This window comes from Vicugna pacos, chromosome 5, assembly GCF_048564905.1.
Source record: "Vicugna pacos chromosome 5, VicPac4, whole genome shotgun sequence".
Taxonomy (NCBI): domain Eukaryota; kingdom Metazoa; phylum Chordata; class Mammalia; order Artiodactyla; family Camelidae; genus Vicugna; species Vicugna pacos.
In genome coordinates this window covers 6,669,295-6,813,473 of record NC_132991.1, presented here as the reverse complement: position 1 = coordinate 6,813,473, position 144,179 = coordinate 6,669,295, and the positions used below count along the sequence as shown (strand labels likewise).

Genomic DNA, 144,179 nt, shown 5'->3' with positions numbered 1-144,179 from the left:
ATGATTCTAGATGAAAACAAAGGCTCATACATGTGCAAATGCCAGGTGACTCACTGAATGTTCCAGTTTTACCTTAGTGTTTGTGATTATATAGACAGATCTCATGATGGCAAAAGTCAAATGGACCTCACTTTGCATTACTGAACATCTCAATCTATGAACAGAGTGCCTTTTGACTGGATTGCACAATAGGAAAGCAATATGACATGATAAGAAGTTCACAAGAAGGATCGACTGTGACAATTATTGCCCTTAGGCCAGCCTTACTCTTGGTTGTACAATGCCTTTCAAATATATAGGTGTAAGATGCAGACACAGCAATGTCTGGAGGGGAAAGAGGGCCCATCTTCTGCTGTCTCTGCTTTTATGTCATCCTGGACCACCTGGCCATGTGAAACCAAGCACTCACAAGGGGAATGGGATTACCCAGGTTGTGTTAGATTAACCATTCAAAGTTAATTTGCAATGGGGGGAATAAACTACCATGACCATCACAGGCACGTTGGACTGCGCAATACCTGTGTCCTGGGCATCACCAATGTGAGATGTAAGGAGTAGGAGAGGATACGAAGCTGAAAGCAGCCGTTACAGTTGATGAAAACAACAAAAACAGTAATAACAAATGAACAAATGCTCCGAGCAAAGGCATTGCTTTCTTCAGACAGTTGGAATGATACAGGTTTCCGAAGCAATTCATTAGGAAGGAGGTTAGAAATCACCATAGGTTTTTCTTTTACAAAATATTTCCATTTGCATTTCATCATCTGTGACCTTGAGCAAGGCAGTTAATCATCTGTCCCTTGGTTTCTTGGCTTGAAAATGAGAGTCTTGTTAGTAACTGTACTAACTATGCCCTAAGCATTTAGTCAGATGAGACATGATTCTGATCAGTGAATTTCTGTCAAGTTCTTCCTGTGTGCAGTGAGTATAAAATGCATGATATTTTATACTTTTGCAAAATATTATTACTTTAATTACATTAACTTTTTAAAAAATGCCATGATCAGTTTAATTTTAAACATCCAACTATGAAAATGAATGTATGAACACATAAATTATTTTCGCTGGTATTCTTCAATTTGTATTTGGAGTCTTCTAAAAAATTAAAAAAAAATAATATTTTGAGTTCTCTGCAATGTATTTTCCATACCCCCAAACATATAAAAAAAAGAAAAACGGAGGAAAAATTTAAAGCAATCAAACAAGAATCCGTGTTAAAATCAAATTCAAGTTTTCTCTTCTTCTGACTTCTTTTTACACTTGTAATTTCTCTTTGAATACAATTCTTCCTCCCCAGCTGAAAACTTTCAGAATCAGAAGCCAATGTTTATGACTCGTTTTTATGGACTCAAGAGGTTACACAGAGCATTTTAAGTGCTGAACTTTTTGGACAAATCACCACTGCTGTTATCGTGAAGGTTTTTCTTTTATGAGTGGAATTTAACAGCTCATAAAATTCTCTTGCAGTTGTACTCATTTGGATTACAGACATATGCACATTGTTCAGCAAGGCTAATGGTTGGAGACTCTACTCAAACTGAATAACTTTTTCCCCACAGAATGAGTGAACAAACTTTACTTTTCTAATGCAGCCTTATCTGAGTGCCTTTAGGATGTAAACATAACATGTCTTGCTCCGTATACAACCAAGTCATAATATGAAAATTGCAAAGGAAGAGAGAAACTGGCTGTAAAGAATTAGATCTTTGCATTTTTGGGGTAAGTACTGCTGGCCAGGTTTTAGGGTGTGGCTGGGCATTGCCGGAAGTAAACAGCTCAGTATCCAATCTCCTTAGCATACACTCAGATATTGTTAATTCTTACCCTTCTCAACACCACATGGTCATGCTGTGGGTGAGAGGTTCTTGTCTTGAGGCAGAAAGAATTCAGAAATAAGACACAGAGTCAAGAAAGCAAAGCAAGGATTTATTAAGTGATAGGTAGTATGCTTTAAAGGAAAGAGCAGGCAGACCCAGGTGGGTAGCAGCCCCGAGCAAGCTTATTATATGGGTGTAAAAATAAGTGGGCAGAATATTCATTGGCAGGAAGGGGTTTGGGATCATCTTTCCTGATCTTCATCCCAGCTCCACATTCCCTGGTAGGCAGGAGGGAGTTTTGTCCTTATGTAGTCTCAATCGGGAAGTTGGATGAGGTCATAGTGCATGAAAGGTTACATTCAGATGAGGGTATCATAAGCAAAAGGTTACATTTGGATGGAGGTCATAATGATCAAAAGGTTACAGTCAGATGGTGGGGATTCCTGTCTTGTCCCACCCTTCTGCCTCCAGGACACTTATTAGCCCAGAAGGTATGGCTTTTTTATCAGTCCGGAGGTCCCTATTTTTCTTGGTCTGTCCCAGGACTCCCATTGTTCACAAGATGTATGGTTTTCTGCCATTTGGCCCGTGTTCCCCTTTGTCTGCTCATATCTAGCTACCCACCTGCTCTAACAGTCAGACTCTCCAACTCTACTTCACCTCCCATTACTGCCAAGAGTACTGGCAACACACACATCCTCATGTGAAAAGCTTGGGGTGAACCAATTGCATAACTCGATTGCCTATAAACATTTTTATCACTAAAAGAAGTTCATAATTTGTGTCATGCTGCATCTCAAATGTGCCTTGTCTTCTTCCTCTTCTCATTATCATTGAAATAGCATTGCATAACATTCTCTCTACACCCAATATCCCTTCCCCAAATCTATTCTACGTAAAGACAGGTGAATCTTCAATCATTTACCATCATCTTCTTCATAATCATCATTTTCGTTGATCACTCACTCTATTCTAATAGTGATGTAGATCTTTCACATATGAGGTTTCCTTATACCAGCCATGAATGACAGGCATTATTACTCCATTTACCAGATTGTTAAATAAAGGCTCAGAGAAGGATAGTAACTTTCCCATGATCACACAGTTGAATGGTGGCAGAGCCAAGATGGAAATGCGGATCCGTGTGACTCCAAAGTCTCATTATTAGCCATGACAGTAGGATGGTGCACTGAAATTGAAAAGATGTATGTATTTCTTTTAGAGAAGTTCCTAAGGTTGAATAGAACCATGATATCTGTCTACCAATCAGAACTGATTCAGGTGTTTCTTCCTAACAATAGGGGGGAAACATTTGTCTATGACTTTATATCAGTGACACAGGGTAAACTGAGAAACTATAAACAGATGCTCTAAATTGGTCAATATACTTCACTTACATACAAATAATACATTGATATGATCTTTCATTATGTTAGTACATCAGGCACATGGCATGAGCACAATCAATGTGAGCTAATTAAAGATGATTATTATAAATTTCTTAACCAGGATTATGTAAGCTACTTTATTAAGAGCTATAGGTCAGATTAAACTCTGGTGCCCCCTTTTACATTCCACACTGATCAGTATGCATATATGATCACATGACAACATAGAATTGCTGTGAATTCTGCGTAATCGGTCCTAAGTTGTTCGAAGTTTTGTTTCATGTGCAATTCAGAAAATCTTCTGTTGCTGGTTCAGTTCCAAATTGCAAATGCACAAACATAAGAAAAGCAGAGTATGTTGGAACGATGAGGTTCTTAGCTATTATTTTCCAAACTGAATTTATTTAGAACACAAGCAGGAAAAGATGTTCCAAGAGGAAAGGATTTTATGTTCAAAGATGTTCGAGAAATTCTGCATAAAACATTCCTAAGTTGGAGCTACACAATGAACATGCAAATATGTAATATATGCCCTGAGAAATCTAAGAAAATTGTTTTTATTGTTAACCGTAGTTTCAAAAATATATTTGACCACGCAACATTTTGTAGTTGCTGTGGATATTATTTCATTTTTTTTCTCATATGCCTCCAAAAATCTCATAGTACATATTTTAGGAAGCATTTTTGTGTGTGTGTTTCCTTAAATATGAATGTTATCCCCAGATGTGTGCCATCTGTGAATATTGAAACAGTAGAACAGGAGGTGTTTCGTCCTCTAAACAGTAAAAATAATTTACTTTATCTTGAAAGTTCTTTCCCATTTTTCAGATGTATTTTTTTCTTTTTTTTAATCTTTTTTTTTAAGATTTTTTATTGAGTTATAGTCATTTTACAATGTTGTGTCAAGTTCCAGTGTAGAGCACAATTTTTCAGTTATACATGAACATACATATATACATTGTCACATTTATTTTTTTGCTATGGGCTACCACAAGATCTTGTATGTATTTCCTTGTGCTATACAGTATAATCTTGTTTATCTAGCCTACATTTTGAAATCCCAGTCTGTCCCTTCCCACCCCACTCCCCCTTGGCAATCCCTATCAAATTACTCAGGACATATTTCACAGAACTAGAACAAATCATCATAAAATTTATCTGGAATCAAAAGACCTAGAATTGCCAAAGCATTACTGAAGAAAAAGAAAGAGGCTGGAGGAATAACTCTCCCAGACTTCAGACAATACTACAGAGCTATAGTAATCAAAACAGCATGGTATTGGTACAAAAACATACATATGGACCAATGGAACAGAATAGAGAGCCCAGAAAAGAACCCACAAACTTTTGGTCAACTAATCTTTGGCAAAGGAGGCAAGAATATACAATGGAATAAAGACAGCCTCTTCAGCAAGTGGAGTTGGGAAAACTGGACAGCAGCATGTAAATCAATGAAGCTAGAACACTCCCTTACACCATATACAAAAATAAACTCAAAATGGATCAAAGACTTAAACATAAGGCAAGATACAGTAAACCTCCTAGAAGAAAATATAAGCAAAACATTATCTGACATGCATCTCAGAAATGTTCTCCTAGGGCAGTCTACCCAAGCAATACAAATAAAAGCAAGAATAAACAAATGGGACTGAAATGTATTTTTATTAATAATCTCCTTGTAGCTTTATCAATTATGTTTCAGCTGCAGTATCTCTGGTTGAATTTCAATCCCAGTATCACAGGAATCTTGGTGTTGAACTACCTATTTTTATCAAATCTTATTTTTTCCTGTACAATGTAAATGTACCAATTAAAAGCATGAAATCTCATTCAGTGCTGTACACTGTGTGTTGACAGCTACTGTAATTTGAAACCCTTCATTAACTCACCCTACCTTAGCTATGTAATCTAACTTTTCATCGGTCTCCAATAAATGAATTCCAAATTATATTGGTGTGAAGAAATTAAATCACACCACCTTCAAAGAACTATTTCTAAAACAAAAATATAGTAGTCTTACAATGGAAGAGTCAGGTCATTCTTGTGTCTACTCAGTAGGGATATATCTCCATCTTAGACGTCATTTACAAAATAACACAGCTCCCTAAGTGTAGTAAAATATTCTGTCTACCTCTAGATATACAGAGAATACAGAACATAAAATGATCAGCCAAAGCTAAACTACGTGAAAACAGAAAGACAATAATCTCAGGTTCACACATAAAGGGTATACATTTCTCCCCCAAACCCAAGAATTCTCGGGACCAACTCTCTCTAGCATGTTTGCCTCTCAGTAGATTCTGGGATCAAAAAGTCTACTTTTTGTCTTCTTAAATAAAAGACATAGTGCTGGACAAACAAAAGAGGAACAGTAGAATCTAGAACACAAATCTTTGTGGGATAACATTAGAAATTTTCCCCGCCTAAGGGAAAAATTTACCACTTCACTGATTCAAGTTTTAATTCAATATATGCTAATGTTAACTAGTATCTAAAATGTATATGACGTGATTCAGTCATTCTTAACATAGAGCTTTATCATCTGTGTTAGGCAGGGTTCTTCAGAGAAACAGAACAAATGGGATGTGTGTGTGTGTGTGTAGGCTAAAAAGTCCCAAGAGCTTCAGTCATGGGCTGGAAACCTAGGAGAGCAAGAGGTATAGTTTCACTCTAAGTTCAAAGGACTGAGAATGAGGTTACCAATGGTGTAAGTTCTAGTCTAAAAGCCAGCAGTTTTGAGACCCAAGAAGAGTCAATGTTTTCAGCCTGAGTCAGGCTGGAGATGTTCTGTCTTCCTTAGCTTTTTTGCTCTGTTCATGGCTTGAATAGATTGGATGAGGCCCACCTGCCTTAGGGAGGGCAATCTTCTTTACTAAGTCTACTGATTCAAATGTTCATCTCACCCAGAAGCACCCTCAGAGACACACCCAGAATAATATTTGACAAGTATCTGGGCACCCGGTAGCTTTGTCAAGTTGACGTATAAAACTGACCATGACTGCTCCTATCTGGCACCCCAACTTTTGTGGCTGCTACACCTTTATAGTGCCTTGCTCCGGCAGCCAGTGGATCCCACAAAACTGTAACTAGTGGAGAAAGAGTTCTTAAGTAGCTGCCACTCCAAAGGCGAGCAGGAAGCAACAGACACAGGATCCCAGTCTTTCTGTGAAGGAGGTAACAGCTAATCATCATGGCTGTGGCCTGAGGGGCAGGCATCTAATTAAACACCCATTTGAGACTGACCGTCAATTTTCCCAGCGACTTCAAAGGGCATGCACCATCTTCGTGCTCTCCTTCTCGCACACTCCAGAGCATCAGGGTCACCTGCTGGGGAACTTTGCACATCACATCAACTTTATAAAGCAGAGTAAAAATCACTCCTCTGAATTTTATTATCCAAAGATATCTGAGTTCTCTTCTCTTGACTAGGGAAGGTAGGATTATCTTGTAGGTAATGCTGGGTAAACAGTGTCTTTGGAGAATGCCACTAGTGTCATTCAAATGATGTGGAAATGGTGAATGCAACAGGAGAGCGAGGAAAGGCAAGGACTGCATCTTTCTCCAGTTAACCCACCTGCCTCTTAGAACAGTGCCTGCAGACAGTGCTTCCTTGGCATAAGTTTATAAAAGGAATGCACTGTTCAGTGAATACATAGATGCTTATAAAATTGAATGAGTAAATGAAAGACATAAAGTCATGACCATTGGTCACACATCTTTCCTTTCTTCACTAGAATAGTCTACCTTTCTGTGTTTTGCACTGAGCTTGTGAATGGGACTCATTGGCTTAATCTACCCTGACAGGATAATGGATATACATTTTTAATGAATATTTCCATTGTAAATTCAATGAGATTAAATATACACCTGTACTTGACGCCATGTTGCAACTATTCACTTTGAGGGATTTATTAGGGTCAAATCAGTGCAAGTAAATTATTCACTAGCTGCTGTAGATTTCAACTTGAAATGCTAGTTATTATTCGTATTAAAATTATGAGTCGTGTTCACAAGTAGCCTATTTCTTTAGAGCATTATTCTTAATTCCTTTCTTTTGAGTCTTAGTTTGATAAAATGGAAATGAGTCATTTGACAGGCAAAATGAATGTTTGCCAGGATATAATATTGAAAGCAATTACCAAAAATTAGTCACTGATCCATTTTCTCCTCAAAAGCCCACGAAGACTTTCTTAGCTGCCTGATTTATATCAATCTGTGCTTTCCCTGAAAGTTTGTTTCCTTTAAAAATCTTTTTCATTAATTCCATAGTTTGCATTTCTATTACTAGTTATATTAATTTTCTGTTTTCATCTTGTTAAGGAAGACAGCCGTCTTTTAAAGATCCCTTTTCCCTGTATATGCCTTCAGCAAGAAATGGTTTATATAACATTAAATATGTAATAGCACTTAGAAGGCACCAGACTCTCTCGTAGATTCCACGGACACCATGGTAAAAATCGGATTCTAACACTGAAATCATTAGCGTACAGTCTCGCACATTGTAATTTCTCAACTAAATCATAGATAATGGTAAATTGAGATTCTTAGCTATTGGAAAAAAACTGCTCTCTATTGAAACTAAATATTTGTATATGTTCCTTAAGGAAAAGTGCCCCCATGGGGAGATACTAAATTACTTTTCCTACTAGAAGTTTTTCCTCAAAGTAGATTTTTACCTCCTTACGTCCAAAGTAACAGCTTGTCACGTACTGCTAATCTGAGTCACACCTAAGGAAGGAAATGTTCGTATTTGTGAGTTTATATGTGTAGGTCCCGGTGGCAAGAAGACTACAAACTCTTACTGTCTAAGCAGTATGCGGGCCAAGGGGCCCTGATGAGAAGGAAGACTTGCAGCCTTGATTTCACGGGTGGGATGGGAGTAAAATTGTGGAGAGTAAACTCAGCACTTAGATGCGGCAGAAACATCTTTCTGCGTCAATGATAAGTAAGTGGAAGAGGCTTAAGTTTCTGTCGATGGTCGTCTGTCATTCAAGCCTGGTTCTGCAGGGTTGAAGCTTGGCAGTGCTGGAATCTGGAAGCTTTAGTTGGGCAACTGGTAATAAGTAAGTTAAGGACCAAACCTAATGTGGACATTAGAACAGTGTAGCATCCTGTCAATGAGGTAGGGATAGCAAATGTAAAGGCGCAAACCAGGGAGTAACCTAGAGGCATCAGCTATTTCCAAACAGCAGCACAGGGTGCCCGTCCATGTGGCCCAGGTGAACAATTGCCAATTTACTCACGGGGGCTCCAACTATTTTTTCTTATCTTGACCAACATAATAGCACCCACTTATCTTAAAAATGTAGGAGACTCTTTTGAAAATTCTAGGTGGAGAATCACAAATCGTAAGGGATTTCTTAAATCCCACAGACAAAGCAAAAACAAAAGAAATTGTCACCTCATATAGAAAGGTTATTTGAGAAATAGACGTTCAAAAATCAACGAGTCAAATGAGGTTCAGGCAAACAAGACTGTATATTACAGACCTTTACTTCTATGGAATGGTGACATGATGGTTCTATTTTTTCATGATTCTATTTTTGTAAATACAAATATTTCAGCATAACAGTCAAAGTTTTTTTTAGCATCCTGGGCAATAAGTACCTGTATAAAACATAACTGTTTGGAAAACAAAAGACTGAGCTTCATGTAGAGGGTTATAAACTTGTCGGCGTATGTCAGGTATGCTCTGTGCAGCAAAGGATTGATTATCCTATTCTGTGTCACTATGGTACCTTTTAGACCTTATCAGAAGCAATTTTAGGGAGCCACATCTCATCATGTATTGAGATCCACTATGAAACACAGTTTGTTTCATAAATGCTCATGCATGTAATAAGCAACAACCTATGCTGGGTAACTTGAAAGCTGCCAAGAAGCAACTCCTGTTTAAATAGATCTTTGTTATACTGTACAGCACAGGGAAATATATTCAGTATCTTGCAGTAGCTCATGATGAAAAAGAATAAGAAAATGAATATATGTATATTGATGTATGACTGAAGAATTGTGCTGTACACCAGGAATTGACATAACATTGTAAACTGACTATACCCCAATTAAAAAAATAAAAGAAAAGGAAAAAAAATAGATCTTTGCTTTAACATCTGAAAATTTTTTTTCTTTTTCTTTTAAGCAGTTGATTTCCCTAGACTGAAAAGAAATCTTCACAACTGTTTAAACTGGTCTTAGGACTGGCTCTCGTACAAATCTCTTTAGGTATAAGGTAAAGTGGCAGAAGACGGACCAGGAGAGTGTACTCCTCTTGTCCCTTTGAATAACCTTGGCAGATTGCAAATTGACAGTCCTGGGAGTCCAGCTCATGGATGTGACATGTAATTATATTGTATTTAACTCCTTTGAGATGCTGGTTTTTGAATTTTCTCCCTACATTGATCTCTCTGTCACTTAATTTTTTTTTAAAACAGTCTTCATTTGCGAAGCAAGAAATGAACAAGCTCAGCTTTGGGACTTCTGCTCTGCCTATTTAATGAAGTCTTATCTGAACTTGAATTTTAAACATTTTCTTTCTTCATCAAACTGATTTTCAAATATATTATTCTTCATTATCTTTGAAGATGAATAAAAATGTAATGACCCAGTATTATGTGAAACTCACTATATTTAAGGGTTGGTGATGACTTTCAGAATGAGTTTAATTCAAAAACTCAAAGGAAAGCTAGTTTTTAAATGATTTATATTTTCCCTTTGTCCTTTCTAGATTATTTAAAATTTAAAAGATTATTTTCCTTTTGTCCCTGCTCCCACCGGCCAGAAGAAAAGCTTACTATATTGTTAGTGAACCCTAGTTCGTTTATCAATAAATGAAGCCCTGCCTTCTCAAATTACAGTAAATTTCTACTTTCTACATCATGTCCATGATTACTTAACATAAAGTGGTAGAAAATAGCAGTGACTTTGGAATTGAAGACAACATTTTCAACTCTAGATCTACCACATTTTTGTCCCTAGGCAATTTACTTAACTCAAGGAATCACTACATTTATCAGAGTTTTAGTATGAGGACCCTTGTATCTATCTCTCAAGGTTAGTGTGAGGATTAAAGGATATTACACATAAGTGGCTTGTGCATAGAAACCTGAGCTGCCAATAAACACATTAGCAGTTGTGCAAATTTATTAGTGATCAAGGAAACACAAATTAGATGCAAAGTTTAAAAAGAATACCCGAGGCAATGAAAAGGAATGAACTGTGTCTATACATAGAGGAAGAATCAGTCTAGATCGAATCAGGACAAACAATCGGAAAGTCATTTGAACAGAGAACATTTAGTATAAAGAATGACTCATTATAACAAAGGACTGGAGTAACAGGGCTTGTCTAATAGGAAGTGGAAAGAACTCCAATAAAGAACAGCCACTCCCCCTGAGGCTGAATAGAGGAGCCGCGCTGGGAACGTCTTCCAGGCCTGAGACTCAGCCCTCCTGGGGGACAGCAGAGCCATGACCTCCGACTGGCAGGGGAGTCACCGTGCTCCGCGCTGCGGAACTTTACAGAGATCCACCTCTGGGGACTTGGTGGCAGTTTGCCCTGTGGATTGCCAAGTAAAACTGTTCTCAAGGAAGTTACTCATCAGATGTAATCTATCACAAAACAACTTTGGGAGAGGCGTCGGGGATGCTGTTGGCTTGTTGCCGTTGACTCCCATGAGCTCCAGGAGGTGGGCCCTGGAGAAGCTCTGGCTGCCGCAGAAACCAGGCTCTGGGAAATCCGCGCACTGCTGGATCCTGTCCACAGAGGTGCCTTGGGACCAGGAAGCAAAATCCTTTCTCCCTCCGATGTCTTTCTAGGGCCATATATTGACAAAGCTTCACACCGTGCCAGCTGAGAAAGAACAAAAAGAATTAAAGATCACATACACACACACACACAAAGACAAATGAACTTATTTACAAACAGAAACAGACTCACAGACATAGAAAACCAACTTATGGTTAGCAGTGGGGGAAGCGAGTGGGAAGGGATAAATTGGGAGTTTGAGATTTGCAAATACTAACTACTGTATTATAAAATAAATAAACAACAAATTTCTGCTGTACAGCATAGGGAACCATATTTAATATCCCATAGTAGCCTATAATGAAAAAGGATATGAAAACAAATATACATATGTATATGCATGACTGGGACATTGTGCTGTGCACCAGAAATTGACACAACATTGTAAACTGAGTATACTTCAATTACAAAAAAAAAAAATATATATATATATATATATATAGAATAAAGAGTCCAGATTCCTTTGTGCAGAGCAGGCAAAAAGGGTAATTATAGAGCTGAGAGGAACTCAATCAATAATAAACAGGCTTACAGACATCTTTAGCAGAAAATATGTACGTTATAGATGAACAACTGCGATCAGTTTCATCTCCATGCATTCATTCACATAAATTTAAATGCAAGAATCCATACACATATGATAAGAATGTGAAGGACGGCAGACATAAACTTCAAGTTTCCTAGAGGGGCGGCATAGGATATATCTGAGGGTGGATTTTGAAAAAGGACTTCCGAGGAATGGATAATAATGAGCAGTGAAGGCACGTGATGAGAAGTGAACTGATTTGCGTTGTAAAACCCCAAAGAATCAAAAAATACATTTGTACTGAGAAAGAAGAAGTTAATTGAAGCAGAAATTCCAGAATGCATTCTTGCGTGAAAGTGGATTGAACATTTATCTGTGAGAACATTGGATCACCTTCTGTTGTCCCCATTGGAAGAGCACCCAAAGTCAAGCACCGAAGTCCAAGGCAGGACATCAAATAGATATTTTCCAGAAACGGTGACCTAGGTGTGCTGTGGCTACAAGGGCACCAGGCACAGTGAAGGACAAAAGGGAGACGTGAGGCAGACCAGGGGAGTGAACTGGAGTCTGTGTGTAGATTAGTATGAACAGTGTTCACGGTCTGGTTTCCAGATCATCTCAGCCTGGTGCCTTCTAATGCCTTCATCTTCCTAGGATAATCGTTCCAGACAATTCTTCCCTGGAAAAGCTACCATTTCAGGAGAAAAAGACCTATCAATAGGCAGTCCTAGATAAAAGGACAGCAACCAGACCAATCACAGAAAAGGGAGACCTGCTTGTCAATACATCTTAATCCCAGAACACTGAGCTTGCAACAAGCATTCGCTTTGAATACGAACAGCCAATGAAATAGCAACAGGCATCGGTGAGAGAAAGGTAAAGAAAAACCAAGACACACAAACATGGAAAGTGAAGGAATCGAGATGATTTTTGAAAAATAAATGTGTTAGGCTCACAGGCGTTATCCTGTTGCATCCTGAAACAAGGAAATAAATGTGTCTTTTTTGGGTGGATGTTTTTTTCTCCCTCAGGGTACCAGCTTGGCTGCAGGATTGCCAAGTGAAGCATTGGGGAACAACAGATCTAGCAAAAAAAAAAGATGTTTTTTTTTCCATGCCTTCCATTATATTAGCAAGGGAAAGACTGCTCAGACTTCTAACTGCAGACTTTTTAAGGCCCACTGACCAGAACTGGAATCCATGACTATTTCCTAGATGGAGAAAAGATCGCTGTGGCAAGTGTACGATATTTTCAATCCATTTGATAGAAATGGACTGTCTAAGCAGCCAAGAAGAAGACTGTGTGACTGTGTGTGTGTGTGTGTGTGTGTGTGTGTGTGTGTGTGTGTGTGTAACTATTGGGTAAACAGCAACCAGATCTTTCACAATAAAATCTCTGTGTTCAATGCTAGTGTTATGGAAAACTTTCTATAACCATCTATAATCCACCTTAGAAATCCATCAATCCTCATTTTTCTGCTGAGAAAGTATGACAGATTGAATGAATGCCTTGCTCAAGAACACTGAAGAAATAGAATAAGAAAAACTTTTAGTATCCAGCAAGAATGTACCTTCATTAAACCCTGTTGCTTTGAGAGTTAAATAAAACAAACGCATACCTAGGAACAAATCCCCCCTCAAAGGGCAAGAAAAGACTAATTTACATGATTTTCTTATTACAGCTCCCAGGACTTTTTGCACTGTCAGGGATATTTTCTAAAGCTCACCGTACACAATAAATAAATGCTTCATGATAAAAATACATGCAAATATTATTTTCCATTCCCGACTGCACTTTGAGAATGCAAACCTTTTGGTACATAATAGTTGAATGAAAAACGCTAGTATGAATGCCTTTTGGAGGTTCATAGTGAAACTTTGGTACCTTAGAATCAAGGGGGAGTCGTAAAAAATTCACACTCCCACTTCAAGGAGTCGTATTTCATTTATATGCTACCTCATTTTATGATGGAAATGTATACATTTAGAGCAATATTCATAGGGTTCAAATATCCGATGTCTGGATTCATACCGATCTAGCATGACTTAAATCATAAAAGCATTAATGGAAAAACATAAACAAGAAACCATCACCAATGCTTGTAGTGTAGTTTAGTACAATGTTTTTGCATAAGCATTTGATACTGTCTCTGTTCTCCCTGGAAGCTGATTGCTGGCGGACTATTTCTGGTACAAGGAAGAAAATATTAGTTTCTGGTGATCAGCGGTAAGCAGTAAGCTCTTAATAAAATCACTTTCATACCTAGATTAGAGATGAAGTTCGAGCACTTCAGGATAGAGTTTTAGGTAAGCGTTTAATCTATTTTTAACGCACATCACATGTGTAGTGTTCTGTTGGCTTTTTAAAGTTTTCTTTTTTCCTCCTCCATAAGCCTTTTCTCTATAATTACTATCAGCCAAACTTCAAGATGAGAAAACTGCCTCGGACTGCCTGTGTTTAGGTCCCTGGTTTAACAGAACAAGCAAAGAGAACAGGCTTAATTATGCCATCATTTTGACATTAATTATTTCTTCCTTCTTTCTTTTGTCATTCATAAGAGTGGAATACAAAATTTTGTCCTGGGGTGTAGAAATTAAAGAAGAGAGAGAATAAAACAAACGCTACATGCCTTTAACTACCTCGTAAACACATGGAGAGAACATTACGCTTGGGTGAGAGTGTGATGCGGGAAGGAACGTGGGATTCAGCCGGTAGCAGGAAACAGGAAACACTCTCTGGGAGGTGGAGGTTAAGGGAAAGCTTCCTAAAGAAAGTAGTATCTTGCCCAAATCTTAGCACGTCAGTAAAGTTTAATTAACCGAGAGACAGAGGGAAGCAGGAAGAAGTCCCACTAAAAAGAAGAGCACAGACAGTCCCAGATATGATGGTTCAACTTACGATTTTTCAACTTCACAATGTTTTAAAAATCATATACATTCAGCAGAAACCGTACTTTGAATTTTGGTTTTGGTTTTGACTTTTTTCCTGGGCTAGAGGCACACCAGGATCCTCTCTAGTGATGCTGGGCAGGTTTCCTTCTCAGTGCAAATATTAATTGAACTCATGGCATGCGTCAATACTGTCTTGCTTTCTAAACGAATGAATATCACTAAAGCACTTTGCACAACTCCTGGCACAAGCCAGTGTTACAGAAGTGTTTATGCCGAGTAGCACTTACTTACTTTGGGCCAAGCTAGGACTTTATAAAGGCACTCATTTGTCTCTCCCAGCAGCTGTTCAAGGTAAGTTCTGTGATTGCTGTACTTTAAGAAATGAAGAAAATGAGTGGAAAAATTAAACTTACTTAACCATGAAGTAAACCATAAAAAGAAAGAAAAATACCATATGAGATCACTCATATGTGGAATCTAAAAAAATTAAAAAAGAGGACACTAGTGAACTCATCTGCAAAACAGAAACAGACTCACAGACATAGTAAACAATCTTATGGTTAACCGGGGGAAGGGAGACGGGAAGAGAAATTTGTGAGTTTGAGATTTGCAAATGCTAGCCACTCTATATAAAAATAGATTGAAAAAAACAAATTTCTTCTATATGGCACAGGGAACTATATTCAGTATCTTGTAATAACCTTTAATGAAAAAGAATATGAAAATGAATGTATACGCATGACTGGGACAGTGTGCTGTACACCAGAAACTGACACATTGTAACTGTCTGTACTTCAACTAAAAAATATATATATATAATCCAGAGATCAATGAACCAACAAACATATGAACAAAACAAGCAAACCTCTAGAACTGAAATTGTAGACAAACTCAATCTTGTAATTTTAGAGAAATAACTAAATATTTATATCATTGTGTGTTTTCTTAAGAGAAAAAAAGTGTTTTTAATTTGTGTGACCCTTTTGTATATATGGAAATGTTAGATATTTATCATGTGGGAAATGTTGTGTGAAGTAAATACAAACCAAGCTCTGCTTCTCCCCCAAGATGTATAATTTTGAGTATTTGTTTTCATTTGTAACGTATATTCAATATAATAGTCCCAATGAAATACTAAATATAAATTGCTTCCCAATTTGCTAATTCTACACAAAGATTTAACTCAGCAAATGAAAACAATCTCTTCCTCTCCAAATAGCAAGTGATTCGATTAAATAAAATTAACAAGCCAGCATGCAAATTGTAAAATTAAACATGCATCTTGATAAGATTTTAAATACTATTTAGCATAATGTATTCACTTCGTAATGCACTTCTTTGTTTATTGTTTTCTGTCTGTTTCTTATAAATATTTCATCACTTTGTTAGTTAATTGCAGTTTGCTTTGTAATATCTAAACACATGCATTAATTAATTGTCCGTGAGCAGAAACATTGTGCATATTATTAAAGATTACTGAGGCATTCTCTACCGGGTGGTTGTGCCTACTTCTTAAAAAATTTTTGTATGAAATAATTAAGACAGTTAATTCCACATTTCCTGACCCATATGTGACCTGGTTTGTAGAAGGCATTCCTCACCAAGTTCTGTGATATATAGATGCTATCTTTGAAAGTAAGCATTGTGGTCCAAGGGATAGGCTGACTTTTATTGTAAAGGGGAGACAGTAAATATTTTTGGTTTTGTCGGCCAGATCATCTTCGTTACAACTAGTCAATTCTGTCATTGTCACATGGAAGCAGCTGAGGACACTATATAGATCAGTGGGTGTGGCGGTGCTCCAATGAATCTTTTTTAATCGATGCTGAATTTTGAATTTCATACAATTTTCAAGTATCATGAAGTAATCTTCTTTTGATTTATCTCAGCCACTAAATAAACCATAAAAAATATGCTAGACTTGAGACACGGGAAAATTATTTGAAAGGAACATACAGAGTAATGATAACTGCATTAGAGTGGTGTGATTCAGAGCTGATTTTTTTTCTTCTTTTCCATACTTTCTGTAAGATGGTTTTTAAAAAGTTAAAACATCTACTATGGGTAATTAAGAATAAATGATACTGAATGAAGATCAAAAAAATTGCTAAATTTAATGATGGTGATTGGAGTTAATGATAACAGTAACAATAATTTTTGGTCGGATAGGATCATGGCCTCATTAATCAATAGGGTCCTCTTTGTGTTTAAGAATATTGTTTTTGCAAGAGTTCAGAACACAAAAGGCATAAACGTTTTCCAGGATATTTATTGATTTGTACTATTCCATCAATGTACGTGAACCTAAGGCATCTTGTGGTCAAGAAAAGAAGTTACGATGTCTCTACCCTGGTGTTCTTGTTTCCGATATGGAAGAGATAGAAAAACACCTGTCTCACAAATTACATACATGCAATTTTAACTCTTGCATTTGTAAAGCAGGTATTTGTATCTGCATTTGTAAGATATAGACATACAGACCTTTCTCTCTCTCTTAGAGAGAGAGGGCGTGAGAGCCAGTTCCTGGCACATGAACACCTAATAAAGACCCTTAATGAATGCTAGTCCTAGAGTGACTAATGGTTATTAATATTTTATTCCGAGTCACCTTCCCCTCCACTTCATAGCCTACTATGACAAATAATAGTATATACATTAGGTAAGGAGCCCTAACTTGGGAACCATCCTGCAAAATCATTATACTGGAGACTGCAAAGATTGTCTGGCCAGGTTGATATCTGTGGGGGGCATCTTCCTAACTGAAGGAACAGTTCAGGAACACACGCTTCTTACAAGAGCGTGATTCAGGGATGGGCATGGTAGAGCAGGTGCGGGAGGAGAGGTGGGTCGCTGTGAATCAAATAGAGGTCCATGACTCAGATGCTTCTAGTTTATTTCCTACATACGTTTCTGAACCCAGGACTCCAGGGACAGAATAGTGATTTCTCTTAACTCTCTGTAAGAATAAAGAGCGAACATCAGTTAGAACTGTTTCATGGACTATTTGCCAAAATGTAGTGAAAATGACAGTGAGTGATGTATTCATCATCTTATGTAATTGGAACCATGGAGAAGGTAAGGGGATCTGAAAAGCACATCAAGTAGGAGCTGTATCTGTACATATCACGTCCCGGGGGCGGGTCATCGGGAGCATCTGGGCAGCTTTGGAATTTTGGGTCTCCACCACAAGGGTCATCACCAGCAGGAAGCCTCAGCACATCTTGCCAGACCAGTCTAGGAAGAACACGGCAGACGAGTAGCCTCTCAAGCCACGTCATGAAGAAATGGTCCCCCCGAGGACTCCCTGAACTACTGAAACAGACTCGGAAGTCTAGGATCCTCTGCCTTGTAAGGCAGTCTTTACTGGGAGCAAATTTGCAACATCAGTAAATAGGTGGACATGAATTACAAACATACGGAATTGTGGATGTTTAAGCCAGTGTATTACAGACGATAACATTAAAATCTGGAGAAATAATGTGATTTTTGCCACTGCTGCAAAAATAGACTCAAAGCTGGGGTACAGAATCAGAGTGAGTTTTTGTTCATCTCTCTTCCTGTTCCAGACAATGGTTATTAAGACATTTTCTTTTCTTTCATCTATTTTAACTTAATTTTAGTACTGCTATAGCTTTCCTCTCAGTTGTCTTAGAGATGAAGACGTGATCTCTCTCTCTCTCTGTAGCTGTATATATACACATCTACATATACTCATATATATATATATATATATATCAAATGAACATAAAATTGAATAATATTAGTCAACATAACAGTAAAGAAAATGAGTTATTATTTTTTCTTTTTAACTATTAAATAAAACAATTAAAAAAAAATCTTGGGCTACTTAAAGAAGGACTGGCAAAGAGACCGTTCATATGAAATCTGATAAGAAGTTGTTTTCCCTTTGCCACTTAAGAGAAAGTGAGTATCTGTATGTGTGTGTATGACTAAACTGTCATGCTGTGCACCAGAAATTGACACAGCATTACAAACTGACTACGCTTCAATAAAAAATAAAACTGAAGACCATAAACTTAAATTACACAAGAAAGGATACTCCCTATGACAAACGACACTATACTATAATTTTTTTTTAAACCTGCTATTTGTCTGTTTGTACTGCCTATATTGTTTCTGGGAAGAAGGAGAAAGAAATTATGAGCTGGTAAATTTGTTCAGGCTGATTTTCAAGCCTTGAAATGACCCAACAGAGACTATCATGATGATATATTTTATGAGAGGAAATAATTAATAATCTTGGTAAATTGCAAGATGCCTCTTTCAAATCTAAGTGTATTAATTTTGGTGTAGACCACCCTAGAGAAGAGGACAGTCCGTAGTTTATCTCACTGGTAACGTCTACAGACAGATTTAGGAACAATCTAGCCTATGCTGTGGTATCAGACTTTCCAAAACGTTTTATAAAATGTTAAGCAAGCTCTTTTGCCTGCAATGGAGACTCCAAAACTTATTCTCCAAAGCAGCACATCCTTAGACTCAGGTTAGAGGAACGATGCTTTAAAACATTTTAGTGAATTCATTATAGGGATAGACAGTAAGTGTTTAGGAATAAACCATTATCAGTAATACAATGGATATTCTTATAAAGAGAATTTTGAACAGTATCAAACACTGCAAAAGCACTTTGGAAACATTTTCCATTCAGTGAAACATACCAAAGCAGCATTATTTTGAACTTCTATATTGTGATAACAGAAATTTTAAGTAGAATTTAAAGACATCCTGAGTGTTGCTGAACCAAATGGGGCTCTTAAATCCATCCTCTTTGTATGCCGGTGAACACAATCAAATTCAAGTTGTGAAATTACCTCACTCTTCTGAGAAAAATAAAACATCCTTAAAAAGATAGAAACTATTTTCTTCCAAAATGTGTCAGGTCATAATAGCCAAAATGTCCAGGATACAATTGAAAATTACTCGCAAGACCAAGAACCAAGAAAATCACAACTCTAATGAGAAAAAGATCAACCAAGAGTGAAATGAATCAGATATTGGACTTATCTGGCAAGGAACTGAAAGCCATTATTGTAAAAAAGTTTCAAAAATTAATTACTAATTATGTGTAGGCAAAATAAAAAAAATACAGTACGGTGAGATCTGTTTGGTACTTTCTAACATTTTTATCTCTGTTGAAATTCTCATTTTGTTCATGCATTTTTCTCATGACCCAGTATCTTGGAGTCTTTATGACCACTACTCTCAGCTCTTTGTCAGGTAAAGTTTTAATCTCTGTTTCACTAAGGCCTTTTCCTAGGGTTATACGTTTTTCTTTTGTTCGGAATATACTCTTCTGTTGTTTTTTCCTTTTGTTATTTTCTTTTTTCTTTTTTTCTTTTTTTAAATTGAATTGAATTGGACTTTTTATTGAACTTCTGTCAGTTACAATGTGTCAATTTCTGGTGTACAGCATAATGTCCCAGTCACGCATATATTAGTTGTCTTTTTCATTTTGCGTGGCTCTCTGTGTTGGTTTCTATGCGTTAGATAAAACAGCCACACCGACCAGTCTTGAAGGAGTGGCCTCCTGAAGGAGTTGATCTTTATTGTTCAACCTCTCGTTAGCTCTTTATTGTTTCTCGGACCTTAGCAAATGTCCAAACAGCCTTCTCCTTTTTTGTTTTTTCCCTCAGTAGTTCCCAGGAGTTGAAGGTGTGCCAAGACCTGTCAGTGTCCCAAAGTGGAGAATTTCAATCAGAACCTAGATCTAGGTTGATTGGAAGCCAGATCCTCAAGCAGTAGGTTTTAATTATTTTTTAATTGTTCTGATTGAAGTACAGTCAGTTACAATGTGTCAATTTCTAATGTACAGCACAGTGTCCCAGTCATACTTATGTTTGTTTTCATATTCTCATTCTTTAAAGGTTATTATAAGATATTGACTATAGTTCTCTGTGCTATACAGAAGAAATTTCTTTTGTATTTATTTTTAAATAGTGGTTAACCTTTACAAATCTCAAATCCCTAAATTTATCCCTTCCCAATCCCTTCCCCTGATAACCATAAAATTGCTTACTGCTAATCTGTTTCTGTTTTATAGATTAGTGTCTTCTTTTTTATTTTTTTTAGATCCCACATAAGTGATATCATATGGTATTTTTCTTTCTGTTTCTGGCTTACTTCACTTAGAATGACAATCTCTAGGTCCATCTATGTTGCTGCAAATGGCATTAGTTTATTTTTTATGGCTGAGTGGTATTCCTTTGTATAAATATACCATAACTTCTTTATCTATCTCTGTAGATGGACCTTTAGGTTGCTACCATGTCTTGGTTACTGTATATAGTCAAGCAGCAGTTTGTAAAGTATGGAACGATACCTCTTTCAGGGGAAGACTGGGTGGGAAATGGGCATTTCTATTTGCTCCTATACCAAGCACTGGGGGGGTTGCCAGTTAGGAACTGTTACCTTGTTAGCTGTCTCCGGATTGAACACGTGAACATAAGCTCAGCTGGCTACCAGAGCCAGGCTGTAAAGGTATGTGTCTTCTGGATGGCAGCCACCAGGGCCACGTCACCAGACACGTGCACAAACCCCTTTCATGGAGACAGCAGTGACCTGGACGAAGGGCGTCCACCAGTCTCCCTGGTCTTTGGAAAGAAGCGCACTCAGCCCATAGATGTTCAAGTAATAGCTTGCTCTTGAGACCATGGCCTTCAAGATAAGCAGAAAGGTGTACTTCATGGAAAAACTGGTGATTCAGGATGCTGAATCTGCACTGCACACGGGAGGATGGCCAGAGGGAGTCCATCCAAGCCCATTAACACCTGTTTCATTGCCTGTTACAGCTTCATGGTCTTTCAGAGCTGGAGGTTCTGGGTTCCTGTCTCTCACGTGGAAGTCTTACAAGTCTGGTTGCCCATTGTGGGTCCAAACCCCTTACTCCTCAGGTAGAGACAGGGATTGGGAGTTCCACCCCACTTATGGGTCATTGTTCAGGAAGTGGAGTTTATGGTGAGATTGTGTCTCAGGGTCTCCTGCTTGTTCCAACATGGATTTGTTTCTTGTTCATCTGATGTACGAGAGTCATTCAGCTAGTCTGGGTTTCTTTCCAATGGAACGATTCCATATGTAGCTGTGGATTTAGTTTATCCAGGGGAAAAGGAGGATCCAGGAACCTACGACGTCACCATCCAGAACTGGAACTTCCTGTCTGATTTCAGTCTTCTTGATTTGCTAAGACATTTTTGCGGCCCTTCTGTGTTCTATCTGGAGAATGTTTCATGTGGGCTCGGGAAGAAGGTGTATACTGCTGTTGGATGGATTGTTTTATACACATCTGTTGGGTCCATTTGGTCTAAAATACAGTTCATGTGCAGTGTTTCTTTGCTGATTTTCTGTCTTGATAATTTAGCCTTTGCTCAAACTGGGGTATTGACTTCTCCTACTATTACTCCCTTCAGATCTCTTAGTATTTGCTCAATGTACTTAGGCACTCTGATGTTGGGAAATATGTATTTACAATTGTTTTCTTTTCTTGACTGGTCAATGCTTTCTCATTATATACTAACCTACTTTGTCTTTGTTACTGATTTTGGCATAGAGTCTATTCTGTCTAACGTATTCTACTCTGATAGAAAGTAAATTTTGTGTCTTTCTTTTGGTTTTCACTTTCATGGAATATCTTTTGCCATCCCTTCATGTTGAGTCTATGTGTGTTATTTAAACTAGGTTAGTCGCCTGCATACAGTGTATATTTGGGTCTTAATTTTTTTTATCCATGCATCCATTCTGTGTCTTGTGATTGGAGAATGCAATGCATTTACATTTAGAGTAATTCTTAATAGAATAGGAATTACGAATGTTACCATTTTAATATCTTTCTGGCTGTTTTGTAGTTCCATTTTTTTCTATTTTCCTCTCTTGCTGCCTACCTTAAAAAAAAATGAATATCTGTTTTATTCTTTGCTAATAATTTTTAAAATGAGGATACTAGAAACAAAGATATATTTTGCCAATACTGACTCAAGAAAAGACAGCATATTGAAGAAGCAGGAAAAACATATCAAAAATGTGGCTACCAACAGATCTGAAAGAAGCACAGATCATTTTACAGAAAAATTTAATCTAATATGCAAATGACAGGTAACTTCTGGGCATTTAAAATCTTTCCAGAGCATATAAAGTATTTCTATCTTTTTTGACAGTTACCTTAAATAGACTTATTTCTTTCAACTTTTTCCCCCGGTTACCTGATTTGTTTCATTTTTCAGTGTTATTAGGTAGAATTGTTACAATTGACTGCACATACACCATATATTGTCTGTGAATATGTATAAGCAATATACTACACATATTTTTAATTTATATATATGTACTGTTCATTGTTTCTAAGAACATTTAGAGCTTTAGCTTTTTAAACTTACATAGCTATCAAAGGAATAAAGCCAACCACAAAATAAGAATTAATTCAAAAAGATATATACACCCTGCTATTAACTGCAACGTTATCTATAATTGCCAAGATATGGAAATTCCCTAAGTGCACATCAGTAGATGAATGGATGAAGAAGATGCCCTTGCTGCCTGCCTTTGTGAGGCGGTGGCTTCCATGGTGGGACGCTCTGACTTAAAGGCTTACAGAAAGCCTCTTACAGATACAACAGTCCATTTTAAATTGATAACACTTTAACTTTGATCATGTACAAAACCTCTACCCTTTTCTTCTTCTCCTTTTATGACTTTGTCATAATTTACCTTCTTTTATAGTATGCATTCATTACCAGATTATAATTGCTATAGTTATTTTTCATGATCTTTTCCTCAACTTTCATACTGAAGTTAATTTGTTAACACACCATCATACGACAGAATTAAGACTTTCTAAACCTGATGTAGATTTACTGCGTATTGTGTATTTTCATATGTTCTCATGTTACGAACTAGCATGTTTTAATTCCAGCCTCAAAGACTCCTTTCTACATTTCTTAAAGGCACGTCTAATGGTCATAAACTCCCTGAGCTTTTGTTTGTCTGGGAAAGCCTTTATTTCTCCTTCCTTTATGAAGGGTATCTTTTCAGGCTAGGATATTCTGGGCTGGGATATTTTTCTCTGGGCACCTGAATATATTATCTCACTTTCCTGGCCTGAAGCCTTCTCTTGGGGATCCTGCTGATAACCTAGCGGATGTTCCTTTGTAGGTTACAGTTGTTTTCCCTTTTAGGGTTATTTCTTTGTCTTTGATTTCTACAGGTTTTCAATAATATGTCTTGGAGAAGGTCTTTCAGAACTGAAATAACGGGGTGGTCCATCGGCACTGTGAACTCGCATGCCCAAGTGTCCACTCAAGTTTGGAAGTTTTCATCTGCTACTTCTTTACATGTTCTTTCTGCACCCTTGTTTCTGTCTTCTCCTTCTGAAACTCCACGGACTCTGATATTTATTCCTTTGATGTTTCTCTCACATTATGCAGGCTTTCTTCTCTCTTTCCATTCTTTTTACCATGCTCTCCTCTGACTGGGTTATTTCAAATTCTGTATCCTCTCGACCACTGCCTCTGTCTTCTGTTTGGTCTAGTCTGATATCCATGCTCTCTCTGCAGCTTCATTGCATTCATTGAATCCTTCAGTTTCAGAATTTTTGTCTAGTTCTTTTTAAGGATTTATATCCTTTTGCTAAATATCTCGTTTTGTTCATGGACTGCTTTTCTAGTTTTGTTGAATTGTATTTTCTGCTTTCTTGTAACTCACTCAGTTGGCTCAAAACAGCTGTTTTGATGTCTTTACCAGCTAAGTCACAAAATTGTCCATTTTTGAGCTTGGTAACTAGAGAATTATTGTTATTTTCGTGATGGCATGTTTCTTTGATTCTCCCTGTTTCTTGTACTTCTGTGTTGCCATTTTTGCATTTGAAGTAGCAGTCGCCTCTTCCAGTCTTCACTAGCTACTTTCAGTTGGGAGATATTTTCGTTGGCCCTGCTCATCTCTGAGGCTTACTCTGACCTTGTGCAGATGCACCTGCTCCATGCTTCTCTCTCCCTCTTTTGGAAGAATCCATAAACTCATAAATCTTCTCTTGATCCACAGGTCCCCAGGTCAGCTGCTGGAAACCTCTATTTTGCTTTCCTGATGGTGGAGCTCTGGCTCATATGTGTGGTGTCTGCCTTTCCTGTAGATTCCGGACAGTTTTCTGAGAGCACTTCATGTCCACCTGAGCTGGCTCCTGCTCCAGCCCTGGGGAGCACACACAAGGAGCCAGCCTCACAGTGGAGTTGGTGCGGGTTTAGCACTTGAGGTGTTGAGGTGTTTAGCCTGAGGGTCAGGTTGGAGGGGTGTCTTCAGGTAAGGTTTCCTAGCAGCTTATGGGTAGCCTTCCTGCTGGAGTTCTGAACACAGTCAGGAACTGTGCCCTCTTAATGTTTTTCTGACATTCTTATCTGCCTCTTTCCTGCTCTCCTGCCTCCCCCCTGCCATGGTGATCTCACTTTAGTTCTTTGAGTGCTTTGGCAGAGAAATGTTTCTCCAGCAGTGTCCTGCAGAGCTGGAGAAGGCTGGCACTCACTTACTGGTCTCCCTCTCCCTGATGGGAGAAGCCATACTGGCTGCTGCAGCCGCATGACGCATCACACTGGGGCAGGGCTGGTGCTGACAAAGCTCTTCCCCAAAGGCTGTCTTGACTGCTCATGTCTGTCCAAATCATCACTCTCCAGATATTCCCTGACTGTGGCTAAGAGGAGCTGAGGCTGGCCTGTAGGTCCTGCTGATCCTGCACCTGCCACCGAGGTCTGGCAGCCTATTACCCCAAGCACAGGTGGGTGAGTCCCCTCCTGGGTCCCTTGGCACGTGTAGCTGTATGCCATGGTTCCCACAGAGGCACTTTTGCCCATGGATGCACTGGTGCCAAATTCTGGTCACTAAAATGGGAGGACAAAAGGCAGAGGTGTCTTATGCAGCCATGACATCTCTCAAGAGACCAATTTTAAAGGCAACAACAAAACAAAAACAAAATATAAATTTTTCAAAATATTTAATAGTTCCTCATTCTGAGCAACTGAATACACAAATAGACAATGGGCAGATCATTTATAAAAATAGAACGCCAGCCCACAAGCTGCGGCAACCAGCCCAGGAAACCAACCCATTATCTACGGTGACCGACGCAGGATGCCAGACTGCTGTCTATAAGTCAGACTTGTGGAAAGTCGGAACGCTGCCTCCAGAAACGATCCAGGAAGTCAAACAGTAACCCCTAAAGAAGCTGTCTCAACATGGCCAGAATTTCATTAATAATGGACAGCTTCCGTAATTTTTGTCTCCATTTACGACTGATGACCAAACAGAAAAAGTCAAAAATGCACTCTAGCCAATCACATAATCCCATAGAAAGTCTCGTTTCTAATTAGCTCTCTTGCCACTTCCCCATGGTAACAGCCTCTAATCGCGGTGTGCATCAATCCGCCCCTGTTTCTCCACGGGAAAGCTTTCTCACTCTTCTCAATTCCCTTGAGAAGCGAAACAGAAGCAAACGTGGCTGGCTTCCTTGCTATCGCACCTCTGAGTAAATAACCTTTCCTTGTTCTTATTCGGTTGCCCATTGCTTAACTTCCACAATTCTTTTTTTTTTTTTTTTGAGATAAAAGGGTAGATGTAGAGAAGACAATGTTTTACATTTATACCCATCTATGTATACAAGATAAAACAAAAGAGAACTTAGGTGTTGTCTAGAACTGTCTGCAAAACTAGCTCTAGGACATGTGGTCACCTCCAGGACTCAGAGTGGTCACATGGCTAAGCAAGGACGACATCCTTCCCATCCAGGGATGTGAAAGACATGGTCGGTATCACAAGAGTGGGACCGCGTGTGCAGAAGTGCATACTAATGCTTTCATTCTGTGGTCTCCATGATACTCATTCATTGCCATTTATTCCTGCACACACTTATTTAAACTCATGTACTAATTATCTTATTTGGATGTGATGAAGGTGTGCTACCCACTGGGATAGTGGGATCAGGGGAGCATGATTCAACTTCTCATAGATGTAGCTCCAGCTCTGGGACAGGGAGGGCTACTGAATTGAAAGTAAACAGTCTACAATTTCACTCCTTTCAGTATATTAGATTTTTGAACTTCATTTTCCTTCCCCTTTGTGTGCAAATTCCTCCCAAATGACCCCAATTGCAAGTCTTGGAAGGCTGCTCACATATAACCAAAGGCTTCCCCCAAGTTCAGCTTTGACCCGGAGTTCAAGGGAATCTTAGATCATGCTACATTTGGCTGAGGGAATAATTTCCTAAAAGCCAGAAACACTGAAATGCAAGACAATTTAAAGACTGAAAGAGATGACGGGCTTCGCTCCGTGACAAAGTGAGAGAAGAGGGTTACAGATGAATGGCGGAGGTGACTCGGATGAGTTGTCATCACGACAAACAGGCCCTTGGGAACCAGAGTGGGAAGCAGCCCTGTGATTGGAAGAGATGTTATCGATGCTCAAAGAAGGAAAGTTGGAGGTTTCAAGGACTTACTTTGGGGGATGAATTAAAACGGAGTTGTAAGAAAATTCTACATCCCCTCTTAGAAACAACTCATGCTTACTTGCAGTAAGTAGCTGAAATGCAGTCTCCTAATTGCAGCCGTAGTGTTGAATAACTCACTGACCTTGAAAGAATTAAGTGATCTTCATAGACTTTAAATGAGTTATTGCTTGATGTACTAGGAAAATCAGAGACCGAGAAGGTAAACGTCATCTGTTCAGTCCATGACTGGACATTAAATGTCACCTTACTTAAATTCTCCACACTTTAGTTGTATCTTTGCAAAGGAAAGGCGGTGTCTTCCCATCTATGTGATGAGCAGTGACAATGCTGATAAACCCAGGAAGGACTGCAGTGCCCCAGGCTGCAGGTAAGGGCAGGTGGCATGATTATCACCCAATGACGACATAGAGCTGACACTGTTCTGGGCACTTATTGGTCTAGGTTCTGTTCGATATATTTCACGGGGGATATTTTGGGTTTATGACGTGGACAGAAGAAAAGTGTCTATTTATACAGAATATAATGAGCACATGATGAAAAGCAATAAACCTACGTCAATCTGAGGAATTCTAAAGGTGACTTTTTCCTAACTGTGTCAGGAGAAAATCATTTAAATAAGAATATCTATAACTGCATCTATATCTCTGCTCTGGACTATAAAGAATTGCCAGATCCCAGAGAAAGCTAGACTAGTGGGCACATCTAGTCTTCAGACAAACCTAGAACCTGCGCAAAACATTCAGGTTTCTATTCTCTTAAAACGGCTAAAGAACACGTAGGTTAATTGCCAGCCTTTAAACCTGTTCCACTTTTTCTTTTTCTTTTTTTTTTAATTTAAAAATCAAAAGCAATTTTTAATTGACACATTTAAATAATGAGTCTTTACAGACTCATTTAACAGTTTCTGCAGCAGGGTTTTGAGTTGATAATGTCTCAGTTAAGCAGTGGGGATAAAGAAGTTGTAGTTTGAAAAATTCTTCTAAAAAAGATGCTGATGCATACCTGATAAATTGCGTTATGTCCCACTGCAAACATCATTATTATAAAGAAAAATTAATACATAATTACCTCTACTCTACATTCAGGTTGCATTTGGCCAAATGGACTGAGAATGATAATTCAGTTTAGGCTCCATCTCTTACTTGTTGAAGGGCAAATTGCTTAACTTTTCTGTACCTATCGAATTTTATCTATAATCTGGAGAAAGCAACACCTCACAGAGATGCGTGCACACGTCTTAAATAAAGCATTTTCTCTGTTTAATGTAAGTTTGCCCTGGGTGGTAAAGGGACTTTCCAAAGTCAGAGCTTGTTGGCTCTTCATTCAATAAACGGGCACCAATTTCCTGCCAGGCTTTGTGTGGGGGTGAGAGAGAGATGAGAGAAATGCAGTCTGCCTTCAGGGAACACCTGGGATTCTTGTCCATTGAGGTTAAATAGCTAGCGCACAGGACGCTATTTTCACCCATGCCCTCTGCGTTCTGCTTTGAGCAAACGCTGACTCTCTTTACAGATGGTTCACTTTGTAGCCAGTGATGTGTCCTTCTCTTTTTCAGTTTCTTGTCTGCAAGTCCAGGATGTCCTTTGGTGACTTAGCTCTGCTGGAATGACCTATGGTGTTGGTGGTGGTGGTGGTGGTGGGCATAGCAGATGCTTTTGACATCACTTTACCTGTATTGTCTCCTCGTAACAACCTGTAAGATAGTTTTTAACATGAATCCCATTTTACTGATGACAAAAACAAAGCCCCGGTTCACATGGCTAGTTAATGCTAGAGCTGGGATTCAAACCTCAGTAGACTGACCTCAGGGCTCACACCCCAGGGTTCTCCAAAGGAGGATCCTCATACCAGCAGCTTAGAATCATCTGAAGCCTGACAGTGATGTAAAGTCATGAACCCCAATCCAACCTGCTGAATAAGCCACTTTGCTGGGCATTGGTGACCAGAAAAGGGAAATCCAGCAAGCTTACCGTGGGGTCCCCAGTCATGTCAAAGCCCACTGTAGCCCTGCCCGTCAGTGGCTGAGTCAGCTTGGAATCCAGGTTCCTGTGACACTGCCCTTGACGTGCCAGAGGCATGATCGTCATCCCTAAGCAGGACCACCGGGCTGGGAAGGCGAAGGTTTCTAATCTGACAGTGGATCTCACACTCAGAAAGGTCTGTAATGATTAACTGAGATAATACACTTAACCTGATTAGCTTTATATCTTACAGATTGTGAAAAGAATACAATCACATGCTTACGATATTATTATAGATTGTCAATACACAGTGACTATTATTTGCAATTACATATGCAAAGAAGAGAGTGAAACAGTTTGAAAACCTCCTCCCGTTTACTATTTTGAAGCTCTGTTCCAGGCTCTCCTCTTCATAGTTTGTCCCCTTTTGGTAATAACTTTCCTAAAAGACTCATGGATAGTCGCTCTCATGTGACATTTAAACGTACACTGCCTTAGATTTGTTTTTGTGTCTGCCACTTCTTGTACATGATTGTAACTCTCTTGAGATCTCTTCACAAATTAGAATAGTCTTTTTCAATTGCTTGCAGGAGTGGCTATAAATAATAAATAAGAAAACACAGTGATTAAAATATGTCCAATAGTAGGCATTAAAGGGATGTCTTTCTTTCTTTCTTTTTCCAGTACTTCTTTATCTGTTTCCATAGTGATGGGATGAATGAATGAGGCAGAGGGAAACCGACCATGGGCCCCTGAGTGATAGTGAAGCAGAAAGGTCTCCGGGCAGCTGAACTCTTTCTTCCTCATAAATGAGCAGAGCCTATTAAATATGACAAAGTCATTTTCAAATCCATTTATAAAACCCCTCAGAGGGTGAAGTTGCAGCACATCTATTTTCATTTCCAACATGAGGCGTGTTTTCCCAACAATGCTCTAATAACTCAGCATGCGATGTTAGCCATTCTCATCCTCAGCGCAGTAGAAAACATTACCATCTAGTCCCAAAGGGTCACAAAGCCCTTTGCTGAGTAGAGGAGGCTCAGAGAATGCCTCTGACAAGAGTTTATGTCTCTTGTTATTATTTAACTGAGAATTATTAAAATGCTTCGTGCTGATTACTTCATATTATTTTCGGACTTAACCACTCTATCAGTAGCTCGGGGTAGAATAAAGGTGATTGTACTGAAGAAATGCATTATATCACACAGATGCCTGATACAAAAGCCACTACATATGTAGTCATTTGGGGTAGAATTGCTAGATGTCAAAAGTGGAAGAACTTACAGGAATGAGTCAGCCTTCTTCTATCACATTTCAGATGAGGCAACCAAGTTGAAGAACTGATGGGTTAGTCCGATACCACATAGGTAGCCAAGGCTGAGAATTTATTGACTGTTTTATCAGGCACCTACTGTGTGCAGCAAAGGTAGGATACAGAGAGGAATTAGATACCTTCCCATAAGAGGAGATCAGAATAGAGCTGTGATTTGGAGAACAAATTTCTGAGTTAAAAGGGTACCAATGGTAATTAAAGTAATAAACCGTTATGTTGCCATTGTTGCTGTTGAAAAGCCTACTTATGAACTGGACCACATGCAAAATGAAAACCATAAAGATATAAATAGAATTTTGACAAAATGAAGACCCTGTCATTTAAAGAAACCTATTGTGTTCCTAAAAATATATAGGGTATCTAAGAACGTAAAGCGAGTCTTTAGGAAGCCATAGCAACAAGATTGCAGGTTGCCTCGGACCCTGTGAGGGCAGAGCTCAATGACAAGTCACGGACTAGTGGATGAGATGTGTGATGGTGGAGGTGATCGATGGTGTGGCTTCCCCGCTCGCTGCTTCCCGCACAAAGCTGGACAAACTGCCCCATTTCCAGATGGGCCTAGAGTTTGTAAGTCTGGCTCCCCTCCTGTTCCATCAGAGCCAGCAATGGGTGTGCGGGCATCATTTGATTTGCTCTCACACACAGAAGAGGGTGAGTGTGAAATGAGAAGAGAATAAAGGACGATGCCTGAAAGCATTCAACATTTAACAGGGGGAAGGGAGGGAGCTGCAAATAAATCTAAGTTTTCTGGCTAGCGGTCTCCCTCTGTCACTACTGCCCCCTGTTAGTTGAAGAATTCAAGCATTATAATCTGTATTTATGTACTAGTTTGTATTTTTTTTTTGGTATATACTGGATTTATTTATGTAAGTTAGCAAGAATCATATTTAAGGCACCCTTCACTTGTAGCGCAATTCTTCAAATTCTCAATTATTGCTTGTTAGCTGATTAATGTAAACTTTTTCTCTGTAACACGAATGGTTAAAAAAAGTTTTCTTAAAAAGGTCAAGTTGGCACAGACATAGGAAACAAACTTATGGTCAACAGGGAAAATGGGGTAGGGAGGGATAAACTGTAGATGCACACTACTGTATATAAAGGAGATAAACAACAAGGCCCTCCTGTACAGCATGGGGAACTATACTCAACACCTTAAATGGCCTATAATGGAAAAGAATATGAAAAGGAATACATATATGTATGGGTGAAAATGAATCACTACACCAGAAATTAACGCAACATTGTAAACCGACTATACCTCAATTAAAAAAATTCAAATTAGCTACAAAGCTAGAATTTTATTTACTTGGTGGAATTATAACTCCCTGGAGTGTCATAATGATTTTCAGAAAAGTTACTTTACTTAAGCCTACTCTAATTGACATATTTTCAACAAAATGCCCATAATCTTCACAATTTACCCAATTATAAACCCCTGAAGATGGCTAGAGGCAGTGCTCAGTCATCCCAATTAACGAGTGAAGTTTGTTGCCGATATTTTTAGTTTCTCGAGGAAAATTCATCTGCATTGTTCAGCACAGAAATCTAGAGATCCAAATGCAATTTCAGATTTCATTCAGTGGTGGAGGCTGTCTTTCATGGCTGAGGATTGCTGTGAAAAGTCACTAGTTTCTAACACGAACTAAAAAAATCAGCTTATAACTCTGATCTCGGGTGACTTGAGGTGGGCCAGATGAATATTAGGCAGACAAGAGAAAAGTGGACTCCTTTGAAGTCAATTTTTCTTCATTTTATTAGTTGGACAGTTTATCTCCAGAAGGAGATAAAGATACACAATTTTCACATTAGGGAATTTGACTTTAGAATAATGTAGGCTTTAATACAGTTGGGAACTAGCAGAGTTAAAAGTCAGTATTTACTATTTAAACTCTCTTTGTGTTGATTTACTTACTTGTACAATGGGAATGAATTGTAATATCTAACAGTAGGGGCATCTGCAAAGATTAGAGATTGCGAGTGCTGAGTATTTATTATAGAGCTCGGAACATGGTAAGAATATGGTAAATGATCATATTTCTGTGTCACCATTTTATTTTCTCTATTTTCACTTTCTTTATTAGGCTAATTTATCAATTAAACATAGCTATGGCCAGCAATGGTTAGAGCAATACGAGATCAGTGGAGTTTGGGGGACTTATTATTGGAACTACAAAAATAAACTCTTCAGTGTGAGCAGTGATGGATTTGAGCTCGCCAGCATGCTTTCTCTTTTTTTAGACTTTGCAAAAATACAGTGGTCAGATACTTTATCCCACAGCAGATAACAGTTCAGCTTTTGGGCCAGACAGACATGGGTTTGGCTCTGCTTTACCATCTATTGTGTGGTAGAGTGTGTTTCCAGAACCATCCTTATAAAATAAGACCAGGGAAATCTGAAGAGATAGGTGTATCGCAAACATATCTAGATGCTGGCTGTGTACTGTTACTCTGAAGATGATACCACTGGAGGAAGTTGTGTAAGGAGCATGTGGAATCTCTGTATTATTTTTAATAACCACAGAGACTCTGCCATGATCTCAAACACTTCAATTAAAAATGTCCAAAATATCTCTGGTCCCAAGTGTTTTTTCCAGAACCTTAGCATTCCCCACCAAAAGGCAGGGTCTGTTTTCTCTCCCCTTGAACCAGAGTAGGACATGGTAACCACTTTGCTCAACAGAACTTGGCAGAAGAGACACTGCGTGAGGTCCGAGGCTGGGTCATGAAGGATGACACAGATGATACCTTCATCCCCCTTCATGTTCATGCCCTGGAAACTGGTCACTGTGGTGTGAGAAAGCTCCAACAGCCCAGGTAGAGATGAACTGACCTCCGCTAACACCGTCTACCACCAGATGTATGCGTCGGGGGGCTTCCGATGACTTCAGCTGGGACTCTGTACACTGTGGGCCACAGAAGGGCCACCCCACTACACCCTGTGCAAATTCCTGATCCACAGAATGTGTGTGTCCGTGAGCATTATAGGTGATTGTTTGATGTTGTACCATTTTGGGGTAACATGTTCTGTAGCCATAGTAACTCTAATGACTAGACTATGAAGATTTACTAGGTAAACTCATTTAACAGCTTCATGCCACACTACTATCATATTAAAAAGAATCACAGAAACAAAGTTAAATGCATACTATTATGAGGATGAATAAAATAATATACATAAAGTTTTGTGGTTGACACTTTGAAATCCTGAAGAAAGGAAGAAAGGGAGTGCTCTATTTATATGATAATAATGGGTATAAAATACCCAACCTTTATTGACACCTGTGCGAGGCAGAGCTCTAAGTGCTTTTTAGATATTGACCTGTTTAATTTGCACAACAGCACTATGAGATAGGTCTTCATATTAGTATGTTTATTTAATATAATTGCACCTGATGTCTAGAGAGTTTAGGTCCTGTAGCTAGAAATCTCTGTCCCTCTCTTTACAGGGGATATTTTATCATTTCCTGAGTCCCTCTGGGTAGGTTCCAACCATCCACCCTCAAGAACACCAAATGGAACAGTTCTTGATGAGTTTTATTTTTATAGACTAACCAGTCCAGGTCTTGTGGGACATTTTAGTCCTGAATTTATTTTTGCAAGATTTTGATTCAGCAAACTATAACATTTTAGCTCTACAGAGATCACTTGTTGTGTATTGATGAGTATCTCAAACAGCCAAGGGATGAGTGAACTATGCATCTTCAATTAAACTAAGCAGAAATCTTTGAGGGCCTACCAGATGCCAAGTGCTGTGCCAGTCAGGCCCTGGGGAAGAAGCAGAGCATTGTGGGCAAGAAATGTCTCTCCAGCCCAACTCTCTTGGGCTAAAGCAAACTCTACCTCTTTCCTGCTGTGTGATCCATGTTTCTTCATCCGTGATAAATATTTGGTTCTTCACTGGAGGTAATATATGTGCAATTTTAGTGTGGTGTTTATTTTAGATGTGCATGAGCAAAGTCATCTATTATTATATTACCATAAACTTAACTGAGACCTACTGACGTTCCTCAATTAGCTCACTGTCAAGTGGGGAAAAGTCAAGCCTTATCTAGTATCATAAATATGGAGGTGCACTGTCCTATCTCAATTCAAGGAAGGGCTGGTTGCCTGGGATACTGAGTGTATATCCAGAGGGAACCTTGATTCAAAAAGATACATGCACCCCAATGTTCATAGCAGCACTATTTACAATAGCCAAGACATGGAAACAACCCAAATGTCCATCAACAGATGGCTAGATAAAGAAGTTGTGGTATATTTATAGAATGGAATACTACTCAGCCTTAAAAAAGAATAAAATAATGCCATTTGCAGCAACATGAATTAGATCTGGAGAATGTCATTCTAAGTGAAGTAAGCCAGACAGAGAAAGAAAAATACCATAGTATATCACTTATATGCAGAATCTAAAAAAAAAAGACACAAATGAACTTACAAAACAGAAACAGACTCACAGACACAGAAAACAAACTAACAGTTACCAGTGCGGGGAGGGATGGGATGGGAAGGGATAAACTGGGAGTTTGGGATTTGCAGATACAAACTACTATGTATAAAACAGATAAACCGCAAGGATCTACTGTAGAGCACAGGGAACTATATTCAATATCCTGTAGTAACCTATAAGGAAAAATAATATGAAAAGGAGTATTTATACATATGTATAACTGAAACATTTATGCTGTACATCAGAAACAATGCAACATTGTAAACCAACTATTCTTCAATAAAAGAAAAAAAAAAGAAAGATTACATGTTTCGAAGCCCAGTTTCTGTCTTGCTCTTCTCACATCTCCTCAGAATCTCAGTATTTGATCCCAGTCATAGTTGGGGTTACTAGGATTCCCCCAGGACTACCTCATGCAGGAAAAAGTTCAAATAACAGGTAGCAAATTTTCAACCTGCAGATCAGATCTGGTCAAAGGTTATCTCAAATGCGCTTTCTAACAATGGAAAGAAACCTTCAACAAATCAACTATTTCATATAAAAATTCAGATTCCTGGCTTCTTTTTTGAAATACTGAAAAAGGTAGTGATACCAGGCCAGTCTGTCCCGTCTTGCTTTATTTGAAGCTGAGTAGGGGCTTTCTGATCTGAGGGGCTCTTTCTCTCCAGTACACTTGTCTGATCAGCCAAACAGGACACTTACAGACACGTATGTGAGCCCAACCTCACTCTTCCCCTGACTATTTCTACCCTGGAGAGTGTGAGCTTATGACCACTTGTTCAAATGCATTATCTGATGTTCAAATGTTGCTGCTGTCACAGTCGGGCTAAAACTAGTTCTTTATTAAAATATTTTAAATGATAAAATATGCATGCATGCATGCTAAAGAACACACACACACAGGATATGTATGCATATTGTCAAGAACAAAACAGTGATAAGGAAACACTCTCAAGTGCTCACCACCTTCCAGAACAAGAATTTTACCCAAACTTCTGCTGTCTCTTGAGTGTCTCTAACTTTCAAATCTCCCTGCTTGCTCCCTCACCCCATCTTAAACTCTGTGTTAATTATTCCCCCTAATAGTACTTAGATGTACTTATTTTGAATAGAATCACATTTGTGTATGCTATTCTGTTACTTGATTTTTTTTTTCTTTTGCTCAACCTTGTGCTCCTGTGATTTATCTACACTAGCATGGGTAGCTAAGTCAATTTTTTTTTCACTGCTGTATAGTCTTATACACAAACCATGAATTATTTATGTACTTCAATGTTGATGGCACTTTGGAAAACTTCTAATCTTTATAAAATTATGAACAATATTGTTATGAACGTGTCTAAACGTGTCTCCCTGTGTATGAATGCCAGCTCTCCAAAGCTATGAAACACTGGTCGTAAAGTACATACATACTCATTTACAAGGTAATATCAGACTGCTTGTCAAATTAAGTTTGACCTTAATCTATGGAAATCCTTTGTGCCTGGATTTGTGGAAGGTTTCTGCAAAAAAAGCTAATAAGTCTGTAGGTAACTAGGTCCATCCTCTGGCCAATTCAGTCTAATGCACCTAAGTTTGGGAGTCTCAGATTCATTTTCCTCTACTGATTATTTTTCCAAGAATAAATATTTGCACAATTGTGTGTCTCAAGAATCTAGTCCCAGGGTAAAATAATTCCTTGTTCTTTCTGATTCAGATTGGCTCCTTATAACATACTCCTAGCTCCTGTGACTTCGGGTCCTGCCATTCCCATTTGGGTCCTGGGTATCCCTGGTCCGGCTCTCAGACAGCTGAGATCCAGTGTCAACCAGCACAGATCCTAAATGCCATATGTCTGCAGGATCAGCCTTTATTTGTTTGTTGCTTGTTTGTTTGTTCTGGATGGTTCCTGGAGAACTATCCTAACATACGTGAACCCAACTATTTCTCCACAGTGTGCTGTTCGGGTGTGTTTGCTATTGTCATCAGAGGGTAGGTTCCCATCTCATCACATAAGGAATTCAGAAATGGGCCACGGAGATCAAGAAAGTAAAGTGAGGGTTTATTAAGTGATAGGATGCTCTTAAAGGGAGAGAGGGAAAGGTCAGGGCAGCAGCTGCTCTGAGTTTCTTTGGCAAGTTGGTTACACAGGGTGTAAAATTGAATGGGAAGAATATTCATTGGGGAGGGAAGGGGTTAGGGTCGCATTCCCTTATTTCCATCCTAGATCCACCTTCCCAAGGAGAGGAAGGATTTTCTCTGTATTTAGTCTGTATAGGAAGTATCATGGGGTTGGTGCATGATGGGTACTTCTAATCTGCAAGGCTAATTCTATTGTAATGAGGGCGTAATGAGCAAAATGTTACATTTGGATGCCAGAGATGTCTGTCTTTTCCCACCTTTCTTTGCCTGCTTCCAGGCCACTTGTCACCCTAAAATGGGTGATTTCTTAGCAGTCTGGTAGCTTCTGCTTTTCCTAAGTACCCCTGTTGTTCACAGGATGTGTGGTTTCCTGCCATATGGCTTGTGTCCCCTTCTGTGCTCATATCTAGCTACCTGCCTGCTTTGACACTGTGAAGCAAGAAATCTTCCTCAGAGTCTCTGGTCACTCCTAATTGGACGCTTTTTCTTTGGAACTTTTATACCTATGTCCATGAGTAAACTTGCATTATATATTTTTTTTCTTTCTCACACTGTCTTTTTCTGGTTTGGGTATCAAGGTTACGTATACTAGCCTATGGGATCTGCTGGCTAGTATTTTTTAAAAGAATATGTAAAACTGGAATTACCTTTTTCTTGAATATTTACTGAAGCTTTTCTATGACTAACTATATATCTCTGATGGTATACCTTTAGAGTTTATATGATCTTTTAGTTATCTATTTTTTTTAAATTACATTTGTGTTTTTCCCCCTTAGGAAATTGTCTTTTCCACTGAAGATGTCTAGTGAATTAGTATAAACATCCATACTTTGAATAAATATTCGGTGAGCGCCCGCTGTGGGTCAGACACTATTCCGGCTGCTTGGGTTTTGAATCGGGGCGCACAACCACCTAAGAGCCACGGCGCAAATGTCCCAGTGCTCATGAGGACATTAGCTACTCCCTCAGTGTACCTCCAGGGAACAGGGGGACACATGTCAGCATGCAGCTCCCGGTCCAAATGTTGCCTGTGGTTGTATGATTTACAGGCCTTTCATCCACAGCAAGGTCTTACCACTCTTTTGGTCTCATGGAATTTGTGGCCCTTAATTTCGGCCCAGCCACATCACTGTAATGTATGCTCCTCATTCAGCTCATGTGTTTGTACCGAGTGTTGGCATTTCCTGGGTCTCTAGTAGCTTTACTGAAAGAGAACATCGTCTGATCACAGGATTATTTTTACTCTTTTGTTGCCCACTTTGATAACATCTGCCTCAATCCTAGGATTTTTGCAGAATATCAGTTATTTCAATGAATTTATATCTATTATAATTACTGACCTTCATAATGTGGCTTTCTTAAAATGTGAATTTCACGCCTATGAAGCTTCCTTTTAGAATTACTTTTTTGCAGTTCATTGGCTATGTTAATCTGCATTCTTTCAGAAAAAAATCATATTTAGAACATTATATATAACTAGGTTTAAATCTCAGCCTTTCCACTCACAATAATGGCCTAGTTTTTGTGTATTTCTGTTTGTAAAATATGGAACACATTTATGTCATGAGATGGCTATATAAGCAATCATGAGATTGCAGTAAACACATTATTTCATGAAGGTCTAAATACGTATTTGTATTATTCAATCAATTCTCAGAGCTTTGCTTTCGCTGCTTGGAGCCTTTCAGATTTCACATCCTTACTTGGTTATTTGAGACCCTGACATCCTACAGGGGCCACCAGAAAAAAAAGAAGTCAGCCAGTGACATACTGAGACAAGAATTCCAAAGGATGGCATAGAATAAAGGAGGCTCAGAGACAGAATACATTTATTTCATTTGGAAAACACAATTATAACTTGTGCTTTAAATATATTAAAATATTGTGCTCCTGACTTTTTAAGACCAACTTCCCAACAAATTTGGTTATCCAACAGCTCTAAAAAATGTTTGTGAAAAAAGGAAAATAAATTGTGGAGATTTAACATCTCCACACTGGCTTGCTTTATAAAAGTAAAAAGGCACTGGGAAAATTTTTTAATTTCCTTTCAACACCAAGGGCTTGAGAGAAAAACAAATCCATTTGCTTCTACCCAAATGAAGTAACCTTGAATTTCCGTGAATCCAAATTCTTCGTATTGTCTCTAAACTAACGATAAATTGACCTAAGGAGAAGACCCAGGAGATGTTCTGACAGTATCTCCAGTAAACCCTGTTCTAGAAACACATTATGGACAGATTGATAAATAACAGGTCGTCTCCTTCCTGTAATAGCTCCTGCATTTCCTCCATCTGTCTTCAACAGTAGTTCGACTTCGACAAGTGCAAATTTCTTTCAGCTGCGGCTCACTGCAGGCGATTCTGTTCCTTCTCTAGGTACTTAGACAGTGAAGCAAAGGAATTCAGAAACATGCATCTAATTATTCAAATCCTTAAAAAAAAAAAAGTGGGTCAGACAACATCTTACCCAAAAGTCAACGGAAATTATTTAATTTGGGGCTGATTCTTTCATTCATGAATAAGGGCCTGTTGAGGAAGCACACTTGAATGAACCCTTCTGTCAATGCCAGTGTGAACCCCGCTAGTGCAGCTCATCCTTGTGGCATACTTCTGTCAGTTTCTGGGTGACTCTCTGACCATGGGGTCCAGGAAAAGTAACCGGTGGTCCTAGCATTAAACAGCAGTGGTAAAACTCTGATGTAGATTAAGGACCCACTATGCACTCACAGTTCTAACTGGCATTTCATAAACAATTGAATTTTCCTCACAATCCATACGAGGTATGGGTGCTATTTTATAACTGAAGAAAACTCAAGTTTGCAGAAGTGAATTGATCTGTGACATCAAGCAGCCAGTAAAGGGCAGCGCTAAGAGTTACCCTCTGCCGGGTGTGACTCCAAAGCCTGGACGGTTTATGCCTGCTCTAGGTACCCAGTTTGGTCTCCTTGCCATTTTGTTCTAATGCCTAATGAACACATTTTAGGAGTTCTAAGAGAAATCCTCCAAGGTTTTTTGCTTGTTTTTGTTTTTTTTTGTTTTAATATTGTAGGCAATGAAGAAAATGCAAGGAAACAGTAGATAAAACTCCAAAAATATGCACCGAAGAAGGGAAGTTGGGTAGGATTCAGAGGTATGGGTTTGCTTTCAGCAGTCCCTGACTCTCCTTGCAAAAAGTCCTTGCAACAATGGCTTTACCCTGCCCTTCTGTAGCTTCCTTTATCATACGAAACAAAGACGTAATAATAATCTCTACTCTACATTTACCATACGGTTTAGGATCAATTCAATGAGATTAGAATCCAGGACTGAGACTCAACAAATGTGAAATCACCAGCAAGGTTAAATAATTAACCGAGATGTTTGTCCTCTTGTTATGTTTTGTCCCAAGACCACTGATAATGAATCAACTATTCTGTTTTTCAATCAACCCTTCTGTTTTGCATGCCAGACAAAACACGAAGATTCTAACCTCATGGACCTTATGATCTGGTAATCTCCAAGACATTATTTAATAGTCACAGGTGAAAATGGAAAATCACAGCAGAAATGAGCTCTCTAAAGAAAAAAGTGTGATACCACGGGATCATATCTTAGAGAGTTCTATCTAGTTTGGGGGACAAGAGTAAAGCCTTTCGGAAGAAATGAGGATTAAGCTAACACATTCAGAATTAGTCTAAGTAGATTGAGGAAGGTGAGAGGAGTTCTCTGTGAAAGGAGTCATCTTATGTAGATGTCCCACAGTGAGAGAGAAGCTAGGTAAATCTTAGAAGAATGTTAAAAGGCCAGCAGAGCTCAAGTGTGTATGAATATATGGATGTGTGTGTGGTGGGGGAGGGTAGTGAGAGAGAGAGAGTTGTCAGGGCAAGAGGGAGATTGAGTGGCAGTCAGAAGCCAGAGTATGTAGGCATGTAGAGATTTGTAAGCCATTACAAATATACAAATATTTGGCAGTTTTCATGTAAGTCTTTTATGAGTGGTGAGGCCATAACATTTCCATTTCAAAACATCCCTCTGGCTGTATTATGGAGACCAAATTGAAGTTCAAGAAGCAACAACATTGGGTGGAGATTGGCCATCAGGTAGACTGATAGTCTTTCTAACCAGAAGTTCTATTTCATACAAAATATGCTGTTTTTGACAGTGGTTTTTGACAATTACAACAGAAATGCCTGCTGAATTCCTAGCTATCTTTTCTTTATGGATTTGATATCTGAAGAATCAGCTTGTTTGGCTTCACTCGGCTCCTGGTAATTTTAAATGTCTCTTCAGAAAAATGGAGTAATTTTTTTCCATCACAATTTTGATCTAGAATAGCCCTGAAAGGATTTCAGGGTTTCTGTTTCAGACAACTTATCTATAATAATTTTCACTCCTGCTCTTGTGCACAGTAGAAGAGCTTATAAAGTTCAACTGTCCTCACATGTTTAATCTTGAGCCCTCAAGAAGGACGCTGCAGGATGCACAGTACGATTCACCTAGACCCGCAATTCTGCATTCTCTCTTCTGATTTCTGTATCAGCTCATCAGTGTTACCTAATAAAAAAATGACTTGAAAAATTTCCTTGCATTTGTGTAAACATATTTGATGCTTTGAGTAGATTTCAGAGAAAATGCTCATTTTAAATTTCAGGCCATGTTTAAAGCATTTCAGGTGTGTGCCTTAGTGAACAGACAGAAGTAGTGAATGAACATGGTCTACATGGCTCCAAAGGACCAGGACCCTCATTGGATCCCTAGCCCTGCCTCAGGAGGGTTTTATTTATATCTGGCTCTCTTGCCTTTCTGAACTTTGTTTTCCACATTACTCCCAGCACCGATAAAAATCTTCCACCCAGACTGATTCTCTCATTTTTTCCCCCTAATGAGCTTTTATCCACATCTCTGGATCTGTGTTCTATTTGGTTTCACTCAAATGGCATCTCCTTTAAAAAAAAAAAAATCTGTCTTGACATCCCTTACCCTCAAGATTACACTTCTCTTCTTTAGATTTTACTTTGTTCTGGCCAGAATGCCACCACTGTGCCAGTAACACTTTATTATATTAGTTTATCCATCTCCGTCTAGAAGATTTAAGCCCCCTGGAGCCATGATCTCTCACTTATGTGATTTTTCGCTGCTCTGCGATATCTTGTCATGATTTAATATTAACTGCCTCTTTCTCTCCACTATACTTAACGTCATTAAGGGACCCCCTCATAGCCTGCTTCTCAATTCACACTTTCCTGACCACAGCAGCCTAAAATTGTTATCTGGTCAACGGCCATTTGTGAATTATACTGATAACTTACTGGTTTATTTTAGCTCACAGGATTTTAGAAAGGATTCTTCCAGGTGCTCCGTCTCTGATCCATGTGAGCCCAATCTATAGGGTCCACCTACTGAAATCGTCCTTCATTCTCATGTACGATGCTCAGTGATCCCTGTGTTCTTTCTCTCTCTGCATGTGATGTCTCATCTTCCAGAGCCCCTCCATCACAGCATGATGACCTCACAGAGTAGTACTTCTTCCATGGAATTTAGATTCCTCTGGAATGAATTCTCTGAAGACCTGGAAGGAAACTGCAAAGCATATTCTGACCTAACTCTGAAGTCATGCAGGGTAACATCTTCCTTATAACCCTGGTCCAAGCATCTCATAGGGAGTCCATATTCAAGGGGAAGAGAAATGCATAAGAGTATGGATACTCAAAGTCATGTTTGGTGTGGGTCGGGGGGAGACATCTTTGGAGCCCGGGTACCACATCTGCATTCATTATTTGGCAGGGAATATACATTTACAGCCTCTCATTTCTAACCAGCCTGGCATTTGTGCATGCCTTGTACTGTTCCATGAAGACCATGTTCAGGTTCTATCAAAAGAGTTCAACTATTTGTATATAGTTGAACTGAAGCCCAGGCTGTCTGGAAACACTATTTTCTACCAGGCTGATTACCTTTCATTGAATAAGTACACAGAAAGTCAACAGTAATCGCCAGGTTAGCTTAATCAAAGCTAGTGATCAATGGAGATGCTTTTTTTTCAGTCCAATTACTCACTTAATCCTGTATGGATGGTAAATGTGTTTAAGCCAGATCTCACCTTTGTAACTTTGATTTTGACAGTAGCTATCATAGCACCATAACTATGGTCATGGAACTTCCTAGTTGAATAAACTGGTGAAGAAAGAAATAAAATAGATATCTACACCTTTTCTGAAGATATAATCTAAAGAAATGGACTAATATATAAATATATACACATATACATACACATATGCAGTATACATATGCAATATACATATATATAAGTTTGCCATATTGAAAATAATTGAAAACTCAGAACTCAAAACACATTGGGCAGTCACGTGAATGACAAGCTGTCATAAAGTAAGTAACCTTTTGCTTCCTTTTAAATGCCAGTTTCTGTGTTTCTCTCTCTGTCTATGTCACTCATTGATGCTAAGCATCTGGGGCATGCTCAAAAATGGAAAAGGAAAAATAAATCAAGTAGTCCTTTGCCTGCCAAGTGCTAAAAATATTGTTTAGTTGCTGACTTTTTTTTTTTTTTCACGAATTGACTAGTTCAAGAGTTGGCAACATTTTCTTAAAGGGCCAGATAGATGGTAGTATTTTAGGCTTTGAGAGCCATGTTGTCTCTGTCACAGATACTGAGTTTGTAACTACAGTGCAGAAACAGCCATGGACAATAGATATGTAAATGAATAATTGTAGCTGTGTCAAATAGAACTTCACTCTCTCTCTCTCCCTTTATATACATATATAATGTTTAATTTGTCCTTATTTTATCTGAAAAAAAAAACAAAAAAAACCAAGACATGTATTTTCATCCTAGTCAAGTTTGAAAAATCACAGATAGGATTCAGCCTGAAGCTGGACCACCTCCACCACCACCACCGCCATTACCTCCCAATGGTGGCCACTGTTCACCTTCAGCCAGTGTTTTAGGGAAGGAATCCAAATATTGCCAGATTTTAAATTTTTCCAAAGTGTTACCAAGTCCAAACTTCCTCTGCTCACTGCATGACAGGCTAATAAATTGGGAGATGAAGTGTTCGGGCAAGGAATAATGACTTTATTGTAAAAGCCAACAGATGGAGAAGATGGGGGACCCATGTCCTGGAGAATCATCTTCCCCAAGTCAGAATTCAGGCTCCTTTAACACTGAAAAGGGGAGAGGGTGTGGTTGGTTGTTTCAAATTTTGTAGTATCAGAATCCCTTGTTTGCACAGCTGTTCATGTGTATCAGGTCATGATGTTCCTGTAAACCTCCAACAAGACAAATGTTATTCTCTGTCCTGCAACTTTTTATCTGTGTATGAATAGAAAAGTGTTACACCCTTAAAGGTCAGAGCCTTGAGGATGGGCTCTCCTGTCTATTTCAGGCTTTAGGCAATATTCTTTTACAAAAGGGGCAAAAGCAGCAGGACTGAGCCCAGGAGACAGAGCACAGGGTCAGAGCCAAAGGAACAGGTCTCATATGGAGTCAGGTAGCACAGAAGGTAACCATAGATCTATATTTACACATGAAGTTCTCTGATTTCCAAATATTGGTGACTATTTTGTAAAATTATTATTCTTATATTTTAACTAAAACCAATAAATGTCTTATTATTCTGACCCAATCCAAGTGCCAACAGTTATAGCTTATGCTTGAAAGGATGATGGAACTTGGCTGAAGGGCAGGGCTATGGAGGAAACCCATGTAGAGTGAGAACAGCAACAATAGCAAAGCATTTCCCAGCCTTTGAGCTGAGCTCAGCTCGGTGCAGTACAAGATCAGGCCAATTGCTTTTAGCGTTAAATTTATTTTACGTCTTGATGGACATTTAGGTTGTTTCCACTTCTTGGCTATTGTGAACAGTACCACAGTGGACACAGGAGTGCTATTATCTCTTCAAGATCTTAATTGTAATTCTCTCTCTACCTCACAAATGGGAGCGCTGGATCATATGCTAGTTCTATTCTTAATTTTTTGAGGAATGACTACACTGTTTTCCGTAGCGGCTATACCATTTGGCCTTCCTGCCAACAATGTGCAAGATTTCAGATTTCCCCACAATCTCCCAAATACTTGTCTTTCACTTTTTTTTTTTTTTTTTTGTGATAGCCTTCCTGGTAAGTGTGAGGTAATGTCTCATTGTGCTTTTGATTTGCTGGTATATACATATAATTAAATACAGTTCAGCCTAAAAAAAAAAAAACAAATGGAAATTCTGCAATATGCAACAACATGTATGGAACTTGACATTACATTAGGGGAAGTGAACCAGTCACAGGAAGAGAAATACTGCATAGTCTGATACAGGAAACAGGGGGTGCAGGAGGACTGCTGAATCTCAGGGTCTGAGGAGTCCCTGGGACATGCCCCACCAAGAGAGGATCCTTGGCTTCACACAGGAAAGTATTCAAGAGCGAGCTGTAATTGAGCAAAGATAGAGTTATTCAGAGAGATACACACTCCATAGACAGAATGTTGGCTGTCTCAAAAGGCGAGAGAAAGACAGAGAGAGAGTGAGCCCCAGCATGCGGGGTTGTTAGTTTTTATGGGCTCAGTAACTTCATATGCTAACATGTGGGAGGCTTATTCCAACTACTTTGGGGAAGGGCCTGGGAGTCCCAGGAACTGGGCCATCACCAAATTTCTGACCTTTTATGGGCAGCTTTGAAACTGTCCTGGCACCTGCGGGAGTGCCATTTAGAGGCTAATATATTACAAAGGAAACACTGAAGCTCCACCATCCTGGTGCTAATTACTGTGTCATTCTTTTAATGGTTGTGCCCTGTTCCCTTCCCTCCTGGCTCAGTTCCACTTATACGAGATATCTAAAGTAGTGAAATTCATAGAATCAAACAACAGAGTGGTGGTTTCCAGAGGCTTGGGGTGGGAGTAATGGGGAGTCACCAATCAATGGGCGTAACGTTTCAGTTGAGCAAGAAGAATGGCGCCTAGAGACCTGTACATTTTACCTAGTACAATAGTCATGCACTGCATACATAAAAATGTAAGAGGGTAGATCTCATGTTGTTAAGTGCTTTATCACATTAATAGTTTTTTTAAACTTTTTTGAAATTTATTTTATCTCCTAATTGGTTCCGTGTCATAAGGCGTCTGGACCTTCTCAAAGCTCCCAGGTTTTTAAGACCTGAGCTCTACATGTCGGAGATTTGTTCTAAGGCAAACAATTGCTGGGCTGTTTCTTGTTAAAATGTCACTGTTTTCAGAGTTACAGTTCATCACACTCAAGCACCCTAGGAAACGATTGTCCACCACATGAACTCACAGACTCGAAGTAAAAATGTTTTCCTCTGACATAATAAACATCTCCTTGTGGAGCTGAAGATTAAAGGGAGACATTTATTTTACTGGGCTATTGACTTTATTGTGGGTACCTGAAATTCCCAGGGTGGCTCACAATGGACGTGACAGTGATAGGTTTGCGTCCCTTTAAATATGTACCATTGTGAGTGCCAAGCTGCAAAGATAAATCTTCCAGAGGAATAATAGAGGACTTTCTGCTTTGAAAATGAATGGACCTCTGGATAGCTATTTCCCAGGCTTCACATCTCAGGGCAGTTTTTGTCTGCCCATCCCCTCCCCACGCACAGAGATTTGCCAAGGCTTCTGCTGTGATGGTGTCCATATCTTTCTGTCCCCGAGGGGTCCCGTTTTACCACCCAAGCTCAGGCATTCTGCACCACATTTGGCCATTATTCCGTCAGCTCTTAAAATGGTCTCTGACTCAAAGCCTTCGAATTCAAATCATCTCTCCATATTCCCTAACATCGTATTTTCAAATTTTTCAGTTCCCATTTCACCTTCAATATCTTTAATAGACCTAATTAACAAAAATAAAACAAAAACATTGAAAAAGGGAAAAAGAAAGGCAGCGGTATTCACAGCTGCCCTCCTGTGACACTTTATCCACATTTGTTCCTGAGATGTTTTACTACCTACATATTTCAAGCTTATAGCAAGAAATTGGTCTTTTAACTTTTTATCCTTAGACCGTTGGCTTGCTTTCTTTCTCTTCTCTGTTTGACCTTTATTCAGCACTTGCATCAAATCCATTCCTTAACTCCATGGAAGCTTTCCCTTTTCTTCCTCAGCCTATAAACCGATGCTTTAATTGTTCAGATTTGTTCACGTCTGAAGAGTTTTTTGTATGAATAAACAATCACACTGTGTGCATTGGGTTTAATGACCTTAGAAATCAATTTTATACCTAACATTCCTTTATGTATTGAACTGTTAACAACATAATATTTATTCATCTGTTAATCATAATCCAAATATCTCACTGTACAAGTCATCAATCAAAATTAAACATTGAATTTTTGAACTTAAAAGATTATTATAGATACATCTGATGAAACTTTTCTAAGCAAATTAATTAAAATACAATCTTACTACTTCGCTGAAACTTCAGTTGTGCGCCTACAGTTTAATTATAAAATTTCCTAACTTCTGAGGTTTAAATTTTTTTCTTGTAATTTCTAGTTTCATTATTCTTCTAACTTTTTTTTTTTTGTTTTCAAGGTTACAGTAATCATAACCTGTGATCATTTCTATACCTTTTTAGAATTTCTATACTTTTTCTAGTATCGAAAGAAAAAGGAGTAAACAGTCAGATTAGCCCCAGTTCTGGATTTGGGGATGTGAATACGCTCATTCCTCTCAGCAGGAGACTTGGTGCACAGTAAGACATGGTTTGGAGTTGAACCACTGATCATTTATAATTAGGTCTTTTTTACACAAAGTACACTTTAGTCACACATTCCATATAGAATTTAATTCTTGAAGCTTGGAATTTTTACCACAATTCACTTACTAACCCATCGTGATGATATGGTATATGGTGGTATGTTAACTGATTTATTCATGTAATTGAAAATTCTAGAAAGCTTTGCCAGTCTGAAGAGTAGAATCTCATAGATGTCTCATCTACTAGGAAATGAGGATTTAAATCTTCTTGGGGAACTCTCATTTGAGAAATGATTGGGAAATTCATTCTGGAACTCACTGTCAAACTTCTTGGTACACCATCATCCATGGTGATCGTCTGCTGTACCTCTTTCAACCTTCTTAATTTTTGTTTTTATTGATGCTGGTAGATTCTCGTCTTTACTGAGAAGACCTGACTCATTACAACTTATGATGTGCGTTTCTTTGTAATTGCACACACACCCACACACACACACATAACCCTGAAAGGAACAGAAGCATCACCACCACACTAGCATTCATTAAGTATTTGTTTTATATCTGTATAATGTACAACCACGTTTTATATTATAATTCCTTTTTATATACTCCATATTAAATTTACCATTTGCACATTATTATAGACTCATGACATTTCATAAGTAGCTATGATTATTACTATCAGTTATGATTATTAATGATGCACAGATTGTCACAGCCCAGCCATTAGAACTTCCTTTGTCCTTTTAATGTTCTCCTGAGAGTCTTAAGCGTTTCCTTGGATTTTGGCAATAATAGGATATTTGATGGCCATCTAAAGATTTCAAGCTACACTCCAAAGATCCTTGCTTCCAGCTGCACTATGACCTATAAATGGCCTTTGTAATATTAAAAAAAAAAGGTACTGTTTCTTCCTGGTAAACACAGCTTCCCAACAAATCTGGCAGCCAGGTGCCCTTGTGTTGTGCACAAACCACACGCCTGTGCAGAGCAGCCCACCCTGCTCCCTGTCAGTGAAGACCAGTACTGAGATCATCCTAGTTCATTCACTGACACACACAGATTGGACAATAGTGCCACTGTAGTTTTTATATCATGGTGGAAAACATGGGCTTTCTCTTTCTGGCTTATTTCATTTAGAATGACGGTCTCTAGATCCATCCATGTTGCTGCAGATGGCATTATTTTATTCTTTTTAATGGCTGAGTAGTATTCCATTGCAAAAATATGTATGTATACACATGACTGGGACACTGTGCTGTACACCAGGAATTGACACATTGTAACTAATGGTACTTCAATTTAAAAAACAAAAACAAAAACGAAAAGACACACATGCTTGTTGACATCCTGGTTCTGCCACCAGCCATGTGACTTTGGGCAGCACAGAATCATGTCCACACTTTCAGTTTCTTCTGTGTATACTGGGGATAATTTTATCATCTACCTCAAGGCATTATGGTGAAAAATAGACAAGCCAACAAACATAAAGGTCCTAAAACAGTGCCTGGTACACCATACGTGCTCGAAGAGTGTTTTCTGCATCTACATCACTGCTGTTAGTGAGAGGACTGGAAAAGGGGGCTTCTCATTCGTGCCTGAAATTTACATGCCAATTTTCCCGTTTCCTCACATGCATCCATGCTCCATTCTTAACACATAAAAGTTGTTATTGCTGCCATAACTTTCTCCTGTGATGGCCATCAGGATATGAAGGACAAAAGAGCACGCCCCTATAAACAAAGAGAAATAAAATTGGCCACGAGCGTCAAGCTAGGAAATTAACACACCGTGGACACAATCAGAGATGGGAAGGTCACCTCAAAGAGGCGCATAGGGAGTCTAAAATGTGTGTCCTCTTGCTTAACTTACTCTAAACAAGAAAAATGGAAGATACTAATATTCTTGGACACATAAGTATTTCATTATTTCTGAAATACTTGTGAATAATAACTGACCAATAAAAACAGGATTACAATTTAAGACATGAAATATGTCAACCTGCGTCAGTCCTGGGTCAGGATGCCTTCCCTCCTGTACACCCCAAACTGTTTGTTCTGATCCTTTTTGGAAAAATCTCTCCCATTTTATACTGCTTATAATCTCTCCTAGCTTCTGTTTGGAGCATTGGCTATATGCCAGTAACTTCACTTAGGGCTCAGATTTAATTCAGAAAAGAAAATGTATTTGCTCCGTATTTATTTCATTTTTCAAGATGAGGCAGTTAGGGGTTATAGCAGTTAATTGAACAGGGTCACTTTAAAGATCAGGTAAATGGTAAGACTGGGCTTAGCACGGGGCTCTGATTGGTTAAATGACTAGGGTTCTGCTCCTAGAAGCCTGCTCACAATTTGAGATCAATACTGCTGATGACTCAATTTTTCAATTGCTTTGACTAAAATATTGGAATAGGTGAGGCTGAAACCAAAGTACCCATTTTCGAACTTTTAAAATGCAGGACTCACTGCTACTAACGGAGCTACATTATTTTCTTGATCTTTCTATGCCTCCATGTCTTTTATGGTAAAAAGAAGAAAAGAGCAGTATTGCCTTGTAGATGAAAAAATACATTTATGCAAAGTTCCTTTCAAATAGAAAGAACTCAGTTAGGGTTGACCGCTGTGATCATTATTACCATTGTCTGATTGTCCGCACTTCCTCATGCAGGTAAGCTGAGAAACTCTCCCTGCAGATTTCATGTCAGACCAGCCCGGAGCCCGGAGCCCGGAGCCTGGACTGAGCCAGTGGCGTTTCCCCAGTGTTGTGGGTCCAGTCTTCTGTGCATCCTGCCTCCTTGCTTCTGAGAGTGGAGAGTCCATCCCTGAGATTTTAAAACCTCATTTTAGATGAGAACCCTCCTGTGCTGCTTTCTCTACAACTTCAGGTACCATTTTCTCAGAAAGCCACACCCCATCTACTTTAACACGCTCCATTTCAGTCGCTGTTGGTGAGTGTTGCACCGGCCCTACCTGGAGCCTGGAGCCATCACCCCCTTACCTGTGGTGTCTGGAAGTCTCCTCTTGAAATATTTTTTCATCTATTGATGAGTCCCTAAAACGCCAAGTATACACGCCTGTGTTTATCAGTTCCACATGGTGTTTCAAATGCAAATATGCTTGAAGGAACATAAATGCACATACATATTCTCCCCAGGACTTCCTTCCTTCCACAAAGATACACTGAGCCAAGTGCCAAGGTATTGAGAATGTGAAGTCAGTATCTGTGACCTCTGTGAGCACGGAGCAGAGCACTCCTAGTGACAAAGCAGAAAAAATAGTTATATATGTTGTAATACATTCCGTAAGTTAGCTACGCAAGGGCAAAGAAGAAAGGGACCAGCTCTGCTAGTAAGAATGGCACAGCAGAGAAGGGGGAATCTCAGAGCACCCTCTGCTTGCATTGGGGATGGAAGGGTCATGGAATTTTGCCAGACAGCCAAGATGAGGGGAGTATTCTGTGCAGATCAAGGAACAAATGCAGAGCACAGAGGTGCGCAAGTTCAGCACTCCTTCTCCAGCAAGAAATCAACAAGAATGGCCAGGATATGAAATGTAAATGTGGGTGTGTGATGGGGAGGGGACGCGCATGTGCTGGAGGAAATGGGGAACCCAGAAAACCCGCCCACGGAAGTCTCTGTCATTCACGTGAAGGAGCTTGAAGTTGATCCTGAACGGTATGGAGAGTTACTGATGGATGATAGGTAGAGCCCTCATGTGGTAAAATCTATTTCTTAAAGGGTCCTGGAAGCAGGCTGAGTAATGTATCCCCTTTTCTTTATTTTTCTTAGAGCAAAGGGTTGTATTCTGGAGATAGCCACTGAGGAGGTGTTAAGTCCTGGAAGAAATGCCATGACAGCATCAACCACAGTGACCAAAATCTGGTCTCGGTTTCGGAATTATGAAGAAGAACTCTCAGTGAAATTGATGGGATAGACAAGAAATAGACATGCAATGCGCTAGGCTAGAAATGTATGTCAGTATATAATGCTGCTTTTTATAGGAGGGTATTCCCAGTTCTATCTTGTTTGGGCATGGAAACCTGGAGAGAATTCTTAGGAGGACAAATTTTGTTTAATTCCCAAATTAAGCAGCTTTGTTTACATCATTTATACCTCATTTCTGGTGACAATGGTCTCTCATCTTTACCGATAAATAAAAGGTCAACTATTCTGCTGGTTGCTTTGGTTTGTTCGGTTGATTTGCTGTTAAAAATGAAAACAGTAGAATCCTCACTTTCAAAAAGTCAAGAGAAAAACACTGGGACTTTGAAGTGAGAGAAATACATTTTATTGTCACATTCTTCATTTGTCCCTCTCATGAAACAATACTACCCAATAAATGACAATTCAGTCAGCAAATAGATTTTTAAAATATATTTTTAATCCTAAGGAGAATTAATATCTCTTTAGCTATTTTGAACACAGCTTAATAAGCGAATAAATTGCTTTCACACTCTCAGAGTGTATAATTAAGCACCGAAGACCATAGCATGAAGATTTAAATTATGCACAAAAGATTCCTGAAGCTGTTTACAAATGCATGCCCTGTTCTATGATTCGGTTATGCAGTACCAGACTTGTTAATGCTTCTATTAATACAACTTGTACTTGACACAGGAAAGAAACTACCTTCCTTCTTTTTATAACAAAGCTTCTTGCAGAAGCTCTGTTTGGCCAACCCTCAAACCTGTGTCACCATGTTGTATCCATGAGGTAGCGTCCAACTGAAAGAAATCTCGGTTCAGGTATGTGCTCTGGGAATAGCCACGTAAGGGAGGAGAGCGTTGTAATCCTCAATATTGTGTTGATTACAGAACTCAGTTTGTTTCCCTCACTGGTTTACCTCGTAGGTTCCAGTCTTTGTTGCTTCCTAAGCAGCCCCTCGGCAACTCCCTCCTGAGTTCTGAATGGAAACATGGAGCTTAGACACAGTATTTGCAAAGGAAAATAGTACGTTCTTAATTATTTAGGTCGTTCCTAATTAGGAAAGAAGGAATGCATTATATGTAAGATCTCTCATTGAGTGCAAGTGTATAGTATGTTATTTTAAGGTAAAGTTTACCACCCAGAATCCTAAGATGTGGAAACAGAGTCCTCTTGTCTCTCGCTGGTTGAAGCCAAGAAAAGTGAAAAGGAAAGCACACTTCTTTGGAGGCATCTTTCCAGAAGCTTGGTCCAGGCAGCTTCGAGAACGTTTGAACTTGCTTTTTGAAGGTGGGGAAAAGATGTATTTGTTTTGCTGTATGTTGGTCCAGATTTTTAAGCAGACCATGGTAAGGAGAACACAGGGGGTTGGCTTTGTTGTTCAAGTAGCATGTTCTCATGTGTTGAGATGTTCACTCACCCTGGGTCTGCCCACCCACTTCTCTTTTCCTTTAAAAGGGCCAAGAAGGCTCCAAAATTCCTGTCTCCTTTAGAGAGACATGAAACAGTCACAGGTGCTAGACAACAATATAAGAGTTCTGTTCTTAAAATAAGAACAATAATGTAAAGTCAGCATGCTATTTGGTATTTCATGCAAATAATCATATTTTGCTTTATAATGTGAATGTGATTGGCTTCCCGCTGCTTCTAAGTCAAAATCCCAAATGGGTACCACATCATGTAATGCCACCCATTTCTCTCTACACTTATCATCACTCTAATATTTTATGCTCTACCATCATCTTTTTTACACTCCAGCCATATTATTCTTCCTTCAGTTTCTTCAATGTGATACACCATCACCCCTCAAGACTCTCACGTGTGCTGTTAGCTCTGCGTGGAAAATTCCCCCTCAAACCCATTACACTTTTATTTGTACCCATCTGTCTTCCATGTTTCAAATCAGGTCTCACTTTCAGAAGGAAGCCTTCCATATATTCTTGCACAGTCTGGAAGGGAAAGCAGGGCCCTCATCAGTTAATTTCAGGGGCTTAGATTTTACTCTCGGCCATTTGTATCCCTGGGGAGAAGCTTCAATAGATGTTCTCATGTAGATGGACCCAAGTTCAAATCCAGACTTTGCTAACTATTGGTCGTGTCCCATAGGAAGTTCATGACACCTTTCTTTAAGCCTGGTCAGCGTGTCTATTGAATGAATGATTATAATAATAATTGTTATTATTTTATAAGAATCAATGAGGTTTAGAAGAAGGTATGGGTTAGGGATGAGACTAGAGGAAGATTGTCACTGGAGGAAGGATAACACAAGTTGTTGCTTCTCAATTCTTCTCCCTGCCTAGTTATTTATCTGCAGCCATGTTGAAAGGTTAAGGGGCGTAGTTTAGATTCCCTACCATCTCATGACAAAGTAGTGCTTCTAAAACTATGTGTATCAGGATCACCAGGCTCTCTGGTTCAGTAAATTTTGGGTTTCCAAGAATGCCCACAAGAACCAGAACCCCAGATACACAGCAGGCTGTACTTTGAGAAACAGTCAGTTCTGTGCTGGAGGAAAACTGGCTCATGAATGAAGACTCACGTAGATGTCCCTCTGGTAGAATTAAAGTGACAGAAGGGTTGTCAGAGGCCAGTGGTCCATTTCACAGCTAAGAAAAATAAACCCAGTCGTGGAACAGTCCAGGCATTTGCTTAGAGTACATGTCATGTTAGTATCAGAACCAGTCCCAGGACCTGGGTCTCCTGTCTCCTATCTGGTTCGCATTCTGTTTCACTAATTTTCCTAATTGTCCCCAAACTCCGTTTGCTCCTACACTTGTTACTGCTGCCTTGTCTATGAAAAAAGACATGGATTTCTTCTGGTATCATTGAGGATATATTTAGAAGAACACCTTAGAGACATCTAAAGTTAGAAATATAGATAAGAAGTGTCCTCATGCTATGAACAAAGAAACACATTAAAATTTACATACCCTAACTTCCAGTCCCAGAAGGAGGAAAGCCAGCATCCCAAGGGTGCCTTTACTTCCCTTTGCAGGGAAGGAAGAACACATTCATGCCTTTCCATTGTCTACACTGTGGAGGTCATGGCATTGAGAAATCTTGGAAACTCTTGCTTAAGTCCCTCTCAGTGCTCTCAGTGTCTTCTATAGCCATGATGGGGCATTTTGAAAGCCATATTGAGCCACAGAGAAATCACTATTTAAAAAAAAAATCCCCAAGTTATTGTTGCAAGGCTGTATTGCAGTATTTATTCACGGAAAAGTTTGTATGAGCATCTGATTACATACTGCAAAAGCCACAGTGTTTTCAAGATAGTTCTCCAGCCTCATAATACAAGCCAGTTGCCATTACTCACAGTCAAATTGGTCATACACTTGACCCTCACTGTGTTCCAAGGCCACCTAGCTCCTTTCTACAATGTTCTCTTGTACATTCTAGATTACATTGAAAAGATGAGGCAGCTTTCTTACCACATCACCACATAATTTAATACTTCCACTGAAAGACGACATTGAGTCTCTGCTTACCATGTATAAAGCTCTAGGCAGTGTGTTTTATATGCATTGTTTTATTTGATTCTCACAAAACCCCCGAGGTAGGGACTTCTCCCAGTTTGAGGGGACATCTCTGAGGCACAGAGACGCTGATTGCTTAAATAAGTGTACAAGGTTCACGGCCAGTAGCTGCATTTAGTAAGACCTGTCTTCTTTACCTGGTATTAACAGGAATAAAACCATTTAGGACACAGCTGTATCTCAAATCTGACCCTTGCCAAAGTTGGAAAGTGTAGCAGAGAATTTGGTAGACGGAACCATTAAGTACTAGAGTGTGATATTTATCTCTTAGAATGAATGATCTAGCCTTGACTTGATTTATTTCATAAGAGTTGAGGGGTTAAGCCATGACCACTTACAGATCTAAAACAAGACTGTCAGGTCTGACTGAGACGGCAAAAGAAACAAAAAAAGAAAGAAAGGGAAAAAAAAAGAAAACACGGTAGATACAAATTTTGAAACAAAATATTAAAACTCACTTCCCTTCGATTTTGCTGCTTTTGTGTTGTATTTTTATACCAATCAACCAATAAACAAAAAAGCCTGCCTATGACTCAGTGAACCTCAGTGTTAAGAATAGCACATTTCTCGTTCTCTTTGCCTGGATTTTTTTTTTCTTTCTGCATAATGGGACACTTTTCTTTTCCCTTTATTCCTCCCTGACATTTTGATTATTATGTTTTCTTTCAGGAACAACATCATTATTGTGTAGCTGTTTGTAGAAGATATTTACTGAAAATTATAATATTGGTAGTCCGGAACCTTATTGTGGAGATACCAATGCTGATAGCTATCCAACACTTTGTTCAAGAAATATGATAAGATAGACAACTATTTCACAAATGATTATATACTGTTGTCTGAGTTCTGTGCCAGCTATTTAAACAAAGATATTACATTCATGCCCTAGGATAGCAGTTTACCTGAATTATTTTGTAGTCATGTTGAATTATCTGTTGCATCAACAGTGAGCTTCAGTTTTAATATTAAAACTTAATTGTACATTCCAAAACCACTGATGATATAAAAGTTTTCTTGCTTATCAAAGCACCAGGTATGAGTATTTGAAAAGGTTTATTTCTATTATGTATATAATCCTGTTTGTATTTTGAAGTTTCAAATTATAGGTGTAACGGAGGCATTTTTATTACTCTGTGCTTTGAGAATTCTGAATATTGTAATACACCTTATTAGAATCGATGTACTGTATCATTACATATTATAGATAAAATCATATACCACTAATGTGAGAGGGGTTATAAAACTGAAATAGAATAACAATTTTTTTCGAGTTTCTCCGGTGCTTTATGCACTTCATTTACTAAAAAACATAAAATGGTCAGTAAAATATTTACTAGGACTTTTGAAAATCTCTAAAGGCATAAATTGAATTGCACACTATCTCTAGTTTTCTATAAACCACCTTGCTTCAGAATAAAACAGCCCTACATCTTTTTTTAATTGAGGATTTTGTGTCTTCAGAGGCCAGTCTACCTCAATCCAGCATTAGACAGCACTTCCATTTTTCACTGAATTCCGAGAATTTATATATGGTCGACTGATAAAACATTATAAGATGTGTGGTAGCTTTGCAATTATTTTATATAAAAATTTATAAGACTTTTACATATTTGGCTAGAACAGAGCAGCTGTACCTACTTGTTTCTTCAAAAGCTAGTCTTTATAAAATTCAGAAGTTTTCAAGTTTTCCATTAGTAGTGTCTCCCTTGTGCTATTATTTCACCTTTGTGCTCCTGTGTGAATACAGTCTGAATATTTGTGCCCCCCCCAAATTTATAAATGGAGTCCTAATACCCAAAGGTGATGGTATTAGGGCCTTTGGAAAGTAATTAGGTCATAAAGATAGATTCCTCATGAATGGGATTTGGGTTCTTTTAAAAGAAGCTCCAGAGAAATCCTTAACCCCTTCTGCCAAGTGAGGACACAGCAAGATAGCGCCAGCCTTGAGCAAGGAAGAGGACTCTCAGTAGAAAATGTGACCATGCTGGCTTGATCTTGGACTTTGCAGCATCCAAGGCTGCGAACAATAAATTGTTACTTATTAGCATCCCAGCCTGAGGTGTGTTGTTGTGGCAGTCAGAAAGTCTTGTGCTGTAGCACATGGCACATTACTGAACAGAGGATTTAAGGCTTAAAATATGTCTTGACTCCCAGAAGGTATAATTTAAAGGAGGAACCAGAAGAATAGTGAGCAATCTAATAGAAAATACTGCATTTTCAATCATATGGACTTCTGGTACCATTTTGAAAATGACTGACCAACACCCGGGGGTCTTTTCAACCCTCCAGGCTCAACACTCAGGTTTGTTCATCCATCCCACAGGACTAAAAGCCCGGTCCTGCCAGCTTATGCTTTTGGTACCATCAATATAAACCTGATCTGTATTAGTCTGGTTTTAGGTGTTAAACAAATGTGATACACACCTTGAAAACTTGAAAAAAAATCTACATTTCAACAAAAATGTTTCCTGTTTCCTCCTCTAGTCCCACACCTCACTGTAACCACTATGCCCTATGCAGCCAGACCTCAGAGATATTGTGGTTGAGTCTCTGATCACTGCAATTAAGTAAATATTGCAATAAAGCAAGATTATTTTTTTGGTTTCCCAGTGCACATACAATTTATGATTAACCTATAGAGCAGTCTATTAAATGTGCAATTGCATTATGTCTACAAAAACAATGTATATACCTTAATTAAAAAAATACTTTATTGCTAAAATATGCTAACTGTCACCTGAGCCTTCAGAGAGTCATAACCTTTTTGCTGGTGAAGGGTCTTGCTTGGATGTTGGTGGCTGCTGGCTGATCATGGTGGTGTTTGCTGAAGGTTGGGGTGACTGTGCCGATTTCTTAAAATAAGGCAATAAAATCTGCCACATTGATTGACTCTTCCTTTCAGAAATGATTTCTCTGTATTATCTAATGGTGTTTGATAGCATTTTACCCACAGTAGGACTTCTTCAAAATCAGAGTCAACTCTTTCAAGCTCTGCTGCTGCTTGATCAGTTAAGTTTATGTCATATTCTAAATCCTTTGTTGTCATTGCAACGGTCTTCACAGCATCTTCACCAGGAGTAGATTCCATCTCAGCAAACCACTTTCTTTGCTCATCCGTGAGAAGCAACTTTTCATTCATTAAAGTTTCGTCATGATCACAGCAATTCAGTCACATCTTTAGGCTCCCCTTCTAATTCTAGTTGTCTTGATATTTCCACCACACCTGCAGTTACTCCCTCCACTGCAGTCTAGACCCCTCAATATCATCCATGAGTGTTGGAATCCACGTCTTCCAAACTCCTGTTAATGTTGATATTTTGACCTCTCCCTGTGAATCATGAATGTCCATAATACCATCTAGAATGGTGAAATCTTTCCAGAGAATTTTCATTTACTTTGTGTAGATACATCAGAGGAATCACTATGTATGGCATTATTAAATACCACATTATCAAATTTATTTCTTAAATAATAAGACTTTTGAAAGTCAAAACTACCCCTTCACCTAGTGACTGCAGAATTTGTATTGTGTTAGCAGGCATGAAACAACATTAATCTCACTGTCCATCTCCATCAGAGCTCTTGGTCACCAGGTGCATTGTCCGTAAGCCAACTTAAGCCTTCATGGAATCGAAGAGAGTTAGGGTCTTACTCAGGACTATGCTTTGGCTTAAAGGAATGTTATGGCCAGTATGAGCTTCTATGCAGACACTAAATCTTTCTCCATATCAGCAATAGGGCTGTTTTACTCTCTGATCATTTGTGTGTTCAGTTGAGTAGCACTTTTAAATTTCTTCCAGAACTTCTCCTTTGCATTCACAACTTGACTAACTCTCTGACGCAAGAGACCACACTTCTGGCCTGTCTCAGCTTTTGATGTGCCTTACTCACTCAACTTAATCATGTCTAGCTTTTGATTTAAATTTGAGAAATGTGCAACACTTCTTTTTACTTCAACACTTAGAGGCCATTGTAGGATTATCACTTGGCCTTGTTTTGATATTGTTGTGCTGCAGGGAATAGAGAGGCCCAAGGAGAGGGAGCTAGAAGGGGGCACAGGAATGGCTGGTTGGTGGAGCTGTCAGAACTCACACCAAATTTATCTATTAAGTTTGCCATCTTACGTGGGTACAGTTTGTGGCACTTCAGATCACCAGAAAACTATGATAATAATAAAAATTTGAAATAGTGTGAGAATTACCAAAAAAAAAAAAAAATGACACAGGAGAAAATGAGCAAATGCTATTGGGAAAAAGGTCCCTATGGATTTACTGAACTCAGGCTGGCCACAAACCTTCAGTTTGCAAAATATGCACTGTCTGCAAAGTGAAATAAAGGGAAGCACAATAAAACAAGGTGTCCCTGTATTTGCAGAGGTGAGATATTAAATTATATTTACTTTTTTAATAGTTTTTTCAGCATACTGTTCTCTAACCCAGTTCTTGACAACAAATCAATTAATAATATTAAGTTGCTTTTACATTTGTTTGGTCTTTTTTTTTTCCCATTGCATTTGACTTTTCTTATGAGCTGTGATTTCCAGAAACAATGACTTGTTTTGATTTTTTTCCAAGAAATCTTGCCATTTAGGTTGTGAAATTGATTGACTCTACCCATCACTTTCATTAATCTCTTTCATAAATTCATATGAAAGTGGTTCTAGTGACTGGCCATCGCTAAGCCATGCACTGCTTAATGACTCAGATAATCCATAATTCAATAAAACTTTCATTGACATCAGTGTTTAGTGTTATATTTTCACAGTAAGAGAGAAAAAAAGGAATATAGTATTACCTCTTTAAATAATGATTATTTGCAAGGGATGGTATAGCTCAAGTGGTAGAGCACATGCTTAACATGCATGAGGTCCTGGGTTCCATCCCCAGGGCCTCCTCTAGAAATAAATAAATAAACCAAATTACCTCCCACACCTCCAGAAATTAAAAATAAAAAGTCATTGCCAAAAACCCAAGGTCATCTTTGTTTTAAAAATGAATAAATAAATAAATAACGATTATTTGTAACTACATTCTCCAGGAACAAGGTTATTCCAAAAGGATGTTCCTTGTTGTCTAAACATGTTCTGGAGGTGGTCTCATTGAAAAACATACAAAACCCAAAGAAGAGAGCTTGTGGGAAGACTCCTGCCCAGTAGGAGAAGCCCTTCCATTCTTATTTCACCAATTCATTCTCTTTGTACCAAGAGGGCTGGTTGTATGTTCAGAGTTTTCCATGCTTCCTCTGATCTTTGAAGCTTCACATGCATTGCTTTGCTTAGCAAATACTTCTTCATGGCTTCTCTTCCAGGACCTGTCCACATTTTACTAATCCGTCAAAACTGAAAATGGGTTTCATATCATCTGGGAAGATATCTTCAAGCCTTATTTTCTGGCTTCCAATCAAAATAAGGCCCTTTGCTTCTTCTTCTCTTTAGCAACTTGTGGTTACATTTACAATGGCTTTTATAATGTTATAAATGTACTTATACATTTATAGATGTATTCACAGTATTATAAAGGAAGCTTAATTTGGCTGTTTATTTGTATTTCCTCTGCAAGACTATTTGCTCTTTGATGGCAATAAATTTATGTCATTCATATGTGTATCACTGGTTTCTTAAAAATATTTGCTGAATTGAAAATTATGCAGATGTTAATTCATAAGTGATTTTTGTTAAATGGTCCGTTGTTAAAATACTACTTCTTTAAAATCAGCATAGGACTTGAGTGAAAATGAGAGCTATTCCTCAGGATCCAGATAAGCTTAAAATAGACAAAGTATACATTCAGATAATGAGTCATTATCGGATTCTTATTTTCAGATACAGCGCTCTGTACTCACTGGCAAAAATAGTTTGAAATTTGAGCAAGGACAAATAAGATATATTTACAGGAAAGTTTGCAATCTGTCATGTTAAAATATTTAATTACTCGAACAGATTTTCCTTTGGTAAATTTTTAAAGCTCGGATCTGTTGAAACACTAGAATAAAATAATCAGAGAATTTTCTGCTTGAATCTTGTTTTGAGTTATGAGAGATACAAATAACTAATTACCTGAAACACCTATTTGGAGAGTGATGTATTGGTTTCCTTTGGCTGCTATTTTTAAAAGTACCACAAACTTAGTGACTTAAAGAAATAGAAATTTGTTTTGTCACATTTTTTGAATCTGGAAGTTCAAAATAAAGGCTATGCTATCTGGGCACCGAATCTGGGAGGAAATCCAGAAGCCATTCCTCACGTCTTCCTGTTTCTAGTAGCTGTTGACCTGCCTTGGCTTCCTTGGTTTGCGGCTTCATCACTCACTTCTCCACCTCTGTCTTCTGGGTGCTTCTTGCCCTTCTGTCTGTAGAATCTGCCTCTGTGATTCTTTTATGATGACATTTATAATGGTATTGAGGATCCACGCAGATTGTCCAAAGTGGTCTCCTTATCTCAATATCCTTAATTTAATTACATCTGCAAAAACCCTTTTTCCAAGTAAGGTAACATTCACAGATTCTTGGGATAATCTTGGGACCCACTGTCAGCTAACACAATGCTATGCACTGAATGGAGGGGGAACACGGCAGAAGGGGCACCATGTGCATCTGGAGATCTGAAGAAATCTGCAACAGATGCCTGAGGTTTAAATATTTTTAAGAAAAATTGTAGATTTATATGTAGGAGGACATGCAAAGAGCACTATTCAAATCAGAACAAAGGACATTAGCATAGTTAGCCTGTCTTGAATCGGGGGCTATTTTGCATCCAAATTAATTGCACACAAACCCTCCCTTTGTGCAGCTTTCTCTGCCCACTTCCTGCCAGAATAATGTTGAGACCCTGGAGAATCTGTCACATTCTGAACGTTTTCAGTCTGTTTTAGTCTAGGCTGATAATACTCTTACTGGTCACCTGTCTCAGACAATTTATATATGCACACTTCTTTTTATGAATTTGAGTCTTGTTCCATTCTAATGACTCAGAAACTCCCATAAATACTTCTTGTCTGTACAGGCCTTTTCTCATTTGGTTTTTTCAGGACTAGCTTGGGTCTGCCAAGCTTTGGTAGAGCAATGCCCTTGGATTCCTAGAAGCCCTTACTTCTAAGTGAGAAAGCCAGTCTTAGGAAGAGTGAAATTGTTGCTCTGCCTTTGCTATACTGCATGTTCTGTAAATACATGTGTGTATGCCTAGATTTTTATGACAGAATGTCAGAATAGGAACCGTGGTAAAGTCCTGGGGATACTTAGTTAAAAGGCAGATTCCACAGCCCAGCAAGGCTTACTCAGTCGGGAACTCTTATGATATAAGTATAATATGTATTAGATAAATGATATATATATAAATCCTTATTTCTATATAAATATAGATATATCTACACCTATATATAATATAAATAAATTATATTTATATTTACAAATATAAATAAATTCCTTATTTCTAATATATATAGTATATATATATATAGTATATATATATAATATACTATATATATAATATATATAGTATATATATAGTATATATAATATACTATATATAGTATATATAATATATATAGTATATTATATATACTATATATATACTATATATATTATATATACTATATATATTTATTATATATACTATATATATTTATATATATAGTATATTATATATACTATAAATTATATTTATATTTATAAATATAAATAAATTCCTTATTTCTAATATATATAGTATATATGTTATATATACTATATATATTATATATATAGTATATATATATATGATATACATATAAATCCTTATTTCTATATAAATATAGATATATCAACACCTATATATATAATATAAATAAATTATATTTATATTTATAAATATAAATAAATTCCTTATTTCTAATATATATAGTATATATATATTATATATACTATTTATATTATATATATAGTATATTGTATATATAGTATATTACATATACTATATATATATATATATAGTATATATTAGAAATAAGGAATTTACAAGATCAATGATTGAGATATCTATTATGCAACATGGAAAATTAATAGTAAGTTGATTTTTTAAATCATGAGTGGATGCTAATAAAGGCAAAAGGAGAAATTAGCAAAGTAGAAAACTAAATATATAGTACACAGTATAACAAAAAGTTGGTTCTTTAGGAAATAAAGACCAAATTAATAACACTTTAATGTGACCAGATGAGGAAAAAAGTGATTAGGCAGAAATACCCAGTGTAGGAAATCAAACATAGAAATAAGTGCAGAAAGTATAGCTATTGAAAACTAAAAAGGCATTATGAACAATATGGCAATGACATTTTAAATAAAATGATGAATTCAGATAAAGCCAAATTTTTCACTCATAATGCAAGAAGATACAGAAAACTTGTATAGTCATTAAAGAAATCAAATAGCTATTAAAACTCAAATACATAATTAAGAAGCTTCAACAAGTAATTCTAGGCCTTGCTAATATCATTGATAAACTGAGACAAAACTTTAAGTAAGAAAGAAAATTAACCTCACAAAGCTGCTTACAGAAAATGGAGAAAAATTAACACCCACTCCTAAACACTTAACTGTGTGCTTGAAAAATCTGTACAAGGGAGACACAATCTGGTAGAAAAAGGAGCAATTCTTATACATAAGTCCCCCAAAAGATCTAAATGGCCAGAAAACATATGAGAAGACTTTTCACCCTCATTTATTAGTAGTAATCTGAAAAATTAAATCTTACCGAAAAACCACTTTGTATGTACCAGCACAACTAAAATTAAGGAGACTAGAAATGGCACATGTTGGGAAAGATACGAAAAAACAAAAATTCTTATGCAATGTTGACAGTATAAATTTGTACAACCACTCTGGAAAATTATTGTATAGCATTTACTACAATAAAATAGACAAATCAATTTTTAATTTTCATATATATATACATCAGAAATACACAGATTAAGTGGTCTCCCCCAAAATGTAAAATTATGTGTATAATAGCACCATTCATGAAAGACAAAATTTGAATGTTCACCAACAGATATATTGAAATATATTCATACACTAAAATACTATATAACAATAATGAATAAATGATTTCTACATTCAGCAGCATAAATGAATCTCACACACATCATGCTTAATGACAGAAGTAACACACTCTTCCAACCCCAAAGTTTGTACCTTATGATTCTATTTATATGAAAGTCAAAAACAGGCAAAACTTATTTATGGTCATAAAAATAGTGTCATGTTTATAACCAGTTACATTTATAAGACAGTAAGAGTTTGAAAAAAGCTTTTCAAATATTTAGTTTCTTTAACTAAGCAATATTCTTTAACTGAGCAATATTTAGTTTCTTTAACTAAATACTACTTACAGAGGAATGCCAATTTGTGAAAATTAAACACTTCTGTTTTGGTTATATGTATACATACACATATACAGGTATATACATATTTTATATGCTAATAGTTCACTTGATTTGAATGTTTGTAATAATTAAAACAGTAAGGAAAAGACATGAGCAAAAGGTAATATTTTGAGAGAGTAGTTTTCTCCCAAATTTTCTCCCATATTTAAATATAGATGTAAATCAGCAATTCTTATAAATGAAAATCTGTTATTATATTGTTATATATGTATCCTTAAAAATTAATTTTGAAAAGAAAAGGATTGAATGAAACAAAGAAATACTATCCAGTGGAGCAGAAGGGTTAGAGAGAGGGTCTGTCTCCTGCAATTAGGAGCAAAAACAAACATGTTTTAAGAGGAGGAGTGTAATTGACTGTATTGAGTATTTCTGAGACATTCTGCAAGGCACCCACCAAGAAAAAGCTTTTGGATCTGGTGATTTTGGAGCTATTGTTTACTTTTCTAGGTTGGTTTAAATGGTGTGGTAAAGGTAGAATCAAGTAGAGCCTGTTAGAGATTTCAGGCTCAGAGAATTTTGGAATCTGGGGGTGAAGCCCTCTGGTTCATTGTATGCTGTGAGACCAGTATGAAAGGACTTTGCAGGTGAACGTACTGAAATTAGTTGACATCACAATCCATTCTGTTGAGATCATCAACTTTAATGATAGGGAATTTAAGATATAAACAAAAATGCAAAAGTTTTGCTTTTTGCTTTAAGTAATTGAGTTGTACTCAGAACATATAAGGAATCAACTAAAATTAATTTATTTAATCCATGAGAATGATTTCAAACTTGTCATATAGAAACATATGTTGGCATATTTTATTAATAAATATGACTACAAACCTAATCTCTAGGTGAAGATTCCTTTGACTTACTTAATTTTTTCGTTTGGAACATGAGAATTTAGAGACTTAACCTCTTACTGTATATCTAATATTTAAAACATCAAACTTTTTATAAAATTATGACAACTTATTTACTTATTTAGATATTTATATCAATGCACAAAGTGTACAGCAAACCTGGTAGGGAACACTATGTGAAAACTAAATGTATTTATTCTTTTACTTTGGTTCTGCTTTAAGAAAATGTTTGCCCTACTCTTCTGACATATCAGTTATATGATTTAGCTTTCCCAGAAGGTCCCGTGACTTATCGGCAATATTGCAAGAGCTCAGGAACTAATAATGATGTATAGCATTTTTTAGTTATTACATTTCTCGTAGCCAGAATGAACATAGATTTGTTAAACTGATTAGTATAAAGACGCCTCTCAAAATATATGTAACAAGGGAAAGTTCATGGATGAAACTTGAAAATTTTAAGGTAAGTAATAGAAGCAAGACATAAGACAACACACTACATGATTCCACTTAAAAGAAACGCAAACCCATAGAAACAGAATATATATTGGTGGTTACCATTGACTAGAGAAATGGAGGGTAATTACTAGTGGGTAAAGGATTTCTTTTGAGGGTAAAACATGTTTTCGAATTAGAATATTGACGTTTTCTATACACATACTGAATATACTAAAAAAATTAAATTTTATATATAAACAGTTACATGTTATCAATACATAAATTACATCGGCATAAAAAATTAAAGAAAAACCAGATGATCATATCGATAAATGTATAAAAGCATCTAACAAAAATCACCATTCATTCATCAAAAAATTGTTAAGAAAATTAATAATAGAAGAGAACTTCCTTAATATAACAAAGAGTATTTGCAAGAAAACATTGCCTAACATCACACTTAGTTGTGAGAGGCTGAACACTTTCTAGATACAAAGGGGAACAAGGCAAACATATCCCCGCTAACCACTCACATTCAGCATTTTGCTGCAAGTCTTAGCTGGTGCAATAAGAAAAGTAAGCAATAAAAAAAAATAAAAGGGGTAGAGATTGAAAAGGAAGAAGTAAAATTCTATTTGCAAAGGGCATAAAATATATATCTAGAAGATCCTCAAATATCCATTTTTAAGAACATAAATGAACCCTAGAAATAATAAGAGAATACAGAAAAGTCTTAGGACACAAGTTCAATATACAAAAGTCAGTTGCTTTCCTAGATAATAACCTGGAATTTAAAGTTAAAAAAAAAAGAACTAATGCCACACACAAAAAATTAATAATTACATATAAATCTAACAAAACGTGTACAGGATATACATGCAGAAAAAGATAAAACACTAAAGGAAACAATCAAAGAAGATATAAATAAATAGAGAAATAGTCCATGTTCATGGATTGAAAGACAATTTCATTAATGTGCTAATTCTTCCTAATTCTAGCTAAAGATTCAGCATTATCCTTATTAAAACCCCAGCAAGTTTTTCTGTAGATACTGGCAAAGTTATTCTAAAGCTGATATGGAAAGAGATAGGACCCAGCATAGCCAAAACAATTCTGAAATAAAAGGTCAAACTTAGAGTGCTCCTGTTGCCTGATTTTAGAACTTACTAGAATATCACTACAATTAAGGTGGCATGGGTATTGACACAAATTCAGACACTCTGATGAACAGAACGGAAGAGAGGACCCAGAAGTCAACCCACACAAATATAATCAAGTCCTTTTTTTATAGAGGCACAATTGCAGTTCATCGGAAGAACCATTGTCCTCTCCACAAATGCTGCTAGAACAAGTGTATGCCCATCTGCAACAGAACGGAATCAGACGCAGACCTCCTGGTTCATACAAAAAATAACTAAAAAGGCATCCCAGGGCTAAATGCTAAATTGAAAGCTATAGAATTTCTGTAGGAAAATATAGGTGAAAACCTGTATTACTTCTGACTTGCTAATAAACTTTTAATTATAAAACTGAAAGCAGAGGAGAAGGGTATAGCCCATTAGTGGAGCATGTGCATAGCGTGCATGAGGTCCTGGTTCAATCCCCAACACATCTGTCAAAACAAATAAATAAATCAACCTAACTACCTCCCCCTGAAAGAAAATTAGAGGAAAAAAAACCCAAAAAACTAAAAGCAAATCTATGAAAAAAATTTCATAAGCTGGCCTTTTTTAAAATTAAATTTTTTTTAAACAAAAGATGCTGTTAGGAGAATGAAAAGACATCCTATTCACTGGGAGAAAATATTTGCAATTTGGGGATGGTTAAATAAGTGAGATGCAAGGTAATTTTTAGGGTTGTGAAAGAATTTTTTATGATACTATAGCAGCAGATATAGGACGCTATGCATTTCTCTAAATAAGGAGAATTTCATAGAGAAGAGTGGACCATAATATGTGAAAGTTTAAATTAAATTCAATATGGGATTGGAGGGTCCTAGGATGTAATGCAGACTGTGGAAAAAAGACAAACTATTCTAAATGTGAGGTGTACCTTCCTAAAGAGGGTAAGAGAAAAGGGACTAACCTAGGTAACTTTGGAAGAAGTGGACACTGTAGGACTAGAGATGAGAACTCTGTATAAGCACTCTGGTTAGAAAAATGATTTCCTATGGAGGTGGAGGTTAACAATTCTGAACATGATGCCCATGTAGAGTAGGGCTGGACAGATATGCAAATGGATGGTGGATGGTGGGAGGCAGATTTCTCCCTGTTGGATTGGGAGCTTAGTTATAAGCAAGGAGGAAAGGCTAGAAGGAAGCATGCATCCTCGATGAAAGTTGGAGACATCGGTATGAACGCACACTGAGCGTAAAACTTGTGTGTTTGTCCCCCGATGATGTGATGTGATGTGATGAGACTGGTATGTCTGTCATCTCCCTCCCAATAACCAATACCCCAGTAACCATGAGAAAAATAGCAGAGACATCCCAGTGATGGATATTCTACAAAATGCCTGATCAATATTCTCAAACCTATAAAGATCACTTCCCCCTCCAAAAAAAAAAAAAAAAAAAGTGGAGAGGGAGGGAGATTTGAGAAACTGATGCAAGTCTAAATAAAGTAACCTAATGGCAGGAATATAGGCTGGATTAGGGCATAAAAAAAGAACACAAGGTAAAAATTAACAAAGTAACAAAAATATGAGCTTTGGTGAACAATAATGTATTATTATTGACTTATTAGCTGTGACAAATGCACTAAGGCATTGTTAACAAAAGGAAAACTGGGGGTGAGGTGCACAAGAACTCTGTAGTATTCTTGCAAATTCTTTTTCTAACTCAAACATTTTTTTCTCAAATAGAACAATTAGTGTTATTTTTTTTTTAATGCAACTGTCAATGATTGGCTTTGTGATTCTAGGAAAGTTGCTCATCATCTCACTATCTCAGGTTTTTGAACCTGAAAAATGTGGATAATTGTGTAAAACTTAAAGAATTGCAATGGAGAGCAAGTGGAAAGTATTATCAAAAATGCGTTTTAAAGTGTATAGTAAAGGGCAGTGTTATCGGTCCTCAAAGAGAAAAGTGCATGCCCTGCTAGGGTACTTGACATTAAGAACTCCTACGTTTTTATTCTAAATGTGTTTATAGGAGAATATTCCAAGGAATAAGTGTATACCTCTGATTGTGTGCATGTGTGTGTATGTTCTTGGTATATTTACAGAGGAAAATTACATACCCTCCCCAAATATATGATAAATACAAAATATCTTCCAATTTTATTATGAACAGATTGATTGAAAACAAAATGAGTGACATAATAACCAAATGCAGATGTTATAAAAATAACAAAACTCTTAAGCTGTTTGACAAATCATGAAGATATCCTGTTGCAAAATACATAAAGCAATTTGCTCTTTGAAACACTTTAACAATCGGATATGGTCAAATCTATCTTGAGTTTAACAGGAACCACAGATGACTTAGAAATCCATAAATCCACACATGACAGTACTTAAGCAAGTTTCAAAAATAATTTGCAATAGAAGGAGGAATTTACTATAACTGTTCTCCGTAGCCATTTAAAAGCATTATGGAATAATAAGGGGGAAAAATGACAAGCACACAGTACAGTTAAATAATAAATAAGTATAAATAAATAAATAAGTATAAAAAATAAGTATCTTAATAACCTTTGTTAAAGAGATATGAAAGGGGAAAATCTTTTAATGAGCTAAAATAAATGTGTCGTCATCTAGGTAAGGAGAGAGGAGGTCTAAGTTCAATCACCTAAGACTTACCCATCCTCTAATTTTTCAAGCAAAGAAGTCCAGTTTATTCTTGATTAGATCACAAAATTCGTGGGTTCTAAATCTTTGGGGTATAGAAGTAATATCTCATAGGGTGCTTGTGAAAAACATTCCTTGGCCCCTATCACCAGAGTTTTAACACTACACATATTTTTCTAAACCTGATGTAATGTACTCTGAGATATAATTTGGGTTTTTTTTTTTTGGATATTTATCACCATTCCTTTATAAATAGTTTTTGATTTCTATATTGCTTTTCCCCTGGATTATTTAGAAGAAGAATATTAATTAAATTTCTTTGTTTATATCTTCCATTGTTTCTTTTGAGAAGCCAGCTGCCTGCATATTGGTGCTTTTTTTTTGAAGTCTTCTCTGTTTTTCTTTCTTTCTTTCTAATCATCTTTTAAGGTTTTTAAACAGTTTCTGATAAGATTGCGTTAATGTAGCTATAGAAATTTTTGTTTCTTTGCCTGGATGTCTGGCATCAATTTTGGAAAATTTTGACTTGTATGACTTTAAAGTATGGTTCCAAGAGAAACCATTGGTGACGATTGTCATAAACTTGGAGTTTAAAGAGTTTGGGGGCAAGAAACATACCTGTGTTACAGACACATTAGGTCCCTTTACCATATCTTAAATATATATTCCTTTCTGCAGTTTTATTCTTTTATTTTCTACAGTGTTTCAATCTGAATATCATTACTTTGATTTGTATGCAAGTAAAGTTCTCCTCTATTTCACACTGCCAAATCTGCTGTCTGAACCCTCAGGTAAGACCTTATTTTCAATTACTGTATTTTTGTAGTTCTTAAATATACTTTTGAATTTTTATATAGTGCCCAAGTTTCTGATGAGATTATCTATATTGTCACCTTATTTAATAAACAAATTAATCAGATATATGAAAGTCCATTTCTTGTAAGCCCAGTATTCATCTCCTACAGCCTATGTCCATTGTTACCAGTTTTTTTCTTTAATTTCTGCATTAGATTTTATGTTTTTACACTCCTGGTGTTGAAATGAATTTTTATGTCCACGCGGAGCCACTCTTGCCCCAACTGGCACATCAGCAAACCAAACTTCCGTATTCCTGTTAAATGCTCCATCTGACCGGAAACACAGTTTATACAGTCATCCGATCCCCAAATGCCAAGCCGATTCTGGGCTCCATACTTCTCTGTTCCTTGACCTTTCTATTAGAAGGTCAGATTTACAACCCCAGTCAATCATGCCCTGTGTTGCCCCTTCTCTGTAAAACTCGCTCCTGCCCAAAATCCCTCAGGAAGAATGCACCACTGTGAGTGAGGCACTGTATTTCCCCAGTCAATGGTATGTTTTCCCTTGAATGCTGGGCATCAAACACATCACAAAATTGTTTTAGTTGTGTGATTTGACACAGGTTATTGTTAACCAAATACCACTGTGAATGATAATGCATGAATAATTAAAGAAACTGAAAAATATTATAAAGATTTGCTTTTGTTTGTAACAGCCAAAGTGGGGACAGATAATCACGCCACAGTCTGCAGTTAAGAATAAAATGGTATTTTTAGGAAAACAGGTCTAGAACTTCAGGGAGAGAACTCAAAGCCTGAGAGAATCTGTCCTCCAATTTCTGTCCCTTTATAAGACTCTCAAAATCTCAGTTTAAATTCAGTATTGTTACCTCTGATTTCTCCTAAACTTCTCTTTCCCCAAGCACCAGTTTTAGAACCATTAAGTTGTATACTCGAAGAACAAGCAAAACTCGTTTCTTTCAGAAGATATGTTTGTATACATAGAAAATTCAGTGGTTTTAACAGATAAAAAGTATTAGAACAAATTTAGCAAGGTTGCAGAATATAAGGGTCAATTTAAAAATCAATCACATTTCTATATATGACTCACAGTCAGTTGAAAAATGAAATTTAAAAAATAATTTACAATAGTTCAGTTTCAACTCTGACATAAGCCTGGACAGAAAAAACAATTTTTCTAGGATATATTTGAAAGAGAGAAGATTGTGACACCTCAGGGTATGCCTTTTTGGCATAAGGATTACTTCAAAGTGAGTATTTTTGAGAAACTGAAGACACAGGGGAAGTTCTAAAAAGAAAGCGTAAGTTACCTTTTTGTAAAGGAAATCTACATTCATTAAGGCAATTTACATTAGAAACGGACCTGTACTGGGAAGAGAGGTATTGCCAGAGATAACTTTGTAACCTGAGACTTCCCTGGTTGCTATGGCAACCTTTGTTTACCAAACATTTCCTCCTCTTACCTACTGAATTGACCCCCTGCCTGCCCCCAACATCCTTCTTTTGTCTTTAGACAAAGATGGTATTCAAGGTGGTATTTAAGATATGAAGATAGTATTTAATCTGGCTTCTGCCATCTCAGGGAGCCACTGATGTATATATTTTAATAAATTCCTGTGTTTTTCTTTTCCTTTACTAATCTGTCCTTTATTACAGGGGGTCTCAGTCAAGAGCCCAGAAGGGTAGAGGAAAATTTTTCTCTCCTTTATACATTCGAGAACTGAGTTTTCAGGGAAAACTGTCATCCTGAAGTCTGGAGAGAAACCAAAGAGTCACAGATGAGAACTGATTACATGGAGCAAAATCTTCCGGAATCATAAACTGGTAGAAAACTTAAAACAGTAATTTGGACAAATTGTTGGAGGCCAACAGTGTTCTAAGGTGATAATGAGGCACTCTTAAGAGGCAGAGTCGCACTTTTACAGGCTTTGCTTTCAGAGGAAAGCCACACACATACACATTGTGAAAGCTGTGAGTTCAGTTTTATTGGGGGAATTCAAGTCTATAGCCTGGGAGACAGCCTCTCAGACAGCTCTGAGAATCTGCCCCAAAGAGGCCGGGGTGGCGGTGGCGGGGAGAGGGGGAAGTCATATACATATGATTTTGGTGAAGAGTGATGTGTGCATTCAAGGTGTGGTTCTTGCTTTAAGGTTCAGGCCTTTGCCTTGTCTTAGCTGGATATCAAAGATGCTAACGAGGCGTTAAAATGAGCCATCTATTTGGGTGAGTTAAAACAAAATGCCCCCAAGCACTGCTCTCCCTCCAAATATTATTGATCTCTGTTTTCTCATCACCATCTCATCCCTGTAGTTTTTGTAATAGTTGCTGGTTGGAAAACCTCAGTTAGCCTTCCTCTGCTGGTGCTGGGCCCTGCCCTCCGCTGAACTTACAATGGCCCAGATAGGAACTCACGCGGTCCCCTCTCTGCTCAGCAATGTGATAACTTACTCTCTGCTAATTTTATGATTTCTGGCAGCAAATAGATATTATCTTATGGTTCAAAATAATACAGTTTTACATGTTCAATTTTTATTAAAGGAATGACCTCAAGTGGCTTTCTGTATCAATTTGCTGTACTATTTAATATCTGATAAAAGCTATTTAAAGGCTTGCAAATGAAGTCTAAATTGCTAGCATTGTTCAAAATCTACTCCGCTCCTTCAAATGATGGACTGGCTCCAATCTCTGCACCTGCAGCTCCCCAGCACTGTCATGACCTGAAGGACTTCTACTAGCTCTGTACTGCAGTCCTGGAGGTCCCAAAGCAGAGGGCTGAGTCATTTGGGAACAAACCTTTTCTGACTGTCCCTTCTTTTCTTCCTTCCTTCCTCCTTTCCTTCCTTCTTTCCTCTGCCCTATTTTCATGGGACTTTTCACGTAAACTCCTTAAGAAAAAAACAGTTTAGTGCCTGTAACTTATTAACATTGAAAAAATTAATATGAATTGACTAAATGAATGACTTGCTAAATTGCACTGCATTATCCTCAATTGATTAACCACTGGAAGAATTACAGAAAAAAATATTGAAAATATTAGAGTTAAGCTTCTGTAGAAAAACTTGCCAATGAAGCTAAATGAGATAATCCTTTAAGTAACATTCTCAATTAAAAATGCAGATAGAATTAGTTTATTGAATTATGTTTTACCAGGTGGGCAACTTTCATCAAGGTCATTTGGAGGTTGGGACTAGCTGATCCCAAAGTGGGTGTCTTTAGGAAAATAAATAAAAGGAAGATCCAATCCAACATTGAACAAAATATACTGTGACAAAAAGGCTGGATAAATTGGACAGTTCAGATTAGACTTTTGAACACCACTAGCAATTTGGACTTCCTTTTTGAGCCCTTAAATAGCTTTTATAGGATATTAAATAGTGTAGTAAAATGATACAGAAGACCACTTGAGGTCATTCCTTCAATAACAATTGAATATGTAAAACTTTATTGTTTTGAATTATAAAATAATATATATTTGCTGCCTGAAATCATAAAATTAGTAAAGAGTAAATTATCACATTGCTGTAACTTACACAAAGATAGCCATGGTTAAAATACTGGTGTGTGTATTAGAAATCTTATTATATGTATATCTGTGTGTGTGTGCGTGCAGTGTCTCCAGATATTTATCATGTTCTCTTTACCGGGGGTCCCTTCCGTAAAGTTGATGATCCTTTCCATGGAATAATACTGTGCTTAAAGGGCCGTCAAGGTCCTTATGGCCTTTTGATCTAGAGCGTGAATTAGAGACATTGTGTTTGGGGCCAAGTAGACCCCTGTCAACACTTCTGTTGGTTAACTCATGAGGTTCAAGGATATTGCTCAATATTACAAGAATTTTAAGAGTCAAAGGGACAAGGCATCAGTGGAACCAGTCCAAGAAAGGGTTCTTCTCACCCAGGTCTTCTTGTCGTGCAATCCAAAGACAGGCAGCTGCTGTTAATGTCTTCCTTTCAAGGCTTAGGGGTCAGCAGCTTTATAGATTAGGGCAGTCCTGACCGTAAACCCAAATGCATTTTCACGGAGTAGGCTATCCCTCCCTGCCTCAAAGCCTCATGCTCATGCTCCCTTCTCTTCCTTACTAATAAACATCCTTCATGGCATCCAGACATCTATCCAAAATTATCAAAACCATCTTTGCTGGCATTAAATTTCTAGCTTTAGATCCTTTCCCTTCCTTTTGCTTTAAGTTGTCATATAATAACTTCACTTCTCAAATTGTATTTGAGTTTATAGGTACACCTAGCCTTTCTTATAACATTCCTGCCCCCACAAAAAGCTGCATTTTCAACGTGAGATAAAAAGAAGTTTCTCAAAAAGTGCAAGCTTTTGGTGCCTACTGACTTAGCTGCAGCAACAGCTTTGCAAATTTCCTTTTCTTTTTTTTTACAGTGGTCCTTACACTGGACTTACTTGTCTTGAAATGATAAGCAACCACAGCTGTAGATCTTGTCCTATGGTACATATCAAGCAATTGAACTTTGCCTTCTAACATCACGATTTTGCTTCTTGGGGACACTTCTAGCATCACTAGTGGCACTTTGTATGAGTCTTATGGTGTTATTCAAGGTTTATGGTATTGCACTAGACACGATGAAAAATACACAAGAACACGAGACAACACTTTTTGCTGTCATACACAATTCATTATAGAGACAAACTGCTCGTGCAGAGATGATTAGTGTCACATGACATTTTAATCAGAAACTCCCAACACTGGAGCTGGTTGCAATAGCAACAGGAGGTGACTACAAAGTTATTACAATAGTACGATATGCATTACAGTTAATTTTACTTAGTTGCAGTGTAATACTGTATCTTTGTATTTGTTTGCATTTTCCTCACCTGTCCAAATGGTGCCACATATGATCTGTAAGGATTTGTGTGTGTAAGTTTTGATACATTTTAAATTGCTATAATAGATTTGCATCATATATTTTATGGTAGTGTGTGATAAAGTATTGTCTACAATATTTTATGCATTCATGACAGACCTAGGTTTTTGATGTTTTTCAATATTTATAGCTTGTCTGTGAGGTTTTTTTTTTTTTTGGATTGTCACAAATCTCAAAAATTTTTTTCCAGTATATTTATTGAAAACAATCTGTGTACAAGTGGACCTGGGCAGATCAAACCTATGTTGTTGGAAGTTCAACTGTACATGTAATATATTTTTTGTGGAAAATACATAGAAGAAGAATCAAACCTCCAAAAGTCATAACAGAAACAGTACTGAGATGCTAAGTATGTTCTTCACTGCTGTGAACAATGGAATCAACTAGAAGAGAAGGTAATAGGGTATGAAACTCCTCTCCTAAGGGATGGAGCCTTATGAAATGGGAAGGAATGTGGCAGGAACAGATAACAGCCCAGCCATTTCAAACACACTCATAAAGAAATTACCAAGAGTAGAATATATTTCAAATTTAAGTTTTGCAATTATTCATGTATCCAGGTCTACAAAAAGCTCAGGGTCTTTTCATATAATGAAATAAGTCATTTGCAAGAGACTTGCTCGTTCTAAAGGTTCTCAGCTTCCTCTTTAGAATTTTTCATTGTGTTAAAGCTGAAGACAATGGAAGTAACAACTTCCTCACATTAGTCTAGCTTTTCCCAGAGTTAGCTAATCATTCCAAATGTGTAAGAACACGCCTTCAAAGATTGCTTCTCACTCAAGAAGAATACTCCGTTCCCTTGTGAAAAGAAACAGGCTCTACGGTAAAAAGCCCATTTCTTCCTTATGACAAAAATAAAGCCAAACAATGAAGTGACTAAAGAACTTACTAGATCAGAAAATAGACCTTTTTATAGCCTCCCATAAACAGGCCTTGACATTCGCCAAGCGAAAAAGTGGTAGAGATTCAGGTCATGTCCTCTTCAGTTTGGAAGATGTAAATTCAAATCAACCAAAGAGCGTTTAATCTTAACTTATGCAAAAATGCTCTTCTAGGGGGTGGGGAGTGAAAGGGAGGGTGAGGCATGAATGCAACAGTCATTTGTCCAAATGAACATCTTTGCAGGCCCGTCAAAAACTGTACAGACAAGTCTTCCCTAAGATCAGTCACCTGCATGCTGTGGAAATGAATGCCTAAACTCAAAACTGAAAAGGAACACAGCAAAACACAGGAGATCACGCAAACAAACGGCACCACCACAGAACAGCTTCCTCATGACCACAGGTAAAGGGTGTTCCTATTTTAAAGCAATTTGTTCTATTCTTGTAGATGTGCAGGGATCACTTTTCCCCTCTGCTACGGTCACAAAACTTTCATTACTGCTGAACGTAGCTTTATTTACCGGATCCCTGTTGTTGCCTCCTGGCTCCTCTACGTGGGTGTCTAATAGTGACCCTTCACCTATTAACATGGAAGACTCTGGAAGGCATACACACATTTTTGATCATGCTCTGATAACAGAGCTGAGTCCAACACCTTGCTTTGCATTTTTATATGACCCAATCACAACGTAAAGACAAGTCTTCTGGAAAGAATCCATTTGGACCATTACTATTAAAAAAAAAAAAAAGTAGCTCTCTCTGTGGACCAATGAGGGCATATTTAAAAAGACACATAATAAGTAAATACTATTTAGGCTTCTTCACATAAAATTCTTAGGTAAGGAGAAAGCTAAAGGAGTTGAAGATGGCTGTTAATGAGAATTCATGGAAACTTTTTATATTAATTTTCATTTACTTATTAATTTACTTATTCATTTTTCTTTGTCTGCCTTTCACTATAAAATATACGTACCATGAGGGCAAAGATCTTGCTTATTTGGTCCCTGTTGTATCCCAGTATATAGAATGAAGTCTGATTCATATGAAGTACTCATTTACTATTTGCCCAGTGAATAAACCAAAATGTGTGTCACCCTAATTGAGTTCCCGGGAAGTATCTTAAGGGTCTATAAAGTAATAGGATTAAAACCACTTTTAATTCAGTGTGCCTGCACTCTTGTGTGTGGAGGGGTTGTCTTGTATGACAACAAACAGTACTGATTGTTATAAATTATAATTTCAGGAGCTCAGGCTTAAGGGCGTCAGAAAGCCATATGATTGGTTCAAAGTTGGAACCATCCTCCAGATGGCTTACCGGTCTTCCAGATCCAAACCGTGAACAGGCTACTGTTCCCCAGGGATGACATACACTAAAGGATGCGGCCCCCGGCTCTACAGCTGAGCTTGGCCCGGACCTAAGACCTGCTTTACTTGCAGGGATCCTTAGTCACCTACTGGTCACTTTGTTGCTGAGATGCTTAAAAGGGACTTAGAGGAAATTTGGGATTCAGAAGTTGAAGGGGTTTGTGTTCTACCAGTTCAGACTCACAAAGTGACTGAGAATAGAGAGTCTAAACCCACCCACTCTGGGGTCCATGTGACTTTGATTATATTGAATCTGCAGATTAATTTGGGAAATATTATTATCTTAACAATATTAAGCCTTCTAATCCATGAACATGGGATGTAATTTTATTTATTTTGATTTTCTTTAGTTTCTTTCAACAATATTTTATTTTTAGTTTTTAGGATATAAATCATTCATTTTTTATTGTAGCCTAAAAGCTAAAAAAGTTATTATTATTATTTTTTAATATAAGTCAATTTCTAATTATTTTCTTCTTTTGGAGATATGGTAAACTGAATTGTTTTCTTAATTTCATTTTAAAATTAGTCATTGCAAATGTATAGAAGTATAATTGTTTTTTGTATATTGACTTTGACTCTACATTGCTGAACTTATTTATTAGTTCTTAAAATTGTTTTAGTAGATTTCTTAGAATTTTTAATGTATTATCATATATCTGAAAATTAAGGTAGCTTTAACTATTATTTTACAAAATAGATGCCTTTACTTTCATTTCCTTGTTTAGTTCTGGCCAGAGCTTCCTGTATAATGTTGACTATATGTGGTGAGTGAATTTTTCCTAATTCATAGGGAACAGGTATCCAGTCTTTCACCATGAAGATGGATGTCAGCAGTGAATTTTTCCTAAAAGCTCTGTATCAGGACTTGGAAGATGTATTGCTGGTGCTTTTGATTATTTAGCTTTCTTAATGTGGGCTAATGGCATTCTTTATTGGTCTGGCTATGTACAGAAATCATAAAACATTGTTGGAAAATTTCTACAAATGGACTATTCTTATCATTTTAGGAGTCCAGTGTCTACAGTTGTCAACATTAATCAACAAAGCATTTACACTGGAAAATATGGAAAAAATTGTCCAGAAAAGTTAACAACAAAATATTAATTTTTTTCCAGTATCCATTAATGTGAATCATAGGAAACCCATCAAATGTCACCACAGTAGCTAAATTTATGAAATTAGCATATACAGTTTACTTAATAAGGGGCTAAAATGTGGTAGGTATCTATTCCATTATGATGACCCGAAGTAACTTGCTTTTTATTTTTGTTGTTGCAAATAAACTAAAAAGGCAAATGCTTTAACTAAAAAATTTGACTCTATTAATAACCTGTTATTCAAGAATTTCCTTACAGGAGAGCCTTGTGATAGTCTGTCAACTTTCAAAATTACTGTATGTGATGTGTTCTTTAAAAAGCTTCCTGAGATCATCTCAGATAGGTATGATGTTTGTGTTAGTCAGGATTCTCTAGAGAAACAGAACCCAAAAAGTGTGTGTGTGTGTGTGTGTGTGTGTCTGTGGATTTATTTTAAAGAAATGGTTCATGCAGTTAGGGCAGCTTGCAAATTCAGAATCTGTAGGATGGGCTACTAGGCTAGAGACTCTGAGAAAAAATGATGCTGCAGTTCAAGTCCAAAGGCTATCAGGCTAGCGGTACAAGCAGGAGATAATGGGTCAGTTCAAGTCTGAAGGCTATTTGCAGCAGAATTGCCTCTTGTTAGTGAAAGGTCAATCTTTTGCTCTATTCAAGCCTTCAACTGATTAGATGAGACCCACCCACATTATGTATTATGTATCTGCTTTACTCAAAGTCCATCTATTTATTTATTTATTTATTTATTTATTTATTTATTTATATTTCCTTTATTTATTGTTTAAAAAAAATTATTGAAGTACAGTCAGTTACATTGTGTCAACTTCTGGTATACAGCACAATGTCCCAGTCATGCATATACATATACACATTCATTTTCATATTCTTTTTCATTAAAAGTTATTACAAGATATTGAATATAGTTTCCTGTGCTATACAGAAGGAACTTTTTTTTTTAAATCTATTTTTATATATAGTGGCTAACATTTGTAAATCTCAAACTCCCAAATTTATCCCTTCCCACCTGCTTTCCCTGGTAACCATAAGATCGTTTACTATGTCTGTGAGTCTGTTTCTGTTTCATAGATGAGTTCATAGTGTCCTTTTTCTTTTCTTTTAGATTCCACATATGAGTGATCGCATATGGTATTTTCTTTTCTCTTTCTGGCTTACTTCACTTAGAATGATGACCTCTAGGTCTATCCACATTGCTGCAAATGACATTATTTTATTCTTTTTTTATTATTTTATTTTGTGTAAATATACCACAGCTTCTTTATCCAGTCATCTGTCAATGGACATTTAGGTTGCTTCCATGTCTTGGCTTTTCTCCATACCCTCTCCAGCATTTGTTGTTTGTGGAAGTCCATCTATTTAAACATTAATCTCATCCAAAAACACTCTTATGGAAACATCCAGAATAATATTTGACCACATAACTGGACACTATGGTCCAGCCAAATTGATACATGAACTAATCAGCATAAGTACGTCCACCCCTTGTCAAATTGATACCTTTACCCTTCTCTTTAAGTTATGCTTGATCCCCAAATATTATGCAACATCTCCCTGTTAATACGACTATCCTGTATACAAACGGAAACGCACTGACGCCTCCCCCGGAAGAGAATCGCAAGCCCCTGGGTGATGTTTACCTCTCTCCTTGATATCCTGTAACTTGAACGTTATGATTAACAATGCTAAATACTATGATATGAACACAACGTCTTACATTACATGAGAGATAAGAGGAAAACTTTGATGTATACACACATATTCATCACATAATAAGAAAGAAACACTCACGACTATTAAAGCCCTTATTTCTAAGTTGGTCACACAGCTAAAACTGACGCTTATAACTACCTTCTCCTACTCTCAACTTTATATTTCCTTTGCCCTTAACAAGTACCTCAGCCAGTTCTTTACCTGGTGGGGTGACTAAAAACTTTATTCCTGAAGGATCTGGGCTGTTAATCACCATGACAGGAGTGGGTTATTACAGCTTTGCATTGACTTTGGTCACAGGGCATAGTCACACTAAGACACAGCCCAGTAGATGTCCCACTCCAGATTTACTCTTCCTTACCCATTGCGGAGAAGTTTCCCCTTGGTAGTCAGGATCAGTCATCCCAAACAATCCCGCAACTCCCTACTTCACCTTAGAGGCATGAGAAGCCCAAAGTGGCAGGGTGAATAGCTTACCTTCCAGCTCAGGGGAGCCATTATTGTGTCCCTTGGTGGCAGCGTTCCTTCTTTTGGAAATAAAACCTCTAAGCCAGCAGAGCACAAGGTCACAAAGACAGGAAGCCACCATTTTGCTAGTGAGTCACTAGGTGTAATAGTGAGTGGTGTCACTTTCATTCCTACCCTTTGCTTCCTGGGGTCATCGAATCTGCTCTAGGAGAAGCAGCCTTTCCCACCATCATGACTCATTTCACCAGCCAGATGAGGAGCTCCTGAAGGCTGAATCTTAGCTCAGACATACCTCTCTGGGAGTCCAGTGGGTAAGTCCCAAAGCCGTCCTGTGCTTGCTTCCTCAGTTCTGGAATGCATAATAGGACTCAGCATACTTAGAAGCTGGCAGAATCCTCACATCGGTTCCCTGACTTGTGGAGGGAGGGGCGTTATGATGGGACAGACCATGTGAAAGCCACTAAAACCACCTCCACTTGGGAAAAGAATCAACCAAAAAGAAGTACTACATTCCTTAAGAGACTGCAGGGATTTATTTGTGCCACCAGCAAGGACTGGAAAGACGTAGGTGGAGTAATTCCCAGCCCGTGATCATCCTATTCGCATATTTGGCTTGTGCAGAAGACAGATGGATTTTGGAGAATTACAGTGGATTAGCATAAGTTTATCTAGGTGGCGACTCCAATTGAAGCTGCAGTACCAGATGTGGTTTCTTTGCTTGAGCAAATTAACACCGTCCCTGGTGCCTGGTATGCAGCTGTTGATCTGGCAATTGCTTTCTTTCCCCCTTCTCCATCCCTGTTAATAAAGATCAACAAAGGCAGTTTGCTTTCAGCTGGCCGGTCAACAATGCACCTTCAGCGCCCTACTGTAGGAGTATTATCAGCCCACCAGCTCTTTGTCATAATGCTGTTCACAAGGATGGTAATCAGCTTTCCATTCCACAAGCTATCCTATTGACAGCGTCATCCTGAATGGTCCCTGTAAGAATTAGCAACAACTTTAGCCTCATTGGGAAGACAATTACACATCAAGGGAAGAAGATAAATCTGACCAAAATTTCAGGGGTCTTCGACCTCAGTGAAATTTCTAGGTATGTTGCATGTTGAGCTGTTCGTTTAAGGTAAAGGATAAATTGTTGCATCTGGCTCCACTTACAACCATAAAAGGGGCACAATACCTCTTTGAATTTTGGAGGCAACCTATTTCTGATTTGGGGGTGCTACCAAGTGACCCAGAAAAGCTGCTAGTTTTGAGTGGGGGACCAAAATAATAGAAAGCTTGGGCCCGATTTACAGATGGTGGTGCATGATAAACAGGTACCACCCGAGGGGAACAGCAGCCTCTCTCTGGGACATCCCTAAGGGACAGTGGTAAAGGCAGACCTTCCCATAGTTTGGGAAAATTTGGCCAGTGCGCCTGATTGTTCACTTTGCTTAGAATGAGAGATGACCGGGTGGGTGATGACACACTGATCTGTGGGCTGCAGCCAGTGGTTTGTTTGGCTGGATAGTCAGAAACTTTAAAGGAAGGTGATTGGAAAATTGGTGACAAGGAAGTCTGGGGAAGAGGGATGTAGGCAAACCTCTCTAAAGGGAGCCAGCCACCTGGTGGCGGGTTGATTACATTGGACAGTTTCCTCATGGAAGGGACAGAGTTTGAGCAGGCCATGGCTATAGATGAGGCTGGGCCCCTGCGCTAGTACCAGCCCACTAGTGTGCACAGATGGCTCCTGGGCATTCTTGTGGGTGTGGCCGAGCCCCGCAGAGGTGGCTGGCCTCAGGGGTTCCATGACTGCTGTCAGCCTACTGGTGGGTGTGTCTAACTGCTTTCTCCATGGGGCCCCAGGACTGGTCCCAATTAACTGATGGGTGGGACCTGATACTGGTGCTAATAATCTAAAGACAGCATTGCTGAGTGGCCTTGCCATTCTTCCACTAGCGTCCTTATAGAATGAGCTCCCCCAAATTGCTGCCACCTGTGTCTACATCCCCAAGGTGAATTCTACTTGCTTCCTGACTCTCTGGAGGGCCCTCCAAGATCAGCAGGTGCGTCCCACCCAGGCTCCTTTTCAAACTACCGCTTCTGCCCTGCATCTCAGAGCATGTGAGATTTCGCACGCACACTTTAAGAGTGAAATCTCTGTTTCCCACATCCCGCTGGTTCTCCTGAAGGCACACACCCCTGGCCTTCAAAACCAAGCATTCCTGAGCCTCATCCTCCTGGTGCAGGACCACCGGGCTGGGGAGCCCTGCGTGGGGTCTGGACCCCTCACTCCCTGAGGGTGACCTCTGCAATTCTGATTATCCCTCTGCGTGGGTTTCCTAGCAGGGGGAGTGGATCTTGAGTAGACTGTGTCTTACACCTCCTGCCATCTCTTTGTGGTTTCCTCCTGCATCTTTCGTCGCAGGAGATGTTTTCTCCTAGTTTTCAGGGCGTTCTTGTCAATAAGTGCTCTCTGCGTAGTGGTAATTTTGGTGTGCCCCTGGGAGCAGTTGTGCTCAGGGTAAAGATTGGAATTGATTTTAAAGCTAGGTCCAGTACATTTTAGTTTTGAGACTTTGGATGAATTAATTAATCTCTCTACATTTTTAATGCCCTTACATATAAAACAGTGGTCATTCAGAGTTAACATTTTGAAGAATTATACCCTGGACTCAGATGACCTGGTTGGACTCCCAGCCCTTACAACCGATCAGCTGTGATATTAGATGTGTTTTGTACCTTCTGAGCATCAGTTTCGCCATGCTTAAAACAAGGACAATAAACCATTTAGCTTAGGACAAAGTAGATAAAAATATAATAAACAAACCCTCTTAGAAATGAGATTTAGGAAATCCTTCTGCTAACAAAGTTTCTTCAGCATTTGCTATTTAACTATTCCTTCTGTATTAGGGAAATTGTACCCACAGCCTTGGGTAAATTAAGTTCTTAAGAGATTATTGCATGACAACCTGAGATAATTTTTATTTTTTCCTGTCTCTTGTCAGAAGAATTTTTCGTCTTTCCTGCTTAGTATATTTCCATTAGAGGAGAGAATCAAAATATAAGTGAAAAAAATGGATCAAATGGTTTTTCTTTAACAGATGGTATGGTAATAAACTAATATCTAAGTCCTATTCGAAATCTTTCTCTTTCCCTAACTTCTCCCCTGCCTTTCTTCCTTTTGTAGTTCTGTTCTTACTTTCTTTTCCTATCTTCCTTCTGTTTCTGTGCAGTGCTAGTTATACAGCAGGCCCTCTACTCAGCGCAGAGGATAAAGAAACAAACCAATTTGACTCGCTGACCTAGTGAAATTAAATAGGCAGAGGAGGTTTACACACAAACAGATCATTCTAATGAGAAGTGCAGTAATATTACTAATCAATAAATGTTGTTCAAGTACAAATGTGCATGCAATTAAATTTGCTAGGAGAACAGTAGATGCCAAGAAATTATTGAAGAAGAAATTAACCTTTGAACTGGAATTTGAAAGATGGTAGACATTCTGAAAGGTATAAGGCATTTTAATGGAGATACTTACTTGCTTTACTGATTTCCAGAAACCGGTTGAGCTGAGTGGAAAATAAACATGTCTCAAAATTATTTTTTTCCAAAAAAAAAAAAAAACAACTATTGAAAGAAAATTTTAGCTCACAGTGTTGGTTTGCAATGTTATAAGAATCTAAATGTTGAATGGTTAATTGAGTTGCTAACTTTCTCACACCCACATGCACACACACGCATGACTTTTATCATTTCAGCATGAATGGATTTATATTTAAATTGGATGTCGATCCACATTTCCCTTTTCCCATTTATTTGTGTCAGTCTCCAGCAACTAAGCATGCAGTGCTTTCATGCTGAACTACTTGACATGTATTATTTTTATTGACTTGGCTAATATTGAGGGAGCAGGTGATTTTCTATCTCAAGTCTTTGTTCTTTAAATCTTCGTTTCCTTTGTTTCTCATTCTGTAAGCATCCATTAATACTCCAAATTTTCAGACAAAGAAATCACATTTAAGAATAAAATGTAGTGATTTTGTGAAGTGCCTTTTAAAAATGGGGGAAGAAAAAGACTTTGGGAATGTTGTAACATATCTTAGTTCTCGGTACAGCTCAACCTCGAGTTTTCTGAGATGAGAGGAAATCCACATAGGACCCTGTAATCACTTTAGTTTTCGACCCCTGCTTTACCTTCTGCTGCAAAGAATTAGAAGAGAAAACTTGGTTTTGGAATTAATGAACACTCAGAAGTAGAAATGCTAGGAGGAACGCCCACAATACACCTGAGAGTTTTGAGAAGATCCACCCAACTCAAATGCAAGAAAGAAAAGAAAAATCAATGATTTTAGTAAGATACTTACGCCTATCTTATTAACTTTGATCATTTGCTAGGTTCCCAATTGTTTTGAGATACAGCTTCAATTGATTGAGAATCTCGTCACGTGTTCCTGAATTCACTGAAATATTTTATTGTCTTCCCATAGGTAAGTGAGAGGGTATATTCCTCTTGTGAATTTTATTTTATAAAGAAACAGCCCAAATAATTATTTATTTATTGTCACAATAAACACAGGGATACGTGCAGGACAAGTAGTGCATTATTTTCTACTTTAAAAAGATGATTAAGAAATTTGGACATTGCTTAAGAAAAAACAGTAGAAATAGTCTTTGCTAATTCAGCTTTCAAGGGAAAATTCAACAATTCTTGTTATATAGGAATCTACATTAGTAAACGTAGCCTTCAAAAGTTCAACAGCATCTCTCTTCGAATAAAGAAGAGCAGCAGGCATTAGGCACTTCACACATGTTCCCATTGCCCTTTGTGCATTTACATTCTCCTTGGAGGAAAGCAATATAGTCTTAAAAGCTCTTTAAAAAGGAGACTTAAATATGATGTGCATGGGTCAGTCATTGCAAATGGCTTTGAGGATGGATTAACCAAGGAACGTTTTCTTGCTATTTGGTATTTCTGGGAGGTGAATTCACAACTTGTTTCTGACAATGGAAAAACTAGATCATCCATTGAGTTTATGTTTTTAAACTTCGATTTCTGTCTCTATTCTGGTTTTTGTATTTGATTCCAATTTTTTCTTCTTTCTCCTATGAGTTGATGGTACGTTGAGGCTGAGGGTTGCTAAGAGAAAAAGAATGCCCAGTGAGTCGCAGACTACCGAATCAGTAAAGAAAAGAAAAAAAAAAAAAACTGGCCTCAAAGATACAGGCAGGATCAGAATTGGGAAATCCAGGGAGGTCTCAGTAACAGTGCTAGAAAGAAGGAAATCAAATATTATGTTAAAGGCAAGCTCTGTCTATGCTTTGTTTAATACGAGATTACTACTGTATCATATAATAATTGAGTTGAAGATGAAGACAAAAGCATATAAGAAATGGCTTGTTACTAACTACTAGATATAAAATAGGTAAACAAGTTTATACTGTATAGCACAGAGAACTACATTCAATATCTTATAGTAACTTAGAGTGAAAAAGAATATGAAAACGAATATATGTATGTTCCTGTATGACTGAAGCATTGTGCTGCACACCAGAAATTGACACAACATTGTAAACTGACTGTACCTCAATAAAATATATATATTGAAAATAAAAGTCTTGTTTGCCATAATGATGAGGTTGAATTTTATCAAAAAGAAAGCCAGGGGGAAGATGTGTCATCCTTGCTACATTTGTTTTACAGCTTTTATTCTGGACAAGTTTTCTCCTGGTCCTGGTCCTGGTCCTCCATGTAGTTTATTTCTGCTTTTCATATCCTTAGCTGCAAGTCAACTCTCCCCTAAAGACTTGCTCCGGACTGTCCCCTTGGCTGGCTCAGTCCAGACTGCGTAGTGTACACCCGTGGCTTGTACTGGTCCCCGTGGATTCACATCCTCACTCTCATTGGAACTGGATGAATCCCAGGTAATGTATGTGACCTGACGATGGCAGGTGAATCTTGCTGTGAAGTGGTATAGGAAAATAGGTTTTAAGATAATTCAGCACCTGGTGATCAGCATTCTTTTCTCACAAAAGAAGGGAGTTCTTTGTCAGTAGGGTAAGAATGAAAACTGAACATATTTGAGTCTCAAAAAAAACCCCACTTTGATTTACCTCCTCATCAGAATATTCTATTGTTACCACACCTGGGTATCGTTGTCAGAAGAGAAAGTAATTTCAGAATTTGTTCAGATCCAAGTGGTAACTGGAAAGATTATCAATTAAAAAAAAATGGTTTGCTTTGATGTTTGCCTGATGTATGTTTCAGGTAAGAAATGGTGTATTACGTATAGGTTATGTAGGAAGGGAGAAAAATGTAGTTTTTAGTCTAAACTCTGATTCACTGCAATTTTTGTTTAATTTACAGAATGAAAAACAAAAACAGCCCCATGTCATTCTCTTCTTTATGTGCCTAATTGGAATTACTCAAGTCATCTGACAAGAGTAATTTCTCTGATCCAAGAAGGGGTATAATTATCAAGATAGTCTCAACTTTCTTCTTTTTTTTTTTCATCATAGCAATCTGATTTAAGATTCTCACAGATATTTCATGTATAATAGGGAGATGCCTATGGGGTGCTATAATTCTCCTTCTCCTTTGAGGACATTACAGGAAGAAATTATATTATCTTACAGAGAAGGAAAAAACTTGTAGAAAATGCTGATAGGCATTGGGATGGAGGAGGCTATCAAGGAAAGTGAGTTTTAGGAAATTACTTATTTTAAGAAATCTGTGCTTATTTTAAGCAATGTAGATGTGGACTTCTATCAGCTATAACATTAGTGCAGTCTTGTCCCTTCAAATACTATATTCTGTAAATTTGCATGTTCTCAAAAGAATTAAGAAATTTGACAAGGCACTCTTTATTGAGATGTAATTGACATATAACGCTGTGTAAGTTTAAATCGTTCATGTGTATTTGATATCCTTACAGATTGCAGTATGATTATCACCTTAGCATTAGCTAACAGCTCTATGAATTCAGATAATTATCATTTCTTTTTTGTGGTGAGAGCATTTATGATCCAGTTTCCTAGCAACTTTCAAGTATATAATACCAGTATGTAATACAGTGTGGTTAACCGTAATCAAAATGCTGTGCATTAGAGTCCCAGAATTTATCCGTCTTCTGAATGTGCATTTGTACTGTTTTATCAGTTTCTCCCAAATTCCCTCCCCGCTCCCCAGAAACCAGCATTTTTCTGCTTCTTAGAGGTGCATTTTTTGTTTTAATTTCACACGTAAGTGATATCACGCAGTGCTTGGCTTTCTCTGTTTGACTTATCTCACTCAGCATAATGCCCTCAAATTACTTCTATGTTGTTGCAAATGGCAGAGTTTCCTCTTCCCCACAATGGGAGAGTGTTACGCTCTGCATAATACTATACCTTTTTTTTTCTACTCCTCCCTTGACTGACACTTAGATTGCGTCCATGTCTTGGCTGTCGTAAATAATGCTACATGAAACTTGGGAGTGTTGATATCTTTTCAGTATCCCATTTTCATTTCATTTAGCTATATAACCAGAAATGGGATCGCTGGATCATGTGAAAACCTATTTTTAAATTTTGAGGAACCTCCATACTATTTTCCATAATGACTGAATAACTTATTTTTTCCATGGTTCTCTTTTCTCCACATCTTTGCTAAAATTTGCTATCGCTTATCCTTTTGATGACACCCATTCTAACTGATATGAGGTGATATTGCATTGTGGTTTTGATTTGTATTTCTTTGATGATCAGTAACATTGAACATCCTTTTATGTTCCTGTATTATTTGTATGTCTTCTTGGGGAAAATTTCTCTTCAGTTCCTCTGTCCATTTTTTAAATGGATTGTTTGTTATTGATTTGTATGAATTCATTATACACTTTGGGTACTAACCACATGTGAGGTACAGAGTTTGCAAATATTTCCTCCATTCCATAGGTTGCCTTTTCACTTTATTGATTTCTTTTTGTGATGTACAGAAGCTTTTCGGTTTGATGTAGTTCTGCTTGTTAATTTTTGCCTTTGTTCCTTTTGCTTTAGGTATTATATCCCCAAAATTGTTGCCAAGATCCATGTCCAGTAGCTTTTCCTCTGTGTTTTCTTCTAGGAGTTCTACTGTTTAAGGTTTTATATTTAAGCCTTTAATCTATGTTGAACTAATTTTTGTTACTGGTTTAAGATAGGGGTCCAATTTTATTTTTCTGCATGTGGTTATCCAATCTGCCTCATATTATTTACTGAAAAAAAAAAAACCTATTATTTCCCCATTGTGCCTTCTTGGCTCCCTTGGCAAATGTTAGTTGACTGTATATGCAGGAGTTTTCTTCCTGCTCTTCATTCTGTTCCATTGCTCTAGGTGTTTATTTTTATGTATTACACTGTTACTCTTTTGATTATTATAGCTTTGTAGTATAGTTTGAAATTAGGAAATGTGATGCCTCCAGCCTTGTTCTTCTTTCTCAGGATTGCCTTGGCTATTTGGGGTCTTCTGTGGTTCTATACAATGTTTAGGACCGTTTTTTCTAATTCTGTGAAAAATGTCATTGGAATTTTGATACAGGTTGCATTAAAATTATATATGGCTTTAGGTAGTATTGGCATTTTAACAATATTAATTTTTCTGGCATATAAACATAGGATATCTTTCTGTTTTGGTCTTTTTCATTTTTTTTGTCAAAGTATTGTAGTTTTCATTGTGCAAATCTTTCACTTCTTTGGTTAAACATATCTCTAAGTATTTTACTGTTTTTCATGCTATAGTGAAAGGGATTTTTTTTTTCTTTTTTTTCCAGATTTTTTTTGTTCATGTATGGAAACACAACTGATTTTTGTATGTTGATTTTTATGCAGCAACTTAATGGAAGTTGTTAATTTGTTTCAATAGTTTTTTGGTTGAGTCTTTAGGATTGTCTATGTATAAGATCACACCATCTGTAAATACAATTTTGCTTCTTCCTTTCTGATTTGGATGCCTTTTAATACTTTATTTTGCACTACTGCTCTATCTCAGACTTCCAGTGCTATATTAAATAAGAGTAGCAAGAGTGGGCACCCTTGTCCTGTTCCTCACTTTTGAGGAGTAGCTTTCAGCTTGTCCCCATTAAATATAACATTAGCTATGCTTTTGTTGTACCTGACCTTTATTATGTTGAGGTAAATTCCTTTTATACCCAATTTCTTGAAGGTTTTTATCATGAAATGATGTTTTATTTAGTCTAATCCTTTTTCTTTATTTGAGATGAGTAAAATACAAATAAAACAAATAAAAATAAAATAAAATAAAGCTCTTCTATACACTGCTTACAAGCAGAATCTCTTCCAGATATGTCAGGCTGGTTTAACATTTTTAAGTCAATCAATATACTCTACCATATAAAAAGCAGAAGAAGGAAAAACATATATTGATTGCATAGAGAAATTATTTCACCAAATCTAAAACCGACTCATGGAAGAGCCTTATAAAAAAGAATAGAGGGAAATTACCTTTACTTGATAAATAACATCTACAAAAAATTTAGTTATTAATATTGATGGTAAAAAGTCTGAATGCTTTCCTCCTCAAAAGAGGCCAGACAAGGATATTCATTTTCACCACTTCTACACAACAAATTATGGAAGTTCTAGCCACTGTAATAAGGCAACAAAAAGAAAATATAAGGCATACAGATTTAAAAAGAATAAGACTATCTCTATTTGCAGATAGCACAACGTGATTGTCCATTTAGAAAATCCCAAGAAATCTTTAGAAATAAGATCTTTAGAATTTTTTTCCCAATTCTGAGACTATAAGCAAAGGTGTAGGGTAGAAAATCAACACACAAAAATCCATCTTATTTATATACACCAAATATGCACATGCAGACACCAGAATTAAAAACACAATATAATTTACAAGTGCTCCAAAGATTGTAAAACACTTAGACATACTCTTAATAAATATGCACATGGAAATGATACGCTGAAAGTTTTAAAATGCTGATGAAAGAAGTCAAAAAAGTCTTAAATAAACAGAGACATACACTACCATTTTGGATGAGTGATGACAGTAAAAATGTGGTATTGGCACAGGGGAATCTTAGATCAGTGGAACAAAATAATGGACTCAAAAACAGACCCATACACATATATTCATTTGGTCTCTGACAAAAGAGTGAAAGCAATTCAATTTCAACAGATGGTCCTACAGCAATTAGACCCATAGAAAAAAAGAAAGGAAAAAGAACTTTTGGTCTAAATCGTTATCTTATACAAAAAATAAGACAAAATTGACTTACATGTAAAACATAAGACTATAACAGTTTTAGGGAAAACATAGAAGAAAATCTTCAGTATTTAAGGGTAGGTTAGGCATAGAATACAGGTAAATCTATCCGTGATCATGTAGGGACATAATTGGGGGATTACAAGGGAGCATGCAAGAAATTTTTGGTAGCTATATTCTACATCTTGATTATGGTTGTTGTTAAATGTTTATGTATTTATCGAAATTCTCATAACTGCACAGTAAAATGGTGATTTGATGTTTAACTTTATTTAACAAAAATGCAAATAGCAGCAAAAAATGAAATACTTAGAATAAATGTAACAAAAGGTATATAAGACCAAACAACTGCAAAACTTTGTTGAGAGAAATAAATGGTGAGATACAATATTTTCAAAGATTGTTCGTGCCAACTCTCTAAATTGACCTAGAAACTTAACCGAGTCCTTGTCAAAATCCTAACACATTTTTGTTTTAAAAGAAATTCTACAATTTTTGGAAAAACTATGATCTGAATTAGCAGAATGAGTCTTGAATACAAAGAAGTAAGATGGAAGACATACTTCTTGATTTCAAGTCTTGCTACAAAGCTATAATACTCAGGTCAATTTGATGTTGATGTGAAGATAGACAAATATGTCAGTGTAAGAGACTAGAAACTATGGGAACATATTCATAAATCTATATTCATTTCAGCCATTATGCCAGGGTAATTCAATGAGAAAAATAAAAATATGTTTACAAATACCACAAGAAAAATTGTTTTTTGATTTCATATGAACATTGACCCTTTTTTCCTTCATACATAATTACTTTGAAATTAAATCCAATATAAAGTTTCTGGATACTGAAATAGGACAATTGTAATTTTATGTGAAGTGAAGATTTCATGGACAGGACACACACACACAAAAAACAACTCACAAAAGAAGAAAGAAGTTAAACTTGATTTTATAAAAATTAAAAATCTGCTTAATCAAAAGATACTAGTTAAGACTATGAATAGACAAGTTACTATCTGGGAAACTATCCACAACTATATACGAAAAAGACCCTTTATATGGAATATACATAGAATCTTTACAAATCAATAATAAATCATTGACAAACAATAATTAATAGGCAAAATACTTAAAAATTATTTTCACAGGAAAAAAAAAAACTAGAAAAAGTGACCTACAAGCACATGAAAAGATACTCTACCTCACTAGTAATCAGGGAAATGTAAATTTTAACCACAGGGATATTCCATTCCACAAGCACGAGAATGGATGCAATTTAAATAAAAACTGATGACAAATATTTATAGGGTTATGGCATAACTAAAACTTTGATGCATTGTTGATTGGGACAAAAATATTTCAATCATTTTGAAGAGCTACGCAGACATTTTTTTTTAAATAAAGTCAAACATGAATCTATCTTGGAATACAGAGATTTTACTCTCAAGTATTGACTTAACAAAAGTACAAACATAAAGTCCACAAAAAAGATTTGTCTGGGAATGTTCATAACAATTTAACCCTAACAGACTAAGTCATCCCTCTGCTTGTGGCTGATAAACAAATTATGTTATTTCCACACAACTGAATATTTTATTGCAATAAAAAAAAATCTCCCAAGCCCACTCATCACTTAGATGAGGATAAAAATGTTATGGTAAGTGAAAGGAGTCTGCTTGGCACAATAGAATATATGTAATGTGATATCATTTATATTACACACAACCACAAGCAAAACGAATCAATGGTAATGAATATCAGATAGCTGTAGGAAAAGGAAGGTTACTACTCACTGGAAAGTGGTCTGATAAAACTTTCAAGGGGAATGGAAATGTTCTATTTACTCTTCTTGGTAGTGGTTACAGAATTTTATCCAATGGTTTAAGTTCACTGAATGTAAAACATTTAAGATCTGTGCAGTTTGGCTTATTCTAGTTATATCTCAATTAAACATTACAGCGTGATAAATCCTGTGAAGGTAGGGACGGGAGTTGAAGCAAACTTGCAGAAGTATTCAGCCCTGGCATGGTGGCATTGGGTACACTTGGACTTGTCCCCAAGTCACAGGGAAGACATGGCCTTTGTGTTAAAGAGAATAGCCCAGGAGCTAAGCTGGGTTTCACACTGACTGGCACATCCACTGGCGGCCTGACTGAGTGTTGAAAGGTGCCACACATGAAGAAGATGCTCAGTGGCTGTGCTCTTGAAGTGTGGTCCTCGGAGCTAAAGGACCAGCATCACCTGGGAGCTTTTTAGAAACATGAATTCTCAAGCCCCAAGCCCAGGTCTGCTTCATCCGAAGCTCTGTCTGCCTAATGATTTATGTCTTAAACATAGCCCTCGAAGTGACTCTGATGAACACTAAGGGTTGAGAATTGGTTCTCAGAGGAAAAGAAGATTCTCAGGGGGGAGTGGTCAAGGCAACAGGATATACCTCCTCCTTCTATTGAGTTGGCTGTTTCCATGTTCCCCCCTTGAAGATTAGTTTTTGATTATGTGCTGTAGATAGGAGGTGGCACTTAAGGATTTATGTTTTAATAAATCTCCATGGAGTGCTGATGTCATGGGTGGGTGGGACACCAGACTTTGAGAACAGGGTATAGTATGATTAGAGACCAAAAATGTCTTTATATGAGGTCAAGGCTTCCCGGAGGAGCTGAGACCTACAGGAGTCCTCAGAGAGGTAACTTCTGAGCCACCAATTTAAGAGACTTTCTTTCTTTCTATCTTTCTTTCTTTCTTTCTTTCTTTCTTTCTTTCTTTCTTTCTTTCTTTCTTTCTTTCTTTCTTTCTTTCTTTCTTTCTTTCTTTCTTTCTTTCTTTCTTTCTTTCTTCCTTCCTTCCTTCCTTCCTTCCTTCCTTCTCTCTTTCTCTCTTTTTTTTTAAAAAATAGCAGGTAATAAGAGGACGGCAAGACAGTTAAAAACTACGTGATTAGGGTTGAGGAGAATTGAATTTTGGGGATGGTGAGAAAGGCAATGAGAACAGAAGAGAGATACACTATCCTGATACCAAGATGCTACTGGCAGTTGTAGGAAATGAAGCCTGCAGAGGAGAGCAGGGGGGGGCCAGTTTACTTGCCAAAGCACACGCTGATGGACTGTCTTCTAACCACTTGTTTCACAGAACAAGTCTAAGCGCCTTCAGAATTGATTTTCTGGTTTGCTGCCGTGTAAATTGATCTTCATCCACAGCTTGCTAATCTCTAAAGCCATCACTCTATTCTCTTGATGTCTCATGGATATATCTTATTCTATCCTCCTCGAATCTTTTACTGGTGAAGGGATTTGTTTATGGTACTAACCTTTTCAAAATCACTTTACCTACCTTAGCAAATTATATCCTCATCACCACCACTAATATACGGCTCCACTTTCCAGAAGGGGAAACTGAGGTTCAGAAGACTCAAATCGTATGGACTTTTGAGTATGTATGGATTATTAGGAACAGAACTGACTCCCAAGAAATGCTCCTATGCTTTTGGAGTATTAATACCTTTAATTTCTCCTGGCTTCAGGGCTGCTTTCTGGGAAGTCAGTGTTAAGAAAGAAGAGATCATCCTTGGGCTCTTCCCAAAATATAACTCTTGCTGTTTGTCTCTGCCTTTTAATTTTCCCCTGCTGCCTCCTATTACTTTCTTAGTAACTGCATTACTTAGCTCTATCAAATATTTAGGAGTGCAGTATGAGAGATGTCATGCAAAATAAAGTTTTATCATCCGCAGGTTGCAGGTACGCATGCATATTACGTGCAGAGACAGATGTGCAATCCAGAGAAGGATTCTGCCCCGGGGGGTCTTTTATCATCGGCCTGGCTTGGGTCTTGCCGTGGCTATTTATGCCTTTCTGACCTCCCAGTGGAGTGACTTCACTTCTGCATCCTGCTGGGAGACAGTCAGGTGCTGTTTAGAGACCTGCATCTTTGTGTCCAGCGTCACAAAATCCATCTTCTAACAGGAGTAAAAATCAGGAATCACTCAGATATTTGCAGTCTGATGGCTAGAGTATTTCTAGGGTCCTTCACTTCTGGCCTGTATCCAGGGTGACACAACTGGTAAGTAGCAGAGTTAAAACTGCAGCTTACAGTTGCTAATCTCCAGTTGAAGTTTGTCTGCATTTACTTCTGGCTCTAGGAATTCATTTGGACCTCGATTATTGGAAGTATAATAAGGCATTCCCCATGGTCGTTTTTGGTCAGGGGTAATGAGGTGACACTGGGCAAGGAGAATGGATGATGCTGACTGTCTGAACAACTTTTGTAGCAACAGTATCCGGGTCGCATACTGTCCCTGGCTTGGATGACCTTTCCATCTGCCTGCCTTCACGTATACCAGCATCAAGTCCTGGCAAATACTGTCATAATAAATACTTGTTTACCCATTTACTCTTTTTTTTTTAAAACAAATATTTAGTGAGATCCATTTTTTTATTGCTAGATACTGTTTTAGTTACTGAGGATAAAACATTCAATAAAACAAGATTTTCACTCTCTAGATTCTAGTTGGGGAGACAAATATTAATTACATAAAGGTACAAATGAATGAGTGTTCCTAAGTGCAGTGAGGGTTTATAATGGGAAGTTTGGCAACATGTCATTTACTAAATGTCTAAATAAGTGAATGTGAAAAATATAATAAAGAAGATTACCTTTTAGCTCCTAATAGGTAATAAAAATAATAATAAATGAAGGTTATAAAGTCAATATGGAGTTAAAATAAGATGGCAGTAATGTCACTGTCATAGGCGGAATATGGGCCCCTAAAGTTGTCCAGGTCCTAAAAATTGGAACTTGTGACTAGGTTTCCTTCCATTCCAAAAGGAATTCTGCCCATATGATTAAGGTTAAGGAAACCTAGGAGATAACCTAGTTATCTGGGTAGACTCAGTCTAATTATATAAATCCTTACAAATGGAGAGCCTTTCCGGGTTGTGGTCAGAATAAGAGACATGACCACAGAAGCGGGGTCATACAGATGGCAGTACGAGAAGGACACAGGCTGCTGCTGCTGGTTTTGAAGATGAAGAAAGGGTCCAAAAGCCAAGCGCTGCAGACAGCCTCTAGAAGACGGACTAGGTAAGGAAACAGGCTGTGCCCTGGAGCCTTTGTTACCAAGTCCAAACTCGCTCTGCCCACTGCACAGTGAGCCAGTAAACCAGGAGACGAGGTGTTGGGGCAAGGAATAACGACTTTGGAAAGCCAGGAGACTTAGAAGATGGCAAACTAATGTCCTGGAGAACCATCTTCCCCAAGTCAGAATTCAAGCTCCTTTTATACTTATAGGGTAGGGGGTATGGTTGGTTGTTGCAAACTTCTTGGTGATGGAATCCTTTGTTCTTGGAGTTGTCCATGTAGGTCAGGTCATGATGTTCCTGTAAACCTCCAAGACAAATGTTCTCTGTTCTGCAACTTTTTATCTCTATATACATGGAAAAGTGTTACACCCTTAAAGGTCAGAGCCTTGAGCATGGGCTGTCCTGTGTATTTCAGGCTCTAGGCAACATTCTTTTACAAAAGGTGCAGAACCAGTAAGACTGAGCCCAGGAGACAGCACAGGGTTAGAGCCAAAGGAACAGATGCAACATAGAATCAGATTTGTTCTTCCCCATCACATCTTGTAAAAGAACAGGGTCTTGTCCTACAGATACTTCAATTTTAGCCCAATGAGATTAGCACTGGGGTTTTAACATGCAGAACTATAACACAGCACATTTGTGTTGTTTCAAGCCAATGAATTAGTGGTAATCAGCTTCAGCAGAAATTTTTAAAATAATAATGCAATCACCGTGGAGACGACTGTGAGGTCAACAGAAACAGAGCATCATTTTCTTCACTTACTCCCATTTGTCCTGGTTTTCCTTTCCAGGTAGCAATATATTCTTTCTCTTCCAGAAGGCTTTAGATTTGTAGACCCACAATCCTTTAGAAAATGTTTGGAGTAAATGTATCATATAGATTTGTTGGAATTGCATGTTCCTCTTCCCACTGGAAACAAAGGTTCTTTGTGAATACACGCTTGCTGCTATGAGATCTGGACGAGCCCCTGGCAACACTTTTATTTGGAGAATGAAAACGTTTAAAAAGTACTTTTTTAAAAATCTCAGTTTGATTCTTGAAAGTAATTGTTTCTATTTAAAAGATGAAAACAAAACAAAAAACCTCTCTTCTCTTAGTAGTACTGCATTATTTAAAAAAAAAAACTGTTTTTTTCTTTTATTTAATATACTTGGAAAGTTAAGTTTCCAAAACATATTTTTCTGTCTGCTTTTCTTGGCATAAGTGGTGATGTTGTTTCTTTTATTTAATTGTGTTATTTTTTGTGTTTAATGTTTATACTTTCCCATGTTTTTGGAGCATATTCACCTAATTCTAAAACTCTGGAATTAACACAATGATTGGACTTGAAAAAACTCACATCTTATTATAGCAAAATGAGACACTCCCCCAAAGGCTTAAGTATTAAAATAATACTTTGTTTAACTTAAATTGTCTCTCTCTATTTTACAGCAGATCTGACCTTGGTCTTGCTAACTATAATACATGAAAACTTTGTGAGACATTTTATAAATGCTTTTCACGTGCTCTTTATTGCTAGAATTAAAGCACTCTTTATTGACTCTCAAATGAGCGCTTTTGCCTGAATGCACACACATAACCAACTATGAACTATATTGCATCTGTATTGCACATCATCTTGTTTTCTGAAGTTTGAATCAGGCAATGATCTGTTATAAGGATTCCACTTGAACCTAAGACTACCTTCACTAACTCCTGAATATAATCCTGCAGCCCCCATTACCCCGTTGTGTACCTTGATGGACAAATCTTAACTGACGTCTTTGAGGAAATTGACAGAATAATCTATCATCTCCTACATGCGTATCCACTGTTGTAGTCGGGTGCCCAACCCTTCACGTGCCCTTTTTCTATCTGGCTGAGAATTGCCCAGATAACCTCCTTCCCAGGTCCAGACCCTTATGAGCAGGAGGTACCTTACAAGAACGTTCCCATTCTACGGCACCGAGTCTTCCCTAAAGTGATCAGAGACTAATGGCTTTAGTCTTACAGTTGGCTCACTGCAAATTCTTTATAGCAATGAAATGGAGACAGTGCTGGTTTGGACATAACTCTCTGACTCTCCTTAGAGCCAAGCAGACCTTCTCTGAGCACCTGACATGCAGTGAGTTCAGGCTATCTGGTCCTGCCTTCTTGGTCTCTCCCTGTAAAAGGACTCCTGAGTTTCTGGTCAAGCCTTAGGCAAACAGATGTGCAACAAGTCAGGGCTACTTTGTCCCCTTGGGGCCCACTGCTGGGAGTGCCGGAGCACCTCTGTCCCAGCCTTCTACGGAAGCCTTTCCTCCAACTTCAACGCTTCCAAAGCCTGCCCGGAATGGGTGAGAATCTGAAAACCTTACTGCTGTTCCCTGGCTGAATATCTTCTTGTCCTCTGGTGAGAAACAGAAGGTAGTTTTAGATTATATAAATATTTTTTTAATGCTCGGTGTAGCCATAGAAATATTCATCGTGAGAAAAACACAACTGTCCCAGCTCCATTTCTGTAGACCATATAGGTAGATACATAAACACAATATGTGTATACATATTTCTTGAAAGGACTCAATGGAATGATCTTGGGAATAGAAAATATTATTTCTAGAATTTGTTTTTAATGTGCATACATTTTGCACGTGGTGTTCCCCTGCCTGTTGGAAGCACAGTTCTCTTGTGTTTTTGGTAGCTTCACAGACATCCATCAAGACCCAGCCCAAGTGCCACCATGTTGGTTTAACCATCACTGGTAAAACAGTGTCTCTCCCTCTGTGCTAAGACAGCTTGTTGTGCACACGTAGCACCTCATTACTGACACTCTGTTGCTACTGGCTTATCTGCCTTTATCTTCAGCACCTCAGAAGAGGATGGCCCCCTTCTTTGTGTCCCTGGTTTATAGTTTTAAGCATGCAGCAAGTGCTAAGTGAAAGTATGTTGAATATAGGTGGATAGCTGCCACCCACTGTTAAACCTCTGACTTTAGTCTCTCCTTCAGTGTGCGGGGATGAGTCATTTGTCTCTGCCTGAAGGTGTTCGGCAATAATATTTCATGAAAAGTCACAGCCTGTGAAGGAATCAGGAGTATGTGCCCTGATGGAAAAGCCACATTAAAGAAAGCTGAGCTTGGTTAAAAAAAAGCTCCATTTGTTAAACTGATCCACAATTGCAGCTCATTTGTCTCTGTTGAACATAAATGTATACATATATTTAGATTATAAAAGCAGTGCAGTCATGTTTTAGCAAAGTTAAACACAGGTTAAAAAAATCAGCCAAATTCCGACTCCTTAAAATTATTGCTGGTAGTGATTTAAATGAGTTTGAATATATTTGTTCCACCTAGATATAGATACGAATGTAGTCATACATACTTATATAATCATACTTCTGCCTTAAAGTGATTGGCCTTTTTATTTATTTGTATAATACAAATAATGGATGCTCATTGCAAAATAGTTACACAATGAAGAAAATTATACAAAATGAAAAACAAATCACATTTACTTAAATCTTGAAAAGAGATGAACATTTTTGCCATTTTGACCCATACAGAGTATTTAGACACACACACATACACACATTCCCTAGAATTTTCTTTGGTCCTTAAGTTCAATTCATGAAATAAAACTTAGTATTGTAGCATCTTAGGGCTGTGTTGTGTTTTGGGGAAACAGGGAATGATCTCTCATCAGGTCATTTAAAAATTATGGAAGATACTAAGACTCCTTGTAAATTCTCTATAGATTTAATGTCTCGAAGCCTAGGTGGGTTATGTGATTGCAGAACACAGTGGGATAGTTGAGGACCTGGGATCACTGGGCTGAGGATTAATTGGCAAAATGCTGGAATAGCGATGGAATATAGTGAATTGTGCAATTCCTCCGTTCACTGTGGTTTACCTCCAGCAACGAACTAGGGAGATTGCCCACATTAAAGATATTAACAAGGTTAGTGACCTTGAGGAGCCGTCCTTCATTATCCTCTGGTTTGATGCATAGGATAAAAGTGGATCCATGGCAGAACCAATGAAAGTCATCATTAGAAATCAGATTAAAGAGCAGAGAACCCCAGAGGTTTAAATTAAAGTGAATGACTTGAGAATGTTAACGAAGATTAAACTTTCAGAGGCCTAGTACAAACCATAAGAAAACTTGATACTTAAATTTGGATAAATTGTTAAAGTTTAGATAGCTTTTACACTATTTGTTCTCCAGCTTTTTCTGTCTGTTATCAATAAATCTTATAACTGATCACATATTTAAAAAATCTTTAACTGGTTTCATTGGCCACATAATTGTTTTATTTTCTCCCTCCAGTCCCCATCACTTGCAGCTTTGTAATACCTTCTAGAACCTACCACATTTTCTATTCCTGGCCCTACAATATTTTCCAACAACTGATGAAATCCTAATTATTTTCTTCAATATTACAAAAAGCGTATGTGATTTTTACCTTTACTGCTACATTTTGATCCAGAAGGACAACAAGGAGCTTTGTTAGATCATGGTGGGCACTGAGGAAAATGGAGTGTTCGGTCATGTCAGGAGGTAAAGTCTCTGAAAATCCTTATTGGCTTAAGTATGACTAATACTGTACTAAAGTGTGAAATGTTCTTATTTTAGCTTAATTAGAGTTAAAATCTCTTATTTTCTCCTCATATTTAGGATCATAAAGACAAATTATCCCTCTGCCAAGGGAGAACTGCAGATGTTTGAAAATGTATTTTTCTCAGAAACTTTCCTTGCAACGGTAAACATCTCCAGTTCGTTTAACTTTTCTTACTGTGACATCATGAGCACTATTATTACTACATTACTCTTCCTTGAACATATGGAATTTGATAATATTTACTTTAAGTGCCAGAACAGAATTTAGAATTTCAAGAGTGTGAGCAAAAAGGCCATCAGAGAGTTCTTCTCTCTCGCCTAGAAATGTGTCCACTAATATGAACTAAAATCACAGTAGCTGTAGGTGGGCAGGTAGGCATATTATCACTATAATGTTGAACAAATTACTGTCCAGTACTCTTAAATATTTTTATGAAATTTTGGTTGCTATGGATTTTATCTCTCCTAGATGCTGATTCGAGAAATATGTGTTATAATATGAACTAAAAATCACATTGTTTTTCAGCGATAGACATGTGGCCCCATTATGGCATATTTTATATATTGCTGACATATATATTATATACACACATTTTAAATTGGAATTTCCATGAATTCCATCTCTCCCATTTTTTTGCTAATAAGTATGTATTTTGGATGCAAGTGTAATACTTTTGTCTTATGCCTGATGAATATTATTTTATTGGATGTGTGTGATGAGTCTATTTAGATGAGTGTAAGCAGGTATTTTAGTATCTGTTTAGATTGATGTGTGCTGTCCAATACATTTGACAGGCTAAATATATTAATGCCATTGTCTCATTTGTTCCACGAATGATAGAATTGAGGTAAGAGAGTTGTCAAATTTCACTTCACTATAAATCCATTAACTATTAGCACTTCTGGTAATTAGCCTACCCAATTCTGTGTCTTAAAAGCATAAATTATCATAAAAGATTTTGTTAAATTCTGTAAAACTCAAAACTATGACATGCACCTCTTTTTTGAAGTGAATAAGTTTAAGTGATCCTGCTAAGGATTAACTGAAGTTCATTTGTTCTTCACTTGATCTCTTTCCATTGACCCTTGTGTAGTCTGATGATTGTTCTAACAACCAGGTGCCCATATGTTCTCCTTGATATTTTGGGGTTTTTTACATCAATTCTTTTCTGGAATTTTATACTTTGTAAGTGCTTGCTCTGTGAATTCTTGCTGTTGTTTTTGTTTTTCCCTCAAATCTCATGAACATATCTGTATTTGCAAATTATTTTGTAAATCATCATTATCATCATCACAACTTTTGCAGATATGTACTCCTCTGGTATTTTTTAATAGAATTTTTTGAGAAGTTTTCTGTTGATGGAAACATTGAGTGGAAAGTACACAGAGTTCCCATAGACTCCTCCTCCTTTCCCTGTTACTAACATCTTGCATTAGTGTAGTGTATGTGTTACAGGTGATGAGCTTATATCAATGCATTATTGTTGACTCAAGTCCATAGTTTATATTAGGGTTCACTTTTGTGTTGTACATTCTTTGAGATTTGCCAAACCTGTGACGTGTCCCTACCATTACAGTGTGATACAAAATAGATTCATGATCTTGAAAATCACTTGCGCTCCACCTCTTTATCCCCCTTTTCCTTCTCTGGGCCCCTGGGAGGCTCTGATCTTTTTACTGTCTGCGTAGTTTTATCTTTTCCAGACTTTCATTGAGTTGTAATCAAGTAGTATATAACTCTAAGCGTGGCTTATTTCACTTAAAAATATGCAGGTAAGCTTCCTGTATGCCTTTTGTGTCTTGATAACTCATTCTAGCATCTCTTCCTCTTCTCACTTCCTGAAACACAATGAATTGTGATTTTAATTAACTGAATAGCAAGTTTTCTCAATTATCTGAGAATTATAGCAGCCATCTTCTGAGTTCCCTCAGAAAATGCCTCCTGAGATAACTGTACCCTCCTTGATAATCATTCTCTATTTTTTCCATATTCTCTCTTTAGAAAGTAAATAGCCTAAATGGTACTAGACTTTTTAAGCCATTTGTTTCTATTTGATACCATAGAATATTGAAATAATCTGCCTCCCTCTTAGAACAGCTGTTTAAAAGTTATAAGATGCTGAAGAATCTCTTTGTGTTTTTAATAAGCTTTAACTAATTTCCTCCACAAGGGAATTAACACTTCATTGGAAATAAACAAGACCAAACATTCAACCCTGTTGGCAAAACAATTGCTCTTGTCTCTGATGCCTGCGGACTGCCCCAGCCTGCCACTGGGGTCTGTTGTTTGTTTAATCAACATGGTAACCAAAAAAGCCTGCCTTCCTGTCTACCAGAAATGAGAGGAAGTTCGCAGAACTTGTTTAATTAATTAGAGAGCAGGGTGTCATTTATCCCATTGGCATCAATAACTCTCAAAACCAGACACATTGCCTTACAGCATCAGAAAGACGTGTCCTATGAACGGTTTTCTCAAGAAACAACGTTCAGAGACTAATTTAAGTCTATTCCTTAGCCTTCAAGCAAAAACAAATAAGTAACTACATAAATGAAACCGCGAAGTGGACAAGCAAACCGATCGACAAATAGTCATATTCCTTTGTTCCTGTCTAAATTGGAGCAGGTAACAGCGATTGAACACAGTCTGAAAAGTACCCAGGTATGTGATATACACTATCTCATATAATCCTTAAACAACATAGGCAACATTGCTAACATCACATTACTTGTGAGGAAGCTGAAACTCAGAGATAATAAATTTTCTCCTGGTCACAAGGCTAATAAATTATTCCTTTTGTCTTATTTCTACATTCTCTTCAGTAAAAATCTCTTTGATGAGATATGCTTCCTGACTGGCCTCTAAATATACATTGTGCATTTCAACTGTTACTTTTTTCTACACTTACTGAAATGAAGAGAATCGTTCAGCCTCTATTAAAAATTGGGACAAGTTTGCTATGAGCTAGCTCTCATTTTTTATTAATTTTATTTAACAGACACTCGGTACTATAGTTTATTTCATATACTCTCACTATTCATATTAAAAGATAGGTATAATTTATCTAAAGTTTATGGATCACATATTTGAGATTCCAAAATTAAGTGATCTGACAAGTACCATAGAGCAAGTAAGTCACCCAAAGAGAGATTTAAATTCATCTTCTTCTTAGCCTTTTTACTACCCAGCCCACATCTCTGAAGTCACATTGCTGAATATCTCATATATAAACACCATTAAAATAATTTCCATTTATGTTAAACTGGATAATTTTACTTTGAAGGACATTTTGACACATACATACATACATATATATATATAGGTATATGTATACAGTGCTCCCCTCTCTTCTGAGGACTCATTATATAGATGTTAGTGTCTTTGACAGTTAGGGATGCTATAATAAACAACTATATACTGAGTGGCTTAAGCAACAAACATTTATTTCTTATAGTTCTGGAGGCTGGGAAGTTGAAGATCCAGGTACAGAGAGAGATCTAGTGTCTAGTGGGGGTCCACTTCCTGGTTTACAGACCATCTTTTTGTTGTTGTTGGAGGTTTTTTTTTTGTGTGTGTCCTCAGATGGTGAAGAGACCAAGATCTGGTCTCTTCATCACCTCATAAAAGCAATAATCCCATTTATGAGCACTCCACCCTCATGACCTATTTACCTCCCAAAGTCCTCACCTCCAAACCACACATCACATTGGGGATTTAGCCATCAGCATATGAATCCTGGGGAGATGCAAGCATTCAGTCCATAGCAATTGGATATGTTAAAAGCATTTCAGGTCACCTACTAATGTTCCCTTACAGGTCAATAATGATGCATTATTTTGTTTTGTTTATCCCTGGCCTTTATTTGGATACTTTGTATTATTACCATTTGAGGATACATGAAAGAAGAAAGAAAGAAAGAAAGGAAGGAAGGAAGGAAGGAAGGAAGGAAGGAAGGAAGGAAGAAAGAAAGAAAGAAAGAAAGAAAGAAGAAGAGAAAAGAAAAAGAAGAAAGAAAGAAAGAAGGAAAGAAAGAAAGAAAGAAAGAAAGAAAGAAAGAAAGAAAGAAAGAAAGAAAGGGGAAGAAAGGAAGAAAGGGAGGGGGAGGGAGGGAGGGAACGAGGGAGGGAAGGAGAAAGAGAGAAAGAAAAGAAAGTAGAGGAAACTCAAAGTTTACTGTTCTTTTCTTCTCAATGCCTAACCTGCTATTAGTTACTTCCAGTAGATTTTATTTTTATTTCAAGTATTGTGCTTTCATCATTAAAGTCCCATTCAGTTCTTTTTTATGAGATTTATTTATTTTCTCTTTGTATTTCTTTTTTTTTTCATATCATTAAACATATGGGTCATTTTCATAATACCGTGTTAATGACCATTTCAGATAATTCTCTCAAGTCTCTGATTTCTAAGCCAGTCTTTACTGATCAGTTTTCCTCCTGGCTTTGAGTGATATCATTTGATCCTTATTTAAATACTTTTGGACTGGATGTTAGACACTGGGAATTTCATATTTTGAATCTTATAGTTTTTTGTATTTCCCTAAAGAGTGAAAGAACATTGAATTTTTTTCTAGCAGGCAGTCAAGTTGCTTCTGAATTCATTTAGTCCTTTTGAGGTTTGTTTTTAAGCTTGTTTTGGGTGGAACTAGAGAAGAAAAAATTCTAGAGCTAATGCAGTTTCCTTTTAAGACATGGATTGAAGGTCCAGTATGTTCAGTGAAGTCTCTACACTCTGGCAGAAGGAAGCAAATCATTCCTGGTCCTGTGTGACCTTTGAGTACTGTTCATTTTATAGTCTGCACAATTATTCCTTCCTTGGAAGCTGTTCGTTTAGGAATTATGGAATTTCATACTATGCATGTGCATAGTACATTTGGGGAGACACTTGTGGGCCCCTCTGTAGATTTCTGGAGCTTTACTTCCCTAGATCTTTCTACCTCTCTGAACAATGTCTCATTGTCTTGCTCTCTGAAAATTCCAATCTCTGTTTCTTTAGCTCAGTGAGATTTCCAAGTGTGATTTGAGTTCCTCCTGCCTGTGCTGTTGTTTGGAAATTACCTCCGGTTGGAAAGTCTAGACACTCGTTTGGTTCATTCAGTTTGTTTCCCTTTCCTTGTGAATTACAGGTCTGTGCTGCCTGTGGCATGATGTCAGAAAAATTACGTCCTATATTTTCTCTAGATGTCTAGATGTTCCAGTGCAAGGGTAATTTTAGAACATCTGCTTTCTTCATGGCTAAAGAGCAGAAATCCAAGTGTTTTTTTCTTTCCTTCTTAATCATGGTTCTATGTTCTGCTAAGTATATTTTAAAATAGGATCCCTTTCATTCTGTGTTTAGAGTTGAGTTGTGGAGGATTGTGGTGCTCACTTTCCCATCTTTATCAGAATCCCCAGACCACTCACTTTAATTTCCTTCTTTTAAAACATCTTAAAAGACTTAACTTGAGTCACACAATTAGAACGTATATGTTTCAGTGGAATAAAACTTTACTGCCAACTATAAATAATAGAAACCCAACTCAAACCATATCAAAGGGGAAAAAAATGTTTATGTCAGTACTTAAATTTTGGTTTTAAGTTCTATTAGGTCCAGGGACCCTAAAAGAATATTTCTCTCTGTCTCTTGTCTGCCTCTTTCTCTCTTCTTCCCAGTTCATTGTTGTCTCCTGACTCTGCTTCCTCACTTCCCTCGGTATTGACCTCATTTTACCTCCTTACAATCACACTTTCCTTGTATGACCAGGAGAAGTCTTAATGGATGGAGAACTTCCACTCTCTACGTAGCAGTTCCAGGGAAGTCATTTTGTCGGATTTGCTTATTCCCTGTAGCTACCGCAGGGTAACCAATATGTTAAAAGGAAAGGGTATTATGATTATGCTGGCCTGATATGGCCTGTCTAGTTTTGCCTGATCACCTAATTGTCCAAGCTTGAAATCGTCTCCATTTGTCTTTCTTCTGAAATGTCCTAAGTGTTTAAGCCATTTTTTTGGTACCTAGCAATGTTAGTTATCTTTTGAGGGGCATAGAATTTATGTTACTTGCTATATTATAAACTTCTTTAGGACATATGTTTTGTTTTATAACTAAAGTGTGAGTAGTTTGAATTAGAGTACAAAGTTTGGACTTAGGTGAGCCTGGATTTGAATTCAAGAACAGCCTCATTCTCGGTCAGACATTCCTTGATCATGTTACTTCATCTCTGAGACCAAGTAGCCACGCTTGTCATATGGGGATGAGGATGTCTGCTGTTATTATGTGAAATCCCCTAGGTCACATTACAGGGGACTTTTCTTAAAATAAACCTTTCTTTATCCACTCTTGCCACCATCACTCTGCCTTACACCCAGTCAGATTTGAACAAATATTTGCTGATTGATCGAACAGTACAAATTAAGTAAGACTCACACTTTACAGATTTGACTCCAACATTTACTTAACTTAACAGCATTAGATGGGAAATGAAAATGTGGGAAAAACAAAATAGATTCTGCTTTGCTTGACTTTCCCTACTCCTTGGCTTATTTTTTTCATGCGTAGAAAACTGGGGTCATACCTTTTTATCAGGACTGCAATGATTATTAATTTCTTTTTCTTTTCTTTTTTTTAAATACGTGACCATGATGGTTTACAATGTTTATGAATGGACAGTTGTCGGAAATATCAACAAAATCACTTTCTAAACAGAACAGTCTTAGATTATGATTTTTGATCATCTTTTAGATAAACTGAGAGGGAAAAATATACTGATATTTTACCAACATCACCATGGCAGGAGGGAACTCTGTTTGCAATAGCCACCATTTATTAAACTAATTTACTTTACAAATCATCTCAGTGACACAGGAAGAGTTTAGTAATTTGATTATTCAGGTGCTGAGGTCAAGGCTCAGAACACAGATAATTCAAGGAATAGTGCTTTGGGATTGGAACCCAAATGTTTCTGAGTCTGACATATTATTTTTAACCAGTACCATGCTACATCTTAGGGAAACAAGTTCCTCAAAAACGTGTATAAACAACCCTACTATAAGTTCAGTTTGGCAGACTATCTAAAGATAGAGTCACATTTTTTCATAGGGAACTTTTGATGCCAAGCTGACATTTTGCTTATGTTGTTCTTCCTCAAGCTCTGCTGCTTTTTTTTTTTTTTTTTTGCTTATCTGAAATGCCCAGTTTGTATTTACAAGGTCAAAGTCTTTTCCTCCGTGACAGCATTGCTGTCACAAATGGAAGATTACAAGTTCAGACTTGAATGAAGTAGCAGGAGAAAATAATCTCTAAAGAAACAAAGAGCTTTTTTTTAATAGTCATTTGCCACGACATGTGTAACAGAGCAGGAGGAAGAGGAAGTATACGATTCAGCTCTGTGATACAGCCCTTGGAAAATATTGTCTGATTGCACAGATCATGATACATAGTGTAGTATCATACAATATATGATGTCACCCATTTTTAAACACCACTTAGGTGACCAATAAAGCATTTCTCATTAGAATATTCCTTGTTTGGAACTCAGTTCTTGGGCAGGGATTACTCTGAAGGCTGAAACAAACAGTGAAGAAAAATTATTATATATTTTTATTTTTGTATGGTGACATTTCTAGTGAACCCTGAAAATTTAGCTCATTCTCTACATTTATCACATTATGCAGAAATTATCTATTTACCTGACTTTCATGATCCACAGATTCACGCATTACTTTAGCATAGATATGTTGTTTTATATGAACTGAAACTCAATCCCAAATATTAGCCAGTAATAGTCACTTACTAAGGAAATGGATAATGTAGGGCAGCGTGGTTACAATAGAAACTCATATTGACCCACCTATCTTAGGAAGGTTTCTGAACTTTAAATGATGAGAATATATGTCAAATCATTCATATGTTTCAAAACAAATAAATACATTTTGAAATTAAACAACAGGAAAAAGTTTGTAACTAAAATAGAAAGCAGTATGTAGCATATTAGAATAGAATATTTAAATTATTTTTAATTATCTATTTATATTCTGCCTTATTAAATTTAAGTGTATTTTGGTTAAAGAAAGAGCTCTGATCTTTGTACTTTACTTTAAAAATACTATATAGGAAAATCTATTTGAGTGGAAAAAAGAACGTCTATAAGTGGAGTAGGATTTTTGTACCAATCTATCACAGACATCAAAAAAAAAAGATTTATTGTAGAGTGTACATTTACCTCTGATAGTCTGGATAGTCTGGGTACAATTATAGAATAAGAAAGAGAAGTACTAAATTACATCAAGGATTTTGCTACATAATAAATGATGCTTGAGCAAATAACTTCTCTGTGTCTCAATTTTATCAGCTAGAAAATGAAATGAATGTTCTAGATTATCTCTGATTACCTCAACAGCGGAGTTCAATAAGGGTTCCTAGAATTTATCCAGTAGAATCTCAAAATAAAGTTCCCTTAACATTTTGCCCTACTTGTGTACATAGATATTAGAATTCAAGTGAATAAATTGTGTAAAGAATGATTTAGAATTGTCAAGAAAACATACACATATACATATACACATCACTTTCTGAGCAAACTAGCCTAAATCTATCTAGTTCGCAGATTTAAGATGACTACAATGTGACTGAGAATAGGAAGGAGGTACAGCTAAGGATGAATTACTAAGTAATACATCCACCAGAACCAGGAAAATCCAATGTAATTCTTTTTTTTTCCCCATTCATTTTATTTGCATACAGCACAATTCATAAGGAAGAAAAGGCAATTTTTCACTTCAAACAGATCTCAACTGCTTCCTCAACTGATGGGTGATTCTGGGTAACGATGCTTACGCACTGCAGTGTGCTCATACTTGTGATGTTTTAGGCATTTTTTTTTATCTACACACAACTCAGGCTATAGGAATCTGAGACTTACTTTTATGGATGAAGCAGTGGTATCCTACCTGGAAAAAAAAACAATGAACAGAATGCTTCTGGGTTTACAAGGAGTTTGTCTTTCAGGCACATGGATGCCACGTATCCTTAGATAGGGGTACACGATTAAGTGTACTTCACGTTTACGAGCAAAGAAATCAGGCTTCAAATGTCTACTCTTCTAAACTTACGCTTCTATTTATCACACATAGTTTAGTCAAGTCTTGGTTTTCCACACCCATTTTAATGTACTGAAATTTATAAATATATTGTCATATGTATGTCCAATTTGTTTAAATTTTAAAGCAATGTTGGGATGAAATTCACATGACATAACATGTAGCATTTTAAAATGAACACTCCCGTGGCATTTCAGACAGTTTTAATGTTGTATAACTGTCACCTCCATCTTATTCCAAAGTATTTCCATCACTTAAAGTAGAACTCCTTACTGGTAAGCCGTTTCTGGCCATCAACTCCTCGCCCAAGCCTTGGGAACCAACCATGTAAATCCTGTCTCCCTGGATTTATCTGTTCTGAATATTTCATGTACATAAAGTTATACAAAATGTAACCTTTTGTGTCTGGCTTTTTGACTTATTCCAGTGTTCCAGAGGTACATGCCAATAGCAGCAAATATCAGCCCTTTATTTTTATTATTGAATGATATTCCATTTTATGTATATGCTCAACTCTTTCATCCATTTATCTGTTGTGGGACATCTGGGCATTTTTTACCCTTTGGTTATAATGAGTCGTGGTGCTGTGAACATGTCTGTAACATAAACTTATTTGAATACTTCTTTCCAGTTTTGGGGGAGTTTGGTATCTAGAGATTGAATTATGGGGTCCCAGGATAATTTTTTATTTACTTTTTGGAAGAACTGACAGAATGTTTTCCACAACAGCCGAATAATTTTCATTCCCACCAGAAATGTATGTACGAGGATTGTAACTTCGCCACAAACTCACGAATGCTTGTTTTTTTCCTTTTTTTTTTTTTTTTTTTTTGAAAATTGTGGCCATCTCAGTGGGCGGGAAGTGGCGCCGCATTGCAATTATTGATTTGCATTTCCCTAATTGTTAATGATGCTGAGCATCTTGCCATGTGTTTGTTGGCCATTTGTATATCCTCTTTGAAGAAACATCTTCGAACAGAATGTAGGATGTTCTGTGTGGGTGTTTTTCAGTTGGAGCTCTGTTCTCACTCCGGTCAGGGTGGGTGTCTGCCCATGTCCTCTCCCCTTTCTTCTGAGTCCCCTCCCAGGGGCACAGGTCCTGACCTGATTGCTTTTCTTCCCTTCCCACCTGATGGTGTATGTACCTTTCTTATAGCTTTGGATGCACAGGAGGCCTTGTGCTAGTTCCAGAGTTTTCAGTCAAACTGTTCCATTTGTAGATGTGTTTTTTAATGGGTTCTTGGAGGGAGGTGAGCTCGCCATCCTCTTACTCTGCCACCTTGACTGACCCTCTGTGTCTTACCTCTTTTATTCTTTGATGTTCTAATTAAAGGGTGATGAATTTTGTTAATTTTTTCAAGAAGTCAAAATTTTATTTTATTGACACATTAAAAAAAATCTCTATTTCATTCATTCCTGCTCTAATTTTTATTAATTCTTTTGTTTTATAGTTTACTCTTTCTAGTTGCTAAAGTTTAAAATTAAGTTACTGATTTGACTTTTTTGAAATGTAGGTGGTTACTGCTCTGAATTCCCCTCTGAGTACTGACTTCACTGCACATTTGAGCATGGTTTGTTCTCATTTTTATTCATCTATAACTTTTTTTCTAATTTCCTTTGTAGCTTTTTTCTTTGTCCCAGGGTGAATTGTTTAAATTTCACAACTGCAAATTTTCCAGTTTTCTTTCTGTTCTTTTTTTTTTTAATTTCTGGATTAATTACAATGTGGTCAGAAAAGATATTTGTATAATTTTATTTTTCTTAGATTCATTGAAACTTGTTTCCTAAAATCTGGTCCATCCCGGAGAATGTTCCCTGTGTACTAGCTCAGAACATTCATTTGATGTTCTTGGATAATAGAGTTTTGGATTTATGCCAGTTAGGTCCAATTGGTGTAGAGTGTTGTTTAATCCAGTCCTTTTTAACTGGATATTATTCTAGATGCTCCGCCCATTATTGAAAGTGGGGAGGGGCACGGCGAGGGCTAGTAAAAATGCCACGTTTTAATGCTGTCATAAGTGGTCTTTTCTGGATTCAGCGTTGTTTGTTTGCTGTGAACATTTGGCTGATTTCCAGCGTTCTGACAGTTCTGTCAATTTTGCTTGTTTTGGGGGGTTTCTGTGGAAGTTTGGGCATTGGGAGCTACTGACATTATTTTTTCAGATGTCACTCACCCTCTAAATTATTTTTAAGCCTCCCTTTTCTAAAAATATCTTCTTCTGGAGAAGTGGTTTGGGGTCTCAATGTAGACAGTAGTATTTTCCACATCTCTGCTTTATTTTATGAATATAGACATATAGGTAGATTGATACACAGAAATGGATTTTTAAAGATACCTTATATCAACAGCAGAAATCACCAGATTCTAACCAGCCAAATCCACCATGGTGGTTTTGAACGCTCTCTGCATCTGTTTATTTTCATAAGAAGAGCAGTTTGCTTTATGTGAGAACAGATGTATGTGTGATTATTTGCACTGAAATATCCAAACTCTGGAGTAAAGCAGAAATTTACAATTGCTGCCTGAGACTTCTCTTAAGTACACAATTAGTGAACAATGAAGAACTCATTACCTCTCATATCTTTACAGTCAAGGAAACAAACAATTAAAACTGGTGGTGTGAAAATACGTGTCGATAAACTTAGGTACACCCCATAAATGCACATCACACTACTGCGAATCTCCCCAAACTGGAAAACATCTGCTATCTTATCAGAGACTCTCCGATAGGTAAAGAGTTTACCCAGGATTTGGTTTTGTCGTGGTGTCCCTTAACCGTTTGGTATTTGTTTCAAGAACGTATTTAATTATTCATTTTTGATAAAGAAGAGGGGGAACAACAATAGAAAGAACACGGATCATGAGGAGGAAACCACCTTCATGCCTGATTTGGTAAATCCTTGCAAAGATCAATCTCTATTTAGTTAGCCCCTTGCTGATCGTAGGACCCTTACTCATTAACAACGCCCCCAAGTGTGATGTTGATCTTTCAACAGCTTTATCAATTTTTGTGTAAGTGAAGGTTACACTCGTTTACAATATCCTGCTCTGAATCATTTATTTTACCACAGACGGACTCCAGCAGCAAATGGACTGTTAATTCCCTGCAGCAATACCATGACATCCCTTGTGCCCATCAACATGCTGCTTTCCTAGGGGAGTTTTGATGCCTTTTTCTCTCTCAAATCTGTATCCACTCTTCCCCCATATTCATCGTTAGGCGATGACCTTCCTTCTTCCACTGAGACGTTTTCATCATGAGAGAAATCAATTTCACCATCTTGTACATGCCACCTGATTATATATATATATATATTCTACTTTTGTTCCCATTGCTGTACATGAACCTTCCTGAGCCTAAGTCAGTTTTAAATACAGCTCAGATCTTCCCTAAAACTCTAGACTTATATATGGAATAGCAATTCATCATCTTCTTTTGAAACTAGGTACCTCAAAATAATTTTAAAGAACATTTTATTGGATTAAAACATAGGTAAGAGTGTATAAAATACAATTGTATGGTTCAATACATTTCTAAAAAGACAACATACTGATTACCAGCATCACACAAGTACCAGTCTCCAAGTTAACAGTGATCCTAATTCCTACAGGCCATTTTTGTCTGTGTTTACACTTTATATAAATGTAGGAATCTTGTAGTATGTACTCTTTTGCACCTATTTTGTCTTAACATTATCTGTGGGATGCATTCAAGATGTTACAAATAGCCACATTGCTGTATAATGTTGTATAAGTATATCATAAATTATTGCTGATCATTTTTTAGTTTGTGTCTAGCTTTGGGGTGGTATAATAATGCCGCTATAAAATTTCTTGTACGTGTCTTTTGGTGAAATTTGTGCACACATCTATTTGGCATATATATCAGAGTGAAATTCCTCGATATGTGTATATTTCGCTTTTGTAGACCCAGCTAGACAGTTTTCCAACGTGGCACCAATTTATACCCTCATCAGCAATTTATGAGTGTAATCTCGAGGTAATATATCCAAAACCTAACTTATTTTTGCCTCCCACAAACAGTCTCTCCTAAAGTCACCTACCATTTGAGTAAGTGACAAGTTTATTTTCCTGTTTGTTCAGGTATGCCGAAAAGAACCTTGACGACATACTTAACTCTTATTTTTCTTACTGCTGGGCTTCTAATTCATTAGCAAATCCCAGAGCCTCTCTGGAAAAATCATAAAACATCCATATGCATGTAGATGGTAGACATATGTGTATTGGCACCACCACTTGGTCTGATCCAGTACTTTGACCCTTGTTTCTTATTAAACCTCATCTCCTGTCACTTTCCCTTCGTCAATGACACCCCTGCCACCCTGGCCTCCTAGCCAGCCATTGCTTAAATACCCCATGCATGTTCTTTTTTTTTTTTTAATAACTTTTTTTGGGGGGGGGAGGAAGACAATTACCTTTATTCATTTATTTAATTTATTTTAGTGGAGGTACTGGGGATTGAACCCAGGACCTCGTGCATGCTAGGCATGCGCTCTACCACTGAGCTCTACCCTCTCCCCACCCTATGCACACTCTCATCTCTGGTCCTCACACACGCTATTACTCCCATCATTTCCATCCAGGTATGCTTCCCCAGGTAGCCAGTCTCTTCTCAAGGGTTAATTCATTAAAAGGCAGATATTAACCCCTGCACCTCCCTTGGCACTCTTTTTTCTCTTACTTTCATTTGTGTAACAGTTGTTGAAATAGTAACTATTTATTTATAAACCTACCAACGCTAAAAACACATATGGCAAGGGTATGACTCTGTTTTATTCAATCTGTTTCCCAGTTACCTAGAACAGTGCCTAGTATGGACTAGGTGCTGATGTGAATAAACAAATGGGTTTGTCAACAGCCTCCTCCATGAGTAAGTAACTTTGAAAAAGAGTGATAACCAAAAGATATATTTAATTATTAAAGAGAAATACATACATACATACATAAATACATAAATGATACATGAAAAAAAGAATTAAAGAATATTAAAAAAAATTTAGTCCAAATTCTTCTGTTCAAACTGAGAAGCACAAGGGAGATACTCAGAGATGTTAAGCAATATAGATGCATTAATCAATTGTCTATAAGACTAATAGCATTTGTATTTCTAAAAAGGTAATTATTTGTATGAATTAATTATGAATTGAATAGTATAAATTTTTGATTACTTCCATAAACTGTATTTAGCATGATTCAAAATATTCCTTGGTTGTCTAAGTTTGCCATTAAACATAGGAATGAGAGCTTTGCACTGCAGTAACATTGTGGAGTCTAACAATTTTGACATTTGCATGGGTCGGTGCCAAGATAGGAGATTTTGTAAATAATGTGAATGTGACAGTTACGTAATCTCAAAAATTCATCAATGTGAACCACATTAGCACACTTGAGTTTTAAAATAGTTCAATTGTGGTATCAGGAAAATCATTAGAGATTAAAATGTTATTTCTACAGGGTTGTTATTAATAAATATCCATGCTCAGTGCTCATTCAATACAAGCTGGAATAAACTGATATAAGAGAAGCAAGAAGATTTTTTTCCCCGAAATTCCTTCTTCACTGGTTTTCTAACCCAAAATATTGCATATTTAGTAATGATTTTCTTTCCTTCACAGAATATATATGTGCAATAATACCAAATACATATGTTAGTCTCTGGCTCTCGTCCCTGACACAGGGCCCCTAAAGCTCTTGCAAACCCCTAATTGTAAGAACACTAGGAGCATCTTTGGTTCTAATGAGGTGACTGGGGGTGGGCTCCTGAATGGGGACTGGTCACCAGAGAGACCAAACCGTGATCAGAAGCGTGGAGTTTTTAGCGCTACTTCTCATCCTCCAGAGAGAGGCTGCAAAGTTAGGGTGTCACAGAGGCTAGAATAATTGATCATGTCTACATGAGAAAGCTTCCATGAATCCCCAATAAATAGGGTCCTGGGAGCTTGCAGATTGATGAACACATCACATTCCAGGAGGAGACAAAGTTCCTGCACCTAGGACCCTCCCCGACCTCGCCCTATGTATCTCTTCCTCTGGTTGTTCAGATGTGTCCTTCATCATATCCTTTAATAAACTGATAAATATGTTTTCCTGAGTTTTGTGAGCTGTTCTAGCAAAAAATCATATTCAAGGGGAAGGAGGTCATAAAAATCTCCAATTTGTTTCCAAGCTGGACTGAAGTTGCAGGTACCCTGGGGACCTAGGATTGCGGTTGACATCTGAAGCTGAGGGGCGGTCTTATGTGACTTAGCCCTTCACCTGTGGGATTTGACTCTACCTCCAGGTAGATAATGTCTGAATTGAGTTAAATTGTAGTCACAGAATTGCTTGGTGTGGCCAAGACCCCCATACATTTGATGACCAAACTGTCAGAAGTGAAATGTTTTGCCTGGAAGGGGAGGAAGACATCGGAAAAGAATGGTAAGCTTTTCAAATGTAACACATCAGGCTATGTTGATGTTAAATCCTATTCTGAGCTCAAGTTTCAATGAGAGAAGTAGGACAGAGCAGAAAAGGACCTTGAGGGGAAGGTTAGGATGTCATAGAGACTAGAATATCTAAAGAAAGAAGAGGAGGCACTGAAACCCAGCTTCTACACCTCCTCTGCCTGCAGTGTGATGGCAGGAAGGACCATGATATGATCCAAAGTGGTCATTAGTTATGCAGAACTGACTCATCCTCAGCCGTCCTACGTCAGTTTTGAACACTTGGGCTTTGAGCAAGTTCCATCATCTCTGTAGCCTGTAAGTCTTTCTCTGTAGGCTAACGACAATGATTCTTATTTTGTGCCAGGATTAAGTAGGTAATGCATTAAAGCTCTGGTCACATGGTTTACATTAAGTAAAGATTAGCTTTATGTTTTTTGTTGTTTGTTTTTTGTTTTTTTACAGATGCCTTCAGAAACAAATCCCGTGACATTTGTCTGAGTCTTTTTTTTTTTTTTTGGAAGCAGGTAGGGGTTGTTGTTCCAAAATCAGGATGTTCTGTATCAAGCAGACGCAGCCTTGGTATGTGATTTCTCCTCTCTCCTGCCATTTCACAGAGTACTGAAGGACATGGGAGTGATACTTAATGAATTTACATATTAAAGTTACTTTGGTGTCTGAAGGTGAAAGATTTCGTTGAAATTCCAGGTGCAGCTCACTGGTTGGATGGAAATGGACAGATCTGAATGTATCAACCAACTCCTGCTGAATTTCAAAACATCCAGGATCCACTGAACCATCCAGTACACTTGCAAATGTATTTTCACTAAACTTTTTTGAATCAAAAGTAATTTAAAGAAAAAAAATTAGCTAAGTAGTATGAGTTCATTTACACTTATATCATCAAAATGCCATTTTGCCAAGCACTTTAAGTCATTGTGAATTCTCCCAATATGTTTAAAAACCTTGAAAAAAAAAGTATGTTTTATATTAACAAAAAAAGGAGCTGACATACATTAACCGAAAAGAACACCCCCCAGGCACTCACTTCTTAGAATACATTTGTAGTGGTTCCTTCTCAATAGCATCATAGGTAAAATTTGACCCTTCTGCAAAGTTAAACACATACCTCTTCCTCCAGGTTATGAAACAAAATTTCCTCCTTCTTTATTTTCTCCTAAGCACAAAAAGAAGGCTTGAATAGAAAAGGTCCTTGCAGGGGAGGCATTTAGGAAAAGAGCAAACTTTATTAATTAAAGGAAAAAGTTAAAAATGCAATGGTGGGAATAAACTCCTCAAAAATATAGAGGGTGCTGTGTGCCCTTGGTAAGATGTTTTCTGGAGCCTGTGAACCCCTCACAGTTGGTGAAGGTCTGCACAGGGCCCTCAGGGGCCGGAAGTCGACCCCAGCCCGGAATCAAAATCACAGTCTCGAGACTCACCTTCTGTTCTCCTGTCTTCCGTCTTCTATTTCTTGCTTTTACTCTGACTTTGTTGTTGTTACTGCTGTTCTTGTCCCTTAACAGAGGGACACTTCCATCCAGGGGAAGAAATCGCTCGGGGAGTTTTTACGGACACTGCTCTCATGTTCCGTGAAGGGTCTTCCCCAGTCGCCATTGTAAGAGTTCCTCTTAGGCTGGGGACCCAGTGATGAGAGTCATTGACCCCCACCAACGGTCCCCCTAAAACAATCCTTGAAGGTCAACAATTGCGAGTAAAAAGAGGTTTCATAAAACAAGGTTTTAAGACAGATCTTGTAGCATCTCTGTCAGAGAGATCCTTGACCCTAAGTTGCCCCAGAATAAAATGTCCAGAGCTACCATTGGAGGCCCCAGTGTGGTGTCCCTGGCATCTTTTCCCCTATTTTGGTGTGCATCTGTGTGTGTGTTTGTGTATACATATGCATACATATAATTTATACATACATATAGTTTATATATATTCTACATTTTCTAATTTCTGTGTGTGTGCGCATGTGTATTATATGACTACGTTTATCACACATACACCAGCAGGAATACAGGTGTACACAGAGATACAGATGTATTTGTTTTTGACATATGTTATTTTTCAGACATAATGCTATCACACACTTAATAGACTACTGTACAGTGCAAACAGAACTTTTATGTGCCCTGGGAAACCAAAAAAAATTGATGTGACCCACTTCACTATGGTGGTCAGGAACTTAACCTGCAACACGCTGAGATCTGCCTGCGCAGTCATCAGAAAGTGAATAGAGGTGTTGACGGAGTGAGACCTGTGGTAGGTTATCTTGGTAAGAAGAGTGAACAGGGAGCCTGAAATACGTGTTGCTTCCCAACGTGTGAGGCATCTCAGGAGGGAGGGCAGTCGAGGAAATGAATACGCTGAGTGCCCAAGGCTGGCAGATATATTAACAGGCAGGAAGAAGTCGGAGATCAAACAAAACCTGCATCTTCCCGATGACTTTGCCTCGAGTGAGCCTGTAAAATATGGGCAGGTAACTAGGTGAAGCCAGTGCATATTAAAGACATTTTAATAATTCTTACCCAAAGCAGAACAAGTGTGTGTCCAGCTTAGCCACGGGCATAAACAGCTGTACACAGATGAATAATTATGGCTTGAATGGTATACGTTATATTTAAATCTGTCATCCTCCACTTTATGTACGGTTGCTTTATGATCTTTTTCATGTGATTCTAATAAAGTCATTCTTTCGAAATTTTCTCTCTTTTTTTTTTTTTTGAGTTTAAAACAGTTTAGCAAGTTTTCTTCAGAGGCTGATCTTCTTATGCATTGCCTGTACTCAGACCTGTCTACGTGGGAGAGATTTAACAAGATAAAAAGAGAAAATCTAGCCAAAAATCTGAAGAGAAGTAAGTAATGTGGCTCTGTGCACATGGACTAGAAAATTAAATCAGTGGCTCCTTAAGTAACAATTGTTTTAATATTTGCACATTTAAAGCAGGTCAAGATTCTTCTGTACTTCCTGAAAACATCCAGTAAAAACCAGGGCTGACAGCTCCATGTACATTAGGTGATCGTCTTGAACTCGTTCATGTTCATTTGGACATTTTCCCTAATGGCCTCTGCTTTGCCTTCTCATGAACTTCAGGTCCATTTTGTGGTTTTTTGTTGTTCTCACCATCGTACTCAGTTCTTGTAACTGATGATAGTTTCATTTCTGTCTTATACACCCTTCCTTCCTGAAGAAGATAGGATTAGAGATACTCACTGAAAACAACCAAATCACATTACAATTCCTAGATGAAAAAGATGCAGAAAGAATCTAATTGTTCCTCTGGTTTGGGAAGGATGCTAAAAAAAATAAATAAATAGAAATAAAAGTGCTGAATATTTAATCTTCCTGTAAAAGGTAACTTCCAAGTCTATAACCGTGATTCCCTTTACATCCCTGTAGCCTTCTGACCATTCTACTAGCCTTACTATTATAATCCGTCTATTGAAGGAAAGAAAATCAGGCCAATCAAAGAGGACCAGTGAACTTGACCCTAAGTTTTCAGTACCTTTAATTGTCGATTGCCTGCTGCTGCTGTTTTCGATTATTGTTGCTTTTGGAAGACGCATAGACATCCTGGAATGAGCTTGTCCTCCACTCTGATGTTTACATCTTCTCCATCCAAGAAGCTGAGTCTGAATTCTCTTAGTTTTAACTCAATATTCCCACAGGGACTCGTTATCTCAACTTGGCTTCAGAGCCCAGTACCAGGCCAGGCTGCCCTGCTCACAGGGTGAGGAAGTCAAATGCCAGCAAGAAGGCTACCGATGCCCTCTCCCGAGGTCTCACAGATGAGCTCACACATTTTCTTCCTAAAGTCTTGTAGGTACATCCAAAGTTGTGTCGAAATAATTTGATGACATCACATTGCTCAGTTGCAGACCTGGGACCAGAGCATGGGTTTTCTGAATAGTTTGCAGGAACCCATCCACATTATGGGTATCCCTTTTCTCGACTTGAGAATTTCACACCCCTTCGTCCTCCTATATTATTGCTTAGTTTCTCCTTTCCTCCTGATATCTGGCCCTCTGAAGCTGAAGTTCTGGTGAAAGGAGGTTAAATTTCCCATCCCTTGGCAATTTCTTCTTTCTCTCTTGCACTTGGCCTCTCATACCTCTGCTATTTCTCCTTGACACTCAGCCAAAGCCATGGGGTACCAAGGAGAGTTTCAAGAGTTTCAAGTAGCCACGTGAAAGCAAGTTAGTTATTGGAAATATGATTCCTCTGGTGTGTGTAAGTAATACTCAGGTACACCAGAACTCAGTTGATGCCAATGAAAATTGTGAGGCTTCAGTTAGTTCTTTGAAAATACACAGGGCATCAAAACACCCAAATTATTAGCAACTAGGTTGTTAAAAGCTGCCACGATGCTTTTATACTACAGAGTTTGCTCCAATATGCAAAGCTGTTGGCTGACTACGAAAGGGCCTCATGAGATTAAAGGTTTTGGCGAGGAATGGAAGGATTATTTCCCCTGGTGGACTCTTTTTGTTTTTGTTTTTTTAAACTCCAAGAAGATACAATCAGAACTAGAGAACCTTTAGATCACAAGAAGACAGAATTATGGCAGATGTATTATTAAATAAATGATGTATTGCTATTCTTTATTACATTTTTCTTTTGACAAGATTACACTCTTAAAAATTGCAAGACTAATACAAAGAGCTACCACGTACCCTTTACCAAATTCCCTGAGTGTTAATACTAATATATCTCTATATTTGCCTTTTCATGGTCGTTTCTCTCTCTCCAGATCCAGAGGTAGATGATAGGTGGGTAGATAATTAGGGGTCCCTGCATACATATAGATATTTGCATAGGTAGCAGACATGAGTAAGCAGACCTATATAACATGTTTATTTATCATCTATCTACTCTTTTTGAGAGTAAATTGAGAATATGATATTCTTTACTTACGTTTTCCTGAAACGAGGACATTCATTTTCTTACATAAAAGCCATGATTTTCAAAATCCAGAAACTGCTGTTGAGAGAATAGCTTTATCTAACCTGCATACATTATTCTGATTTCGTCGACGGTCCCAATAGTGTGCATTATAACTGACAAACGACATGACTGATGTGTGACACTGAGCTGTCATGTCTCATTAGCTTCTTTTGATCTGGACAGTCCTGTCTATCTTTCTTTATCTGGACATTGATATTTTGGACAAACATTAGTCATTTTATAATTTTTTTATTAAAGTATAGTTGATTTACAGTATTATGTTATTATCAGGTGTACAACATAGTGATTCTGCATTGTTATAGATTTTAGTCCATTTAAAGTCATTACAAAACAATGGCTGTATTTTCCTGTGTTGGGCAATACATCCTTGTTGAGTATCCGTTTTATACATCTGTTTTGTATCTCTTAATCTCATACCCCTATCTTGTCCTTCTCCCCAACCCTCTCCCCATTGGTAACTGCTAGTTTTTTATGTGTATCAGTGATTCTGGCTCTTTCTTTTTTAAAATATATACATCATTTGCTTTATTCTTTAGATACCACATATAAGTGATAACATAGATTATTTGTTTCTCTAATGTGTTTCAAGAGCATGATATTGTCTAGGTCTATCCATGTTGTTGCAAATGGCAAGATTTCATTCTTTTTATGGCTGAGTAATATTCCATTATATATATAAATGCACACACATATATACTTATTTTCTTTATCCAGTCATCTATCAGTGGGCACTTATGTTACTTAAATGTCTTGATTTTTGTAAATAATGCTGCTATGAACACTGGGCTACATGTATTTTTTCGAGTTAATGTTTTTGTTTTCTTCAGCTGTAAACCCTCCAGTGGAATTGCTGAGTCATGGTAGTTCTATTTTTAGGTTATTGAGGAAACTCCATACCATTTTCCATAGTGGTTGCACCAATTACATTCCCACCAACAGTGTGCGAGGATCTTACTTTCTCCATTCCCTCACCAACATTTGTCATTTGTGTTCCTGTTGATGATAATTATTCTGATGGGTGTCAGGCGATATGTCATTGTGGATTTGATTTGCATTCCCCTGATGATTAGTAACGTTGAGCATCTTTTCATGTGCCTGTTGGTCATCGATATGTCCTCTTTGGAAAAATGCCTTTTCAGATCTTCTGCCCACTTTTTAATTGTTTCTTTTTTTTTTTATATTGAGTTGTATGAGATGTTTGTATATTTTGGATATTAACCATTTGGCAGTCATATCATTTGAAGATATGTTGTCCCATTCAGTAGTTTGTCTTTTCATTTTATAGATGGTTTCCTTTGCTGTGCAAAAGATTTTAAGTTTAATTAGGTCTCATTTGTTTATTTTTGCTTTTATTTCTTTTGCCTTAGAAGATTGACCCAAAAAGTATTGCCATGATTAATGTCCGTTTTCAGCCTATGTTCTCCTCTAGGAGTTTTATGGTTTCAGGTCTTCTATTTAGGTCTTTGACCCATTTTGAGTTTATTTTTGTATATGATATTAGAGGATGTTCTAATTTCAGTCTTTTACAGGTGGCTGTCCAGCTTTCCCAGCACCACTTATTGAAAACACTATCTTTCCTGCATTGTATATTCTTCCTCCTTTGTTGTAGATTAACTGACCATAAGTACATGAGTTTATTTCTATGCTCTCTGCTCTGTTCTATTGACCTATGTGTCTGGTTTTGCAGCTGGCTTGGAATCTCAGTTCTGTCTCTTAATACCCATATGATTTGGGCACATAATGAACCCAAGCAATATTTTCCTCAGGTACAAAAATGAGGATGGTACACACCTCACAACAAACTATAAACAGAACTTTTGTGGGGAAAATCTTCCATTGTTTGCTAGAGAAATAGATTCAGTGAAAGAAAATGAAAATAAACACACAGAAACTTAGGCTGAAAACTTGATGATGGTGTTAAACAGAAGTCAAATGACAGAATTTAAGTGCTCTAGTTTGACAACAAAAAGCCCCAGCATGTGTTGATGTGGTCAGTTTTATTTAGGAAAAATTTGGAAATATTATGAAAAAAATAATTTAATTGTGATTAAGTGATATATATATATATATATATATATATATATATATATATATATATGTAATTTAGTACCAAACTTATTGTTTTAGCCTAAGCCTAAGGGATGATTTAGAAATATTATCACACCTGACAGTAGATTTGCATCCACATGCATCCTTGATTTCAATGACAATCGGTTCAAGAAAGCCATATGAAAGTGTGTAAGTTTGGCAATGTTCCAAATTTGGGCCAGTGGAAACACAGACTCATTAACATCATTGGTAGAAATAGGTGTCAAAAGTTTCATTCATTTATTCATTCATGCAGTTATATATTTACTGTGTTCAAAGAACTATGCTAAGAACCAGGGATACAAAAATATTTAAGAAAAAATTAGGAATACTTACGCTAAAATCACAAATAAGCATATCTTTCAACACAGCAATTCCACTGATATAATTTAACTGAATCTATTCAGATAATTGTAAAAAGACATCCAGTACAGCAATATTTATAATAGAAAAAAAAATAAAATTAGTTTAACATTTACCTACAGTAATGGATGGCTTGACAAACTTATGCTATAATTGTAATGACATAATATTCTATAGGGTAACAAGAATTCATTGATTTTATTACAGAAGGAAAAGAGTATATATTATTATCCTATAATAAAAATGTGTGTGTATTCCATATGTGTATTCTTTTATCCAAAAATTTATATAAGAAATTGTTAACAACTTATTCAGGTAATTAGATGCATGGTCGAAGTTGGGATAGAGACTTTTAGGTATCATGACTTTTATTACCATTTGATGTTCTTAACATATGTATACATCAGTATTATTTAAAAGAAGAAATGAACATCAGAAAAGAGAAAGATTAATACTGAATGATTTAAGCCTCTGCTCATTATTTTACCATATGCCCTCTTTAGTAGGAGCTAGGTAGTTAATCTCTTCTAGTATCTGCATGAGGTACGATATGGGGGCAAACCTACACACATGACTGCTTTGCTCTTCAAATGTCCTGTTGAGAGATCCAGTCCACATGAAGAAGAAACCTTTCAACCACTGCTGGAAACAGGGGATCCTCAAAGGCATTTATGGGGATGGGATTGAGATGAGGCTAAGAAAGTGGGGCTAGAGGCTGACAATCTAACAGCCACCATTCACCAAACCCAGTGAGGACTGTCTGGGGGTTCTTCCCAGCTCTGTCTCCATCCACACAATCATCCCTTCCAGTTAACATTTTCTGAGTAAGATTTGTGTGTCAAAAGAGAGAAATTCCAAAATTTTTGTCTCAATGAATTTTTTTTCTTGTTGCATATGACTTTATTACAAACTTTTAGATTGGAATACATAATTTAACCATTGGCGGAATAAACATAAGGTTCATACGTTTCAGATAAATTAAGGGGTGAGGGGAGATATGATTAACACTGGGAGGGAAAAATTGCAGGAAAGCATAATATACATAGAACATAGAAAAAGACAGCAAAGTACCCAGGAATCCCACTCCTGGGCATATATCCAGAAGGAACCCTACTTCAGGATAACACCTGCACCCCAGTGTTCATAGCAGCATTATTTACAATAGCCAAGATATGAAGACAGTCTAAATGCTCATCAACGGATGACTGGGTAAAGAAGCTGTGGTGTATTTATACAATGGAATATTACTCAACCATAAAAACTGACAACATAATGCCATTTGCAGAAACACAGATGCTCCTGGAGAATGTCATTCTAAGAGAAGTAAGCCAGAAGGAGAAAGAAAAATACCATATGAGATCACTCATATGTGGAATCTAAAAAAAAAAAAACAAACAAACAAAACATAAATACAGAACAGAAATAGACTCATAGACATAGAATACAAACTTGTGGTTGCCAAGGGGGTGGAGGGTGGGAAGGGATAGACTGGGATTTCAAAATTGTAGAATAGATAAACAAGATTATACTGTATAGCACAGGGAAATATATACAAGATCTTATGGTAGCTCACGGAGAAAAAAATGTGACAATGAATATATATATGTTCATGTATAACTGAAAAATTGTGCTGTACACTGGAATTTGATACAACATTGTAAAATGATTATAAATCAATAAAAATGTTTAAAAAATAAAATAAATAAATAAAATAGAAAAAGACAGCAAAGTAACACTAACAGATGAATTTTTCTTTTCATATATATATGATTGTGTAAAAAAATCTAGCTCAATCTCTTTTATGAATGTGGATATAAAATTCTGAAATAAAATAGGACCTAATCTAGTCCAGGATGTCTTAATCAACTACAGTATCATTTTGGAATGCAGTTTCCTTCTGAAAAACATGACATTTACTCATTTAACCCATAATGTTAAGATGTTAAAGAAGAAAAAAAGGCTGTATGAGTATTTCTCAGCAGAGACACATTGAAAGTGAGCAAAACATGGTTATGCCAGGCAGAACCTTTGGTATTTGTGGTCTCATAGCATTCTCTAGTTACTGGAGCTACCAAAAATTATAATTCTCCCCTTTTATACTTTTACACCATGTTCAAATGCTTCCCGTGGGAGGCTGTCTCAGGTTGAACATCATGTTTAGGTAGAAGCTAAGAAATTTTCTTAAGATTTGAGACCCATCCATTCCATTTTTTCCCCTCAAGTCTTCATAAAAAAGGAATAGTTAAGACTGTCTTTAGAAATAACAGCAAATATCCTTCTTAAATGTGAAATGGTGGAATCCGTGGCATTTAAGTCAGAAACGAGAGAAAGAAGCTGGTCTCACTGCCGTTAGTTGTCATTATTGGAGGGTCACGTCGCTGTCAGCATCGACAATGAGGAAGAAAAGAGAAATGAGTCTTAATGCTCGTGGGTGGAGTTGTCTCCCGTCAAATCAAAAAGATGTGTAAGTATTCAAAATAAATGAATAACTAAGTATGCACATCTATGTGTGTGTCTGTGACAGAGACAGAGATTTAAGGAGACAGGGTAGCCACATATAACTATATAAATATATAATGGTTGTGTATATACCAGCAGTGAATAATATAAAATGAAAGAAAAAGGAAAGTCCCAATTGCAGTAACAAGATGAATTTAATATGGGAAAGCAAACAATCATTTTGAAGGCTTATATGAAGAAAGTATTAAACTCTACACAGGGACATAGAGAAAATCGGAATAACTAGAGAAACCTTCTAGGTTCTTGGATTCTCTCCCAAATAAATCAAACATTTTTAAGCAGAAATCCTGTAATGAGAATTCAGTCTGTGATTTAAATACTGTTATTTCATTTTAATGACGATAGGATATATTATTAAATAAAATTATTTAGGTCAGATTCTCAGTGGAATTTTGATACTTGATTGATATTTTGACAAAATAATTCTAACATTCACCCAGAAGAACAAATGCTGTAAAGCAGATAAGATAATTTTAAAAGAATAATTAGGCAGGATTTACCCTAGAAAATTCTAATTTCTGGAATAAAGCTGTATCAATTACAGCAGTGTGGTATTAACACAGAACAAAGAACAGATTACAAAATTCAGAAACAGATTCAACTGTAAAAAAGAATTTAGAATAAGAGAAAGATGTCATTTTAAGTTAGTAGGAAAATAATATATTATTTAAAAATATTTAGGTCACTATTTTGGAGAAAACGTTCTATAGTTACTTTTTAATTTTCACCGAAACAAGTTGTAGATGAACCATATTAAACAATGTTCCAAATCTACTGGGGTAAAATTTAGAGCTGAAATAAAACCCCACAAGTTTGTGGTATTAGAGAAGCTTCTTTTCAGATTGGCAGTCTAGTAAAAGCACAAAAGAGAAAAAAAAAAAAGATTGGTAGGTATAGCTACTTATAAAAGTGATAGTTTTAAGATGATAAACGTAGACAACAAACTAAGGACCAAAAACTAAACTAACAAAAGTAATAGATAACTAATTCACAGTTGAAAGCAAAGGATTAACATCTCTAATTAGAGCATTTCATAAATCAGTAAGAGAAGAAACAGTAGTAAAATGGGCTGAGAGTATTAAAGGACTAATCACAAAGTGAAATATTTTTTAAAGACATATGTATAAAGACATTTATTTTCAACAAGCAAAGAAATGCAAGTAAATGTCACAATGCCATGTTTTGTCTATCGGAGTAGAAAGATAGACAGACAGGAGACAGATAGACAGACAGATGAGAGAAATACTTGCAATAAACCATATATATATAAATAATGACAACAAACTTTCATGCGTTTCTGTTTTATGAAAGTTTATACTGCATGCCCTTGTCCAGAAACTTTATCTCTAGTAGAATACTCTAAAGAGATACTAGGAGAAACAGAGAAGTTATCTACATAAAATTGCTTATTGAAATACTTAAAAAAAAAAGCAAATTCTGCCTCTCTGTTTCTCTCTGTACAAACACACACACATAAAAACACCATTATTTAATCAATATCTATACCAAAATGTTGTGCTGCCATTGAAATGAAAACTGGATATCTTTCTTTACTGATACTATAAAATACCCATTACATATTGTTACGAGCAAAAAGGGCTTACTAAACACTTTGAATATGATTACATCCAATTTTTGTAAACATGCATGTATAGAAACAATTTTAGAAATAAAACTCATGCCCCGTATGAATAGTTAGTATCTCTGGGTTTTAATGTTATGAGTGTTTTAAGTTTTCCTTTTAATAGTATTCTATACTTTGAGATGAAAATATGTTACTTTATAAATATTAATAGTTCTCAATTATTATAATTATTTTTCTAATTAGAGAAAACAATAAAGCTATTTCTGGGTCTACAAGTATATAATATGCTCACCTCCAAGGTTTTTTTTCATGCTTTTCTCATTTATATTATGAGTCATGTTTTCCCTCTTTTGTTCAGGCTGACAAGCATCTCAGAAACAATTGTCATTTTTAATTAAAAAGCTTATTTCAGGGTCATATTTTGCTTTCTTTTCTTTTTTAAATTTGATATCATTAAATTTTTTTAGTATGTCTTTTTGATGCTTAACATTAATCCGATCACCTTGTTTTCTATATCTTTTATTATAAGTTACTTCAAATTCTGTTGAAAAAGGGTCAATGTTAGGACATGGATAAGTCATGTAGTAGGAAATGGTATACACTTCATATTATTCCACATAAATCGTTTCATGATTGAGTTTCACCTTCTTTGTATCCTTCCCCAACAAAAAAGGGAGAGGGTTATGTTAGCCAGAAAGCTAAGAGAAAAAGTCATTGTTTTGTAGTAAGGAAGAACAAATCTGACTCCATATTGGCTCTGGTTTTTTTCTCTACTTTAACCTTTGTGTTCTTTTGCTTTTGCTACAAGTTGATTGCTAAAAGAATATTGCTTATAAGCTTAAATTAGACATAATGGCCCATCTCTGGAAATCTTGTCTCCCACGTAATGAGTGCTAAGCTAAAATGCCTTTGTTAAGTTCACAGGAAATATCCTGGCCAGGCCCACCTGTGAATGATGGCAAGAAAGAAGAAATTCACACATCCTCTCTGTGGCTGACCAGAAACAGGAAATGCTTGACTTTACTCCCTCTCCTTTTAGTATAAAAGGAGCTTGAATTCTAATTCAGGGAACATGGCTCTTTAGGACACCAGTCCACCATCTTCTTAGTCTGCTGTCTTTCCAAATATCATTAGTTCTTGCCTCAACAATTTTTCATTTGATTTATTGGCCTGTTGTGTGGTAAGTAGTATGAGATTGGACTCAGTAACAGTTTGACCACAGGCAAGTTTGAGTTTACTAGCAATGCTTTAGTGCTTCAGAGAAGTTCCCCAAAAGTGAAGCAATAGGAGAAAAATAAAGAATAAGCTATTTCATGAGAGCAGGTCAATTTTTAGGGTTCTAAACAAGTGGTATTCACTATCTCCAAGATTTCCTCCTAGCCCTTTCTGATAATGAGTATTGCTTTCATCAAAATCATTCTGTATGTCTTTTGACATTTTATAATGTTTAAAGTGTTTTCACTTAGGTTTTCTGTTTTTAATGAATATACTCAAAATCTCTATGAGGTAGTCATTGTTATATCCAGTTTTCATGTTAATCAGGAGAAACTCAGGCAGGTCAAGTGACTTGCTCAAGATCAAACAGCTAGTAAAATTGGCAGAACTTGGTTTTGATCACAGTTTCCTTAAAATTTTAAACTACAATCTGGGCACTCTGTATCATGACTCATCAGCATCACTGTCAATGAGCAAGCTTTCAGCATTCTAAAGAGCTCCTAACATGGCATGCTTCTTACTGTATGTTCAGTTCCTAAAGGAATTAGGATGCTCACACTCATCTTCGGAGTCTCAGCTGACTTAAAATTTTAAAAAAATTTGATATGGGCTACTCTCAGAAGAAAAGAAAAATGCGTCTTTCAGTCTGCCTCCTGATTTTTGCCCTTCTGTTGGAACTTTATTTTCTCTTTATCCTTTGGGATCTCTTAAGACCATTTAATTCCCCGCGAAGCATCTCAATGACATTTGCAATATATTAAGGATCATTTAAAAGATCTACTTATTTTAAATTAAGTACACTGGATGAAGAAATTCTCTCCAAAAGTATATTTAAATGGAGAATGGACTTTGAGGTTATAGATACCTGGGTTAATATTCTGTTTCCAACAATAACAAGCTTTGTTACTGTGGACAAAGTTCATGTTCTCTTTAAGCCTCAGCTTCCTCATCTATGAAATGGAGAAAGTTTCCACTCACAGGGCTGTAATGAGACGTAATGAGATAACACACATACAACACTTAATCTAGTATCTGGCACGTAGTTGGTACAAGACAAATTGTAGTCTAACAAGTCCTCATGAATTTGATGAGCATGGTGGAGATATTTATGTGTGCATTAAGCCAAACCTATTCCACTTAACTTTTGATAGAGTTTGACCCTGCTATGGAATAATATGGTGAGAAAGATGAAGATCCTGTAAGTCACAGTCTCAGGGAGAAACAGATGGTTCATGAAAAAGGGACATTCAAAGAGGGGTTAGTGAAGGGACTATTTACAGAGATGTACATAGTAGTAAGAAAAGGTGAAGTATCTCTTAACTGCAGAAAGTCACTGCTGCCCTTGTCTGAAGGGATAAGAGCGTGCAGGGTTACCAGGAGGAGCTGCAGGTGGAAGAGAGGGCTACCCGACAAGAGCTGTGATCTTGATGGACCACTGAAAAACTGGGTCGAAGAGGAGGAGGATGAGGGTGATCACTTCCTTTTGGTCCTCTGATCTGGATGAAACCCATTGCGAGTATGATGACAAGACAGCTAGGTGGTATGATCCATAGAGGACCACTTCCTGGACACCTAACAGGGGTGAGAAATGAACCTTGGGGGTCAAATGGAGAATGTATAGCACAAAGATCTAATAAATCTTGCATAAATATAAGGCATAGATGAGAGTTTGCAAGAAGGAAAAAAAGTTATTCACATGTCCTCTGCACAGTATCCCATGGAAGTTTTGGGTAGAAGTTGTAAGGGGTCATAAGATAAATATAAAAAATAAGACCATGCATTAAGGAACAAGTCTTGAAGATGAGTCGTAAAAGTAAGGAGAATGAAGAAAAATAAAGAGAAAGTAAATGGGTAATTAGAAATGGTCAGAGAAGGGACAACAGAAAGAAGAGACAAGAAAGAAACACGATGGCCGTGGCCTCCAGCAGAACTGAAAACAGAACAGATGTAGGGTGAATTTTTGTAGTGAAAAAAAAAAAAGAGATTACACTCACCCTCACCTTAATTTTCAGTCCATCTTCCTCTACTGTTTTCCCTCTCAACCCCTCAGATCTAATTCACCTTGTTCTGTTTTTGAACAGTGATTTTCCTCTCAGTAGACCCCATCCTGACCCTCCTGTTTTATGTTGCACTCCTGATCTTTATTGCCTGTTCATTTTGCCCCATCATCTGCTGACATATATGTAATTTACTTCTTTGTGTATGCATTGTTCACAGTCCGTTGAGCCATACAAAAACAAGTTTAAAGAACCAAAGGTTTTGTTTATTTCATTCATAAATGTATCTTAAAGGCCTCTTACAGCACCTGGTGAATAGTAGGTGCTTAGTGAATGTTTTTAAATGAATGAATAAATCAATGAAGGACTCAGAGACTACAACAGTGGAAAAACTTAAATTCTGTTTCACCATCTCTTCTAATTTTGCAAATTGTTTGGTTTTGTTTCCCTCTGACAGTCTCCACAAGAAAGAATGATCTCCACTTCCTTGTACAAGCTCTTCTCCTTGTGAACCATGGGGTCAGATAGAACTGGACTCTTATGCAGAACAGACACTTAACAGCTTTGGAGAAGTCATGTAGCATCTGGAAAGTTAAAGTGATAATTCTTTATTTTGGGGGTTGAGAAAGACGCCAGGTACAAAATATGTACCAAATGATTCATTCTTATTATTATTTTTGCCTTTTCACTTACCTCCACATTCTTGCTTCAAAAATGAATCACAGCTTGAAAAAAAACTGTGAAATAAATCCATTTTGCCTGAAGTGGAGAAAGCATTGGAAATATTCCTGAAGGCAACACGTACCTGGGAAATTTTCCCCTCCGTTTTGCAACTCAGATACATGAAAATATTGGCAAAGGATCAGGCATGCAGCCACAGGCTTAGATACTTACCCAAAATTACCTTCTGAATACTCTGAAATTTCTAATTGCTGATGGCCAATCAAGGGCTGTTTCGTAAGACTTGATTCTTGCCCAACTCGCTCAAATGTTAGCAGTCTTCTAATTTAAACACAGAAATGCAAAACAGTCTCATTTTGGGTCTCAGATCCATGTTGAAGAGTTGCCATTTTGTTGCTTTTTTTCAAAATATGTTTTAAAGGCAAGAAAATGTGGCCAAGGTCATAGCATCTTATTGTTAATACTCATTCCCTAGCATATGCCAGCCATTGACATTCAGGTTGGTTTTCTAATCTTCTTCATGTAAAATAAATGCAGTGACTTTATTTTATTTATTAAAGTTTTGAAGTTTTAGGTCAAAAGAAATTGAGTTCTGGGTTCAAAGGAAAAGACTAATAACTGTCTTATATATTACCCAGTGAAACAAGGCAGCATTGACTTGAAAACAAGAGATGAAGAACGTGATCAAATGGCAAGAAACAGTTTCTGGTTTCTACCGGACATGCAATTCAAAAGGTTCCTGGTTTGTGAATGTATTTTATCTTATTTTTGTGAAGGGAAAAACAAAGACTTAAAAGCCTAGGTAAGGACTAAGTAAGTTGCATAGATATTAAATCAGTAAGTGCCAGAGACAATATCTGAAATCAGGCTATCTAATTCAAGACATCTCACTTTGCGTCTTTGTCTATGTTGTTAAATTGCCCTAAAGAAAGTGAAAACCTTATGAATACGGTAAGATATCAGTCTCTTGGTTATTATTATATTATAGAGGTGGAAAGATTTGCAAATGCGTTGAAGATCTCCCATCAGTTAACTCTGAAGTCATCAAAGGAAGAATGCCCTGGGGAGGCTTGACCTCATCCTGGAAGTCCTAAACCAAAGGATCTAAAAGCCTAAGAGGGTCTCCAGCTGTCCTGGAAGAAGACAGCCACAATGATTTGCACAGTTATGAGGAAATGGGCCTGCCAATAACCACGGGAACTTGGAAGAAGACTCTAAACTTCAGATGGCACCACAGTCCAGGCTGCTACCTTGATCATAACCTTTGTGAGACTCTGAGTAAAGGACTCAGCTGAACCGTACCCAGACTCCCAACCAAAGGAACTAGGAGACAATAAACGAATGTGATTTTTAAGCCACCCATTTTGAGGTTACGTCTTATGCACAATATGAACCAAATACAGGTACCATTCCAAGGATCAGAAACACAGATGCAAAGATCTGTACCTGTTTTTACTACAGCCCTTTGTGCATACCCTTTCCGTTCTCTGAGCTTCACTCTTCTCATCTGCTAAAATGAGACTTGCAGTTAATTTTTACTTTCTCTTCCAAGCAATTTGCTTGCAACTTGATAAAGCTAATCATAGAGGCTGCCAATCTTGAATATGAGAAAGGGATAAAATAGTAAAGAACAGCATTGTCTTCTCATAGCCTAAGAGTGCAGCTACAGGCCTTTTCTCCACTGCAGAGCTGCCCCGTTGCTACTTTGCTTTGCTTCCCATTTCCTGGCCCCTCCCCAACCTTTGACACAAGCCTGCACCAACTTGTAGTGTGAATGAAGGATGCTGATTTAGGAGTCCCTATCCGGAAGCTTTACAACTGGGCCACAAATGCAGTACTTCCCTATGGGCAAGGTAACTGTTTCTATTAATAACTTTAAAAAAACCATTTCAGGAGTCAAACTAGAATCAATTAAAACGAATAAAATACTCAGTGCACCTAGGGAGAATGACCCTAATTCCATGCACTGTAAATCTGAGAATAAAACATTATGCGAACACATTTTCAATTAAATTATCTTGAGTGAGTGTTCAAATGCCCAGAAAGGTTTTTTTCTTTTTTAAATACTTCCTAATTAAATTACTATTTGTCCTGGGTTGGGATTAAGTGTTTTCTCTTCTCCCTCAATGTCCTTCTATTCCTAGATTCTGGAACATAATAAAGCTCAAAACAGCTAAAGAGGGCATTTGGTAGTAAGTCTACGTCACAAGGAGAGAAGTTACTCTCTTAGCACAATTATGCTGTGACGATACAGATACCAGCAGTGCAAAAACACTGATTTACTGGCAACTAGACCAAAAAACAGCACATCTCACCACATTTTAGTGATACTGTCCCCTTTTTACTATCATTACCGAAATATAGTTGACACACAATATTGCATTAGCCCCAGGTGTACTCCTTAGGGATTGGACATTTTCGTACTTCGTGAAATGATCACCAGGATAAGTTTGATAAGACTGCTTTGACTATTTGGAATCTTTTGTGTTTCCATACACATTTCAGGATTACTTGCTCCAGTTCTATGAAAAAGAAGTCATTGTATTTTAATAGGAATTGCATGGGATCATAAGATTGCCTTGGGTAGTAAGGTTATTTTAATAATAGTAATTCTTTCAATCCGTGAGAATGGTATATCTGTCCGTTTGTTTGTGTTGCCTTCAATTTCTTTCATCAATGCTTTATACTTTTCAGAGTGCAAGTCTTTTACCTCTTTGGTTAGATTTATTCCTATATATTTTATTCTTTTTGCTGCATTTGTAATTGAGATTGCTTTCTCAATTTCCCTTTCTGATTGTTAGTTATATGGATACAAAACAGATTTCTGTATATTAATTTTTTATTCTACAATGTTACTGAATTTATTTCCTACTTCTAATAGTTGTTTGTTTTTTTTTTTTCTTTTGGTGGTGATGTTAGGAAATTGTGTATATAGTATCATGTCATCTGTCCACAGTGCAAGTTTTACTTTTTATTTTCCAATTTGAATTCCTTTTGTTTGTTTTTCTTGTCTGATTGCTGTGGCTAGGACTTCCAACACTATGTTTAATAAAAATAGTGAGAGTGGACATCTTTGTTTTGTTTCTGATCTTAGAGGAAGTGCTTTCGGCTTTTCACCAGTGAGCATGGTGTTCGTTGTGGTTTTGTCATATATGGCCTTTATTATGTTAATATATGATCCCTCAACACCTACATTCTGAGGGTTTTTATTATACATGGACATTAAATTTTGTCAAAAGCTTTTTCTGCACCCATTGAAATGATCGATTATGTGAATTTTATCCTTTATTTGTTAATGTGTATCAAGCTGGTTGATTTGAAGTTCTCAAATCATCCTTGCATCCCGGGAATAAATCATATTTCATCATGGTGTATGATCTTTTTAACACATTGTTGAATTTGGTTTGCTAATTTTTTTTAGGATTTATATACATATAATATATATATTATATAATATGTTAATAGTTTTGAGAATTTATATATATATATATATATATATGTTTATTAGTGACCTTGGTTATATATATATTGATAGACAGATAGATGGATAGATCTGTTTATTAGTGATCTTGGCTCATAATTTTCTTTTTTTTTGTGATGTCTTTGTTGGGTTTTTATATCAGGATGATGCTGGCCTCGTAGATTGAGTTCAGAGGCATTCCTTCCTCTTCAATTTTTTGGAATAATTTGAGAAGGACAGGTGTTAAATCTTCTTTGAATGTTTGGTAGAATTCTCCTGTGAAGCCATCTGGTCCTGGATTTTTTGTTTGTTGGGATTTTTTTTAAAATTTTGGATTCAGTTTCATTATTGGAATCAGTCTGTTTGTATCTCAGATGATCAGGGTCTTCCTAATTCCACCATCTTAGCCACAATCCTTTTAGTGATATTATTCTGACTGTGACACAAAAATTAAAAATAAGAGGTGGATAGTCTAGGGGGAAGGGCAATTAAGATCATTGTTCTATAGTCCTTAATAAAGATGATGTTGAATTAAACAGAATTAAACCAACAGCATTAGGAATGGGAAAATGCCTACAACTCAAAGGACTCTAGAGAGGTTAGACTGGCAGGGTTGGAGTTTGATTACGTAAGACAAGTGACACACAAGAAGGGTAAAGATGGCACTCATTTTTCCATTGTGAGAAGAAAAAAAAAAGACAAATCATTTCAGAAAAGGAGTCCAGTTAGTGGTGTGGAAAGGAAATAATCTTTATTTCTTCATTTACAAAAACTGATTGTGGAACAGTTTTGTGTACCAGAGAATTGAAGATACATATCTAAAACTCAAAAACTGTATCTGAGTTGAAAACACTATATTTGAATATTGTCAGGAGTATAGGCAAGAACTGAAATTGAAAGAGTTGACTGGGTTGCCAGAGGAGAATGGGTCATATGAAAAACAAATACTGAGGCCAGAATCCAACATTTGATGGATGGGCAAAGGGAGAAGTCTGCCAAGGACCTGAGAAGAAGGAAAATGAGGACAGTGTCCTGCCACAGAAGTCGAGAGAAAAGAGTGTTTCAAGGAAAAAGAAAAGTTGACAATTTCATACGCTGCTGCAGAAGTGATAAGTTCATAAATATTGTTGCATTTGGCTTATTTGAAGATTTTGCTGTTATGAATATTGCAGTATTAAATAAACATTCTCTTCTAACAACGCCTCTGTATTTTACGTGGCAGAGCTGATTAGCTTCTGACAAATTGCTTTTCTCTACTTTGTGGACATAAACAACACACTGAAATCTCCCTTCCAGTTGGGTGAGGTCATATGGCTGAGTTTTGACAAAAATAAAGCCAAGTCACCAACCAAATGAGCAAAAGCCAATTATTCATGAGTTTGTGCCACAAGAGGACCCATCTGCCATCACTTTAGTTTTAACAGAGCTTCAAAGATGTTGGAAAGAGTGAGGTTTATGGACCGTCTTAGCACAGGCTATGACAATAAAATACCTTAGTTGAGGAGGCTTAAAAGACAGGTGTGTTTCTCATGGTTCTAGAGGATGGAGAGTCCAAAAGCAAGATGCAGACAGATGTGGTTACCAGTGAGGGCTCACTTCCTGGCTTGTAGACAGGCACCTCCTTGCTTTGTGTTCACATGGCCTCTCCCAGGTGTGTGTTCATGGAGACAGGAAGGGCAAGCAAGCTCTCTGGTGTCTTCTCTTCTAAGGGCACTAATCTCATCATGAAGACTCCACCTTCATGACCTTGTCTAAACCTAATCACCTCCCAAGGGCCCCACCTCCTAATACCATCACATTAGGGGTTAGGGCTTCAATCTATGAATTTTATTGGGGGGTATTCAGTCCATAATATGGATTAAAAAGAGGACACACAGAGATGGTTTCTGCTTAGCAAGTATCCTATTAGTGTGGAATTTGGAAGATTTATTGGTGGCAGTCTCTCTTCTGTTTTTCTTTGCATCTCCTTCAATGGCAAATTTCCTTAAAGATGTAAGTCCTTTAATATATTTTGTCTAATAACTTCAATGGATACATATCTATAACTCAGGACCAGCTTTCAATTATCAATAAATCTGCTTAAATCACCTCATAACTAAACTATCAATTATCCTCCAGTTCAAAGATCAAATTCAGAAACCCCATTTATCTTTTCAAACATTTCAATTGGTGTTATCCTAGTCACTAGAATCTAGCATAATGAATTGTGCAGGTCTATGTAGTGTTAGTGACCATAAAGGAAGTATCTACTACTTACTCGTTGAATAAAGTTTACAGGACACCTACCCCATCAAAAACATTGTTATGGAAACTAGGGATATAGCCATGAACAAAACCGACTAAAGTCTTGTCCCATGAGCCACTTAATTGAAATTTGCTTGGGAGCAATATGTGCCCCTCCCATGATGATAGAGGTATCATCACCAGGACACCTCCCTGTTCAGTGGAGAGACAGCCCCCCGGATAGGACACGTGATGCACTGAGGCTTAGTGAAGTGACAGAGTGTGCTCCGTGCCCCTCTCTCAGTGACGGAGCTGCCATTCCATCTCAGGCACAGCCTAGTTCCAGAACCAGTCTCCTTGCATCAGGCCCATCGTCTACACACACAGTTTACTGACAGTTATAAAGAAGACTTGAATCACAACATCATGCATTAGGCTCCAGACTGGTTGGAGATATTCGCTGCTGCTGAATGCTCTCACTACCCTGAAACTATTGCTTCCTTCCCGGCTACACATAACTGTCCCCATCATAGTTGTTGGGGTTCTTCTCAACACAGCTTCTTCCAGATGGAGTTCATCTACCTGGATGCTGTTAGTTACCTTGTGTGTTAGGATGCACTCCAACTCTGTTAACCAAAATTTCAGAAATGAAGAACTGATTGAAATTAAAAGGTATGTATTTGATGTTTCTTTTTTTTTAGGATGGTATCCCAGGAGACATAGATTCCAGAGGCACCTGAGTTGTGTTCTGCTGGACCACAAAATGGAGGAAGTGTATAAAGGCAAAAACCTCAAGTCCACAGTTTATCGCATGAGTTGTTCATCAAAATTATCATTGGAGCTAGCAGAAAGTCAGGGCGCTTCTCAAGAGAGGTTGGTTGGGGTCCGAAATGGTTGCAGAGTTACAAGAGAAGCAATCCCGAGGCCACACGGTTGCTGCTGGCAGATGTTGTTTTAAAAACTGCTGGCATCCTTGGGTTTGGTATGATTCACAGAGAAGTTCAAGTTCTCAGTGGTGCAGGGACACATCTGGGACCAGATCCTTGATGACCATGCAGCTCCATTTTGCGTGCCTGAACTCTGATTACTCCCTTGTCCAAGCTCAAACCACACTCCTGATTATCGATCAGACACTTGTATTGGAATAACTGCTAGATGTCACTGTTTAGATCTTCCTGAGACGTATCAAACACATCTCATAAAAACAGACTTGTCACATACACACATTGCTGTATACAAAAGACATAAACAAAAGGGTCCTACTGTAGAGCACAGGGAACTGTATTCAATTTCTTATAATAACATATAATGAAAAAGAATCTAAGAAGAAAATATACATATGTATGCATATGTAGAACTGAATCACTTTGTTGCATCCCTGAAACTAACATTGTAAGTCAACTTCACATCAATAAAAAAATTAAAACAAAACAAAACAAAACAACAGACTTGTCACAACTCCTCCCTGCTCTCACAGCCCCCACCCCCACCACACATAAGAGCTACTGTTCCTTCTGTATTCTCTAAGGAAATGCCATCACTCTCCACCCAGTTACTGAAATCAAGCAAAAACTGCAACTTGAGAGTAACTTCTATGCCCTAGAGCCATTCCATAGTCATATCAATATTGTGACTTAAATGTTTCCAAGCACATGCACTGTCTCCTTTCCCAGTGCTGCCTCTGTGGACCACCGAGCTATGGGCAGAGACTTGAGTCCAGGCTACCAAGGGATGTAATTTTTATTTGGAGGATGCTGATTTCATTGTGATTCCTCTGAACGTCTGTGGTGGTTTCTCAGAGCCTGATATGCAGCTCTGATTGCAGTCAGATTTGATGAGCCTCTCACATGTAAGTGGAATGAGAGACTGAGGCCAACTGGAACGGATAAATGGCCCAAAGACTCTGGTGCCAGAAGGTTCTTAATGAGGTGTGTGGGTCTGGGTGATGCTTGGTTACCAAAAACATCTTAATTAATGATCTGAAAGTGGAAGAAAACAATGCATTTAGCAATTTGCTGATGGTAACAAATTGAGGAATATTGGACATGCTATGATGAGTCTCACATTTAAAAGGGATTTACATGATTAGACAAAATTTTAGAAACCGATTCCACTCTTACATTTGCACTGGAATACAGTTCTGAGAGGTAGTCTCAAGAATCACATTATGTAAAGCAGATCCCCAAGGTGAGACGTTTAAAAGAACAAGTATGAATTCTTTAATTTTGTCTGATTTTCCAACTAATCATCACGCTATTTACATTTTTTTTCCAGATCAAATAGGAATAAAATAGCCACGGCTCAGGAAATTGAATTAAAGTCACAGCTATTCGGTGGCAGAGGTGGCATTATAACATTGATTGCATAATTAATAGTCTTGCATTATTTCGCATAATAACAAATCTGGAGGAAACAACTTAGAAAGCTGAAGGCTCAATATTTACAATCACTTTTGTCCTGTATTTTTATTCTTTTACACAGAACACTGCACTGAGGACTGCACATTTTGTGTTTCAGACGAAGTCCCTTGTCCTGAACTGCTCAAATACAACACGTTTCCTGGTGGTCACAAGGGAACCCTCTGAATGCAGTAGGCAGCTTAATGCCACCCCGGACAGATGCCGACACCCTGGTCCCCAGAACCTGTGAATGTGTTAAGTTTCACGGCATAAGGGATTTTGAGGATGTGAGGAAGACTACAGACCTTGAGATGGAAGAATATCCCAGATTATTCAGGTGGGTCCAATCAAATCACATCAACCCATAAAAGCTGAGAGGTTTCTCAGGATGCAGTCAGACAGATGGAGAGGAAGGGGCATATGAGAGGTGCCCCACATACCATGGCGTAGGGCTATGGGCCAGGGAGAGCCCGTAGTGTCTACAAGATGTTACGATGCCCAGGTGACAGCCAGCTCGGGAAAGGAGACCGACTTCAGCCAACCACCTAGATGAACCTGCAGGTGGATTCTCTCCCAGAGTCTCCAGGCAGGAATGCAGCCCAGCCTCCACCTTGATTTTGGTCCGTGAGACTCTGTGGGGAAGGCCACAAAAGTAGGCTGTACGTGGACTTCTGATCAGTGGGTGCTGTTTTCAGTCACTGAGTGTGTGGTGAACTGTTACAGCAGCACCAGGCAGCTAAGACACTGAGCCAAAGAAATAAAACAGTAAATGGAAATTCATACAAAGGAGAATTACCATCCAGTCACTCAAACATGGGCTAGAATCCTACATAGCCTCAGAAGAATATTGCCCACTGAGTGTTTCTTTTGGAGTTAGCTATTACTCAAAGTTGTTCATGTTCTATTTTTAAGTCTGGTCAGTTTAAATGTTGAACTGATACATTTTAAAAAAGTAGCCATTTTAATGGCAAAAGTATTATGTACTTTGACAAAGATCCGACTGTAAAGAAGTGGGCAAATTTAAAGTCAGTTTTCTAGCATTATATTCCCAGCAGACAGAGTGAGCCAAGCTAATTCATCTCAGATGCTTTTATACGTATTTATATTCTCCTCTTATGTATTCATTTGGATAGTTAATATATTATCATAGTTGAAGATTCAGAAAAAAGTTATGAAAAGAATCTCTCCCACATATATTTCTATGTGAATAGATCTTCCCCACCCCAAATGGGTAATCACATTTTTTAGGTTCATATGTGTCCATCTAGACATTTTATGCATATACAAGTAAGTACTAATATATATTTAGCTTCTTTTTATTCACATTTTCATGTTATGCACATCATTTTGTACTTTTTTTTTCATGTAATATATATACCGAGGAGAATTTCCACATCATTACCAAAAGCTTCTAATTCAAGCAATATGACTGAATAATCACTCTATTCAGAACAAATTTTGAGCACAGAGAAAGTTGCAAATGTACAAAAAAAATGAAACATAGTCTCTTTTATCAATAATCACCTCATCTAGTAAGGAGGTACAGTAACCGTGAAGTGATCTGCCGAATAACACAGTTTTTAAGAAGCTCCACAAGATGACCATAGACACAGCACAGGAGATCTTAAGAGCAGAAGGTCACTTCCAAGGAGGAAGTCTTCATATGAGTTCACAGTTGAAACAAGTAATTCGTGACGTTGAAGAAAACAAAAGTCTTGTAGAGAGGCAGTGAGGGCAGGGGCAACGTCATGGTCAGAAAACCTGGGTTGGTGGGAAAAAAATAAAGAACAAAAATGGCCACTGAGAAGATGAGGTGTTGACTGGCTAGTGGTTGCCATGTGGAGGAGTCTGAGGTTATAGATCCACTGACAGTTCTGGCTCCACCACCTACTAGCTTATTACTAGACAGTCTAGGAGAAGAAGGGACTTTGTGTTCCAAGGGGAACAGGAAAGCCTCTCTGAGAAGATGGCTTTGGGCAGAGACCTTGTGGACTGTGATGATGTAAGTTATACGAAGTCCTATGGAGAAGCGTTCCGGGCACAGTGTGGGGAACGTGGTAAGATGGGATTGAAATGCCTGTGGCTGAAACACAGCAAGAAGAATGAAAAGAGGTGAAGCTGGAGAGAAAAAGAGGGACCACCATCTGTGAACTGTGTGCATCAGGAAAAAGACAGTGTATTTAATAATACATGACATGGAATCCACCAGAATGTTCAAGAGTCAGTGCGATGTATGTAAAGGGTTAAGCACTGTCTTGCTCAGTCAGTGTAAAAAATAATGACTATTATTCTTATTGATCCCAGATGATAGTATTGGCCTGAAAGCTTTCTTCGTGGGTTAGTTTCATAGGCTCTTGGTAAATAAGCATAGATTATACAAATTATTTTGTGGAGTATGGGACTCAAACCAAGTTTGGAATCTGGTTAGTTCAGCAGCTTGCAGCCTTGGATATTGCCTCTAACCTCAGCCAATGAGCTGTGAAGTGCATATCAGGTACAAGGAGTGATGGTCTCAGAGTGTAATATCTCACTGGGATTCCGCCGCTCCCTTGGGAAATGACAGGAAGAGATGCCCATTAAGTGAGCCTCTACACAGGCAGATGAGACAAGAAGGGGGTGGGTCGTGAGTATCAACGGCTTGGAGATTAGGTCTGAGAAGTGGTGAGGGCTAGATCACACGGGTCCCTGAAGGCCATCGTAAAGAGTTTAGGACCGTGACTTTGGGTGAAATGGGATTTCACTGGAGGGTTTTAATTGAGGAGTGAAATAACATATTAAAAAAAAAAAACTCACTCTGGCTTCTCTGTGGGGGGAGAAGTGAAAGCAGGGAGAGCAATTAAGAAGCTTCTAAAATCACCCAAGAGGAAGAGGATGATAACATGGACCAGAGTGGTAGCCGTGGAAGGTTATGGCTTGATTAAATTCTGGCGATATGCCCGTGGATAAGCCAATGGGATTTGCTAATGGGTTGGCTGTGCTCTTTGAGATTAAAAAAAAAAAAAAATTCAAAGATATAATGGGATGAAAATAGCCCATTAGCCTTATGTTTTTTTCCCCAAAATCCATACACCCAGTCTCATTAGAAGAGAAGCATCAGACAAAATCTAACGGTGGGTTGTCCTGCAAAATACCCCACCGTGACTCCTCAAACCTGCCCAAGTCATCAAAAACAAGGCACGTCTGAGAAGCAGGCGCCCCCAGCAAGAAGAAGGCGCTGCTGCCCTGGACGGCATCCTGGAATAGAAAACAGGGGGCATTCGGTTAAAGCTAAAGAAAGCTGAATGAAGTACGGACTTCAATTAATTAAAAATTATCAGTATTGTTTCATGAATTGTTACCGACCTGTCAGACTACTGTAGGATTTAATAACAGGGAAAACTGAGTGCAGGGTATACAGGTTCTCTCTGTACTATGTTCACATTTTTTTTTTTTTGGTCAATGTAAAACACTCTAAAAAGTAAAGCCTATTGAAAAAGAAAGTCAAGTATGACTTCAATTTTTATGTCCTGAACACCCGGAAAAATGCAGTTGCCATGTATGAGGAGGAGATGTGGAGTTCTGTGAACCATTAAATATGAACCACCTCCCCCTCCTCCCTGACCCCCTCTACTGCACCCTTAAGACACCCAGACCCAGGATGTATTGCCCGATGAGTGGAGCTAAGTTAAAGTGAGTTTGAATTTCCTGGGAAGGCTTCCTGGAAGTAGCAGGGCTTGAGAAAGTGTTTGAAGATGGGACAAGATCTGCAAATGTAGAGAGGATGATATCCTTATTGCAAGGGACTTAATTCTTTCTTTTGTAATACCCACATTTTAATTCCTTGCCTCTTCAGTTGATGCCTTTTACCATTTGGCAAAGTTGTTTTGATTAACTTTTGCCCTTATTCGCAGTCATTTGCTTTCCTTTTTCTCAAATCATGTTTATTATTAAGTAGCAGATAGCCCTTTGGGGACACATCAATTTTCCCAGGAATCCTTCCCCACGCTGTGCTGGGGTCCTTTATCTGCTCGTTCCATTTGGCTGCACTCCGCACTTTTTCCTGTCTCATGAAACATCTCTGATGAATGGCACTGCTCTCGCTGCTATTATTACAAATAGGAGATTCAGTTCTCTACCGTCTGCAATCACCATGCCTCCAAAGACACATTAGCTGCATTTAAAGTGATAACTCCTTCATAATATTCTGAACAATTCCTTTGACTCCTAGGAGTGGAAATGAACTCCAAGGTCCTTCATTTCCATTCATTTTTTCCTTCAGGCAGCACCGAAGTAAATACACTGCAGACACAGAGTCAGAGTCATGCATACATGTGCCGTATATCCTGCTCAATTCTTACCCAGGTTTAGGGGTTAGCTGGTTTCTCTCTTAGCATCCATTACGGAAGGTCTGGAAAAGTGAACAATTGGCAATTAACAATCAGCAATGAGTCCTTTCATGAGGTCTAATTCTCTCTTCTTTAAATTTCCATATTTTTCCATCAATTGTCAAAAAGAATGGAAAAAATCCACTCTCTTCCCCGATTGCATATGCCATTAACAAATCTCTTATCTTCCTTCTGCCAACTAATTTCACCCAACAGGCGGGGCGAGGC

General features: G+C 37.4%; 3 long non-coding RNA genes across 7 annotated transcripts; 2 read left to right on the top strand and 1 right to left on the bottom strand.

Annotated features, from left to right (window-relative positions):
- Positions 1-38,595: 38,595 nt before the first annotated feature.
- Positions 38,596-42,254, bottom strand: LOC140696561 (uncharacterized). Its single transcript, XR_012073032.1, has 2 exons — positions 42,071-42,254; positions 38,596-39,213 (listed from the first exon to the last, which is right to left on the bottom strand). It is a non-coding gene; the product is annotated as an uncharacterized lncRNA (long non-coding RNA).
- An 88-nt stretch (positions 42,255-42,342) lies between these two features.
- On the top strand, positions 42,343-51,652 carry LOC140696560 (uncharacterized). Its single transcript, XR_012073031.1, has 3 exons — positions 42,343-42,457; positions 50,177-50,368; positions 51,272-51,652. It is a non-coding gene; the product is annotated as an uncharacterized lncRNA (long non-coding RNA).
- An 18,396-nt stretch (positions 51,653-70,048) lies between these two features.
- LOC140696559 (uncharacterized) lies at positions 70,049-104,536 on the top strand. Of its 5 annotated transcripts, XR_012073028.1 has the most exons (9): positions 70,049-70,224; positions 71,908-72,075; positions 72,402-72,474; positions 75,334-75,538; positions 76,269-76,427; positions 85,063-85,154; positions 86,447-86,589; positions 103,087-103,230; positions 104,461-104,536. It is a non-coding gene; the product is annotated as an uncharacterized lncRNA (long non-coding RNA). The 5 variants fall into 5 exon arrangements; XR_012073025.1 differs by lacking the exon at positions 72,402-72,474; XR_012073027.1 differs by lacking the exon at positions 72,402-72,474 and having other exon boundaries at positions 71,908-72,132.
- The last annotated feature ends 39,643 nt before the right edge of the window (positions 104,537-144,179 follow it).